This window comes from Chelon labrosus, assembly GCF_963514085.1.
Source record: "Chelon labrosus genome assembly, chromosome: 4".
In the NCBI taxonomy this organism is placed as follows: Eukaryota; Metazoa; Chordata; class Actinopteri; order Mugiliformes; family Mugilidae; genus Chelon; species Chelon labrosus.
The window spans coordinates 4,273,426-4,417,604 of record NC_140340.1 but is presented as its reverse complement, the minus strand read 5'-3'; the positions used below and the strand labels follow the sequence as shown (position 1 = coordinate 4,417,604).

General features: G+C 43.0%; 1 protein-coding gene across 1 annotated transcript; it reads left to right on the top strand.

The window, feature by feature from the left end:
- Positions 1–59,768: 59,768 nt before the first annotated feature.
- On the top strand, positions 59,769–120,141 carry cntn3b (contactin 3b). The gene is made up of 23 exons (XM_084542796.1): positions 59,769–59,788; positions 75,350–75,485; positions 77,652–77,787; positions 89,882–90,057; positions 93,415–93,513; positions 96,519–96,722; positions 98,656–98,758; positions 99,114–99,298; positions 100,122–100,258; positions 101,970–102,099; positions 102,683–102,833; positions 105,922–106,049; positions 108,967–109,142; positions 111,956–112,073; positions 112,928–113,086; positions 113,203–113,352; positions 114,715–114,785; positions 115,171–115,405; positions 115,834–115,943; positions 117,191–117,377; positions 119,066–119,178; positions 119,283–119,448; positions 119,990–120,141. The coding sequence occupies exons 2-23, from the start codon at positions 75,431–75,433 to the stop codon at positions 120,079–120,081; spliced, it is 3,081 nt and encodes a 1,026-aa protein (XP_084398922.1). The 5' UTR covers positions 59,769–59,788; positions 75,350–75,430; the 3' UTR covers positions 120,082–120,141.
- The last annotated feature ends 24,038 nt before the right edge of the window (positions 120,142–144,179 follow it).

Sequence of the window (144,179 nt, the reverse complement as noted above, 5' to 3'; positions counted from 1 at the left end):
CGTCAGATAAAACTGACAGAGCACTAACATTTCCGCCCTCCCCAAACAGCAGCGATGGGAGCGGGGTGCATCCAGGAGAGCAGACGGGGCGGTGAGAGCGGCACCTGGGTACTTATTTATTGCAGCCTTCAATAAAACGCCTTGGAATCAGCCACGCTTACCCGATATCCTCAGCGTAACTGCGGCAAAACAAATGAATGCAGCTTTACCAGGGAGAAGACGCATCGCCGGAGAGTAGCCCGTTGCAAGATAAAAGTAGTGTAAAGCGACAAGAGCCAGGTATACGTTTTTCTATTTTTTTTTCCAAGTGAAAAATAGTGTTGTGATGCTCCCAGATTGCAGGAGTGAATACAGCAATGCTTCAGCACTCCCTGGAGAGAGAGACATTACACTATTTACAGCTCTGCTCTGTCCCAAGAAGCAGCCTGAAAAACAACCTGTGTCACTCGCCGATGGGATCCGGGCTCCGAAGCGATTGCAATGCGAGGCGCAATTATCAGAGCAGGGCTGCATGCAGAGGCAGCCAGGCAGCTACTGTGCTTTACAGCCTCCTCACCAATGCATGAACACAGGAAAAAATAATCCAGATGCCGTCGTAACATGAAGTATGTTATATCATAACCGTAGCTATGGACCTTGTGGATACGCTGCACCTTGCCTAATGAGAGATTTCATTGTTGCATGTAAACTAGGCTAATATAACAAACAAGATATTAAACTAACAGTGAAAAGAGAACTGTTTGCATATATATATATCTATATATATAGATATAGATATAGATATATAGATATATCTATATATATCAGGTTCCACATGCATGCAGACATTAATATGAGACTGTAATATAGTACGGTAGTTTCCTGCTAAATGGTTCATGCATTGAACTTTGAGTTATGCGTGTTTGTGTTCCTCTATTAAAACCGCGGACAGGTCAATACCAATATACAGATGTCTTTAGAGCTGCACGAATCAATATTTATTTTAAATAAACAATGGATTATATGACTGCGCCCTGCAAAGGAAGTTGCACACAGTAAGTTAGAAAGAGAGTTATTATCCGAATTTGCATCCCTCCTCATCTCCAAGGCTTCCGTCTTTTTTAATTGGTTCCATTCCCGTCCACACGCTCCGTTCTCATATCCTTTATGTAACTGACGCTCAATAGTTTACTCTACAGCGAGCAATAAATTGACATTTTGAGCGTGCGTCGTAATTCTCTTCTGTCATCACTGTCAGGCGCGGTTTTGCATGAGCACAATTTTGGCACTTAAATAAAAAGAATGTGATGCATTCTGGGATTGTTAGCGGAGGCTACCTCATCCCTTTATGACTTTTGATGGCTATGGAGAAATCGTGCGTCTTGGCCTGAACATTCGGAACGATTGGCTCACAGAAAACGTATTGAACGCAGGGATGCTTAGCGTTCACAGAGACAGGTATTCTCCCCTGGGAGCTGGGAGCAATCAAAACAAAACTAATCAAAAATCTAGCGTGTTTCATCTTAGCTAGGTAGATGATAGATGCATACTCCATTCATCCCAAACTGGGAAATTTCAATGTTGCAGCAGCAATGTGCAGGCACTGAGCATATACCAGACAGAATGTACAGGTACTGATATATTTAAACATGTAAAAATATTTACAAACGGCTAAGACTTTGGCCTGGTCTTATCCTCATGTGACCTCATCCTGAATACCACCAAGACGAAGGAGATCGTCTTCGACTTCAGGAGGAGGAAAGCAGCCATTCAGCCACTGTTCATCGGAGGGGATTGTGTAGAGAGGGTCTCCAACTTCCGGTTCCTGGGTGTGGACCTCAAGGATGACCTGGCCTGGGGCACCAACACCAGAGTCATCGTGAAAAAGGCACAGCAGAGACTCTATTTCCTGAGGACGCTAAGGAACAACCACCTCTCCCAGAGACTGCACCTTAATGTCATTGAGGAAAGATGACCTTCATCCTCCCAGAGCGGTCCAGCTGTTAAATGCACAATGAACACCGACCCGCCTGTAGGCACGGATGCAGCTATACAAACATGAACATTTAAAAAATAAAAGTAAAGAACTTTAAAAGGGTTTTTTGAAATGTTTTTATCTCAAAAAATGCACAAATGCACACTACACTGAAGCACTTTATAAATGATGTGGGATTCTTGTATGCCTTTGTGTGTTCATTTACTGTGATTGCCTGTTTTCAGCTACTTATGCCCTTTTAAATTGCCCTTCAGGGACAAATAAAGTGATTTGAATTGAATACTGCCACTGTATAGCAGAGTGGCCAGCTACATTGTGCTCGAGTCGACGTAAATGTCTGTGTAAAGATGAACTAATACGATCCCCTACAATGGAGTTTGATAGAAAGTTTAAACAACATCTGACATGAGAAGGGTACTGAGACGATTCTTATCAGAGTCTGGTAACACTCCCTTTGGATTTCGTTATGGGTTTCAACCGATACAGAGGAAACCTCCCCATGCAACTGGACATCCCTACAACCAATCAGAGACATTTCCTTATAAACACAGCCCGGGGGAAATGAATTGGCACACGGGACACAATTACTGGGGTTTCTTGCAGAGTTTATTATAATTAAAAAATAAATAAATAAAAATGTCAACAGGAAGCTAACTGTGTCCTTCTATACCGTAATCTGTGTTCCATGGCAAAGTATGGCTCCGGCTATACACAGAAACAAGATATGAAGACACAGAGAAATATCTAACCAACAAACTCAATTACAGTGAAACGGTAAATGTACAGTTTTTTGTATTGATTTCATTTCACAGCAGCTTGACCACCATGCACCTCGAGTTCACTCAAAAATCCAAGGAGACCAGTGCTATAGTATTTTTCAAACTATGCTGCAGAAATCTTTCTATCCTAAAATACACAATTTAGTCCTTAATCACTAATGTAACACAAAAACATTGTATTTTAATCCAAACTCAAAGCTGGAACATAGTGTTTATAGTTTTAACAACATTAAAAACGTGTGATTGATCAAAAACAGTCATACATCTCTTTGCATTTCCACCATCAATGACTTCATGGCCAAGAAATCAGGCCAACTTAAACAATCTATCGTCCAATGGCACCACAAAACTGAACAACAGGACCCATTAGTAATGTAAATGTGGTTTTAGGTATATTTTTGTAGGACTAAATGTGATGTTTTAATATTACAACAGTGGGCCTCTAGGGGGTTAAGACCATAGACCGTATATAAATATGGACAACGCGTCCCCACTTCCTTGCATTGGCCAAACTGACGCTATTTTCCCGGGGATACGGGCGACGCCATCTTGCGAGTTTGGAGCCAGAGTCTGTGCAGTACAGTCCGAGAGTGGAGCCATGCAGAGCTGCGATATCGATGACCCGCCCACACTTCCTCCAGACTTGCTCACATTGTCGTTTGATTAATGCTACACTCTGCTCTACCTCCACCAGTTACAAGGAAATGCTGGATTATACAATGTATGTATTTATTAATTTTTTACTACTATCACGGTCCTACAGGACCAACGTTGGCATGGCACCTGATAGTCATCATGATGTTTCTATAGCATTAAATACTAACTACCTAAAATTAAATCAGAAAAACTGACACTTGAACATGCAGCAACATTATATAAACTACATGAAAATTGAAGAAAATTATTTGGCGTGTATTTTAGTGTTTTAATTCAACCTAAGTCCCATCCACTAACATGGAGGGGGTGGAGCTTATGACCTATTCTGCAGCCAGACACCAGGGGGAGCTCTATTTGCTTTGGCTTCACGTTTGAGGAGCTGTTCCTCAATGTCGTCTGTCTTTATACAGTCTAGGGTTGAGACCACTTGGTGAAATCTGCATGGTGTAACCATTATAATACATACCACCTTCTGACCACATTTAGCGACATCGGGTACAACATTGGAAATGCGAAATTATTTTCCAAGTTTGTTACAAACTTACCACCCAGCTACATAAACAAATAAAACTCACAGAGGTCAGATGATGTATGACTGTTACTCTGCTGTCCATCACCCCATAAAGCCCGCCTCAAACGATCTCACTGGCACGGCAGATCTTCGCTGGAGCATGATCAGTTCCCAACGGAGAGACCAAATTTTCAGCTTCAAACTCGGGGGCTGGCTAATCTAGTTTTAGAACGTTATTAGTTATTTTTGGTGCTTACAGTTCAGCGATGTTGTGTAAAACCACACACGCTGCCAATGAGTCTGAGAAAATGAGGGTCTCAGCGGCATATCGCAGAAGTGATATCCATTCCAGCGTTTAATAAAGTCTAATACTGGCCCGTTGTATTGGCAGACTGACCCGTCTTTGATGATCATGTAGGAGCTGCAGCCATCGCCAGCAGCATTTGATATTCTCTCTGTTCTCACACACATCACCTCACATCTCCTTGAAACTCATCAACACTTGCACTCGCACTGTGCTCCCTTTTCATGCTGACAGTGAAAGGACATGTTATGTAGCTTGCGATCACACATTAGTGTATTTGGAAATTCACAGTGGCTCCTATCACCTTCAGTGGAGCGTGATTTCTCTAAGTGCATGTGCGCCCTGGGTCTCACACCTCACAGCCCGTCTCTGTCCGGCAGCTCCTTTCCACCTTTCCTGTGTTTCGCTGGTCCGGGAAACACAAAGAGAATAGACAACGATGGGGGTCTCCTGGAGACTTCATGCTGCAGATTGTTTGAACCTGGATTTCCAGCAATGCCTATCGAAGGCAGGAGCGTGAAAGCACACCTACAGTACACCGTCCTGCACTGCTGTGAACAAAGAGACTAAGCTATGAGGCTTCCAGCTCATGCTACCCTGAAGCAGGGATACTACTCTGGAGCAGTATCAGTACTCATGCTGCCCTCGGTGTGGGTTTTATGATTTCATTTTGATGCAAAGAGAATTATTTGCATTATTATTTTCTATTATTACTAAACCACAGGCAAAAAAAAAAGAAAGCACCGTACTGAACATAAATGTACACACTGTACTGTATAGCAGAGTTACATCGAAACACAAAACCACACACCTCATTAAAAGTGTATTATTCTAACAGAGCATCATCAGCCACCCGTACTCTTTCACGGCAGCGCTCATCGCTCTTCAGACGCTGCGTGCACGCTCACCGATCATGGCTGCGTGCACATATCAATGTGTCAAGCCCTTTGTCCTTGACTTGCACCGTGGAACTAATTTGCAGCCGCGAGGAGCGTGCTGCAGGAGCCGCAAATACACCAATTAAACTGACATTCAGCTTTCTGCTCGCTTGTCTTTCAAAACACACAAGGGCCAGCGCTCCATAACCCGGAGAGAGAAAGTTCACAGGCGAAATCCCTTCGGTTCCTGGGAGAGAGCAGAGGCAATAATTACTGGCCAACGCATTTGATTTATTGTACAGCTGCATTCCCCTGGCACGTTTGTAAAAATACTCCTGCAAGACGCAGAGTGATGCAAAGACACATCAACAATTTACAAGCGGTTCTCATTGTCTCTGGCTTGATACTACGCCATCTTTTTTCCCCCTCTTATTATTATTTTTGATACACCGATCAGCCAAATATTAAAACCACCGTCAGGAGAAGAAAATAACATTGACCATCTGGAAACAATTCAGTGTTCTGCTGGGAAACATTTGGACCTGACATTCATTCATTGATGTGGACAAACAAACATGAAGAACAGCACAAGGTGTTGACCTGGGCTCTAAATTCACTAGATCCCAAACTGATCAAGTATCTGTGGGATGATCCACAGAGGCCCCTCTAACAACATTCTGATGCCAGACACGGCAAGCCACCCTCAGAAGGCAGCTGCTTTGGAGGCACAAGGGAGACCTACACAATATTAGGAGGTGGTCATAATGTTGTGCCTGATTGGTGTATATGCGAAGCCTTAGCTGAACCTCTGTGCACGCTTTGCAACCTGAGTACCAAACTGAAACCAAGTGAGGGGGACAACTCGAGACAGACAGCTTGACGACATTATCGGTGCATAGAGGGGGAAAAAGATTGAAGACAAACTTGATATCCCTTTGAAACCTGTGATTGAGTCCTCTCCGTGCCGACAGCCGAGCCTTAAATACCAGCCAGTCGATGCGGCGTCGAAATAATGAAATAAAACAGCAGCAGAGTACGTATTAACGTGTAGCACAGCAATGTCATTTTGAAAATATGATACTGACAGCGGCGAGGCCTGACTCAGTCAAATTTGAGATCACTATAAAAAATCCTTTTACCACAGATCAATCCCAGGCCATAAGGTCAGATCGCATCTCTTCAAGAGCTCATGGTGGCTGAGCTTGAATACGTCCAGTAACTCCTACTGCACTGCTTAGACAGCATCGGTAAGTGGCATTTATAAAAAAGGACATTTACAGAAACATGTGGTTTAAGAGGGTTAACGGCCTCTAATGGATAATGCACACTGTAATCATGTAAAGGTTACAAAAGATATTATCTATTGTACGTGCTCGCTGTTCCAGTGCTGCAGCAGCCACAGCTGATTCATGATCTAGGGTAAGAGCTTACATATTTAATGTAAATTACTCAATAAATTACAAGTTTAACACAAATAATATAAGCTCAGGCCTCCGTGTCTGAAACTGGATTATAGATAAGAAGTGTGCTTTTGAAAAAGAAATGTAATGTCTCCGCTTGATGTATCTTTACCGGTGCGAGTACTAACCTGCATATTTAAACCGTGGAAGCTCTTTCAGTGTCGCGTGTCACATGAAGTAATAAAGATGTTTAACAAAAGGAGGCGAGCTCCCCGCCAAGTTGTGTTGCGGTTAATACGAGTTAATTTTAGACCCTGATCATCCTGTAAACCGCCGCGGCTCCTCCGCTCTCATGTTTTATTGCGCTGAAACATCTCGGTGTCACTACAAGAAGAAAATGTTTTTCAAGTAACAGATGAAAACGGATTTTAAAAAAAAAAAGTTAAACAGAATTCTTCCTTTTTGGTGCAGTGACAACACAGCGATGTGAAACATGAAAGTAAATTCAATTCAATTCAATTTTATTTATATAGCGTCAATAACAATACAAATCGTCTCAAGACGCTTTACAAAAACCCGGCCTGAAACCCCCAGAGCAAGCCTGAAGGCGACGGTGGCAAGGAAAAACTCCCTTTTAACAGGAAGAAACCTCGAGCAGAACCCAGCTCATATGGAGGGACCCATCTGCCTAAGGCCAGCCGGGTACAGACAGAAGAAAGAGAGAAGAGAACAGCAAAGAGAGAAGAGAAGAGAACAGCAAGATAAACATACATCTGTCATAGATACACATATCTGACTAAAGTGTACATGTGGAATCTTATGATACAAACTGATGATGTTACATGACAGTTTGAAAATGTAAGAGGAATCACAGGCATGTTGGAGAACTGTTCATTCAGGTAGGAGTGGATAACTGCAGGATTCCATGAAGACTGGGCAGGCTGATGAGACCACGACAACAGATGTAGTATGGAGCTCCACAGGAAACGCACAACTCCAGGCCAGAGATACTCACAAGAAGAGGGAGGGGGGGAGGGACACACAGCAGTAAACATTCTACATAGTAATAGCACAGAATAGCATGACTAGTAGTAGATAGGAAATTAGAGGGCAAGAGCTCTGTGCCAGAGAAAAGAAAATGGAGGATGCGAGAAAGGAGAGAGAAGAAAGAAGGAGGACATGTGTTTGGTGCATCGTCCGCCAGCAGCCTAGGCCTATAGCAGCATAACTAAGGGATGGTTTAGTCCAGCCCTAACTATAAGCTTGATCAAAAAGGAAAGTCTTAAGCCTGACCTTAAAAATAGAGAGTGTCTGCCTCCCGAACCCAAACTGGGAGCTGGTTCCACAGGAGAGGAGCCTGATAGCTGAAAGCTCTACCTCCCATTCTACTTTTTGAAATTATAGGAACCACAAGTAGGCCTGCACTTTCAGACCGAAGTGATCTGTTGGGATGATATGGTATAATGAGGTCTTTGAGATACAATGGAGCTAGGCCTTTAAGGGCCTTGTATGTAAGGAGGAGGATTTTAAATTCTATTCTAGACTTTAAATGGAGCCAGTGAAGAGAAGCTAAAATGTGATTTAAAATTTGAATTTTTAAGCCAAGCACAATAAAAACAGCTCCAAATGTTGTCCCATTTTCTGGTTCATGACAAAATTTGAAATTTTCCATTCTTATTTTAATATAGACTGATCCGGCATAACAATAGGACCACCTTCCTAAATCCTTCCTTGGTGTTTCTTGTTTCTTGTGTTCTTGCTCTACATCCTGTCCTTTCCCTACGTTGAAGAAGAAGTGGGTTGGGGGGGGGGGGGGGGGGCTGCAGCCTATCCCGGCTGTCATCGGGCGAGAGGCGGGGTACACCCTGGACAGGTCTCCAGTCTATCACAGGGCCTTTTTCATTTCCTGTTTCTGTTTTGAAAGTTTCTTCCTTGGTGTTTCTTGCTTTACTTTCTGTGTTTTCCCGAAAATGATTATTGGATTGGTTTCTCCTTTCTCCTCAGTCTCACCTGTGCCTCATTAGTGTCAGTGTGTATATACACCAATCAGGCATAACATTACGACTGTTTTTGCGTAGGTCTCCCTTCCAAAACAGTGGTGACTTGTCCTTCTGAGGGTGTCCTGTGGTGTCTACCAACAGAATGTTGTTCATGGCGAGCCTTTGAGGGGAGGGGCCTCTGTGGATCATCCCACAGATACTTGATCAGTTTGGGATCTAGTGAATTTGGAGGCCAGGTCAACACCTTGTGCTGTTCTTCATGTTTTTTTTGTTTTTTTGTTGTTCCTAAAGTGTTTTTGTGTGTGTGTCTGTGTCAGGCTGCATCTTGCTGGGGATGGCTGCTGCCATCAAGGAGTGTCATTGCTATGGGGTGGGGGTGCCTGGTCTGGTCTAGGTGGGTGCTACATGTCTAAGTAACATCCACACCAATGAATACCAGGTCCAAAAGTTTCCCAGCAGAACATTGAATTGTCACAAGATGCTCAATGTTATTTACTTCTCGTCAGTGGTCATAAAGTTGTGGCTGATTGGTGTATCAAGTAAGCATTACATAGCTGTACTTTTCCAATGGCTTATACTGTGTATTTAATATACTGCAGTATGTCAAACATTTGCCTCCACGAGGCTGTAATTAAATGTGACTCATCAACATTTGACTCATGTACAAAACCTCATTGTCACTTCGTGTCAAACAGTTTTTTAGGGTTAAAATCACACACATAATAAAACTTTCTTTCCAAGACAACAACTAACTCAAAAAGAAAGAAAGAAGAAAAAAAGAAACGTTCTGAAGGTTTGTCATTTTAACAAGAAGTGCTTCTTTTATGATGCAATACTTCTGTGTCGATAATGAGAAAAAAAACATGTCATTATAACATGAAAGTGCTCGTATCCTGCTGTGACAGAGAAAAAGATCTTCATATAACAAGATATGTTCTGTTTTTCTGAAGTTTGTGACAGTACTTTCTTGAAGGGATATCATGGATTAAAATGAAACATGAACACTGTGTGTTGTCCTTATCCTAAGCTCAAGAACAAACATTACAACCAGGCAATAGCCGCTGATTTGGATTCATTCAGGTCGATGATAAGGTTCAGCCTCCACTGGTATTACGTGGCACTGATGCCTCACAACAAAAAGGTTCTAGGTCCTAATCCGCGGTCCGACTGGTTCCTGGTGTAGAGTTTGCATGTTCTCCCTGTGTCTGCGTGGGTTCTCTCCAGGTACTCCAGCTTCCTCCCACTGTCATTGGTGATTCTAAATTGGCCGTAGGGTGTGAGTGTGAATGGCTGTTTGTCTCTCTGTGTTAGCCCTGTGATAGACTGGAGACCTGTCTAGGGAAGGGCATACCCCGCCTCTTGCCCGATGACAGCTGGGATAGGCTCTAGCAGACCCCGCGACCCTTAACAGGAACAAGCTGTTACAGAAGATGAATGAATGAAAAGATTAATTAACTTAAAGGTGCCGTGTGGAACATCTGTCTCCCCCAACTGGCAGGGAAAGTAATTACACCAACACAGTCAGTGTCTACATATGACATATTGCTGCTAGCTCTACAACGCTCTAAATTAAGGAAGTGTAAATGTAAAAGCTAAATATCATACTCCAAACCATAATAGTTATAATAGTCAAAGCTCAGGGGAGGTTATTATAACTGTGTTGATTTCTTTCCTCTCTCTATTAGATTGTGGCCTCACATTGTAGATAAAAATTCCCTTGAACCTGTTTCCTTTTGTGCCGTCTCAGGTTTACAGAGAAGAATAACGGCCGCCATCCTTCACAAGCACAGCTCTTTCAGCAGAGCAGCTGCACGCCTTGAGACCCGGGGCCCGTCCTTGATCAAGTGAGACGAGAAGGATACGGTGGTGACGCATCAGAGGGCGACGTAAAGTTTTGTGCAACTAGCGTGCAGGCCGCCAGCCAGAGCGAAAGGTCCCGCTAATGAGTGAGTGTTATGTTATTATTAGGGCGTTAACGAGGATTAATCCATCATCATGATTGATCTGATTAAAAATTTTAACGCGATTAACCCATCTGCAGCGCAGAATGACTCTGAACGTCTCTGGCAACGCATTTCGGGCAGTTTGTCCAAATAGAGTTACCGTCGTGCATGCACAAATGGGAAGTTGATCTGGTAGTGACAGGGAGCAGACTTTACTTTACCAACCGATAAAGATAACATGCTCTTTAGCGTCTTCCATCTGCTGCAGATGGTTTAATTGTTAAAATTTTTAATCAGATTAATCATGATGATGGATTAATCTGTGTTAACGCGTTAATTTTGACAGCCCTAGATATTATCAAGCCTTAATTAATGTATTATTTTATCACCAGCATCAACGGGAAGGCGTCCTTACTTCAACCTTGACCACCGCCGCCGCCGCAGCTTTTCACAGGATTCGGCTATTGTGCGATTTTTCACTCAGCTCACTTACTGATGGGCTCCCCGCCACCCGACTCCATCTTCTCTGTGTGTCTGCCTTCAGTGCTCTCCATCCTGATAAAGTCTAGATGACATCTTAATAAAGGCTGGGTGACCTTTCTCTCGTAGTGGAATGACTCCTCTGGGCGACACGCACCTGACCACACAGTCCTCCGGTCCGCTGTCTGTATTATGTGTGCTTTACTTGTCGCTGATGAGGTAGGAAAACAAGGGGATGAATGCAAATGTCCTGGTCTATTTCAAGCAATGCTGGAGGCGTGCTGTCCGTCCGCCGTCCATTGTACAGTCAATCTGAATTTAGAATAATTACAACTCTTTGAGGCTACGACTGCACCTGAGCAGGAAATAGTATGTGCATGTGAGCTTTTTTTTTTAGTTAAATCTATGCATATTACGGCAACAATACACTGTACACAGCATCCACTGAGTCACATGATCCTTCATTACAATGAGCACAGGCACTGCAGGTTGTGTTGACTCAATTCCACACACGCCTATCCCGCTACAAGTGCGACGTAATGGAGTCAGTGCTGCCATATGTCACAGTTTGCCACCCAATAAATCCGCTTAGAATTCATAGAGAAATGTTGCGAATTCAGACCGGAACGAGTCTGAATTTATCTTTCATCCTGTATTCAGTATCAAAGAAATTCACTTCTAGTCAGTAAAATCCACTGGTTTAGAAACAGGGTCCGTGATGTGAAGAATTAACAGCCGCCTCCTCCTCAACAGAAATGTGAAAGAGTGCTACATTTACGATCTGTTTTACTTTCGGGAGGGAAAGCCTTGCAATGATGACTGAGTGATATTTGTTTGGAGGGAACTGTGGATATATTTCTGGTTAGCTCAACTTGAAATGTCTTCATCTTAATTTGTACTTGAAACTGTCCTAAATGGCATCAACAGAGCGGCGGATGCAACACATAAGGTTTTCAATAGAGGTGTTAAATCTTTGCTAAAAGACAAACGACACTGTTCTCACACAGGGAGTAAAACCCCTGCACAGACACACCTGTAAATCTACTGCATTGTATTTTTATCCCTGCATTCAGTTTTGTGTCTGTACTGCATTTTACTTTCCCTCCTTTGTTCTTACTTTTTTCTCTCTCTATTTATTTATTTTTTTTTTCTATTCTGCGTGGACGGGGGTTGTAAATGAGCGTTTCACTGCAACTCTAAACACATCGCATCTGGTACTCGTGCATAATTGCACGGCGCACTTTCATTGTGTTCACGTCAAATTAATACAGTTAAACAGCTGCAGCTCTGAGTTCGATATATTAATTAAAGAGTCAACTCTTTACATTGAGAAAATGAAAAAAAAAAACATATCCATGTGACTCAACAGTTCTTACATTTCTCAAATTTATTTAATTAGCTTTCTCAAGATGCAGAAAAAGGGCCACCTGCATCAGGAAAGACCCCACCCACCCCGCACACGTACTGTTCGTCCCTCTCCCCTCAGGCAGGAGGCTACGGAGCATTAAGAGCAGGACCACCAGATTGAGGAACAGCTTCTTCCCGGAGGCTGTGAGACTGTTGAACGCTGGAGGACCTCTGTAGCCCCCCCCCAACAGCCACCCATAGACACATCTGCACAGATTGCAGTTGTTTTTGCACAACGTCACTTTAACTCCACTTGCACACTACCTCAATGGTACAGGACTGGATATTACTGTGTTATTCATTGCAATTAATCTCCAATTATTACAGCGATGACACTTTTTTTAGTGGGCCTATATTTATACACTTCTTGCTACTTTTGTACAATACTTAGTTAGCTAATTTTATTATATATTTATACTTTTCTATTTCTGCTATGGCTTGAATCGGGACCAGAGAAACTAATTTCGTTCCATCCCATGTACCAACATGTGTTGAAATGACAATAAAGAATCCTTGAATCCTTGAAACCTTGAATTCATTAACTTAAAGGTGCGGTGTAGAACATTTGTCTCCCCCTTCTGGCAGGGACAGTAATTACACCAACACAGTCAATGTGTACATAGTGCGTGACATTCACTAGTCAACGGCAGTATGCAGCATGTCATTGGGGTTTTCAAGTGGGCACTTCCCTTCACTGATGTTTAGGCCCATGACACCTCAAGAACAGTGAATTCCAGCGTCCTGGAGTCACCCCCCTCCACGCTGCCACTGCACAACCCCGCTTTTCTCACCATTAGGTGACTATCAACAATTACTCTATCAATAAATTAGCCTAGCCCTTTTATGTAGCTATCAAACGTACCTAATACGTTGATGCGGACTGAACCATGACCCAAACAAACAAAACTACCCCGTTGGTAGTAGGTACATCGTCCACGTCTACTGTCGGTCTGTGCTCTTCTTTCAAGCTATCCGGAAAGGAGGAAAGGCCACACAGTGGTTCTTTCTTTGACCATAATCCTTCCTCAGAACACTGAGTTAATTATTTATCTACAGAGCATCAGAAGCTTCTGTCCACATAGCCTACTCCATCTCCGTCGCAAAGGGCACACCCCTTACTGGTTGACGTAAAACACAACTTAGTTACTGATATGTTAAATTAACTTAAAAATGATTTTCTGCATCCTTGATTGCACACTTCGATCATTGGCAAGACAAATACAGAGAAAGATAAGTTTACAGAACCAGATTAGGTGGCTGTTGGACTATCCGATTGCATGCAGTGATAATTATTCCTCTGTGTCGGCTGAAACATCCAGCCCCAAAGCGTTTTGAGTCTGGCTACACTAGGGTATAAAGTAGTACTGTATATTTTATTGTTTAGTATTTTGCTGTAGTGAGGCGTTTTTTGGGGGGGTGGGGGTAGGGGTGGGGGTATTGATTTTACAACCTGGCCAAATGACAACGCAATCACCCTTCACAGTCCTGCTGCGAGCGGTTTTGCAGCTATTTGAGACGTTACTGAACCGTAGCTGCTCAGATTTCTCGTTTCAGTGTTGAGCCTTAATTTCAAACTTTATTTTTTATAGCTAAGCTCAACCATTAAGCATTATCTATTAAATGAACCGCAGAGTTTCTACATTTAGCTGAGCTGATGTTTTACACTCCTCCTGCTGCCGACTGTCAAACAAAAGCAACAACAAGGTCTTTAGCATTGACCTGCAGCTGTAGCCTTTACCGTAGTGAGTATAAATGGGCTGATAAAACCTCCAGGGTAATTTGTGCTGCTGATATAGAACAGCACTTTGTCTAATACGACATTCAGTTAGTCAGTGTGATACACAGTGTCTTTGCGTTAAGAATGCAAATCATTAAGGTTAATACTGGGGCTGTATTCCTCTCTGTGCACAATAAACATTTGTTTTGGACATTAAGTATTAATACAGTTCGTACATAAACAGCATCACAAGAACAGAGCGACGTGATAACGTTTCATCTTCTGATGCATGATTTGGATGTTGAACAAAAATATGCAATATGCAGGAAATTAAAGTTTTAATGTCCCAGTCACAACATGGGACTAAGCGTGATGGCTGCAAAATAATTGGGCGCAGAATCAGCTCAGCGCAAAGTGAATGCCTCTGATGAGGTCTCCATTTGTGGAGTTTAGAATGATGTCTGAATCGCTGTTTACCAGCCACCGCAATTAATGGGACAAAATTCATTCTTGTTGCCGTTATATTAGTAATTGTTCCTTCATTGTTCTTCTCATGAAAAGTGTCAGCACTCGAAATCATGTCGAAAGCCCCAGAGCAATCAAGCCACATGCAGCACTGCACAGTATTGAAGTAGGCCTTCCAGGCTGCAATCAGGGTGTTTCATAGTGTCTGTCAAAGGCTGGTAGTAACAACAAGCCTGTTCATGTTTGTTCTTCAGATTGATCTAAATCATTAGCTGTGTGGCTGAATGAAGCGTCTGTGGATTCAGCCTAAAGTTACCGGAAAACTTTTTAAATCATGCATACAAGTGGTTAATGTTGCAGGACATAACCACAACCCAACGTCTGCGATCTAATTTTAAACTACAGAAACTAGGCCACAACACATGTCTCAACTATACTAGTCTCAGTGTATGCATACACCAATCAGCCACAACATTATGACCTAATATTGTCTAGGACTCCCTTGTGCCTCCAAAACAGTTCATCAGAGAATGGACATGGGCCTTCTGAGGGTGTCCTGTGGTGTCTGATCAACAGAATGTTGTTAGTGGGGGGGCTTTGAGGGAAGGGGCCTCTGTGGATCATCCCACACATTCTTGATCAGTTTGGGATCTAGTGAATTTGGAGGCCAGGTCAACACCTTGTGCTGTTCTTCATGTTTTTTTTTGAGATGTACACCACCACTGCTGCCACCCTATCTCGGATCGCACAACTCTCCAAACCCACTATCGGCATGGCAAATGTGGTGGCAGCAATGCCATGGACAGTGTTTTCTCGGGGTAAACATTTGGAGAACTGATATTATTTGAATTTTGTCCACTTCAAGTGGGCAAAGATCTTTCATTTGGTTGCCACGATGCTACTAGTCACTTCCTGTCTGTACGGCCCTTTGGACATACTGTACTGTATATCGTTTCACTACCAGTGAGTTTATTTTGACCAGGTTAGAGGGAGGGAAAGGTTGGGGATGCAATGAGAGGGGTCAAGGAGATGGGATGAAGGAAGATGTAGAGAGCGATGGTGGACCTCTGATGTTCGGATGGCGTGAGATTCAGGGTGGGGGCGTATCTCCGGAAGTTACGTCTCTGTGTTACCCACAGTCCCTACAATGAGATTGAATGTTTGAGGCGTGGACTTGTTCCTGAACCTAAGTTATATAACTTAATTTCCTTCCGTCCATTTGTTTAATATGAAGGTACTTTCTGAAGACACCAGGCACCAGAAGCTTCTGCATTACGACCGACTCCTTTGTTTTAACTTCCATCTTTAAAGTTTCCACATTATTGTTTTCTCTTGGGATTACTCTGTTTTCACCACTGCATTATAACAGTACTTCTCCATTATAGGACTGCTGTTTTTCCTTGACGGATAGCTAACTTACAGCTGCTTGAAATGCATATCGTTGGTGTTGAATTGGAAATGCAGCCAAAGCATGGATTAATTTAATTCCCAAGCTTTTGGTTGAGTTGCTAGTTAAGTAACAGACATAGAAGTGAATTTCTAAATAGGCCTAATTTAGATAAAAAGATTCCTTGGACTAAACTGGAAAAACTAAAAAATTACCCAAGTTGAGAAAATGATCCGTTTAGCTCAAAGCTACAACAGTTCACTTGAGTATTCTTATTTTTTCGTATGTACGGTTCATGTGCAGGGGATGTGTGTAAGATGGTTCCCATTTTCTTTTCCTTTTGATTGCATGACATCCAAAGGCGAGCAGTTAACACTCGCTGTGGTCTGTGGTCTGTGATGTGGTTTCATTTGTCAACTGTCCCCATGAACTGAGACCTGGTCCAAGCTTTCTGTAAATAACTGCATGGGCTCTGGGGGTCAGGTGTCTCGCACTGTGAGCAATCCCACAATCTCCCTCATGGCTGCTGTCTGAGGATTTGTTATGAACTCTGGTGAGTTTGTTTTAACGCTACCTGAATGGCCAGCTGTGGCCAAAGCCAGAGAATATAGAACTTGAAATAAACGACGCACAGCAGGCTGATCATGATAAGTGTATCTTGCAAATAACGTCACCTTTGCAGCAGCCTTGTTTGTTTTCAGCGCAAGGACCAACGCTGTGGCCGCTGAACTGATCTGCTGCAGGTTCTGGCAGCGTGTTGACAGGCAGATTAACACGTATAGTCTGAGTTAACACAACATGCAACATTAATGGGGAAAAAAAATGAAAAAAGGCACAGCTCCAGGCCCAACCATGCATCATTAATACACTCAGGACCAGATTTACTTAGCCGCGTGCCCCTCAGCTGCAGATCTGACGCCTTCTCTCCAGACATACAATATGCATGTGTATTTACCCAACAGGAACACGCGTGCCGTTGCCGCCGAGGTTTTGCACACTGTAGCTATTCTCCTCATTCCGCGTGCATTTAAGGGGGAATTGCACGTATAATAGGATGCAGCATGACAATTTGTTTATGTATTTCCCTGCGTTTGCAAATGTCAGGCAATTTGCAGCAGCCGAGTTTTGCAGGGAAAACAGGTGGAGACAAGGTGCAAATGGGATTCATGAGACCTACCAGGAAGACTGTTGCAGGCACCGAAAAGAGACTTTATATTTATTTCACAGATGTAACATTGCACGTTGCGTAACTTAAAGCAAATTATTAATGTATCTCTGTGATGATTCATTCTGCAAATATAATTATTCTTGTTAATAATTATTCGGCTTGCATGTACAGGTTAAGATTAAATCAGTGTGTACAAACTGGATCTTTATCCTACTTGATTAATCTGATGCGGGAGCGGTGCTGTCTCCCACACCATCATTTTCATCCTGTTAATTTTAAGCTATGAAGGACATTTTGTCTTTAATCACAATCTAATTTGATTTAATCTAATACGAGAGGCTAATTTAAAACTGAAGACCCTAAAGCTCAGGTTCTGCAACATCAAAGTGCAGTGCATGTAATGAGGACACTCTGCACATCAGTCTCGTGCTTTTCACTGATGCCGGGAACGTTTTTCTGTGCATCGTCTGCTGCGGGTGTATCCAAACAGCGATGGTGCCGGGGCTTTCAAGGCAGCCTCAACACAAGGACATGAACACAGCACCAGCCTGGGCGAGCGAGGAGCTGTTCTCTGTCTGCTACCCCCTTTTCGTCTTCTTTTTGAAACGCAGGTTACCTCAGTGGGCAAGGCAGACAGCCCTTCAAGATGAGTGAAGCGTTGAGGCAGGAACCTGTCTGCTCGCAGGTTGGAGGGGGATAACGGCACACTTCCTGTCTCAAATAGAAGGCTCTAACAGCCAAAGTATCAGACAATGTGATGCACACATGACATGTATAAATTTAGATGTGTGTAGATTTCGTCTAGGAAGAACACATCACACTCCCAGTGTTGAAATAAAAAGATGAAATCAAAGCTATGAAATGTAAAAATGTCACAAAGACAGTTTACAGCGCTGTAATCAGCTACACCATGAGTAAAAACTTTTTTATGTTTGCTATCTGCCTCCTTCCATGTGAGCTGCTTGATTACCTTCAGTGCTCTGGAGCCGGGGCTATGTGGGGTGCAGTCTGGGCAGGGCTCTAATCAGGGTATCGAAAACCCTGATGAGCTACTGATGATGCTGGCTGCCAGTCGGCAGGCTGGCTAAGTGAAGCAGGAGGAGCAACAGCTGCAGGCTGCAGACCGGGGTCAAGCTGATGGCGTCTGAGAGGACAGGAAAGTCGCCTCTGGCAGCGCAGCCCTAAAGGTCCTGTCCTTGAGCTGAAGATTTGACTTTGCTGAGGAGTAGCCCATCGGCCAGGCTTAATGCTAATGGCTCTATCGCGATATATCTGTTAATTAAGACCTCTAGTATCCACTGATGATGTGGCTTTTAAGAGTCCTAATGGCGGGCTGCAGCTATGATATGGAATAATGGTATTACTGAAGTTGTCAGTGGTCTCTCTGGGTCACTCTGAAACACATCCCAAAATTACGAGAAGTGCCTATGCAGCACAAACGCTGCTGGCAAGCTACCATGATGAATTGGTGGGCTATTTTCAGCTGTGATCCCAGCAGTGCGGCTGGCGCCGTGCCACAGAGGGGTCGGCCTGACAACTTCAGATGAGGCCCCGGGGCGGGAGGGACTGGCCAGGCCAGGCTCTGGGCTTGCACTGGGCCTCGGCCAGCTCTCTGAAGTGGTCCCTCCAGGACGCCAGATGGAGGACTATGTGAGCTGTAGCCATATTCCCACGGCTCAGTCAGCAGCGTCAGAGGAATCAACCAGCTGGGCTTTGAATCATCCCGAATCATCTGGCTTCTGTCGCTGCCGGTCCCACCAGTGAAATCAAAACTTGGTCTTCCAGATGGAAAGACAGACAATGCACAATATGTCCCACTGCATTCCATGTGACAGGCTCATGCCTACCATAAAAATGAAGCAGCAGGAGTGCGCTGCTAATACGGAACAGCGTCGAGCGCGGTAGTCCTTTCTTGGCATCTAGTGCACTGTAATTACTTTACTGTAAGGTGTCAGCGTGAATGACATTATTTATTTGACAGCGTTTCCTCTGATACCTTCCTGCAGTCAGAGCAGGCCTAAACTGGCCTCTTAAATTGTGCTGTTAGAGATCAGAAATAATTAATGTCCATAAAATGAATCCTGTGCTTCACATTTTAATAGCGAGAGTGCAACGGCAGTCCTGATGTCCTGAATTCCGTCGAGTCCTCTCCTTGGCTCGCTCCGTTACTGTCACCTGCTAGTCAAGGGCAGCGCACAATTCACTTCGTGCCCAACACGCTGCGTATCTGTGACTGTGTTATGGCGATAGAGGCCACAGATTTAATGAGGCACACCTGGCCCTCATTCATAATGGAAGGAAGATTTCATATTAATTTGGTGGCGGTCTCTGTGTCCAGGGTGATGTCGAACATCTGCAGGGATCCGGTTACGTCTGCATAATGTATGACATCTCACATTTATTTAAAACCCAAAGAGGTGAAGTCTTCATTGTTCGCGCAGTAAACAGCACGGGGGGCAAAGTGTTTCACTAATGCAGACTTAATGAAACAAAAAGGAGCCTGAAAGGAAGTGTCTTTGCGAGCCGTCAAGATCTTACAAATTATTTCTCACAGCGAGGCATCTGCTGGGTGGCTGTGTGACTGTGTGCAGGGATGCAGACTGCAGGACGGCACTGTTGCATGTCCTCTGTGTGAGCACGGATCAGGTTTGTTACTGCTCCCTCGGCGATATGAAGTAAAAACCGCAACATTTGTGCAGATTAAAGATTAAAGCATGACATAGCATGTTCATTGAAGTTTTGTGGGCCGAGCCAGGCGGCTTGTTTACCACGTTTCCACTCTTAATGTTAATATAAGCCATAGCTGCTTATTTAAAATGCAGATAAGAGGAGCTGAACGAGACCCGCGTTTGATCAGAAAAACGTTTAAAACGCCACTTTGCGTGATGATTTAGCTACGCCCACTGTCATGTCCTGGCTGATGAGATAAAGAAGAGTTACACAGAATTAGGGTGTTTCATGAATGAACAATTTTTCTGTCTCATCGTCAACAAATCTCATGAAAAGGCCCAAATCAACAACTGATCCATCTACTATGTGTGTTTGTTTCTAAGACTTACAAAGAACAAAGTTCACATTTACGATGCAAAAAAGCGTCCAAATCTTAGCGTCATTCACTGTGGCTTGATGCAGATCTGTTTCAGGAAGTTACTGAGCCGTCAGTCTTAAGCACGGTTTATACCTCTGCGGGACACAGACGACGTAACCTACGTACGTAGCCTACGGCAGTGCGAGCCATTTATACTTGTGCTCTCGTCAGTCTGGCTCGCTCTGTAAAAACGCCACCCAAACACTAGTCGGCGCTGTGTCATTTTTGCCAGCTGGGTTAATTTTTGTTTCTAGTTTCTGCTTCACTTTCAACAATGGCGAGTGAGACTTTTGCCAAAACTTCGCCGAAGACAAGTCATACAAATGTTTGTATCTCCGAACATCCTCAGTTATCCTTTCCTCGATGTATTTCCATCTTTATCGACCTAAAACAGTCACTTTGAAAACTGCATAGATGGAGAAACAGCCGGAAATACTAAAGCGGAAACATGCTACTACCAAGCGGACCAATCACAGCTCTCGTGTCGCCGCAACGCGTAGTTACATCTCCGGGGAGGTGCACGTCAGGCTACGGCGTCAAACTGACGCAGAGGTATAAACCGCGCACTATCCTTTAATATCATTACTTAAAGCTGCATTTGTCTAGAAATTCAGTTGCAAAAATATTAACTATAGAATTCATCATGAGCTGTTGCAGGACTGCAGTGTACTGCCATTCAAGCGTTTTACATGCAGACCCCATGCTCTCGTATCCATCTTTGTGAACTTGTCTAAAAATCCTATTGATCTGTTACAGTAAGAACAAAAATTTCTGGAACAAAACAATCTGTTTTTTTTTTTTTGTTTTTTTTTGTTTTATCTTTCCTGCATGTTGCTTGAAGGGTGAATAAATGAGATTACTTAAGCTGTGTCTGTACATACAGAAAATGTTGCACCCTAGAAGACGTTTAACAGAAGTCGAGGTGTCATTTTCTCAAGGTGCCACATTCCGTCGCTTATTCATCTGATATCACCATTAAGCAATGATTAAAGGTGTTTTTTGTAACAATCCATCCAGAACCACAGTGGAATTGGACTATGCAGCAAACCATCTGGGCATATGGGTGTGAATATGTTTTCTGCCACAATCGCTGCAAAGACAAAAAAAAAGAAAAAAAGAAGATCTTCACAACTTTTATAAGGTGAGAAGGTGTTGTGAGTGAAAATCTGCACGCTTACAGCTCCTGCAGCAACGTGTCTTGTGCTGCTTTGTGGAGCTGCACCCGTGTTCACGGGCTAAATCAACAGCTTGAGTCAGGATATGATGTGAAACCGAGCGGCAGGTCATCGCGACACACAGGTTTTCGGCTCAATTAAAGACCACACGCGACACCGCATGGTGAAAGGTGAGGCCGTTTATACACTTGAAACTGACACAACCTTTGAACACTGACAGATAAAACCTGAGTATATTTAAACTTTAAAGAAGGATTCTGTAAGAGTTGCAGCTTGATATTAAGGCTAACATCAGCTCGAGTTCCACATCAGACTGATTAAGAAAGATTTGACAACATGTACTATTAATTAACTGAAGGCCTTGAACTCGCTCACAAGTGTATTTTTTAGTTATTCTGACTAGAATTGTGCCCACGTCTGTTGGGTAAAAGAGGTCTGTAAATCCTTAATAATATCCTTATAAGGATATGTATTATACTAAGATGTATTTAAGGTGTTTTTATTTCCAAAAACCAAAAATACAAGAAAAAGAGAGAGAAACATGGAGCTGCCATTAGCTTAAATGCTATAAAATAACCTCCTTTTACTACTGACAGTAGTCACAGGGAGTGTTAGCTCCGAAGCTAAACAGCACATCACTATTAACTACCTACATTCACTTATCGCTCACCTCATTCACTGCGTAGTAACCCTCCACCGTCTGGAAGCTTTTCCAGGATTCTGTTTTCAACCTCATCACCATTGAACCCTAAACTCTGGTCCTTTAAGACCCTTTTACAATATCTGTACTTTAGCTTGAAAGTCAGAAACCGTATTTTCAGTGAACTTATGAACCTCGTTAGTTACAGCCGGACTTTGCCGCTGGTTGTTATTTCAGACGGTTTAAAATCCATCGTGGAAAGACTTTAGATGAGAAGACATCCGGCAACACAAGCTAACTTTACTTCGTGGATGAATAAATAAAGCAGCGCTTTGGGCACGTTGTTAGTGTCACTGCAACACGTTTTAAGCTTTGGAACTTGGTTAAGGTCAAAGCTAAGGACAAGTGGTGGGCAGACCTTCATCGAAATGACGTGAAATTGTTTAAGGTTTTTTAAAAAATCTTTTATTTTAAAAAATGCATGCCATTTGGTATTGTTTTAGGCTGAACTGTGTGTGCTACTTTTATGTCTTTGTGTGTCTATTGATTGTGATTGTGTCTAATTTTAGCCACTTATGACCTTTTAAATGGACCCTTGGGGACAAATATAGTAATCTGAGTTGAATTTAATTGATAAATACATAATGCCTGGAGACATTGTTCATGGTTTGCCACGGTCTTGAATCTTTTCTGTAACCTTATTTGGTTTTTCTTGTGTTTCCTGATTTTTATTTTAAGTTTTACTTCCTGTCTGTCTGTTCCCACCTCTGTGATTCCACTCACCTGTCTTACCTTGTGTCTTTTGTCTGTGTGCTCCTCCCCTCATTGGTCTCACCTGTTTCTCGTTATTCCATCAGCCAGTGTCTATATATATAATTACTCTGCCTTTGCCAGGCTGTCTGTGATGTTACTCCTGTTTATCTTACCTTTCAGTTTCTCGTATTCCTGAGTTCTTGCCTTGGTTTTGGATGTGTGTTTTTGGGGGATTTTACCTGCATAACTGCACCCTTTGTTATGGATTTCGTAAGTTATTAAAGTCACTTTGCTTCCTAGTTCTGCCTCACTCTGTGTCTTGTGATTGGGTCCAACCTCAAAACGCACCTTGTAACGTACTACAAAGCTGTTAGACAGCTGCCATAACAAATCAGAAAAAGAAAGAGCAATGACCTAGATTAAAGCATCTAATCTAATGTCGACATCAAGCATTATGGTATTTTTGGCTTCACTGATTTATACTACAAGAGCAAAATGATTGTGCAAAGTTCAAGAGTATTGTATGTCTGGAAGTGCTGGTCCCAAATTGTGTCGCCACAATCGCCAATCGCTGACATTTTATCAGACAAAAATATTGTGCAGCCCTAACCCCTGGTCACTTCTAGTGTCCTGAGCTGTGTCCGAAAATCACTTCACATTTACTCTGCTGTGCTCTAAATCATTTACCATCCACCACTCATGGAAAAAAATGTCACAATGGAACTACAAAAGCAGCATCAATGGCCATGTGCACTATCTTCTGCTAATAAACCCCCAACACAATGACCCGGTGAAATAACCTGTCTGAATTTGCGGGTTTGCTAATAAGTGCGCCATTCGGCGTCCGTCAGCTGTGGAATGAGCGAACGAGGGCGATTTCAGAAACGGCGCTGGCTCACGACGGCTTTCTGGGACACCTGACGGAACTGGGCAATCTTTTACATTATTAGCTGCACCTGTGCTTCTCCTTTGAAAAGTCAAAATGTCTGCTGTGAGAAAAGCCTATTATACTCATCAATTAGGTTAGCGCACGCAGGGAGTTTAATGTTCCGTCAAGACCAAGTTGGCGCTTGGAGGTCTGGCTAGTGCCCCAGCTCATATGGCCACTGACTGTGATGCCAGATGATCATTAGACCCGGCAGTCCTTAGACGACCGGTCGCTAATAATTCCCTCCTGACTTGTTGTCCTCTGGGCACATAGGAGAATTTGATGCATTGCATACTGTCATATAACGGGTAAAGTAGTTATATTGCTGTTTTTTTGCTCTCGGTTTCCGCTGTCAGTGAAGGCTGATGTATTATACAAAAGGGCTGCACAGACGCAATGCGTGGCAGTGTACAACAAAACACTTTATGTCTCAAAGTGAAATATGATATTGATTGATACTGTGGTTGTGTTTACCTGACTGTGAGCCATAGGGCCAAGTAGTAGAGGGCTCCCTCTGCCAAAAGAATAGTAACTATACGTGACAAACACATTCAAATCACACAGTCGACTTAAGTTTACAAAGCAAAACCCCTGTTTGCTTTACAATCTCTGACATAGGAGGGTATCTGGCTGCTTATATACACCGACAGCCACAACATTATGACCGCTGACAGGAGAAGTGAATAACATTGACCATCTTGTGACAATTCTATGTTCTGCTGGGAAACTTTTGGACCTGGAATTCATTGGTGTGGATGTTACTTAGACATGTAGCACCCACCTAGACCACACCAGGCACCCCCACCCCATAGCAAGTCAATCAGATCAAATCAAATCACTACCGCACTTCACAATCTATGACTGACATTTCCATTGTCACAGAATCTCTTTACTCTCTCTAATTACCTCAAGTAGTCTTCATTGTTGTTGGTGGAGTTGGAGTGGAGTTCAGCGCTCTTTGGATTCAAATAGCTGCCAGCGCTAAAAATGAGCAGGAAGTGAAGCTCGCAGGCAATCCACTGTTTCACTTTAAAACCAGTCAATGTGTGAACTAATCAGTGGCTTTTGTTCTGAAGTAGTCGCAGGAAATACATATTCTTCAGAGAAGAATTATCACATTAACTGTGGCTGTTTAAAAAGGGCAGTATGTTCGCAAGGTTTCAAGGGAGTAATAGGACCAAGAACAACAGGTTTTGAGGGGGTCTCAGGCAAAGACGATCAGCCACAACTTTATGACCACTGACAGGAGAAGTAAACATCGACCATCTTGTGACAATTCAGTGTTCTGCAGGCTAACGTTGGGACCTGGCATTCATTGGTGTGGATGTTACTTAGACATGTAGCACCCACCTAGACCAGACCAGGCACCCCCACCCCATAGCAATGACACTCCTTGATGGCAGCAGGATGCAGCCTGACACAGACACACACACAAAAACATTTCAGGAACAACTTAAAAAAAAAAAAAAAACATGAACAGCACAAGGTGATCCACAGAGGCCCCTCCCCTCAAAGTTCCCACTAACAACATTGTGTTGCCAGACACCACAGGACACCCTCAGAAGGCCCATGTCCATTCTCTGATGCCCCGCACAATATTAGGAAGGTGGTCATGTTATGCCTGATCAGTGTAGAAATTACTTCCTCAACAGGTCGATTCCCATTTTTGAAGACAAGCCAGTAAAGAAGTTTGACTCTTTAAATTCCTGTGTTGTGTCGTTACTGTTTATCCATTAATCAGGTTTGCCATTAGCTTCAGTAGTACCCATGTGCACTATGATACAGACAGATATGACTGTCATTTCTCCAGGGTTATGAGAGACTAGGGTCTCTTCCAGTCCAGAGTTGAGCCCGGGCCCTTCATGCTACAAGGCGATTTTGTTCAAACCACTGAGCCACACTGTGGCACCTCTGGCCATTTTTTGATTTTGTTAATTAGCTTTTCTTCATCCATGTCTTGGCAAACTGTGCCCTACTTACCATAATTAAAAAGATGTGTTTTAAAAAAAAACAGTAGTACAAAAAAAGCAGCTGTTCGGTGTTTTGCTCCAAATTCAAATTAAATTCATATTGGTGGGCAGCAGTCGAAGCGTTTATTTAATACGGCATGATGTTTTTGCCTTGAAGCTTCAATATTACAATTCTGCTGCTCGACCGCGCAAACTGACCAGTGTTTGTTTCAGTGTCGGCTCGGTGGGACGTCGCCTCCACCGACTACATGGCTAATTTGTCAGGTGCGGAGAGGTCGGCGTTTGAAAATGCAAATGCTGCTCTGCAACAAAAACTTTTCTCCCTGTGGAGTTTCAAAACCCAGTCAATGCGGTCACCCTAATGTTTGCACCGTGATTGTGGCACTGCAGGCGAACACCTTGGTCCCGAGCCAGCAGAGCACATCACAAGCGATGTTATGATTAGATTAGTTAACATTATAACATATGTTCAACAGTGCATTGTAACCAGTGCCAGGCTTCTAGTTGAAAGGATGTTTGCATCCTGTTGCAAACTAGAAACATGATCTTTGAAGCTTGTTGAGTATTTTAACTGCCTTACATTAACCAGACTGGAACCATAGTTGGTTTTGCATAACTGCAGTCTTTCCTTAATCTCAAATCTGCATTACCTGTTTTCAAGGCATCAGTGGAGCAGCATAATTCTGCAATGCCACATTTAGGTGAATGTACCTAGAGATGATAAAAGCTAAACTTAGCATCTATTGGAGTTGTGCATGTTACAGTCAACATTAAATCTGTGGGTCATGAAACTAGAACAACTGCTTCAAAAATGCTGAAATGCTAGGGTTAACTGCAGTCACTTGATCATTTTCAAACAACCAGGTTTGATAGATTGTTGATGTACAACAAATGATTGTGTCAGTTTTAATCATCCCCTAGTTGCCATGCACTTGCTCGCTGTCCTGACATCTTGTCAGAAATTGAATCCTACCGTTTTACCTTGTGTCTTCTGAAAAAGAAAAAAATGCTTTACAAGCATTTGGTAAAATAATATCACTCAGTAGCCTAAAATAACCAGCCGCCACGATAAAGAGGTACCACAGACCAATAAGGTGTCATTCAAATCTGTTTGTGATAGTACGTCTGTAGTTGCAAAATGTGAAAAACAACCAGAATTCAGCTTTAATTTGCAGTTTTAGTTCTAAAAAGTGTCTGTAACCAATATTTTTGGACTAAAAAGGTTTTAAATGGTTGGCTCAATCTGGCCTCTGCTCAGCTTCACATGCCTTTGTCGTTTAAGCTCATAGTTTAACTGGTTTGATATGTAAATCTACTGTTTTGGTTCACTCTAGTCATGTCTTTCATTGCCACACACAGGTGCTCTAAAATCTCATCAACTTGTTTCCGTCTTGCAGAGAGGAAGAAAGCTCAACTGAATCAAAATTCATGATTGAAATGTTCCATGTAATTTTAATAATACTAAATAAATATACTAAAACAGTCAGAGAGGAAGTGGAATGATCACAGTGTCTACAGTTTGTCTGCCCGTAAAGCTAGTGCCTCACTAAACTAAAACGATCATACAAGTGTAATAAATATTTTGAAATGAATGGTCCATTCATCCACTAAACGAAACTGATCCGAAAGGCCGGACACGTAATTGGCAGCGAGTTGGAGACATTTGTGTCAGTGAGGGAGGACACTGGACACACAACTCACCTTTCTGTAACAGATAACTCCATGTTATTCATGTCAATGCTCCTCCATCCGTATTTCTACGCCTTGTCATTTATCCTCCTTGTCTAAAAGTCATCTACGTGGAAGTATCTCGTCCAGGATTTACAAGGAAATCGTAGCCATGGTCCTTTGACGTCGACATGAGAAGTAACCAAAAGCTAAACAGTTGCATGGCAGCAGAAAGGGGCTAACAGGACAATGTCCATGAAGATAAAGTTGGACATGAACCTCAGGTGATATCATAGAGGTCTACTGGACACTCTACGGTTTGATCCTTGGTGTGTTTTACTACTGCTGTCACTGTTGTAGATGTTCGAACTCAGGCAAGTCCACTCAGTTCACGGAGAGGAACCTAAAGAGGAACTTGCCTGATTTCAATGAGAGGGAAATCCTGCTGCGTCCTGCTGCTTTTGAAAGCGAGACGTTCAACATTTCAAAATAAGTGAGTAATGAAATTTAAATAGGGAGTTTTGTGATTGCACTCACGGTATAATAAGTGCAATGGTTGAATTGTAAATGCATTATTATTATTATTACTACTATCAGCGCCTGTGGCACTGCTCTTTATTCTGGATTGCATCTAAAATTAAACGTACGTGATCATCCGAATCAGCATGAGGTGAGGAATCTGATTATTATTATTTTTTTTATTAGTACTGAAGTAGTTGTTGTCTTTACATCTAAAGATGCTGAACTAACGAATCTGATCTGAGGAAGATCACCGTCTCTATTCATCATAGAGCCAAACTCATTGGAAGTGTCAGGTTGTAGCCGTTCACAATTATGGTATGGTTTGTAGCACGGGCAAAAAGAAAAGTTCTATCCTGTTGTTCTTTTATCATTTGAACGAGTCACCTTAGCTGTAAACGCAATAACTGTCCTCCCTCGGAGATTTGGAGCCGCCGCCGAGTGCAGCTGAGAGAAAAGATGTTTTATTTCTGCCTCTTTTCGTCGTGGTCTTAGCTTGATTTGTTTCCAGCATTTAACAGCACACATTTCAAAAAGTTTTTTTTCTTTTTTCTTTTACAAGATACCTTTCTAAATGAACACATTTACAGTAGGACACTAGCCGCTTTCAGAGACGACATTTTGTCACAGTGGGGAGAAGCACAGGTGTATTAATGATGGCTCAGTTCCATTAAGAGTCCCAGTAAACAATGACAGGGAACCAGCATGCACGGAAGCAGGAGCTCCCCAGTGTGGCATTCAGTCATAATGAAGACACCTGTGCCTTCCCTGCAGAGACGAGTCAAAACGTCTGCCGTGAAAAAGCTCCACTGTGGCAGATTAGACGCCAATAAAACGCGGCTTTAAATTCTAGGAGGCGTCTACAGTTCCTCCGCGCCGGGGGGCTCGGGGGCCGGAGTCGGGATATCTTGGTGCTGTCTAACAGCGCTTATCGATGGTGCTTATTCAGCACCCGGAGACCAGCAAATCAATGGCCCTTTAACTGCTAATCAATCACACCTCACTGTTATTCTCACAAGACCACTGTAGCTTCATTACTGTTCAACAATTAACAGCGCCAGCACGGTGATTGGTACGCCGGCCGCCGTGATTAATGCGGCCATAAAATGGGACGGGGTCCAATGAATTCAAATTTAGATGTTCATTAATTACAGGGTAGTAATTAATTAATTATAGGATGGGGTTATAGCGGTTTAAAGGATAAGGTTTGGTTGGTTCCCTGTAACACATCTCATCATGACAGCGACAGGATTAAATAAAGACGTTGAGTCAGGGTTTGTTTGACTTTTTTTTCGATGTTGCTCGGCCTCTGCAAGGAATCAAAAATCCCAGTGTCGCCTGATCCGTGCTTTTCGTCTGTAGGTCCTGTTAAAGTCTTGCCACGTGTGCTCTGTCGTGCCTGCTATCAAACTGTCCTCAGGCTGCACACTTTCGGCGTGCCTGCATTGTCACCTTTGATTATTTTCTTTATTCCCACATGAATGTACGACTGAAAGTCGTTATTATTATTGAAAAGACTGAGGAGTGTTGCAGGTAGCAGGCGGACGGAGGATTGTGTCCAACGATGAGATGACTCAAGACAAGATGACAGCACCTCCTACACACACTTGTCCTGGATGGTAAACAGACAATAGGCCATTGCAAATACAACGGAGAGCCTCATATAACCCCTGCCTGCCTCACTGGGGCTGGGTATTAACATTCTGCCTTGTATGTTTCCCCCCGGTTATTTATTTAGGTATTTATTTGGAGCATGTTTTTTGTCGGTGACTGAGATTAGCATTGCATCGCCTCGAGACTTGAGAGTGATCTGATAACAAACCCGCCAATAAATTATCTTATTATCTTAAGTATCTTATCAGCTGTCATGTCTCAGCGTAATGACTGAGACTTTATCTGCTTTCTTGGACAGGAGGCTGCGGAGGACAACAGTGTGAAGTCAATAAGTCTGGCTCTGTGTTCATATCCTTTTCCTATCCAGCATCAGTTCATTGGCACACTGAAAACTCAATTCTGCACATTTGCATGGAGCCTCTGCCAAAGTGCCTCTCCCGGGGGAACCTGTGGCCACGCAGCACAGAATGAAAAGCTGAATGTTGATTAAATTTTAATACTACAAACCTGCAACAGCACTGAAAATCCATGTAACGGCCAGTGCCAAAATGAAACAATAACCACAGCGAACCAGTTCTGCCTTTTAAATACGAGCCCAAGCCGGTTAGATTTGTAGTTTTCACCGTACTGCAACATACACTGAAAACTTTAGCGCTAGTTTGGGGTTATGATAAACCTTCACAACATCGAAATATTATTGCAAAAATAAGAAAAAAAAGTGCAATGGGCAGCAGGGACAGTTTGTCTGGAGTTGGGGTTAAAGTTGCAGCTCTCTTGTCAGTTGCTGAAACCATCCAAACCAAATATGTGCACTGGCAAGAGCTCTGGCTAAAGCCGAGGCAGGGAGCAAGAGCGCCAAATAAATATGATATCTCTGGGACTTTAGTCAGAGAAAGCTCCAAATAAACTCTACCTCTCTTTAAACCTTCAAAGCCTCTGCAAACTTGGTTTGTAAACTTTTCCCGGCATTAAATATTAAAGACTAAATAAGTTGAATCGGTTAAAGTTAGAGGGGGAAAAAAACACATCCAATATATTATTTATTAAGAGTTTAAGACTTCAAAAACTCTTCATTGGGACTCGGTTTGATGGATATAATTGACAGCAGCTGCCGAGATGAGCATCCCCCGACACTGGAGATGCGCAGGTCGATGTGAATGATCGGGAGTTGAGCATCTGTCGAATAAAAGAATCGATAACTAAAGGTGATTTTGTGGCCGCCACTGGATTACCCAGCAGAGTCTGGATTATATGTGGGAGTACGGCATGTAAGATCAGTGTGATCTGATGAAATGTAATGCCACAGCCAAAATATGACGATATCATTCAAACAGCGTAGGATGCAAGACGAATGTGAACCCCTAATCGGGATAATGACCTGATTAAAAGCTAACTGGAGCCAGTTAGCTAGCTAGCAGGAAGTCCAATAAAAAATTGATTGGCAGTTTGGAGTGAATTACAAAAACATCTCATAAGAATTTCCTGCTGATTTGACCCAGTAAATATCAATTTGCATATCAGTGTTAATTTTGACAGCCATGTTTGATTTAGACTTTAGACTTAGTCTTTCGACGAAAATGCTTTATTGTCTTTCATAGTTTTAGTTGACGGAAAGTCATTGCATTTTTCATTCATTCAGGATCATTGGGTGAGAGAGGCGGGGTACACCTTGGACAGGTCTCCAGTCTATCACAGGAAACCTACGGCCAATTTAGAATCACCAATGAACCTAACCAGCATGTCTTTGGATGGTGGGAGGAAGCTGGAGAACCTGGAGAGAACCCACACAGACACAGGGAGAACATGCAAACTCCACACAGAAAGGGCCGAGTCGGCCATGGATTAGAACCCAGAACCTTCTTGCATCCATCCCATTGCATTTTTGTCAACTTTTAATTATTACATTGAGTCAAACTGTAGCTACGACATAAATACTTGTGGGAGCTATTTTATACGTCGTCCTCAGACAAGATTTTATGAAGCTTCAGTTTAAAGTGCAATAAACACAGATGTCTCGATTGCACTTGAGACAGTACTCTAATTCAAGGAACGCTTGGCTCCGTCAATGGCTGCAGTCAGGAGACTTTTGAAGCGGTGGTGGAGAGAAGGACACTGAGCAAACTGTTATCAATCATGGATGACCGTGACCACCCTCTCCACCACACAATAGACAGACAACGACGGAGCAGCTTCTCCAAAAGTCTCAGACATCTTCTGAGACTTTTGAAATTTAGAGTTAGCTTACCGACCGTGATGGAGGCTGCATAAATAGCAAGGTGACGCACCTTCAAATGAAGTATTCTTCCCACCTTTTATACAGGCTATAGTAGCCACAGGGCTTGTGGCTGCAGTGTTGACAGATAATGCGATACTTATCGGATTTATACGATAGTGTCAGGGCTCATTCGATATACTATAGTTTGCCATTTGACTGACAATGAATAAAGCAGTGGTTTCATTCACAGGGCCAAGCCCCAGTGTTTATTCCTTAGGTTATTGCAATTACATGCACGCAGAATAATTTTAAATGCACTGTCCTAGTGTGATATTTTTTCAAGTTGTACATGCGATAGATTGGATCAAAATAAATAATTTTAAAGTGACAGTACGATATTTGTTCATTTGGTACAGTCTATATAGTAGGCTACCGGCAACAGGTGGAGATAATCAGAATCTGCAGAGGGCAGTAATACGCCCAGTAGCGCCAAAACATAGAAGAAGAAGAAGAACCACCTGCGATCAAATGGGAAAACACTTCTTATCCAATCTAATGACACACTTTTTGAAAAAACAGTCAGCCCGTACGAAGAGATATCATCTATTTTGAATGTCTGACATTCAAATAACACACTTCGTTAAGAAGGTTTCACCGTTGCTGTCTGTTAATGGAAATGTGCCAGTACACTGGTTATGATTCCAAAGACATGCTGCTATACAAGCACGATGACCATGGCACAACATCACAAAGGAAGTGGGTCATCCAACACAAAAAAACAAACAATAAAAGCCGGCCAGCGTGTTGAAACACACAACGTTCTTGCTGTGAGAGTCTGCACTGTTTCTCATTGTCCTATTAGAATGATTAGCCAATAAAACACATGGTGGGTGTGTTTAACTGGCCGCGAAAGGACCTGAACAGCACGGGCGGCGTTTGGTTTCTTTTTGTCGGCCTACAGCCACCAGATAGGTGGAGTTTATTTTAGTGGGGGTTTATAGATTAAATTAAGGCCTGTGTCGTTTCAAGGATAATATTAAATGTGTGTTATCTGAAACACAGCAAAACCTGAGTGATTCTGCAGAACAATGACCCTGAACGTGGAAGTGAGTCTACCACAAATTAACTTCAAACAAAGAAAATCCCCCTCATGGAGTGTCCCAGCCAGAGCCTTGACCCAACAGAGAGGAATTTATTCTACGAGGAAGAACGGTCCAACATTATTCAGTCTCGTCTTTTTTCAGCCTGTCCTGCAGATGTTTAATGTGTGAGTTCAATAAAGACACAGACACTTATTAGATTTTATTAGCACCATACACCGATCAGCCACAACATTAAAACCACTGACAGGAGAAGTGAATAACATCGACCATCTTGTGACAATTCAGCGTTCTGCTGGGAAACTTCTGGACCTGGCATTCATTGGTTTGGATGTTACTTAGACATGTAGCACCCACCTAGACCAGACCAGGCACCCCCACCCCATAGCAATGACACTCCTTGATGGCAGCAGCCATCCCCAGCAGGATGCAGCCACAAAAACAACATCTAAAAAAACATGAAGAACAGCACAAGGTGTTGACCTGGCCTCCAAATTCACTAGATCCCAAATTGATGAAGTATCTGTGGGATGATCCACAGAGGCCCCTCCTCTCAAAGCCATGTCCATTCTCTGACCTACATAATATCAGGAAGGAGGTCATAATGTTATGCCTGATCGGTGTATGCTCACCTGGTGCTATTGATTTGTCATTTGATCTTTCGATATGATGGACAGCAATTATCCCCTCAGCAGGTCGATTCTCATATTTGAAGACAAGCCAGTAAAGCAGCTTGACTCTTTGAACTCCTGTGTTGTTTCCTGTTACTGTTTGTCCATTAATCAGACTTGCCATTAGCTACAGCAGTACCCATGTGCACTATGATACAGACAGATATACTATTATTTCTCCAGGGTTATGTGAGCCTGAGTCTCTCCCAGTGCAGAGCTGAGCCCAGGCCCTTGAGTCACAACAGTTTCGGAGGCACAAGGGAGACCTGCACGATATTAGGAAGGTGGTCATAATGTTATGCGTGATTATCTAAAGCACAGTGGGTTCATCTGTACTTGTGACTTGCGCTGTCAAGTCAAAATTCTTGACTAATCGATGCAGAAACGTCGGAGTCTGGCTGTATGAAATATTTCTATCCTCGTTTTTTTTTTTTCTACCTGCCAACCCAACCACCCTCACATCCCTCCATCCATCCCTCCATCCATCCCTCCATCCATCAAGAGCGGTCACCTGTCAGACGAAAAAAATTAGCGCTGACTCAACAGTAGCTGGGAACTTTTCTCCGTGCAAGAGACTTTCAGAGTTCAGTGCTATGATAAAGTTATTTGGGACTGTGTTCAATATGTGTACAATCAGTGTCGTGCCACTTACTGGCACTTGACAGCACAACAATTTATAAATAACCAACAACAGGAATGCTAAAGACATTCATTTATTTGCCTTTACAATCGAGATCCCGAAAAGCCAAACAATTGTTTACATCAAATTGCTGGTCATCCTCACAGTGTTTATCTGTTATATTCCACGACAGTACGACTCTTTTCCTCTTGCTCGTTGGCCCTGTATTTCTTCTCAACAGGCCCCTGCGGAGGCTGAACGCCCTTTTATCCCTTAGCCTCAAGTCGCAATCAGATAATTGTTTCTCAGAGCAACCATTTGAGACCGCAAAACCATGTAATCCCCCGGTGTTGCGCTGATGCTGTGACAATAACAGGAGACTGCTAGAAACTCTGAGGGCCTCATTGTGCGCTGGCGTCTGAAAAGAAGCGCTTTTTCAGAATTGTTTAGATGAGGACGGGAACCACAGACGCTTAAGTCGCGGCGAACTTTCACAAAGGCGGGATGCGCCTTTCAGAAGTTGCACTTTCATTCGGTCCCGAAGGACGTTTCAGTCGAAGGAAGGAATTTCATCCGTCAGCATTTGTTGTTGCCGCAGCGGCTTGAAACAGATGAAAAGCAGGACTAAACATTTACTCTCGCTGGTACGTGAAATCCAGTTTTTGCATCGTGCACACGAGACTCCTCTGGTATTTCTCATCATTGCTCTATTACCTGTCAGCACCCCCTCACTTTGTCATGTCCCACGCTGCCGTGTGGGATAGCGCTGTTGGTGTGTGGGCTGCTTTAAAGATGCAACAGTAACGCTGCTGCAGATAGAGCGCCACAATCCCCCAGCAATATGGTGGCATTTCTCAGAGAGAGGATTGTGTTACTTGAAATTGTGAAAATCTGTGAAAAAAAAAAAAGAAAGAAAGAAAGAAAGAAATGGGCGAGAAGAGAAGAAGAGAAGAGGAGAACCTTTAGATTGACCTTTGGAGACAGACGCTGTGAAATCCCACCCATGGCATTTCAACTAAGCCAAATTATATTTAGAAATGCAATGACTAATTGCAAAAGAGAGCTCCAATTCCCAGCTCTCATTATTTATTACAGGTAAATCAGTATTCAGACTAAAGAACTGATTGAAATGTATCAAGGATCTTATTTTTTTTTTTTCCATCTCTAAGAAACAACCTCCTCGGCATATTCTCAGTAGCGTCACATTATCGCTCCCTGAATGGCACTATTGTGAGCGTTTGCATTCAGGTGTAATTCCATCTGTTCTTTTGGTTTGGTGACTAGTCTATTTAAAAACCAAGTGAGCATACTGGCTATTTCTTTTAGGTTTTTTTTTGCAGTTTAAAGTGTTGTTATTCCCCTTGGATTATGCATTTTTCATGAGAGCTTTTGGTTGCAGGCCGTAATGCTTTTAAAAGCCAAGATGGACAAAAATCTTTCCTGCAGATTGGTTTTGTTTTTCTAATTTAAAAGGGGAAAATTTGCTGACTAGTCGCAGGACAAATATTTAAGATGACGAGAAGTGTTTGCAGTGATATAATCTCCACACTTCCCAAATCAGTCTCTGTTTGCTTTGAAATTTCAAAGCTGAGGCTCTATGTTCTTCTCAGCGTGAGGATCTCTTGTATATTTTGATGCCAGTTAGTCATTTTATTTTTATTTTTTTTTGTCCTGGTGCAGACAAAACAAAGCCTTCATGTCAAGCTGAAACGGAACGATCTAAAAGTCGACACTGTCTGTAGGAATCAGCCAAGGCTGCAGCCTGCAGGTGTTGGTCTGTCTAACGGCGATGATGAGACGAGCAGTGCTGTGTGCCGGTCTCCAAGGTGTCAGTCATGTTAGCAAAGAACCACTGTCTGGTTGAGTCCCATTCCCAGCCCTGAAAGCCTTGGGCCCTTTGCCTGCATGCTTGAGAGACAGGTGCTGTGCACATGGAGCCAGCTTTGGAAGAATGCCACTGATGAAAGCTGGTCATTTCACCGAGGCAGGTAAAATGACATCTCTCCTCCCAAGACACTTAAATTCCACTGGATCAGTCAGAGCTGCACAAAAATAATGAGCACATTCAGGACCATGCTTCAAAATCAGATGCAGGATTTAATACTCTGACATCAGAGCATAGACTGTATATAAATATGGACAACACATCGCCACTTCCTTGCATTGGCCAACCTGACTCTAGTTTCCCAGGGATACGGGCGCCGCCAGAGTCTGAGCAGTATGGTCCGAGAGTGGAGCCACGATATCGATGCCCACACCCACATTTCGTTTAATTAATACTACGCTGTGCTCTACCTCCACCAGCTACAAGGAAATGTTGGATTATACACTGTATCTGTTCTTAAATTTTTTTTTTTACAACTCTCACGGCCCCATGGGACCGCTTTATGGAGCGGTTGGCATGGCAACTGGTAGTCGTCTGTTTCTATAGCGTAAAATAACTAAACTAAAATGAAACTCATACAAAAAATTGACGCTTGGACATGCATCGGTATTATATTAACTACCTAAAACAACAGAAACCATCCTTGAAAAAAACATTATTTGATGTGTATTTTAGTGTTTTAGTTGGACGCAAGTCCCGCCCACTATCATGGAGGAGGTGGAGCTTATGACCTATACTTCAGCCAGTCACCAGGGGGAGCTCTACTTGCTTTGGCTTCACTTTAGAGGAGCTGTTCTGTCGTCCATCTTTATACATCTATGCATCAGAAGCATATATTTCCCCTTTTTAATGAAAAATACACGGCAGCTTTTTGCTTAATGGGCTTTTAGGTTGGTGTCCCTGGTTAATTGCTTGGTGCGGACCACCTTCAGGAAATTTTGAAATGATGCAACAGAGCTCTCTGTGTCATCAGGCAGCATAAGGGCTTCGGCCGTGATTGTCTGCTCATGAGCGTCCCCCTCCACTTAAACTTATTAGCTTAATGCACTCACAGATCAATAGAGCATGCGAGAGGTCAAACGGAAGGCTCGCTGTCAGTTTACGCCCACCGCTTTTACACAACGCAACTTTCAAATTTGATCTAGTTGTCAACACATTTCCGTCTCCATCGCAGTGAGAATGCGATCGCCGCCCGAGGTGTGTTCCCAGGCAGTCATTTCTCAGACGACTGAAGCGCAGAGTTTATGTACTGCACGGGAAACACAAGGCGCCGATGGAGGCGCATGATGAAAGCCTGGTACTGACAAGGGCAAGGTTTGCTTCCGGAGTGCAATATTCTTTTGACACAGCACTCTTTTAGACTTTTGTCTAAAGTTGCTGCTGACTTTTTTTCTTTTTTTTTTCCCACATTGCATAACTGTTGGAACAAATTCCGAAGCATAACCGCTAAAAAGTTTAACCACGGGAAACGAATGACGGAGTCAGTGATCATTTTACAGAGACATCTCAAACAGAGACAGGTTTTCCAAGCTGTCGAATTTTGTTAGAAAAGCCACTCAGAACTTCGAGATGATGATGCTGCTTTTTATATAAGGCACAATGCCACACCTTGATTGGGTGTACTGAAGGGGGAACTCGGTGGTGCAGGGGTGAAGTCCCATATCTTCACATAATGCATGTTTATCTTAGTGGAAACAGAAGACTGTGACTGCAGCCCAGACTCTCAGCAGCCTCCTACTGATAAGAAGTAAACCAACAGATATTCAAAACACACGTCAAATGTATAAAATCAGTAAGAAATTCAACTTTAAATTGCTCTTTAACCACATGTTTCAGTGACTTGGTGTTCAGTGCCAGGATTACTGTTCCCTGATCTATACGTCTGTCTGTGTGTGGGCTATGATTTGTATCACTTAAAAAAAAAAATGACAGAAACATCTCGGGATAAAAAGCGGCGGCAAGCACCGACAGCACCGCGTTGCGAGGTACCGTGCGTGTGATCACAAGTGTGGAGGATCTGAAAACGTTTATTTGGAGTTTCGTGTGGGTGCGTGCAAGGTTTTTTTTTTTTTTTTTCGAATCCCACTGCAAGAATGAGTTTGTGTCGTGCCCGTGGATCGTTCCAGGCGGGCCATTTTTATTTAAATAACGCCTTTTTCTTTGAGGTCGTATTCAGATGCTAAAATAAATCTTCCCTGATAACATAATGCGGCTTGTAACCGTCACGAACATGTCGGTGGGAGAGATTCACAGATAGTGTCGATGTATTTCACGGACTGCGTTCAATACTAAACCTCCAGTCTTGAATGAACGCTGCTTCGTGATTAATGCGGCACGGTCTATTGTGAGCTGAGATAAAAAAGAAATTCTTGCACAGTAATCTTTCAAAAAAAAAAAGAAAAAAGACACGAATGATGACAAAGAAATTAGGTGTTAAGATGGTATGGTATGTGGTTTCATTTAAAAGTGATTATATACCAGATCTATAATTCTACCCTCTCTGCTGTCTGTTTCACATCTCTCATTTGTCTGTGAAAAGGAAGACGGCTCTGCAACAAATGGAAAAAAAACAAAACAAACAATAAAGATGCTACTGTCGCTGCAATTGCAGGGCTGCTTCTTTGTTTCGGCTTTCCCCTGTATATTCATGTGAAGAGATCAGAAGGGCTTTCTGGCCCCGCATCTGTGGGTTAAGGTTGTTGTCCAGGTCTGCCGATCTCATTTGAGGCGCACCACTTGTTGTACGGGAAGAATAATGAGCAGAGTCTTGGCCGACGCTGCGAGCGCGCCAGAGGCAAATCTGTCCTCCACGTGTCTCTCCGAGCATGAACACTGTGAACAGGGGACTCCAGGAGTTTACCGAGTGCACCAAGGGATTGTGGACACGGGGGGAAGGTGACTAAATGCAGCTTGAGACATGATTAAATGCAGTGGGAGGAGATAACGTGCATACTTCTACGCTATCATTCTCCAGTGTTGGGTTAAATATTCTATTGTGCTGTAACTGAGGAGCAACTGACACCATAAGGGCAAGAAAATACCACTATATATTTCTATTTAGTTTAAAATGTCATTATTAAAATATGAATATTGCCAAATATTATACATAATAGAATATGATAGAATAAAAACAGAAATTACATAGAATAACAGTATTTTTTATGTAGACCAACATATGACACTGGAAAGCTTTGTTTACTGGTGACCAAGGTTTGGGAGATGGAGCCCTGTTCTTGTTTTTTTTTAAGCGGCACACGAGTATGAAGTTATACCAGTACGGGAGCAGTGTTCTAGCAGAAGCCAGAGGCTTAGCAAACATAACTGCAGGTGTCAACTGATGAGGATGAAACAATGACAATGATTTCTAAAGGAAGCGACTGACAAAATAGGTTCTTTAAGTATTTTAACACTTCATGCCGCATAGACTGTATAAAACATGGCCGACGCTGCCCCACTTCCTTCAGTGACATTAGAATTTCCATTTTGCCAGTTTGGAGCCAGAATATGCACAGTATGGTCTGTACTTATTAAGTCATGATTTGTTTTTCCTACTCTCACGATCTTACGGCACCGTTTCAGTTGGCGTAGCAACTGGTAGTCATTGTGATGTCACATCCTGTTTCTATAGCGTCAAATAACTGACTTAAACGAAACCAGAAAACACTTGAACATGCATCAGCATTATATTAACTACCCCCCAAAAAATATTTGATGTGTATTTTAGTGTTTTAGTTTGGCCCAAGTCCCATCCACTAACATGAAGGGGGTGAAGCCTATGACATATACTGCAGCCAGCCACCTGCAGGGGGAGCTCTACTTGCTTTGGCTTCACTTTTGAGGAGCTGTTCCGTCGTACATACAAACATAACGCAAAGAGTATAACTCCTGACTGCAAAATAATACGCCTGGGTAGTCTAGGGACGAGTGAAGAGGGTTTTCTGGGAGCAGTTTACATCAGTGTTCTTATTTTATTTAGCTAGATAATGATCTGCTTTATTGGTCAACAGATATTTGATATAGTTTCCAGTCTCCAGCTTTACACAGCTATTCCAGTCAGTAACCACATATGGAATAATCTCACCACTCATCCAAGTAGCTTCTTCAGTTCTAAAAGACTGGTGGGGAGTTGGGAACATTTATAGGTATTGCCCATCTGAAACTCACATGACTAGAGCCTGGTGATAGTCAGCTACTTACATCATCCCTTCTGCTCCTGTCCACATTCTCTTTGTACCCTTTCGAAGCCAGGCCAACATTTCTGACGTGTTCTTATTCTTAAGAGATATAAATATATATATTTTTTTATCCAGAATGGTCAATAGTTAGCACATGACATCAGATTTTCTTAAGAATGGGAGCGACACTTCCTGCCTCCTGGGTAATTTAAGCGCCATTATGAATCTACAGGAGAGAGTGTGGACTCTGGTGCAACCAGGTAAAATGGAAAAACTCCCCAGTACGTCAGAGGGTGGCTGTACTGTGTACCAGATAGTACTGGCCAAATTAAAGAATTGCATCCTTGCCAGTCCCACAATAGCTGCCACCCTCTGCCAAGCTGCCTTTTTTTTTGGTTACTGATCGATACCATTCTAGAGCTGGAGAACATTGGGAACTAATGAAAAATAAGCTTTTCTTCTGTTTTACAGACAGAATGGAAGGTTTGCAGTGCTGAAAAAAGTTGAGTCCTTGCCCTTGCAGCAACAAGGGTCGGACAACAGTCTACAGATGTTATCATCTGTAACATCTGCAGATTGACCTACTAACCTCTGACCTGGACGAACCGCTGCATGTCCGCAAATAGGTAACAGGTAACTGGACTCAACAGGGAATAGCACTCGCGTATCATAACAAAATATTGGTGAAATGAACGAGTTTTGCGGCAGATAATGTGTTATTTAGAGGCTGCGTTTTGGTGCCCCCATCACTCCCACTGTATGGATATACGCGGTGCTCCACTGGATCTAAATATCGTCCAAACAACTCCAAATGACACCAAAGTTACATGGGTGAGTAAACGATCATATTTTATGCCAGAAATAAGGTCCAGGTTGTTAAAAATGGTAGTTCCCCATAAAGCATATGCACACTGGGGGTTACAGTGCCTCAAACACCAATTCCCTAAGTGCACTTACAGATTAGTTACAAGTCATCTCTAGCTCCCCTACCAACCATCTACTAACATCTACTAGTTTTCTCATCACCTCCTCATTAAAATACGCTGCCGTCAAAAAGCACACAAGACACAGCATACACTGTAAAGATATGTACCAAATCCAACTGATTAATTTCCTACAGCTAACTTTACAATAGGGCGGCACTGCGTGGGTTCTCTCCAGGTACTCCAGCTTCCTTCCACCGTCCAAAGACATGCTGGTCAGGTTGATTGGTGATTCTAAACTGGCCGTAGGTGTGAATGGTTGTCTGTCTCTCTGGTTATGAATGAAATGAATGAATGAATAAATGAATAACTTTACATATTTCCAGTTAAGGCTGTTATTGTTAGACCAGGAAGAGGACACACGTCTAACACGTGTCCAAACACAAATGCAAGTGGTAAGCATTCCAGTATTACCTGTACGTTCCGACACATGTGCAATAATGTCTACTCTATTCTGTCTATTTCTCCGAGGAAACAGAGAACCACAGGAAAAGTGACAGTTGAGGTACATTCATGAACAGTATGTCCTCAACAATGGTATGCAACATAAAAGCATACTGGGCTCGAGCATACTTGAATACAGTATAAAGTAGAAAGCCCTTTAAATGCCAAGGGAAAGGATTATTATTAAAGGTTGAGTGATGTGGTTATAAACTTCCGTCAACTCAGTAGACAAATCCAGTCAAACAACACCTACAAAATGCTGATTAAGCAGAATATCTTTGTTTACACCATTTATAAATGATGCCTGGAGATCTCCAATTCCTTAACGTCGACCACTGCTGATGTGGCGTTAAGGAGAAACACAATACGGTACAGTAAAAACGACCCAACGCATAGAATAAATCAATGAATTAAAGTAAAATATACAGCTGTCACGCAGTAAGGTGTAATTACACAACAGCCCTTGTTACTGAATAACCCTCACACAGATAGTCTAGACGCCACCAACAGAGAGACATTAGCATATGAAGATTGCAGGGCCGCGCGCCCCGGCACATATAAAACCAGCCTCTCCCACAGTAAGACGTGATGACAGAACTGCAATCATGTGAATGTGGGAATACGTTTTGAACGCGCTGCCGGGGAGCGAGGGGTTGGATGTGACGTGTGCTAGATGTGATTGATTGTGTTGTTATTGCTAAGGACTCTCTTCCGGCTGCCTTCGGGACCCTTTTCGATCCATCCACTGTCTGTTTGTACTCCTGCTCATAAATTTTACAGCCCGCGCTGGAACCCACTGGGAGCTTAAACAATTGCTTTATTGATGAATTTGTCTCATACAAGGAAGAGCTCCACAACCGGGCTACCATGAGACTTTTCAACACACCAAAATGAATATTGCTGGTCCTGCTTCTTTTCTTATATATATTTAAATGTTATTTTCAAGGGCAATCCTTTCCTACACAACCGCCCTGTACTTATGTTTTATTGGTGTTATTTACTTGCCTTTTTCCTGGTCTTTGAAAATGAAATGCATCTTTAGATGGAGGGGTGAAATCGTGCCTTATGTTGTTTGCAAGCTCTAAGTTGTTTCATTACCTTCCCCGTGGAGAAATAAATGTGAAACTGCGGCATTAAACAAAGACGGCCCTTGAAATTAGCATTAGAGGCTTGTTTGTTATAAAACTAACCTCAGACGTGGCTCTGCAGAAAAAAGTAAATTAATTACAGTACACAGTGCCAGTGTGATGTAGATGTTGTTAGCGTATGTGAATAAAAAAGGGAGAAGCACAGTTTATAGTGCGAGTGAATCTATTTATAGGAGCAAAATGGCAGTGGGGGACATTATATTAGCGGGAGGATTATTGGTGTTATTAGCCTTGTGCTACTAACCTACATGAGTGAGAGAGGAAGAGAGGGATGGGGAGATGAATTATGTCATTAAAGTCAGCATCTTTAAACGGACAAAAGATCAAGCGCAGCCGCAGTAACCTCTTCAAATCTGCAAATCAGCAAGGCACCGACTGTTTTTACTGAATAAATATTGCAAGGAAAACATGTTTAATTCCCGCCAGGATCAGCTCCAGGTTCCTGGTGAGTCAACCGGGGGTTGGGGAAATGGAGTACTGAAATATTTATCAGAGCGTTGCATATTCAGCTGAGGGTCCTTTGTGCGTGCCCGTGTGATCTTTCACAACATGTTCACAAATTAAATATTTATCGCATTTAAATAAAAAGGCGAGTGCCGGGTCTTGCCGAGTGGTAGTATATGTTTATGTGCGTGTGTGTGTCTGAGTGCACGAGGGGAGATGTGAGTCGCGTGCTATTGGGGATGATTGGTGTGGAGTCCCGGGCGGCGGGGGTGTGTTGAGCCTGTCAGGATGGAGATATGAGACTCACCTCCCTATCTACTCATTCACAGAGACTGGAATCAGCCTCAGCTTATCCACTGTGCTGCGGCTACTGAGGGGGCTGAACCAGACAAAGAGAAACACTGTGCCTGACCTGATGCTGCAGTATGCCTCTACTTAGACTGGAAATATATGGAAACAAATGCCTCCCCCATGTCAGAATACACGCTCAGTTCACATTGTTGTTGACAGGTAATTTCTGACTCTTGGACCTTTAAATAATCTCATTATTTAATTAGCTCATTCTAGCTGAGAATTACTTTAACAGAATCTGTGTATTAATGATTCACTCCCAACCGTTTTGATCAGTAGAAGCAGCTGATCACTGTTACTGCAATCTCTAAATCTACATTTGAACATGGAGTCAGTATCAGCAGGAAACGGACAGGATTGTAGAACCAAAAGCTTTTCTGGACAGCCTATATCAAACAGTCACGTTTGAGTGGGCTTTGGTTGCATGTACTGTAGGTAAACAGTAACAACGAGAGGTGGAATGGGCCTGTCTGCATGCTCTCACATCTACACCAATCAGCCACAACATTAAAAAACAGGAGAAGTAAATAACATTGACCATCTTGTGACAATTCAGTGTCTTCTTCTGGGAAACTTCTGGACCTGGCATTCATTCATGTGGATGTTACTTAGACATATAGCACCCACCTAGACCAGACCAGGCACCCCCACCCCATAGCAATGACACTCCTTGATGTCAGCAGCCATCCCCAGCAGGATGCAGCCTGACACAGACACACACACAAAAACACTTTAGGAACAACTAAAAAAACATCTATTGAACAGCACAAGGTGTTGACCTGGCCTCCAAATTCACTAGATCCCAAACTGATCAAGTATCTGTGGGATGATCCACAGAGGCCCCTCCCCTCAAAGACCCCCCCACTAACAACATTGTGTGTCCAGGCACCACAGGACACCCTCAGAAGGCCCATGTCCATTCTCTGATGAGTCACCACAAGGGAGACCTGCACAACATTAGGAAGGTGGTCATAATGTTATGCCTGATCAGTGTATATTTCCTTCTGATTCAGGAAGTAATTGATGCTGCATTAAACCTCGGTTTGTGTTTGTGTATGGTCACTGGCATTTCTTGCTGTTCCGTGTTTCATGCACCAGTTTTCTGCTTTGATGAAACATCTAGGCTAATTGTAGAGAACAATGTTAATGTATATTTGTTGAGAAGACGCCCAGCCGCTGCTGCCACACACACCTTCCAATGGAGCAGCAGTGTGTGCCCAGACACCTCTGTCGGGTGTGAAAACTGTCAAAGACGCATCAGGTAAACTGCTGCTGGTTATATAAATACAAAACACCTCCGTGGATAACGTGTAGTTCAAATGAACGGCTCCGGGGAGCGATTGCGATCGGGCTGAGACTACCTTCTCTAACCGGGCTGAGCTCCATTCATTTGTTCCAGAATGGTGTGCAGCACATCGCCATTGTCAAGCAAAAACCTTAAACAAAGGTCTTGAGGCGATTTTAAACCATATGTTAACTGTTGTAGACATTGTCTCTAAACTCCAACAACAGCCCCCAGACGCACCAAACTGACATCAAAAAAACTAGTGGCATCGAAAGCCTGTGTATCACATCGCCTGTTGACAAGAGCTACACAAGACTACAACCAGTGGGTACCAGCAGGTGGCAGTAGTCTGTATCCGTCATTCAAACGTAGAAAGGAAGAGCTAGCGGGAGCAGGAGTCACAAACCATTCTCCACATGTTTGCAGTCATTCTGATGTGTGTTTTTAAATGTCCAGATTAGATAGTGAAGTTAAACCATCTTTCCGACGGGAACTTGTTACGACTTTTCTTCCTCTAGATAGTCAAGTTTGATCGTCTTCTCGGCGCTCCGCCAGGGTCGTGACCAACTCCGGCGGGGCCGATCCGAGGACCTCACTAAACCATCCAGTCGGTAGTAGCGATGGGCAGCGTGTACAAAGGGCAGGGACTTAATCAATCATCAGTCCCTGTCATGAGTGGGGTTCAGCAGGTTATCTACGCCTTGACTTTGTTGTTTTGTTCACTTCCGTTTTTCTTCTTGCGCACTGGTGCACAAAGCTGAACAGCCAATCAGAGAAATCACTCAGACAATCGTCTGAAGAGGGTCCAACTCGTGCCAACGGTGCGGGACACACCAAATCTAGGGCAACAGACGCTCACCGATGGCTCGAACATCTGAAAATGGCTGATCGTTGCGGTGGTGTGCCACGGCCCTAGGGTTGGACTGGCAACAGGAAGTACTGGCTCAGACATCGATTATCTTTTGTTCGGTATTCTGCTGGCTACACTTGAAGCACTAAAATTTTGTCTGTTGCCTTCAGAATGTTAGACATAAGGCCAACAAGCTTCAATAACCACAATTTGTGTTGTGATCCTCATCCATAGTAGAGATGAGTTTTTATTTCCAACCTTTCAGAACCCTATTTCCGCTACAGGTAGGGTCACACAACATGTCCTGTATTTAATTTAATCTCATGTTAGCATATGTAATACAAATAATGCTATACTGAGTCAGTTCCAGGCATTTATGATGTTTCATCTTCTTGTCAAGAGTCACTTGGACCATGCTAGAGCATAGATGGTGAGCTTCTCCTGCTGGTTCTCATTAGCAGGACTTCCAGAAATTACCAACATTGGACATGATGAGTCCATCTACCACTGAGTGAAAAGCAGCAACTTCAGTATGTAAAGTGCCATATAATAATGATGTGCGAAACAAATAATAGATCACTAAATCCTGTTTACTAGCGCAAGAGAGAATTCATAAATTAGGTTAGTGCATGCTGTTTCTTTTTTTCACAGCTTGGTGCTAATTTCAAACAGCCAAATGTCAGCGTACTACCTCCTGGCTAATGGCTAATGGCGAATGCGGACACGTTCATAAAAGTCCGTTTTGATCCCAGCATGCCCGCACTCTTTTGCGTCAGATTTTTTTATTTAGTGATCAAACAAGTCGGGTTCTAACGCTAAATTGACAAACCATATAGTGCTGGCATAACACATAGCGGCTCTTCATTGTTCCCCATGAACTTGAAGTATGGGTCAGCACGCGCTGTGAGGAGATGAGCTGTGTTAAAAAAGGCCCAGGTTCTGCTTTAGCGCCGGGACTGCGAGCGAGGGCCGACCCACTGTGACAGAGACATCAAAATATAAGCCAAACATAATTAGCATTGAAACAGTCAGCATGTGGGGGAGTTTTATGTGCAGAATAATACCTCATCAACATCAACAACAGCTATTACAAGATGACAGAATACCTCTATTGATGAGCGGAGCCCAGCACGAAGCACACAGTAAATCACTATAAGACGATGTTGTATCTTCACTTCTCTGTGTGGCTGGAAATACAGCTCAGCAAACAGTGTAAGCTCAGGTTGATTTTCTTTCCATATCCAAAACAACTCTGCTGCTGATGCACTGTTGGGTTAAATCCGTGTTGACAAGAACATCCTGGCGAGAGGAAACTGACCTCCAGGGAAGGGGAGTATCCGAAGAGCTTTGTCTCGGAAATGTAGCACCAGTTCATTAAAGGTTAATGGTGCATTGATGATAAGTTTTATCCACCCCTCTCTCCAGGACTAATGGTGCACTGCTCCCATGTTGACATCTTTCGGATAGGATGGATGTTTGAACCTGAGGATAAGGTGGGGAAGCGTTCCTAGTGGCCAGGGTAAGCGATACAGCTCTGTGCAAGGCGAGAAGTTTTCAGAGACAAGATTTACAACCAAAGGCACCTGTATCTCGCCTCACCAGACGTGTCAGTAAATCTTCTTGAATTGAACGGATAAATCTAAGACTCTTATGATATGTTTATAGCCCCCGGATCAGCGCTGCCCTAGGCACTGACACGGGGTGTCATATAATGTTGCAACATTTGGACTCACACATTCTGCAAAAGGGAGACATGTGTCAAAAAATAAAAATGAAGATTATAAACTCAAAAGCTAGACATCCTGGGACGATCGAAATAACATATTTTACCAACTGCAATGAGAATAATTAAAAATAAAACTTGTACGAGGCTGGATGTAACATGTAAATCATGGACTTGTGTTATCTGATCTTTTTCTTTCTTTTAGCTCTGGAGGCAAGTGACCTTGTGGGATCAATGTTCAATTACAAATGTAAAGATTTTATTTACATATAGACCTTTATATCTGCGTTTCATGGTGATGGTCGCCACCCCAAGCTTTTCCTTGTTGACCGTGTCTGCGTCATCGTGGATCCCAGTTGTTCAGGATTCAAAAGATGCCCGATGCCTTTGTACCGATGTGTCCTATTTGCAAACGCTCGTGCGGCGATTCTTGTCATTATCCCATTTATGCAAACATTTTCATTGTTTTTGCACATTATTAAGTTTCCTCAGTGTGTCTAGGGGCCGGCAAAAATATGGAAAAAATTACTATCCCTTTTCTTTTCCCTTTTCCCACCCATAATATTGTGTCTGAAAGGAAGCCATAAGGGGATAAGCTCTGCCTGCCACTTGTTTACATGTATATTAAAAAATACTGTGTTTTCGCTTTCTGCTTTGTTTTTGCCAGTGTTTCCACAGAAAGCCACAGCCATCCGGAAGATGAAATGAAATCAGGGATACAGGAGTAGGAGGACACTTGTTAAAGCCATCAACATGTTAAAAAGGAGATATAATAGGGGGCCTTAAAGAGAAGAATGATGCTTTTATTAGTTAGGGTGATAAGAAACAAAGAAAACTCAATGCCATTTGACACGTTACATGGTAAACAATGTTGAATATACGTACAATGCAATACAAATGATAGCAGGTTTAAAAGTATGTGGAAATTCGGTAGGAAAGCACGTTAATTAGATATTTAATGTGCCAAAACATCCAAACAACACAATGCTTGTCACCACATCGGTGACGATGTCAGATAGTGATGTTAATTTAAATACGTCTTTAAAGTCTTTATTTAGTTACTAATGAAGAAAATACATACTACAGGCCTTGCACTTACCAGTAGGTAACGTTATTTTGGATTTCAGTTGTGCAGTCTGCCCTTTATCTATACCACCAGTGAGCCTCCACATTTTAGAATCCCGTTAGTCACGTGGTTTAAAAGGAGGCGTCTCTTGTATTCGATGAAATTCAACCTGTGGCTCCCTGCGGCGGTGGCGGTGGTGGTCCCGTTGATGGCCTGTATTCTGGCCTTTCTGATTCAGCCACACATAAACCTGTCAGGCTAAAACTATTAGACTCTGTGACCGCGGAGCAACATAATCTCCGACTCCTCAAGTCCTGGTCATGAACCCTCTCAGGTGCTCCAACAGCACCGCAACATGTCGACACAATAAATACCTCCTGCTTGCATCTGGATTCTGGGCAAAAAAAGTGGACCAGTGGGAGGAAACGCATGAAGAAAAGACTTAATAAAGGAGTAACTGTAGGAGTAATTAGTTAAAACTAATGTTAGTGAAAGAAAGAAGATGTAGGCCCCTGTAGTCCAGAGTTGGAACGTTATTCAGTTTTGTAGTTTCTGCTTAGTGAGAAACTACCTGTCTATGTCCTCTAGTTTAACTCACCCAACAACAAAGTGCAATATCACATGTGCAACAACTTCTCTGCGTCCTTTATGCTGGCATCTATCAGGCTGTCATACTTGCTCACACTTTAATTTATTTCACGCGTGTTTTATGGCAAGCTAACGCACTTTGCCAAATGTTCTGAACTTTAAATCCACCACTGCCTACTATTTGCACGATCCGCTGACTAAAGGCTGTTGTTGCAATCAATACTAATCAGCGGAACTCTTAATAACTCATGTGCACTGTAAGTTGTCTCCCTTATAAGCAGATGCCTAATTTGCTGCACAAATGTAACGATAAACTGTTGTAGCATCTGTCTAACAAGGAATGGATTCGTGTATGTGTACAACCATTTGATCTACTTCACGCTTTGCAGGTATATTGATGAGGACCCAAGTAAGCGCAGTGATGAGTTTAAGTTTTTTGGATTAGCGGTTCACTAAAGCAACAATATGACTTTTTTTTTTTTTTTTTTAGCAGCCCTTCATCCTTTGCTGGTAGCTTGAATGTTGATTGTTCTCAAGAAGATGCCACCCGGGTGCAGTGCAGTGCCATGCAGACGCTACGAATGCTGTGGCTGCAAAATATGCAACACGAGCCTTCATACACAATATGATTGTTAACCCATTCAGGCTTTCCCATACAGTGTAAATACTATGGCGGCCCATCAGGGTCAGTTATTTAAAGACAGTTGATCAAAACCCGGAGGAAACGACTCCAGACGCAACCACGTGAGCTAGCTTAACTTTATAAGCGCTAGCTAGCAAAATTAGATGAAAGTAAACTGTTTACTCTAAACTGAATTTATTCGCTGATGCTTTATTTAATCTTACATACATTTGTCCATAGAATGACTCAACAGTATTATGTTTAGTTTCCCTGTAGATGAACTGATGAACTGCACAGGCTGCAGCTGTTTGTCACTAAATCCAATTTAAGGACGGACTGATTCAAAACACATGATCTTATTTTATGTGCCATATACTGTATTTTGTGGGAAACGCTGCTCACTACAAACTGACTGACATGCTAGCTCTGTGTTAATGCGCTCAACAACCCCAGGTTTATCATTCACTCAAGAGCCATAGAGAACTTAACAGGTCTCATTGCTTCTCATTCATTCACATAAAAAAAAGCTCAGTCTTTCAGTGGTGTGGAAAACCACTCAGGGGCCAAGTAGTTAGGTGCTTCAGGCAGGCAGTCTTTAGTGCAGCGTCTTATTTCCTTCATCTAGACAGATGTTGGATACAAAAGATGCAATGTGTGGTTGTGGAGGGTTTGAAGTAGTTTCAAGGTTCCACAGACGGAGGCAGGGTGAGTCAGAAAGGGAAGGCATTTAAAGAAACGGAATTTGGTTGATGAGTCCAAATACCAAATCTAAAATTCTAAAACATAACTGTAATATTTTCAGAACTCTGTTTTGTCTCAAAAAGAAGCAGCAGCGACTACAAGGAGTGAAAATGGCTTCCTGTCAGAGCTCAGTAACAGAGTCTTCAGAGGCTACCAAGAAACTACCAAGAAGCAAAGCTAAGTGAGGAGCTGAGAGGTTGTGCCAGAGCCGTGTACCGAGAAGCTCGTCCCGGATTTAAGGTTTTAATTAATGCCCACAGACCTCTGAAGGTAGTGATACAAAACTCCTGCTCATTGAACCGCACCGTTCCAGAAGTCTGCACACATCCACCGAGTGTATTTGTTGTAAATATTGAAGATGTTTGTGTGTGAATGTGCCCGTGTTGCCGTGTGGACGAGATTTTTGTCATCCCTTGTTTTTCAGCTCTGTTACACCATCAAACACTCTCAGTGTATATTTTTCTAAAAGAACGCCTTAATTGAACGTTGTTACTTCAGTAATTTCTGATGAGCCTGAACCATTTAGCAGCGTTGGAGCGCTCTCCTTTGGTCCTCGCGTGGTTCCATGTTGTTTCCCTTAACTGACAAATGTGCTGTTTCCTGCATGGTCAGCTGTTCCATTAGCCTACTGTTATTGAGATTAATGTTGTTGTGGCTGGTATTACCTGGGCTGAGAGTGGAGGAGATGTTGCGAGGACCGCTTCGGCAAAATATCAACCGAAAGGACTGACACCCAACCGAGAGTCCTCCAGCGTGGTTTCTGCGTATTTACAACACTTACAAACCCAGTGGCGCATGGCATAATTAGTTAGATTTGTCTTTTTTGTCCCGCTGTGCTGTGTTGTCTTGGCAGACTTTGTCCCAGATCAGTCAGGTTTGCCACGGGAAAATGTTGCAATGACAGTTTGATCACTTTTAATTGCTTTCTATTTCTACGACTGGACGACAAAATCTTTCCCCTTCTTTTTTTTTTTTTTTTTTTTTTTTTTACTGATGACTGATTAGAAACAAGGTCATTTAATTGCCGCTGTGCTACAAGGCTGCCTTCTCCGTTGCAGAAACTTGATGCTTTGGATTGAAAGATCTTAAAAGTTGCTCTTTGAATTCTTGTTTTTTAAAAAACTTTCTTGCTGAAGCTACACATGCCGAGCCCGGCACAGATCCTGGATAAATAGCTATTCTCAGCTTACAGGGAGCAGTGAGGCCCCGGGGGTGAGAATGTGCCTTAATAGATGGGTGGTGATATACATAATATTTCAGTTTTGACAGCAAATCTGTTCTTAAGTTGCCGTGACAGCCACTCAAATTCATGCCAGAAAGCTATCAAATGGAATGGATTATTCCCTGTGTTCCCTGTCTACAAACCAAACTGAACGGGTGCGTGACACAGTTCCTCTGGCAGTGGTTTGTGGGGTGGCACGCTGCCAAGGAACAAAGGCCCCGGCTTGGCAGGGGCACATGTGACGGAACAATGGGAACATCTTCATAGCTGCGGCTCCACCTTCAAACTTTTGCAGGTGAAGAAAAAACAGCTGCAGACGGCTGCAGTCTCGCTCCGACGTGGAAACACAGCTGCTTGCTTGCCGCGCTGCTTGCCGCGGTGGAGTGAATCATACCAATTAATGTCCTCATGATCCTTCCTTCCTGGCGAATTCAGATGAATGCCTCCATTGGTTCACCATCGGAATCACTTACGCTGCATCTCTGAATGTCAGTGTATCAACATCTGCAGAAGAGGCCATGTGTGATCACTAAGAGCCGAGCAGCTAATCATTTTTCTGCCTCTGCTTTTCTTCACCATTCGTGGCTATAAACATGCAATTCATTTGACACGTTCTATCTATTAGCATCTCCCCAAGACAGTTTTCTTTAGTCTGTGTCAATTCATTCGTAAGCACACATGAGCAGAAAAGTCAGCCCTAAACAAGAAGAGCAAATAAACTAGTGCATTGCTCATTAACGTTAAACGCCGCGTACTTCAAAGAAGGCAGCCAAATACCTGCATGTTAAAGGGAAGCTGTCGGCAAGGTAATTTCACTCCCGTGTTAACACCTAAATTGGCACCCAGAGGCTGTCAGCGCGGGAGAAAATAGCATTAGCTTTCCTCACCACCATCATGCAAGTCTTACTTAGTCAGTAAACATATGGTGCCGTGTATTTTCGCCCGGGTTTCTCAATCTGTTCATTAACTGCCTCTAACAGCCAAAATAAAAGCTAGTATCACATTCAGGTGAAATTAATTTATCAACGTGAGTTTGTGCAGGAGAGGAGGGGAAACGTTATCCACAAACAGGATTAAAACGCCTATCTAAATATTAAATTATGCAAGCATGCGGAGGGAGCAGTGCCCAGGGGAGAGGCAGCAGATGAAAGGCTCCGAGAGGACACCACTGACCCAGATATCCCGAAATCTGTCTGCAAAGCAGACCTAACATGCGCCCCAATATTGGCCACATTCAGTTTGACATGTTTCCGATTTGTTGTTTGATGCAACACATGGCAGGCATCTCATTTCTCTAACTTTTATTAATTTTATTTATATTTTTTGAATTTCCACGGCCTTGCATGGTGCATGCCCGCTTGTTGTGTGTTTTCTGCGTTCCACCTCTACAATCTCCGTCTTCTGATTCCACCATATGCACGTCAGCGGTGAATCTGTTTGTCAAAGGCTGTGTGAAGGTGTGTAATAGCTAATGTTTTGCAGCCCATCTAATTTGTTCACATTTTATCTCCATCTTTACGCCTCTCTAACCTCCAACAGGCCCCTCTTCTTTCTACTCTTTGCCCTTGATGGGGGGGATGCTGCGTTTGATCGACATTACTCTTGGCACTTTGTCAGCTCATAAAATGTTCATCGACAGGTCGGTGAATGCTGCAGCATCACCGGAGCAGAACGTGGTTGTAGAGGTTGAGATTAACTGAGAGTGAGAATGAAATTACTGCGAAATATCTCAATTAAATGACAATAAGGATTTCCGGCAAAGGACATTCAGTCAACTCCAGACTGGAATGGGACTTTTTGATTTGCAATCAAAAAAAAAGAAAAATACAGAAGTGTAAAATAAAAACAGAGCTATAAACCAAGCCCATGCACAGTGAGACGCTCTGGCTAGGAAAACTACGGCCCACCATCACTCTCCCTCTAGATAGCAATGCCAAATGTAAGCTAGGTGTTCACCAAGTTAGCATACAAGTTAGCAACTATAGATACAGTATGTTGACGCCTATAAAAACAAAGGTAGTCAACATTTAATTCCTCAGATAATCCAGTTAAATGGGGCGAAAAATAATGCTTTTTCTTTGCTTTGTTTATGCATTTCAAAATAAAAAAGCTAATTCTAGGTTAGATTGTAGGCAAATAACCCCTTAGAAAGATTGCAACATTCACCGGCTCTGTATTTATTGGGGCATTTTGAATGCAGCATAAAACATGACTGATTGCGATTGTGTCTATTTTTAGCGACTTGTGCCCTCGGAGACAAATAAAGTGATTTGAATTGAAATGAATTGAACTGATAAAACCACTGGTTAAGGTGTGGAATCATTTCCAGACAAATTCTTAATGTTATTTCTATTCATACAAATCACATTGTCACAATCCTTTCATGAGAAGAGAAAAAGAAAATATTCTTTTCCAACTTTATGGGCAACAGTGTATTCATTAACACATATTAACAAATATTTCTCATAATTAGCAAGTGGCTTTTTGCAGCATCGTCAATACCGTGTAATAGAAATAAGTCAATTTAATGCATAATTAAAATTGTTACGATATTATGTGCTTGGGGGCGCAAGCTAGTCTGTCAGAGCAGCCCGTCAGATAGTCTAGCTGCACAGCTTTTCATTACTTTTTTTTCCAGTCAGAATTTACAAAGTTAACTTTAGGAATCACTAACAAAGATACGGCATTGTACACATGTCATTATATTAAATTTGCATGACTGGAACATGTTCCAGCATTGTTGGCAACTGTTGGCTTAGTAGTGATGAATTATTAATGATAATTAAGCTGTTTGTGTAATGTTCGGGTAATTTTCCCCCCTTACTGTTTGGCATAGTCTTTATTTTTAATGATAAGGTTGCTAGTCAGACTATTTCTTATGATGTTCTGACTTTTTTTTTTTTTTTTCATTTTTAACGTGGTCATAAAAATAGATAATAAAAAAAAATACTGTTAGTAGTCACAGGATTAGCTCTGGGGACCGCATTGTGGCTTCAGTTTTAAAGGCTTGTGAGGTCGTTTGCCTCGATCAAGGCACTTTTAAGGGAAAGTTGGAACTTTATGACACAGTGTGGATTTATGACACAAAGAAAATCAATGTTGGGTTTTACAGAGTTTATATAAGGTATTTGGGAGACTGTTTATTGCCGGGGAGCAATAAGTTTCTGAAGTTGATGCCGGTTGACGGGCAACTGCAGTACACGGTCCAAAATCCCATTTCACTCTTTCACCACTTAATAACAGACACTAAATCGTTTACGGAGTAGTGGCCGGTGACCAATCTCTGGGCAGGTCATGTAATTGTAATTATTTTAGGGTTTTCTTTTGAAGCTTTAGAAATATTCCTGCTTCCTTTCAAAATAAGAACCCTCTTGTCTAACATGACAGCTTATTTCTATCCCCAACGAATTTTCCTAACCAGTCACTAGGGACCAAAATCTCTGCATGATAACAGCTTGACAGCGCTGGCTTTTCCCACTGAGAAGCTGCTGCTTCGTGTCATGATGCCAGATGAATCCGTCAGCTGGGTAGAGGCCATGGATTCAAAGGTCCCAGACCCAGACAATTAACTTTCACCCAGTCCTCTATCAGAACAGGTCACTGGCACGTCAGTAGACCAAAATAAAGCTTTCCATTAATGAAAAAAGAGTAACGGTTTAGGGAAAGACAGAGGTGAGTCAGCCGCACTAAAACAACAGATGCATATGCTCCAGCTAAGTGAGAGCTTACTAACGTTCAACAAGGTTAAACAGATAGCTATGTAATACCTCAAGCACCGAAAGCTACCGTTTATGCACTCAGAAATAATGCAACACAAATATTCACACATTCTCCACATATTCACCGTCGGAGCTAGCAGCTGAATGCAGGATATGGAAACACTGTGTGAGCTATCGGGCTGTTTCAACAGCAAACTGGATCTTCTGCAGACACGTCCCGATGAGAGGCATCGCGGAATTTGATGAAACAGCTGTCAGACCGTTGTCTTTGACTCAAACTGGCGATTCTACATCAATCACAGCAGCTACTTCAGTGTTTTAGTTACACACCCTGGCAAATTTTGACAGCTTTTTCTATATATTTCAGATGAAGAGAGTACTTGTTGAGCCAACATGTGACAGTTCAGCTCAGTCATAAAACATCAAATGAACTGTAGTGCATTGCAAACTGACACCACAGGCAGTGATAATACGATATTACTTGCTTGGATGGCGTTGCTAAGCGTAACCAGGGTTTTTAAGCGTCTAAGTTTTCATTATCATCTCAATTCAGCCTGTACGACCCCAGTTTTCTGTCAACTACTTGATTAGTTGACTAATTGTTAGCTGGTTCCAATTGCAGTCATGTGCCAGCTGTATTGTGTTGCAGCCTCAGGGTCGTGTGCCGCTTTCGTGTTGCAATCCATCCCTTCTGCCAGCAACGGAATGTAAATGATGGCGACTGGGAGAAACCTCGGTGGGATTCAGGCTAACTCTGTGTTAATTATATTATGTCTTGCTGTAGCCTGGGTGGATATTTCTGAACTTGTAATCTCACAAAAAGAGAAAAGAAAAGAAATATTTAAACTAGGCTATAAGGGAGTGGACCCTCAACCCTGAACTGCTTTTTTTTTTTCAAATGTTGGTATTTAATCAGGTTTGATGATACTCTACAAGATGGTGGAGTATGAAACAACTGAAAGGGATTTAATTAAGTGTAATTAAATTGAATTTTTAGTTAATTCATGTCAAATAAACGCGCTACGGCTACGGTGGGATGGAAAAACATTTGGTTTGAAGTTTCATTCATACCCGTCTCGTAGTATAGCTGTACAACAACAACTGGCCTTTCTGTAACAGATAACTCCATCTTATCATTTATCTTCTATGTATATAGTGTGTAGTACAATTTAATTTAATTTAATATCTTACACCTATTTTTCTTTTACTGGTGGTTTTCACCTATTTTTTTTTATGTGCAACTGAGCTACTGTGACCAATCAGTTTCCCCTGTGGATCCATAAAGTCTATCTAAGTCTAAGTCTAAGAATAACCAAGCTCTAACCCATCTGCTCGAGGCCGGCCCGGTAGACAGAAACAAAAGAGGGAGATGGGGCAGAAAAGAAGAGACGGGAGGAACAGAGCGGCAGAAACAAGCAGCATACATCAGCAGCATACAAACATAATGCAAACAAGAGCGCACGGCGGTGGGTGACGCATGACACATGGGAGACGGGTAGCAGATAAAATGAATGGATGAGCCATTATGCAAAGTGGCCATTGAAGAAAAGCTTAGTGTACGCAGAGTTTATTCATGAAAAGCACATATGGACTCAAGAAGAACAATACAGAAGCAACACGAGTGCTCTGTAGTAACACAGAGACTTCATGCAGGTGGGCGGCACGTTTCCAAATGTGATGCCAAAAATACTGACTGCACTTTCATGAATGCGAAGGTTTGAACGGTACCAGCAGAATCACTGAGCAAAACAAATGAATTTATGCTCGCATTGTGTTTGAAATCCTTTGTACGACACAGTGAATGAAAAACTAATTAAAAAGCATGTTCTAATAGGCGAAGAAATTAATTCAGAAAAACAGTAAAAGCAGAAATGTTTTGGACCATGTTCAAACGTGCTCTTACCTGCACGGTGGCCATGTGAGGAAATTCATCTCAGCTTGTCACGATTATCATCGGTGCACATGGAGAGGGGAGAGTATCACTCAGAACATGCATAGGTGCACATTTTCGTTCATTGATGCACATGCACATTTATATTGTGCACATTTGTGAACCTAACTAGCATGTCTTTGGGCAGTGGGAGGAAGCTGGAGTACCTTGAGAGAACCCACGCAGACACAGGGAGAACATGCAAACTACACACAGAAAGGAACCAGTTGGCCCATGGATTAGAACCCAGAACATTCTTGCTGTGAGGCATCAGTGCTAACCACCATGTCACTGTGCTGCCTGTTATGTGCCTTCGTTTTTTTAAATCTATTCACTTCTTTGTTTTATCCCAGATATTTATACTTCTAGTGTTTAACTTGTTGCACCGTGGGTCTTTGAGTAACGCAATTTCAATCCTCTGTACGTGCTGCGCATGTGGCAGAATTGACAATAAAGCAGACTTTGATTAATCGCACACAAGAACTTGACGTGAGCTTCTTAAAAGCAGAAGAAGAGCTGCTTTTCCATTTTGTTCTGGCTGTGGAACAGTGGGGGAAAAAAACAGACAGACAGAAACAGAGCGTGTACAATACTCTTTGAACAAAAATGAGATACGTGAAGTACAGCTGCTGTGAAGACTGTCCAAAGAGTTTCAAATTCTGGTTCCAGACATCCTTGGGCCATGGTGGGCTTGGCTGCGTCCTGAAATTACACATCATCGAGACACTCGTGGATTCGCACATACCAGGCATCAGCTTTCACAGATAAAACGAGCTGAACATTCAGCCGAGGTGTGTATGTACACATATGAAGAGGAAAGCACACTAACAGATGGTATAACATCTTTTTTTTTGTTTTTTATTGAGAGTAAACGGACTTCACGCTTTTCATTCTTCCCATAAACTGCCCTTGCTTGCTTTTTGCCCGATGAGTGGCACCTGTTAATGGGGAGGTGAACGTTTCTGTGACCAGGGAGTATTAATAGAGCTGTCAGCGGTGTGTCGCCAGAGCAAAGCTGACCTGTGGCAAAATAAAGAGGTGAGGGGTTGACACAAAGGAAGAAGCCAAAACTGTCGCCGCTAAGACATTTTAAAGAATTCATATTTCATTTCCAGTTTCCTTAAGACATAATTATTGTAATTCTGTTTGTTTTTTTCATTTAGCTGTGGAGAAAAGAGATAAATGCGTGCATGGTATAACTGAACAGGTCTGTGATAAAAAGAAAAGAAAACTATTTTAAATTTGAGAAAATTCATAAATGCCACATATTCTCTCATAGATCATGGATAATGAAACAAATAAAGCAGCCTGACAGAACACCTTGACGATGATCTCGACTTTGTGGATGACATTGCACTGCTCTCACGGATGCAGGACAAGACAACACGGCTGGAAACAACCACAGCTGAGCTTGGACTCAAAATGAAATGGGCCAAAAACCAAAATCTTGCGGATTAACGACAAAAAGCATGAATTCCATAACACTCGAGGGCCACTCTCCCGAAGAGGTCAACAAATTTACCTACGTGGGAAGTGTGATAGCCGTGGACGGAGGGCCAGGGAAAGACGTAAAGGCAAGAATTGGAAGAGCAGCATTCAACATCCTAACCAAGATCTGGAAAACAAAAAAACATCTCCCTCAAGACCAAGCTCAAAATCTTCAACTCCAACGTCAAATCCGTACTGCTGCATGGATCCGAAACATGGAAGAACACCACTACCATTGTGAGCAAGCTGCAGATATTCATGCACCCTCGGGATCTTCAGGCCAAACACAATCAACAACGTCACTCTGGGGGAACGCACCAACCAGGAACCAATAGAATAGTACAGATGAAAAGGAGAAGGTGGTTCTGGATTGGTCACGCACTGAGAAGAAACAACACAGCAATGACCAAACAGGCACTGACATGGAACCCACGGGGCAAACGGGGGGGGGGGTGTCATCCCAAGAACACCTGGAGAAGAAGCACAGAGCTCAAGAGTTCAAGAAGGAGGGGCTGATGTGACCCAAGACAGGCATGGGTGGAGGTGATTCATCAATGGCCCATGTTCTGAAAGGAATTGAAAGGCCTAAGAAGACGAAGAAGACATATTCTCTCAGATAACTAATCTATGGTCCACATACCTGACCCTCATCCATAATGTCCATGGATGAGTCTTAATGTCTTTAGTCACTGCTGTAGCAGAGACGCAGGACTACAGACCAACCAGTCCTTTTCCACCTAGACAGGAGAGGAGGAGGAGGGGGAGGGAGGAGATAAATTGGACACACCTGAGGTGGACAACTAACAGAAGCAGCATGGAGGAGAACAGACTGAGGAGTGAGAGGAACAAAAAGAGATAACTAAGAGGAAGTCTAGTTTTTGGAGGCAATAAAGGAAATCAATTAATAACTTATTTTAAAGTAAACAAAGAAGAACTGTAACCAAAACCAGCTGGATATATCTAACTGTACTGGGAGAAAGCGACTGGTGGAAGAAATCCCTGGAGTTGTTCATATGGCGCCGGATGGAAGAGCTCAAGGACTGTGACTGTGGATCCCGCGGAGGACTTTACCGTCCCTTCTTGCAAAGCTAAGGTTAAACTTCTCACACTCCTGCCTCCTTGAACAGCCACAGACACTCTGAACTGAACTCAAACTGAAAAGGACACTCAAATATCTCCAATACGCACATTCACATTGTAATGACAATAAAGTTGAATCTAATCTAATCACACAGCATTTATTTTGTTGAAAAGTTGAAAAGTTTTCTTTTTATTGCAGCTGGTTAAATGTAGAGCTTGTTATTTTCTCATTATAGTGCTGAACTGACAATGTTTCTTTGGATCTAATGACATTAACATATTAATTTTATCTTTATGTACAGTAAGCTGAATTATAATGGGGTTTAAGCACAACTAATTTAATTTGTAGAACTTGATTATAACTGCCGGTGTTTCCTTTTTATTTATACCTTTTGCAGCAAAGGCACCGAACCAGCGAACCGGGCTGACTTTAGTAATTATTAATCCTTTAATTTTTAAAAGTGACAGGCTGACAATATAATTTACTCCTACGCTACAACCTGGTGGCAAATAACAGCAACACCAACTCACAGTCTCACTCTGTTTAAGACAGTTATTTTTATTAAATAATATAAAGTCTAATCTAATATTTATACCCATCTGATAGATGTAAAATACTGGAAATATTTAAGTCAGTTTCAACAAAATTTATGACGGTTAGAAAACAAACAGCTGAGATTTTTGCTGCTAGGGTTTGTGCTAAAGTTTGAGTTACTTTCTACCTCATTAACTTATTTTGGATTTAACTGGATGTAAGGTTGGTAAAATGTCTCACTAGCGTTGGAACCTGATAAGAATTCAAGAGCTGATAAATGCTCTTCAAAGCTCATGATGACACTCAACAGTCAATTCAGTATTCCTGATGGGTAATTAAAAGGCACAGAAAGCAACAACATGGACAAACAACACACACAGGATATAAAAAAACGTGCAAATTGCAAACGGCGCGGGAGCTGTTGTGAGCTATTGTCCTCCGCGACCGTCACTGACAAAGCACTCTGCGCCAAAATGCAGTCAAGTTGCTGGGAGGAAACCTGTCTATTAAGGGACAGAGCGTCAATATGATGAATCAAGGGGTCATCAGCTGACTGACAAATCTGAAACGAACCTAACTGATGCCTATAAAGTAGAGGAAGTCTATAAAAAGAGTATCAAAACCCGCCCAGCTTGCACTTTCCTCTGGGTGAACTGTCATCGAGAAATAGCTGTTAATGGGTTCCCGGAAGAAAACCTTCAGATGCAGCCGCGCATCTGCTGGGTAGAAAAGTAAAGTAAAACGGTGTGGCAGCAAAAGCAACAACAGAAAGGTTCAGCTGATGAAGAGTGGTGGCACAGTGTTGGACTGTGCAGTCGTTGGAAAGAAACCTAACCTGCACCCTCAACGTCAAAGCAACGCCCGGTTAAGGACGAGTTGTCGCAGAAGTTCAAATCAAGCCCTTTGGATACGACTAAATATAAATCAATTCCACATGCAAATGTTTTACTCTCTGAATCCACTGTGGAGTTCTTCACGGGGAGATTTCTTTCTGAGGAACCTAGACTTGAACCTCTGACCCAGATCCAGGCCGGGTCCAGGATGGGTGAGATCCTGCTTTAAAGTCTCGGGGGTAGAGTGGATCTGGACAATCCTTTCTTACTTTGGAATTAGAGCTAATTTCGTATATTTCTGTTTCTCCTCTACACCTGGAGAAGAAGCACAGAGCAAGAGTTCAAGAAGGAGGGGCTGACGTGGCAACAGCTGGAGAAGATGGCCCAAGACAGACATGGGTGGAGGCGATTCGTCAGTGTTCCCAAAGGAATTCAAAGGCCTCAGAAGAAGACATATTCTCTCAAAATGCCTATGGATGAGTCTTAATGTCTTTAGCCACGGCTGTAGCAGAGACGTAGGACTACAGCCCAACCAGTCCTTTTCCACCTCCACACTTGAGATGGACAAAAAAAATCACTCAACTAACAAAATCAACGCCTGGATAAGGACGAGTTGTTGCAGAAGTTCAAATCAAGCTCTTTGGATTTGACTAATTATAAATCAATTCTACATGCAAATGTTTTACTATCCTTTCTTACTTTGGAATTAGAGTTAATTTTCTGTTTCTCCTCCCGCTTATATTAATGCTAATATTCCCCTCCATCCTTGTTAATTGATCAAATCTTTGCTTCCAGCACTTGTACTCATTTTGGGTCAGGTCTGTTGGGGCTGGGCCTTTTCATATCCGTCCTGCTGTATTTCATTCATGGATGTCACCTTTGGATAGATTGCTGCAAACATTTCGGACCTGTCAAGACCTTACCGTCCCCTGACAAATTTGTCGGTAGATCAGTAAACTGGTTGCGTGCGCAAGACTACTTAAAATATCTCGGAGCTCGAGGTGTGTAGGGGCTGGAAATTTTAACAAGTGCGTCCAAGCTGAGAGAGAGCTACTTAGTTCCGTGTCCGCATGCAGGAGAAACTTCAGAAATAAACATTTGCACCCAGCTCTGGGCGTATTTGTGCTGTACCTTTCTAATTCGATAAAAATATTTTTAGAATTTACCTCCTCAGCCTCTATCGCATTGAATGGGTGATATTATACAGGCCAGACATCTGAGACATGGACAGTTAAAGTAATGCTTTATTAATAAAATAAAATAAAATAAAATAAATCCCTGATCCTAGATTAAAGTCCCCAGGCTCTGCTCACTATATATGCATGGGAAATAGAGACCTTTTAACACAGAGTGCCCAATTTAAATGGTTCACAAGTCATTGGACTCTTGCCTACTAAATGTTTCGTAGATTTTATTTCAGATACGCCGTAGCACAGAGCCGGGAGAACAAAAAAAATGTCCAAATACATACACTCTGGACCGTACACGATGAAACGATGTTTCTTTTTCTTTTTCTTATCCCTTTCTCTATTTTTTTTTATTTTTTCCCATTTGTTGCACTTGTTCCACCTTTGACACGTTCACACTGAGGTGATGCGAAACATCTCTCGGTTTTGTCTTCACAGCACAGACCCGAAGTCCACCAATAAAAGATAAAGTGTTATTCTCGCCGGTGGATGTTGTTACACCTCTAACTTTAGAGAACTGGCAGTAAGAACAATCAGAGCCGTATACTGTATGCTGCCAAGCCTGGAGCTTAAAAAAACAGCAGCTCACGAGTCCCCCGGTCGAAGCTGTAAATCTCACTGGGATGCTCTGGACACCTTCAGGTGAAATTCTTCTTTCTCATCACTTTTCACTTGTTTTTCTTTTTCTCTAACTTCTCTTCTGTCGGAAGTTCAGTGTTAGGTCTGAAAAGACTGAAGGAAGAAATCAGCGTGAGCCATTCATAACAAGACATTTATTTTCTTTGTGAAATCCCTGCTCTCCACTGTAGTCTGTGTTGTGTTTAAAAAAAAAAAAAAAATAAAAAATTCTATTTGATCCTTTCCAGCCTCACGACCTGTTTTTATGAACCGTAATACAAATTTGCATGTGTTTATTCCAACATATGGCTTCTTGGAGAATGCCTTCCCCCAAAATTTGGTGCAGCAACCACTATTGAGCCAACACTCATATCGACTTTCAGAAACACAGACCATCTTGGTAAACATGTAGCAGAAGTCACTTTGATTTTTGCCAGGTATTGCCTACAGTATCCGTGCCGACAGCAGTGTGTGCGTTTCTGTTTCTTGCCAGTGATGCTTAAAAGATTTATCGCAGCACACAGCAACGCCTTGGGTTAATCTCGTCACTCACTCAAGTACAAATACATGGATGACTGTACTCCAGAATCTATGTTGATTTTGTGTAGTTTGACACTAACATGCATGTTAATGAACGCTGATGTAAGTAATAGTTCCTACATCTTGTTGTTCCAAAGTCATCATAGGATTCGTCCTCAGCAGCAGTGGTGACTCATCAGAGAATGGACATGGGCCTTCTGAGGGTGTCCTTTGGTGGGTGGGCTTTGAGGGGAGGGGCCTCTGTGGATCATCCCACAGATACTTGATCAGTTTGGGATCTAGTGAATTTGGAGGCCAGGTCAACACCTTGTGCTGTTCTTCATGTTTTTTTTTTTAGTTGTTCCTAAAGTGTTTTTGTGTGTGTGTCTGTGTCAGGCTGCATCCTGCTGGGGATGGCTGCTGCCATCAAGGAGTGTCATTGCTATGGGGTGGGGGTGCCTGGTCTGGTCTAGGTGGGTGCTACATGTCTAAGTAACATCCACACCAATGAATGCCAGGTCCAAAAGTTTCCCAGCAGAACATTGAATTGTCACAAGATGGTTTAAATGTTATTCACTTCTCCTGTCAGTGGTCATAAAGTTGTGGCTGATCGGTGCACGCGAAAGGTTTTACGACACCGTCTTCAGCTTTTACAGCTCCGGAGCACTCATCCAGCTGAGCACATGAACAAAACTGCCGTATCAGTTCAAATTATGGACGCTACTGTTGAAAGGTCCGTCTGCACCTGCTCCTGCCACCACACAGTTGAAACCGTCACTGCAGCAGCAGCAGTGTTGCCTCAATGTGTTTTTCCCAGTCCAACTGTTATATGACAGGAGACTGGCTTTTGAGGGAGGACCAGGATATGTGTCACACAGTCGACCATCTGGAGCATTTCTTATTGACTTATAGCCATGACATTTTTGTTTTGTGTTTCCGATTGGTGGAAATATATCACATTTTGAATGGTTTCTGTCAAAATATTTTAAAATATAAATTTTTACCACTCCAGATTGTTGGACACATTCAGCTATAAATACGGCTCTGAAGCAGTACTGTTTTCGGGTGTGACCCTACTACCTGGGCTCTGTGAGCAGGGAGTTGGCGTTATAATAGCATTGCAGGGGACAAAATTGCACAAGGGTGTCAGAAGGTCTTGTAACGTCTTCAAAAGCATTATAACTACAGGTGACACAGCGCTGGAAAAGTAAACGTAATGATAAATGATCGTCATTCATACTTTAAACATTATGAATGTGTAAAAGGTGCTGTTTTGAACTAAAACGCCATTATTGGATAGATACTATATGTACATAATGGATATTCATATACTTCTGGTAATACTGCATTCATTGGTGTGGATGTTACTTAGACATGTAGCACCCACCTAGACCAGACCAGGTCCATTCTCTCATGAGTCACCACAAGGGAGACCTACACAATATTAGGAAGGTGGTCATAATGTTATGACTGATCGGTGTAGCTCCTGAAACATTTTTCATCCCAAATGTAAATTTACAGAACAGGAATGACATTATTTATGGCACGTCAGCTTTATTGAGCAACACATTTACTCCACCATTACCTAGTCATGTGATATCCTGTCAACACTGAATGTTCTTCTCCTTTCCTTTACAACTAACCAAAAAAATAAATGAATATATGCACAATGTCACCTCAAGATTATGCATTCATTTTCTTTTGACTTCTTCCGAGAGGAGGTCATCACGGACTCAGATGCGGGGAGGGGATCTCTAGACCTGGTTTATCTGCAGACACCCCAGCAGGACTTGCTCTCTTAAACTGCTGCTTGTGCATGCAAAATGTTCCCATCACTCATTTCACCAGGCCGGCTTCGCCCTGCAGATGACGGCGGATTATGTGCGGCGTCGGTGTGTGTGATAGCCTCGTATCTCTGCTGACCTTGAGCTGTCATTTTCTCCCAAACACAAACTCCTGCTCCTCCACACCCCTTCTCCTCCTCCTCAGCCAATAAGACACCAGATGACCTTAATTAATGGAGTTTCACCTCCTCTGCATTTTCCCATCAGTCTCCCTGGAACCCCCAGGACTTATTCTGTGCCCAGAAACATTAAATATTCATATCTCCATCATTTTAATATTTAAGTCAATCAAATGGATTGCACCGGATAAAACTAACAGCAATTATCTATGTGGCAATGGGGAGATTTATTTAGTGTGATGAGTGACAGCTTTGGAAACATGAGGCTGAATGTCAGCTGCTCTCCCTCTTCTTTGTCTATTTTTATGTCTTAGTTTTCTTTCTTGCTTGCTATTTATTTATTTTTTTTGACCACAGAGCATCTTTGAAGGCTTCTCTTTACTTGAAAGAGAATCGCTGGCACAGCTTATGAAGAGTTTTGAAAAAGAGATATCCAAGCACGTAACCGAAAGTGACGGGGACGCTTTCACAGAGTCTGACAACATAAGAATTACAAACGGCTGTGCCATCCAGTAGATTGTTGTGGATAAAGTGCGGATAAAAGAGCTGAAGTGGCAGCTCCATTTTTATTTTTACTGCCATTTAATGACGACAAGCCCGAGTGGGTCTGCGCTTGGGCTGCGCTCGCAGCCTGAATCGGGACTGTAATGTCGCGTTAACGCTGAAGTTTTTCACTTATCAGAAATCAATGCTGTTTACTGTTATTGATTGGCACTTCTTGTCCTCTCCTAGAGGAGGTTAAACTGGGGGTGAAACCTGCTCAATTTTGTCAACTGAGCCCAAAATTATGAGCTTAAGCTGGTTAATACAGTAGTAAAGTACTTTGATTTATCATAGTATTAAGGATGCAAGGCAAGGAAAGCTAAACATTAAATGAATACAGAAAACTGTCTCACAGCAAGAAGGTCCCGGGTTTGAATCCATGGGCCAACCAGGCCTTTCTGTGTGGAGTTTGCATGTTCTTCCTGTGTCTGTGTGGGTTCTCTCCAGGTACTCCAGCTTCCTCCCACCGTCCAAAGACATGCTGGTTAGGTTCATTGGTGACTCTAAATTGGCCGTAGGTGTGAGTGTGAATGGTTGTCTGTTTCTCTGTGTTAGCCCTGAGATAGACTGGAGACCTGTCCAGGGTGGACCCCGCCTCTCGCCCCAATGACAGCTGGGATAGGCTCCATCAATTTGGGGATTGGGTGCTTGCTCAAGGCACCTCAGCCATGGACACGGCGACCTCTGGTCCCAAGCTGCATCTCTAACCACTACTCCACAGCTCCCCCAAGATTCATTTGGAGTCATGTATGCCACATCAAAGTGCAATATCCATTCACACTTTCATCTCTGTTGTGGTCTCAGGCAAACGTCCCAAACTGCAAACTCTTGGTCCGCGAAACCAAAACAACGAGCTGAAAGATGTTGAAATGTCCCAAAAAGCTGGGGGGGGGGGGGGGGGGGGTTGTAATAGTCTGTGGGTTACATTATATTTGATGCCTTTCACATCAGGCATGCTTATTTGATCCAGTTTTGCCTTCGGAAATAACGATTAGTGCAGCTTTAAGCGAAGAGGACCTAAGAGTGGCGTCCATGTGGCCTGGGGCCATATTCCTAAAGATTCAAAGAGTTGCTCCTAGTGGCCAAATTTTAAGAAAACTCTTAAAATCATGATGTTTTCTAATAATTGCCCCTCAAAGTTCAGAGTAGATCCTGGTAAAGATAAAAGGTATTCCTAAAGAGCTCCTAAGGTTAGATGTGTTCAGAGCAGGGAGGAGGACTTTTAAGAGGCTTAGGAGTTTCTTAAGCAGAAAGGAGGCATTTATCTGTTGTGCTCTAGTTTCCCATGCCTGCTTCTTGGCTTGTAGTGATGACATTGGGGCCAAATCTACCAAATCTCAAAACGCTTTTATTCTCATTGACCAGTTGAGCCAGAAGCAAACACTGTTCCTCTGTCCAGTTGGGTTTCCTAATTCTTTTCTTCTCCATCGCTGTTTGGGTTTGTGGAAGATTTGAACGCCAACCAACACTGCTTCTTATCGGCCGGTTGGCAATCACAGAAACGAATGAAAGCTTAGCCATTTTACCCTTGTTAATATCAAATGGATGGAAAATGACCAGCATGGTAAATGAATGGAAGCAAATAAATAGAACTATCAGCATGTGAATACTGTGCAGGTGGGCCTGGATCATTTTTGTAGGCTCATTTTAAAGTATAGACAATACTATAGTATTTCTTTTTATGTAAAATATTATTTATAATTTCACAGAGATCCATTCTCGGCCCATTATTACCAAAAGTGTATTTTTATCTAGCTTTTAGCATCAACCAGTCACACCTCCTCACTAAGATCAGAGTGTCTGTCCATTCCTTGCTCAGAGTTCTCTGAGAATGTTTTGCAATTACTCCTGAGCTCTTTGCTGGGAATTCTTAGGCTTTAAGTTAGGAGCTCTCTGAGAGGATTCTTTAGGAATAGGGGCCCAGATATGTAGGAGATATAGGTCACATTAACAGCCCCAGGCATCTGATTGAATCCCCCTGCAAAGAGTTTTTTTTAAAGAAAAATAAAAGAGCTGTAAGAGGGGGAGAAAAAAAAAAACCTGCACACCATGTGATTTCGATTGGTTGCATCATGAAAACAATGAAATTGAAATTAGGTGACATCATATTCATAAACCAAAAGGCTCTGGAGCACCTGCCCGTGTGGTCCTCCACTGCAGAGTTTGGAGCTGCTGTACTTTTTGAGCGCAGTGCTTCAAGATGAAATCCTCCTCCTCCTCCTCCACAGCTAATAAATATTATTTTAGATTTATTTATTGTTTAAATTGGGTGCATGTGCCTTAATATATGAAGCTCTGCTGAGCGAGATTCACCTACGCACATCACTTCCATACCCAGCTGCTTGTATTGATCACCGGATGGTGGTCCGCAAAATCCGCAATACACCACATTTACTGCAAAGTCCCTGCGCGGATTTAACGCAAAAAATACAATATTTACTGACTGTCCGTCACAGATGAGCCAGTTTATTATTTCGATAAGTTATTTTTTCAGATTTTCGCATGTTCTCCTGAGCATTTGTCTTTGGAACACCGAGGAACCCTTCATTTCCAGATTTATTTTTTATTTTTTTATTTTTTTCCATTTGATCCCTGCTAATAACAGCGTTAAATACCTCGAGATCAAATGTTCACTCACTTAAGCAGAGGAATGGCAGGTGCCCATAGGCTGGTGGCGCATTACTCTGCTGCGATGGGTGTTTTCACGCGTCACCAGTGGGCGCTTCTTCCTGCGCACAAAGAGAGCAGAGCCCGGGGATGCGCACAACGCGAGTCTCCGCTCAGAGGCACCACTGTCCTCTCTAGCTCTTCTTGGCGGCGTCTTGCGGAGGAGTGTAAGTAATACGAGGAGGTCGGCGGCGGAGCACCCCGCCGTAGGTCGCGTCCCACCCAGCCAGCCAGCCAGCCAGCAAATTCGTTTGCGATCTTGGAATTTACCGAGGCAGCAGAGAGTTCACCGTCGGTCCCGTCCTCAAAACGCAGAAGTGCAGAAGAGCGCAAACACTGCCGGAGCGCAGAGGACGCTCTTCTTTGGCTTCTGAAGAAATGCGCGTCAAGCCACACATCTAACGGATACTGGAATTACAATCAAAGCAGTTTAATGAAGAGGAAAAAACCTGCGTCTTCCAGGACAAGTAAGTGTTCAGCTAGAAGCCGCAGCATGCTTGCATGTTCCTTCCTCTCCTAATTTGAATGCGTTTAAGTTTCTTTTGCTTTGCACGGAAAACAAAACAATTGCTAACTCAACTTGATTCGACACAGAACAAAGTAACGCAGCCCTATAAACCTTATTCCTGTGGCGAGATGATGATCTAAATCTGCGAGAGGGGCACCGAGACAGAGTGTGCATGCTGATAGTGGTCACACATGCATGCTGCTGCTGATTGCACTGCTAGATGGACCTCAAATGGTCTGAATGGTCCTACTGGGATTTCTACTGCTGGGGCTCATTTCCCTCATCTAGGATAAAGTCCATATGGTGCTGCTCTGCTCGGTCACACAGAGAAACGGCATCAGGGCTGCCTGCCTGCCTGCCTGGAGAAAAGCTCTCACTTGAACTTGTTTAAGGCAATTATTTAATCCTCTCTGAGCCTGAGCTCATGTGGATTATTTAAAATAGTAATGCAGAATAGGAAGTGTCCTTTAACATCATCATAATAATAATAGTATTCGGATGTTGTGATGTGCTTTTTCCTCTCAAATCCCTCTGGATTATTGTCGTTGAAGTCCACAGGGGATATAGTTAGTAAAGAAATTATCAGCTCAGCTCCAGCCTCTTTTTTTTTTTTTTTTTTTTTTGTCTGGAAACCAAATATTTGCCCACCAGTGGTCTGCACACAAGCCTTCCCTTTCCCCCTTCCTCCCACCCCTTCTCTCAGACTGCAAACGGACAGAAAGAAAAAAAAAAATGAAGCCGGCTGCATCTTCAAAGTATCCTACAATTCAGCGGGGATTGTAACCGTTCTCCCCTCCTATTCATGTTTATTCATAGATCCTTTGCAGAATAACAAGCAGTAGCCAAATGAGAGGTGAAACATGTCTTTGAAGCCGTGCGGTGAATTATTCTATAACATAGCAATATCCAGCGAGGCAGTGCAGGGATGAGTTTGTACTCCGGCACCGTTCGCTTTCAAAAGCCCTTTTGATTGAACCAGAGTGGAAATTACGTTCCATGGCCAGTTTGTTCTTTCCAGAAAGGCTGCGGAATGAATTGGACAGCACAGGACACGAAAAAAAAAAAAAAATGCAAAGAGCCCGTCTGAGTGTCTTCAGCTCCTCATCCTTGACCTGGAGTCATGTGTTTTCGCGGCTGTATCTAGGATGAGGGTCTGGGGATGTGCCTGGCTGATGATGGGGTTGAGAAATGGATCGCTGCTCCCCTCTCTTTTAAGTGCACTTACTCTCCTGCCCCCCCCACCCCACCCCCCCATGCGCCAGGCAAGGCAGCAGCTGAGGGTTGCAGCCGTGTTTAACATTGGAGGAGTCACTGGGGGCGTCCTGCTGTCTTCCAGGGATTCAGTGATTTTTCGCATGGAGATACACAGCTGGATAACGTCTGCGGAGCGTACTGCCCAGATGTTTAATTCTGCCGCGGTGAACAGATATGTAACAGAATCTGTCAGAGGAGGGCCCCCGAAGTAAAAGTGAAATTGCAGTCTACCTGTATCCGCGCGTGAAGAAGTCTATTGTGAGTGTGAAGGGCTTTTTCTGCATCTCTCCTGCTCATGGTTATTTCTATAAGTTGTATATTTAGACTCTAGCTGAGCCACAGTTCTTGCCTTATTCATGCACACAGCAGTGTGACATGTCAATCACACGTGAGAAGCGGCTACTTCTTCTTTTTCTCTTTCCTTTTTTGGCTCCAAGGCAGCGTTTGAAATGAGATGGAAGAAACATCTAAGGAGAGAGAGAGAGAGAGAATATGGATGCAACCAGTTGTTTCATGAATGTTAATGTAACAGCTGTTGAGAGTGGGTTGGAGCTGGGGCAATTACATGAAATGCCTTTTTATTTGAAACCTTAATGCATAATTTGACATGGAAAGCATTGCTCAGTCACCTAAGAGCCTAGTGCAAAGCGATGCCGCAATCAATACCAAACAATTACTCCTTCTTTTTCCCGTCACCTCGGGTGTTTTGCTGCACGCTAAGCTGTGAAATGCAGGCATTAAGGTTTGCCCTTATTTGTTAATTACTTAGATCATTTATTTATTTGTTTATTTATTTATTTATTTATTTGCTGCTTAATCTGTGGAGCCGCGTGCGAAGCAGATTTTGTGGGGGTCCTCATCCAGTCGGAGTAAATTAGGAGGCGTCGGTGCACGGTTGATTGTGAATCCTTCATTCACTGGCAACGGCACGGAGCAGCTGTGTATTCAGATTGAGTCCGCCTCCGGTGGCAGATCCGTGTCTCCCAGGTTCTCCTGCTGAGTGATTTAATAGAGATGGCAGCACATAGCCATAAAGACAATAACTACACGAGAATGGATTCATCATACGCCGCGGTGAAGTCGTGCCCTTTTTTTTTTTTTTTTGACATTTTTGCTTTCGCACACTCCGATACGTCGGGCCCCCGTGTTGCTTGGGTATACAGCATGTGATCTGCATGCAGACCTTGAGTGCACCCACCTCCATGATAGAAACTCTCCTTCCCTCCCTCCCTCCCTTCCTCCCTCTCTTATTAGATTCTTTTGCAATTATGCTGCCCTCGGGGAGGGGGGGAATGGATGCCTTTAACCACCTCTCCTATCAATTATGCACCAAACAACAGCCCCACTAACCAAGAAGTCATCTCATTTACTCTGGAATGCGTTTAGCCAATGACTTCCATTAGGTTTAGCTTCTGTGGAGGTGAAAGTGCGATGCCTCATTACATTCGGCAGTGCAATTTTTTCTTTCCTTTTGCTCATCATTTCAGCTGCGAAAATCTGAAGGAAGAAAATTCCGCCTCAACCTTCTTCTTCATCATCACCACAAACGCCAGAAGGAGTAGTTTTCCAGTGTGCCCTGCGTCCAAAGTATTGCTTTTGTTCTTTTTCTCCGCGATTTTGCTAAATCTTCAGGTGGTACGCCGTGCGCGGTTTGCCACTGGTGCAGGTCAAAAGGTCAAAGGTTAAGCTATGCATCGAGAGACACAGAAAAGCTGTCCGTTCTTACAGATAAAGCTGGACGAAGGACGTAAACTGGATGTTTTTAATACACTTCTTTGATAAGAACCAAATGCAGAAAATATTTAAAAAAACTGAAAACATCACTGCGACTGTTACAAGCTGCAGAATGAAGCTGTGCTCGGGGATAAGCATCCATTATGTCAGCAGAGACACTGCGCCGTGCACCGGGTAGCACAAAAACTTGCAGAGAAAGTCTTTTCGAGGAGATTTTCCTCTCACAAGTCCTCGAAGCTCGTTGGACTGACGGGGTTCGGCTGACGAGGTTGGATCCCGGTGAAAGTGCATCACAGTAATACTGCACTTAAACTGAAAAATGCAGCACACATTCTTTTTTTCCAGCAGAATCTCGAACCGTGTAATCCAATGTGATGGGTTTTTAGAGTGGCAAAACGCCCCCTAAATTTTGAAAGACACCAGGAAATCCACTCTGAATCTGGCTGCGGCCGCAATTACGCTAGACGAGGAACAATTACTGGCACCGGGACAGCTGAGCTAAGCCAACACTGGCCATTAAGTTCTGATCAAGCAAATGTCATTATTTCCCCCTTCTCTGTAGATTCGGCGCGTCACACTCCTCGCGCTCAATAAGATTATGTAGTCATGCCTTTCACGTCAGGCCGCAGCCACAATCCTATAGTTACAAGTTGATGAAACAAGTGAGTGGTTAGTATTTAGGTCTGTTTCAAGAAATCCAAAGATAGCCCTGGGTTAATCCACACAACGGGGTTGTGTTGTAAGGATGAGGGGCTGGGATGAATTCTTAATCCTGAGAGGCGTATCCGTTTCCACTCGCTGTGATGTAGGTCAGAGCTCGAGCAAAGCCCCTCCTGTGCCACCGATGATACAATTACAGTGCCAGAGCCCTCGCTTCCGCCTCCACATTAAGAAAAGTTTTAATGGCCATTTGTGTCATTGATCTCTGGTTAGAGCAGCAAGTCACTGCAGCTCCTTGTGGGAGGGTGGATGATATTGATGAAGTCTTCTTTCACGGTGTAATTTTTTTATCATATTGATATTGTGATATAAAGACTCGGGACATCTGCTTCTGGCTAATACGGCCAGCTGAGTATAGATCGGATGACTGGTCCACCATTAGGCAGTCCTACGCGGTGTGTTACCAACAATGACCTAATGCAACCAGAGATATTAAACGGCCACTTGAGCACTTGAGCAATATAAAGCATCCACTAAGTCTGAATATTAAATAGCATGTTCAGATTTGGTGCACCGCACGCTGGGATATTGTGGCTTTTAGTCCCTTGTATGTGTCACCTATAGACTGTACATAAATATGGACAATGCGTCCCCACTTCCTTGCATTGGCGTTATCGGTGCCCCGCCCGCACTTCCTCCAGACTCACTCGCGTTTTTGTTTAATTAATACCACGCTCTGCTCTAACTTCACCAGTTACAAGGACATGTTGGATTACACACTGTACTTGTTTTTTAAAAACGTTTTACAACCCTCACGGTCCCACGGGATCGCTTTACGGAGCGGTTGGCATGGCAACTGGCAGTCGCCATCCTGTTTGTATAGCGTCAAATAACTACCTAAAATGAAACTCATCCAAAAGACCGACACTTGAACATACATCTACATTATATTAACTCCCTCTGTTTTAGTTCGGCCCAACTCCCATCCACTAACATGGAGGAGGCGGAGCTTATGACCTATACTGCAGCCAGTCACCAGGGGGAGCTCTGCTTGCTTTGTTCAGGTGTCCATCCTTATGCTGTCTATGGTGTCACACTCCAGATCCACTGGATCCTCCTACATTGCCCATAATGCATCAAAAAGCAGCATGTTTGCACAAGCTGTTTGTTTTACCCAGCGCTGGCAATAAACTGCTTTTTACGTTCTACCGTTTTAAGTAATCACACCATTTGTGAAAATTATACAATTTCATCACTAATTAAAAGAAAATCAGAAAATGTTCCTTTACTTTTGTTATCGCTGCGTTCAGCTACTTTGACATCTAAGGGCAACCAGAGCAACATAAAGCTCCACGTATTTGCGGCGCTTCGGCTGCTTCACTTGGACAAACTTGCCATGCAGCCTTCTTTAGCCATACTTAGCCACCCTCAGCAAACAATATGCTAATTTTCAGCTGTACAATCACTCCGACCTAATGCTGCACGTCGTGAATTTTTGAGTTTGTTTTCGTGTTAAACGTTAGAAGTCTGACCCACAGTCCCGTCCCGACGGTGAAACTCTCAAAAAGCCCGGCTAAATTAGCCGGCTAAGACTCTTCTCTAAATGTAAATTGCAGAACTTCTGAGTCATGTATTTTATTTCTCCTCTCAGTGCTCGGGCTGGGCACTAAGCTCATATATCCCAGCTAAATAGTGGAGTTATTAAGGTTATTAATGTAATCACTGGATTTTAATACGAAGCCCCTGCGATGATTGTTATAGACAGAGGTCATCGCGGTGTTTCAGGGCATTAATTTGAATTCACCACTTCAACGCTAAAGCTAATGGCACAGAATGAGTCACCGTCTCATACCTGACAACTGTTATCATGGGCTACATAATTCCTCTGACTTGTAAACCGAGCTTGAGGTGTAAAATAGTTGGATTTAACATGATAGAAACCTCGTTAGCGACGGTAAAGGATGCCAAAATTCTGTCTTTCATTTTCACCGCTTTAGTTTGTATCCCTCTTGTGTTTTTCCGTTGATCCAAAGTAAGGGAATATGATCTATGTATACACAAATGAAAACAGTCAGTTAGCGTACATTCAGTTAGCCGGCAAAACCCCTTTGTTAAAGTACGAAGTGGCATTTTGTGCGGTGCTGGTACACAGTCTGCCAGCTCCTATTAATAGTCAAATTGGGCGAGAGAAGTATCTTTTGAGGTCAATCATTCCCTTCCTCGCTTCCCTTTTAAAGCTGCAGAATTGAGCTTGTTAGGAGGGGATGAGAAACATGCACAGAAAGAGAAAACATACCCATTTAGCAGCTGCATCTTCTTCTCCTCCTGCGGCACCTTCAGAATCGCACCGCCGGCTTGTATCCTCGCTTCCTCAAGATTCACTTTTTCCTCACTTACAGTAACTCAGAAATAATAAGAACCAATTATGTAACTTAGCAGCGCCGTAATCATGTTTTTTTTTTTTTTTTTTTTTCTTTGCTGCTGTTGAATGCTTGTCGTATTTGGATCAAAATGTCATATTTTAATCACATCCCATAATTACTTTCCCTCCAGATTAAAATTCTTGTATTCAAGGGAGAGCATTCCATTCACAAGCAATTGGATGAGAGTCTTATTAGCCCCCGGCAACTAAAGATGATGTTACCATGGAAACAAATTGTTCTGCTATCAATCACCGGATGCCTTGCAGGTAAGATATTTTAACACGTATTACATTTGAGTCCCGCTGCACTTGTTATTGCGGCTTATGTCATGACAACACATTAATGTACTGCGCAGTGTTACCTTTGTGTTTTTTTTTTTTTTTGTTCTGCACAAAATAAATATGTGTGTGTCATTCTTTGCAGCTGTAAAAGGTGTAGACTTTCATCCATTAGTGAGGAAGTGACAGAATCAGAACAGTTGTAAATAACCTCGGAAAATCTTCCCGACCAAGAAGGTTACGCTGATTAAGTTGCAGTCATTACATGTACAGCGCTCCAGCGTCATGTCCTTCACCGCTCCCTGGAGTGGTGTCCTGCTGCACGCTTACAGTACACCGTCAGGGACGACCAGGAGCCCAATCCCATTTCTGTTTATGGTCTGTCCAGATCATTATCGGGATCCATGCAATGAATCCAGCCTTCGCGTTTTAGCACAATCTACTTGCCGCTGCGCATCAGTCTGCCCTTGTGCAGCCACCTGGGGATTCGAGCAGGAGAAGCACAGACGCTCGAGCCGGAATGTCAGCCCTTGTTCAAATGACATTGTAAATCCCAATGAATGTTATTCAAATTGCCTCATGGGTAATTCACGCCCTGCGCCCCGAGGGAGCGAGATCCGAGGAGTCTCACCTTCCTAACGGACGTGTGTTTTTTAACAGGGCCTGTAGGTGCTAGCGCTCATTCAGCGTCGTGATCGTACACCGGAAATCACCGCAACATTCATTATCAACATCCGACGCGGCATGCCTTCTGGCTCTATGTTCTGGGACGGAGCAGCAGCTTCACAAAATAATCAGAGGCCTGCGCCGTTAGCCCGCACGGCGTTTTATTCAAATTCCCATCAGGGAGAGGCTGTAAACCAAACCACGGGGTAAATGAATTGGCTCGGGAACGCTTATTAACAGATCATTTGACAGCAAGGTTTCAGATTTCCTCCCAAATTTCACATCTTTACGACCATTTGCTTGATTGGCTTGGAGCTAACTCTCCATATCCCAAATCAAGCACCAACACTCTCTCAACCTGTTCTGACATCTTGACACACTAAAACCGGATCAAACCACGCGTCGATGTGCTAGCCGCATGCCGCAATCTGTTAGCAGTAGGACATTAATTAGGCCTACTCTGGCCGGCTGTTAACTCAGCCTTCATTTGGTACCAGATTGTGTCGTATGCCCTTTCCTTTTAGGCGGCTGGCAGATGAGTGCAGCCTTATGGCCTCAATTAACACGCACGTGTAGTATGACATCAATACTCTGAAAATAGATCACTCCGCTTTAATTTATTAACCCTTTCGCTGGCACGATGTCTTTTAATTATGCGCGAGAACGTGCTTTCTACATTAGCAGTCAGCTGTTGTTGACTTAAGCGCTCAACTCCAAGTCCTCAGCCGTTAATATTATGATGTTATCTGTCATTGTTCCCAGCAAGTCATTAAGGCTGAACACCTTCGCTTTAGCTGTACCAGTCGGTGTGATTCCATTATAAACTCTAAAACATCCGAGCCAGCGATTTATTTATTTTATTTATTTATTTTATTTTTTTTTACAAAGTAATCAAAGCGGTGACAGTTTTTTGCAATTTTTATTTACTTGCATTTTTACAAGGGAGTCGTGGAGAAGGGGGGGAGATTAATATCCCGGACACTAGCAATAACATAATGATTTATCGTGACGATAAAGTGACAGAGTGTGACCTGGCCCTGGGAGGAACGGGCGCAGTGTGCAAAATTAGAGTAAATACACGCGCGAGTGCTGCGGTCAGTGCTTTTTTTCCTCCACCATTCGAAGTGTCAGATACCAAATATGTCAGCATTAGCCGGTAATGCCTAACAAGGGTAAGTGGGATTTACTTTCCCCCTCAGCAAGATAAGCAAATAATGAACATCATGAGGGTAGTCCTAATGTATTCCTTGTGCTTCTCTGTGAAGCGCAGCTGGGAGAATGCTCAGAGAATAGGAAGCAATATTCTGCTTATAGGATATTGAAAAAGTAATATACGCCGAGTGTCAGACAGTTTCTGTACTGTATTTGTGCTAAATTAACTATTTGCCCTGGCAGAGCTTTCAGTGTATCCTCCTAGTATTTTCTCTTAAGGTCAAAGAGACAAATTTTCTCGCTTGTACGACTATAGACTTTCTCCCCTTTCTCCAGCCTGTACAGAGGATGTCATATTTCAAGGGCCAACGTGGAGGACGGAGCCGAGTGACCTCATTTTACCGATCAACTCCCCAGACCACCAGGCTGCCATCACATGCGGGGCAGAGGGGAGCCCTCCGCCGCAGTACAGGTAACGTTTCCACACGTCCGTTGCACTCCCTCGCACGAGCCTCGGCCTCGGCCTCTGCCTCAGCCGCCTCCCCGCTCGGTGCTCTACATTCCCATCACATGGGGGAAAATCCAATGCTGCTTAATTGCTTGTGAATCTTCATTGCCTCTTCCACGGAAATCAAAGAGGGTACAGATAGCGCTGATTGCTATTGATTTGTTAAAAAACAGCGCTTTCTGGACATAAATGCCCGAGAGAGATTACGCAGCATCCGACGAAAAGACGGGCTTCAAAGAGCTACTGCTTAATTGAGCATCCATTTCTAATTGAAAAAAAAAAAAAAAAAGCTTATCTATCTGCTTTCAGCCCGAGCTATGATGTCGAGTTAGAGAGAGGCGCCCGCTGTCGTTGATGAATACGCCAACACCTAGGATATGAGTGAGGTTAACTTTATTAATGATAAGAGCTTTAAGCCTCTGTGTGAGCCGGAGCTGATGATTTATAATATGGTGCACGGCTTAAGAAATCATTAGGAGAGAGAGGAGAGATTGCTGCGACTCATTTGCGCCACAGATCCTTTGATATCTCTCTGGCTATTCCCAGGCGGTGCAGGGAGCCCGCCTGAAAATGGCAGCTGGCAGTGTTTTTTTTTTTGTGGTAGATTGTGTTTCGGAGCTTGGTCAGCACCATGTAGATGCACAGCAAGCAGAGGAGAGAGGCAATAACCTTGTGAGTGACATTCTGTTAAATGCTTACATTTCCTATAATGCGTCTGCACTGAAAACACGGTCCGGGCCCAGCAGCGGGGGGTATCATTATAGTTGTTGTGCAACCTGAGCTCTTCCAGGGACGAAGGCGAAACCATCGCCTGCATTATTTCACCCACAAATTAAAGCCGCCCGACGCTCGCTTGCGGTGTTTGAGAGGTTTTCTCTTTCGGGGCTCTTTGGTGCGAAATGTTGTTGTCAGGATGACCTGCATCGTTTTTTTTCTTTTTTCTCCAGCTGAGCGGGCAGAGATTATTACTATTAGCGTGCGTCCCCCATTTTAATCGATATTTGAAAAGTGAATCAAATGACAACGTTCAGTAGGAAAAGGGCCCACTTCTAGTGACAAACCCAAACAGATGGAAACCGAATCTTTAATTTCCATAGAGTGTTACAGACTGCATTGATGTCCTCCAGCTCACTGTTTTGGTGGTTTTATGTCCTGCAACTACACTGACTTCATCTGCCATGTGTCGAGCAGCAGATTGCAGCAACAAAAAAAAACAAAACAACAACTCTCATAAATTAAATTTACACTACTTACAAAGCACCAAACACTGATAAACCAAGACAGCAACTAGCTAATGAACACAGAGTAGTATTTAGCAGTTAATGTGCCAAGTGCACGTGTCAGGATAGCTGAGGAACAAAACAAAGAAGGCTTAAAGGGGAATTATTTCTGGCATAAAATACGATCGTTTACTAACCCATATAACTTTGGTGTCATTTGGAGTCGTTCGGACGATATTTAGATCCGCGTATATCTATATAATGGGAGTGACTGGGGCACCGAAATCCAGCCTCTAAATAACGCATTATCTGCCTCGTTCATTTCACCAATATTTTGTTATGATATGCTATTGCTTTGTTTATGATGGACGTCCTTACCGTTTTGAGCCAGAGCATACGGATGAGGAGCTCGCTGAAAGGAGGATGTGGAGGCAGAGAGAGGAACAGCTGGCCAAAGAACAACAAACCGCTGCACGTCCACAAATAGATAACAGGTAACTCCGGACTCGACGGGGAACAGCACTAGCGTATCATAACAAAATATTGGTGAAATGAGCGAGTTTCGCGGCAGATAATGCGTTATTTAGAGGCTGCGTTTCGGTGCCCCAATCACTCCCACTATATGGATATACGCAGATCTACAAATGACACCAAAGTTATATGGGTGAGTAAACGATCGTATTTTATGCCAGAAATAAGGTCCAGGTTGTAAAAAACAGTAATTCCCCTTTAATATGGCATTTAAATTTGTTAGGTCACGGGAACACAACTGTATTATTTTAACAGTAAAATATTAATGATTGGTTGTTGCAGAGTTTGCAGAGGTGGACCTTGCAGACCACGTTTGACCTGATTGACCTTTTGCCTTGACCTCTGCTGATTGGCCGGCGTGGAAGTTGCAAAATGATGGTTCCTCGCCACCATAAATGGTTATTTACCAACTTAATACATATCAAATATTTATATGAATTCAATTCAAGACACATTCCACATCTTTGGTTGTTCTGCTGTTAAAATTCATTTTTAATGTCGTGCCATCGATCTGATTTCACACGCCTCTCATTTTATTTTCTGATGTTGGCTAACTTCCCACCGTTTCAGACTAATACTCTGCTCCGGTTTGTTTGCAGTTCAGAAAGAACACCCATATCTTACACAAGCGGAATTCATCTAGGTCAGTAGCTCTAGCACTCAGAGTCTAGTGCCCTCAGTTATGAATAAAGAATGTGAAACCAGGTTTAAAAGGAACAACTGATGTTTGAGTAAGCAAACTCTCACCGCTGAGGATTGACATTTCTAGTAATGCTTTTAAAGACACTAGATGTTTTTGTCCTTAATTTTACTTTGAGGAAGGAGTCTTTTTTTTTTAAGCTTTATTTGGGTTGCATCACTTTTTCTGACACTGATTGTCCTTGACTTGTTTCCCTTCAGGCAAGGGGAGGCCTTTTTTATTTATTTTTTTATTATTATTATTTTGTTGTCATGCTGATAAAATAGAAAGCAGAAATTCTTTGCAATTTATTTCACTAACGCTGAAATTAGAACCTCAAAATGTCCTGAGCGGGCTGAAAGAAATGCCTTTAGGAAGTGGTCATGCTGTGACTTTCACCAGACTCTGCAAACCACGCACAGGCCGGCGCCCGGCAAATGAACAGTATTTGTATAATTAGATATGCCAAGTGAGAGGGTATTACATTCAGAGCTGCGCACTTAATTTCCTCAGTTACTCCAGCTATTAAGAAAAATTCATCCATTTGGCTTAATATCCATACTCAAAAGTGGGCCACACAGTATTGAATTTGTCAAAAGCGATGATGGTAACCCTTGTCAGGGAGGCAAAAAATGGGCTTGTAGCGGCGAGTGTGTCACTTCAGAACGAAGGGGGGAGGGGGGCAGCTTTCCGTCCCATCAAATGGTGTCAGATATTACCGGGATCAGTTTTATTTCTGGAGGTGAATTCTGATTCAAGTTGAAAAGGGTCAAAATGTGTTATGTAATGTAATTTAGGCCGTGTATAATAGTAGTAGGACATTTGTTTCATAAACCGGGACTAAGATTGTCCAGCTTGGTAGTGTAGATAGATGCTATATATATGCTTCTTTCTATATGGAGAAGTATTGGCAGCACCTGCAAAGCTTTGTAGTAGTGCCCTGCAAAGAAAGAAAAGAATTCAAAGCAAAGCAGAAGGCCATATTTTTCTCGCTGTCTGCACAGTCTGTGAAAAGACCAACATCTCTGAATACTATCTGATTTCCCTTTCTTGTGGGGCTCTCTGTCAAAGCCCAGGGGTTCCTGCTGAGGGTATGAATGTAAAAAAAAAGAAAGAAAGAAAAAAGTCTCCTATATTTAAAGTTTCATTTAAAAACCAGAAAACACAAACAAGAACAGAAACACACACAAACACACGTTGGTTGGGAACTATTTTCAGCTGCAAATGAGTACAGATTTGGTGAGCTGGTGGGCAGCAGGATGGTGGGTGTGGGACCGATTCAGAGAAAACGGCAACGAGAACCCATGTTCATAGTGATAGATGTGGCCCAGTGCTTCTGTGTGGCTTTTTTAATAGTTGCTGGATAACACTGGAGCACAGATTGCACATATGACACAAGGAGCAGATTGACATTAAGTCTTGTACTTTTAATTGGGGCTGAAATCATTAGCAGGGAAAGCACTTTAGATACGTGTGGAAAAATCCCAAAAATCTATTCTGCTCTCACTAGCGATGCAATTAAGTTTACGAGCTCGGCAGATACGGGTGGTTTAGGCTTCTGCGTCAATTTGACGGCATAGCTGTGCCGACAGCCCAGATCATACGCAGACCCTAACGCCGTAGCCTGACGTGCACCTCCCCAGAAACTTAACTACGCGTTGCGGCGATGCAGACCGCAAGAGCTGTGATTGGTCCGCTTGGTAGTGGCGTGTTACTGCTTTAGTATTTCCAGCTGCTCCTCCATCTCCGCAATTTTCAAATTGATTGTTTTTGATCAATAAAGATGGAACACATCCAGGAAAGGTTAACTGAGGAGGTTCGGGGATACAAACACTTGTATGACTCATTTTTGGCGTAATTTCAGTGATAGTTTCCGTCGCCATTGTTGATGGTGAAGCAGGAAGTAGAAACAGCGCCGACTAGCATTTGGGTGGCGTTGTTACAGAGCGAGCCAGGCTGACGAGTGCACAAGTAGAAATGGTACGTAGGTTACGGCATCTATGTCCCGCTGTACCTTAAATTAGCCTATAGCTAAACAGGTTCTTCAATCCAGGAGAGGTCTTGTCAGTTAAGATGATTTACTGACAGGAGCACTGTGAAATTATATTACAAATTTCTTATACACAGATACTGAGATATTAAAGTTAAAAGCACGACATAAAAACACATCAGCACGTGCTGGACACTCACTAGCTAGTTTTCTATTTCTTTAACAAACTAAAATCCTAATGTGCCTTTTATAGTTGAGCTGAAGAAAAATGGAAACACGTGAACAAACGGCAGCGTACACCTGGCTTCCTGTCTGTGGTCTAACCTGTACGGCAACCCACATAGACAAACATGCAACCATCTTAAAGGTGCAGTACACCACCTCAGAGAAAAATGCACATGGTGAAGATGGCAAGACTGATTGAAAGTAAAAATAAAAGTTCCTGTCATATACTGACCGATACGTACCAGTATCATAGAGCTGCATTAGTCCTTTAACGGGCTGTTTAACTAGATGATTCTTGTCAATTTAGATGTCACAGTACAGATGTGATAAAAATGAGAATGCCAGGTTGTCATGTGGGCTTAAACTCGCGATTCTCTCAGTCGCCTAGCCGACTTCATACCGCCTGATTTTGTTTCCAGCGCTGCGCTCCACCTTCACCTCGCCCACTCTGTGACACGGCGAATATATACGAACAGGGGAGCCTGACAGTTGCTCGGTTGACAAATAGTCCGGTGTAGCGCCGGAGCACACTCCAGGGCTCCGAGCTCTGCTTTATGAATACACCTGTCACTGTGTTTACTATGAATCTGCTGTAACACAGGATCAAGGGCACAGTAGTGATTGGAAAAAAAGGGGGGGAGAGAGGGGGGAGGGGTGTCTGCTATCATGTAATGTGGCTCCAGGCGGATGTATGACTCTACCTTTTTGTTTACGGGTTGGCACCGGGACATAAATAGAACTGGGGGGGAGGCAGGGGGGTGCGATTAGGGGACGTTCTTTATTTTGTTATGAATTCAGTTGCAGCGTCGGGGCCAGTGAACAGCGCAGAATGTAAAAAACGGTTTTAAACGGGATCGATTTTTCTCCGTCAGACAGTTACTTGTGCTTTTACAGGGTGAGAAAATTCTGACCCTCAGCCTTGTGAGATCGTTTTAAAAGCAATAGACCAGACAAACGAAACAACGAGGTGGAAGAATTAGGGCTATGGTTTCTAATATAGTTTCTGGGAAGCAGATAGGTGGATTTATTTATTTTTTGGTGCATGAATATGGATTTATTTTCTTACTTTACATTTAATTTGAGTAAAAGCATCATGTCTGGACCGTCAGGTGTAATTGTGAAATGGTCTTAAGTCTGCTGTTAAACGTCTGCCCATGTCTGTTAACGCTGCACTAATTCCATAGGACTTTACAGGCTGCCGCACGCACAGTCACAGCAGACCCACGCAAAAGCACTCACACTGATACGGGATGGCTTTAGGAATATTTATCGTGTTAGGTTTGGCTGGGAAGCCGAATGAACATCAATTTCTTAAAGAGCAGCGGCAATAACCTGCTAAACATAATTGTAGAGAGTACCGTGGTCAGCAGTTGAATTTCCATTATCAGCTCTAAAGCTTGTGTGTGTGTGCGTCTGTGTGTGTGTGTGTGCGTCCGTGTGTGTGTGCGTGAACGGCATGTGGTCTGTGCGGTCGCCGCCGCCGTCTCTGCGGACGCCCAGCCTCAAGCAAAGCCAGGTGAGCCAGTGCTGCAGTACAATCCCCCCGGTCTATTTGATGAGGAGACCTCATGCAAAATTGATGTGAACGTCAAGGTCAAGAGGAGTTCACTCGGAGCATGCTCAGATCGTCCCGCGCCTGCAGCAACACCGCGGCAAATAGGACTGTTCTCCTGGACGCTGTCCGACTTTACTCTAAGCCTCTGCCGCGGAGTTAGGCTCGGTGTCTTTCACTTTGTGCTGCGGTGCCGTTAAGCCCTCTACCTCACCTTCCTGCTTCACTACTGCAGTTTGCGGGGGTTATTTATAATGGATGTAATGGTAAAACAAGTGTTTGGGGGAAAAAAATAAAAAAACGTGGACAAATATTGCTATTCAATGGCTTCAACTCGTATAATTTGCTGACCACATGCTGCAGAAAATTGTTTATTGATTGTTGTCATACTTTGCTGAATTTTCTTTATCCACATAAATCAGCTTTCACAGAGAATGGAGTGGCTTCTTGTAACCCCGATGGTCCGTGTGAGCGGTTCAGATAAAGAATGATGTTTATAGACCTGGAGGAGTCTAACGTTCAGACAAAATACAAGACAAAAGGCAAAGAAACCCAACGATGAAGTGTCACTAAGAGTTTATAGTGCGTGACTCATTTTGGAGCCACTGAGGATGTCGTTGGTGGTCGGCCAAACTCTTTCAGGGTCTTTAGGCGAGAAGAACTCTTAGCTAATCTCCAGAATCATTAACTTTCTCCTCCCCAATAGTTTTTGTAGTTTTAGTAGCAAAGTTGTCCCGTTTAAAAAAAAAAAAAAAGTGGCAATCAATACCCATTAAGATTCAGATTAGTAGGTAGCACCTTCTAATAAGGTTCCTCCACTGAACTGTTGGTGCATCGTAACTAATGGCTTTATTAGTGGCAATAAATTATTTGATCAGTGTCCTCTAGGTCAGTTGTAGGCCGTTAAATGGCGCAAAATCCTCCTTCAGCATGAAAGATATTCTAATTTACTCGAACAACTTATTGGCATTAAGGAATTAACAGGAACCTCAGACTTGGAGAGGCTGTTCCTTCGTTACTGGGGTACACGATGGACAGGTCGCCACATAAGTGCTTACACACAAAGACAGATGAGCTTTCACGCTCACATGCAGGTCTACGGCCAATTTAGAATCACCAGCGAACCTAACGAGCATGTCTTTTAAATGTGGGAGGAAACCCACGCAGACCCATCTGCAAAAAAAAAAAAAAAACGCATGCTCAGGACCTCGTTGCTGTGAGGCATCAGTGCTATCCACTACACCACTGTGTGTGGAGATCATTCATTCATCTTCTGTAACCGCTTGTCCTGTGAAGGGTCGCGGGGCAACCAACGTACACCCTTGGACACCCTGGTAACCCTAACCCTAACACAGAGAGACACTCACACCTACGGCCAATTTAGAATCACCAGTGAACCTAACCAGCATGTCTTTGGACGGTGGGAGGAAGCTGGAGAACCTGGAGAGAACCCACGCAGACACAGGGAGAACATGCAAACTACACACAGAAAGGAACCAGTCGGCCCCTGGATTAGAACCCAGAACCTTCTTGCTGTGGAGTAATTTATTTATTTATTTTTTATATAGACTTGGACTTTACTCATCCACAGTGGAATCTGCTTTGTCACAGTCACTCAGTTGCACATAAAAAAAAAAAAAAAAAAAAAAAACACTCTTGAAAATCACAATAAAGAAAAATAGGTGTAGATGGTTTAAAAAGTTGATAAATGAATTAAAAAATGTAATAAAATATAAGCAAAAATCTAGTAAAATAAAATGGCATCAGCAAAGATGTACAAAATTTGCATATGAACAAATGTACAAGAAATAGAGACAGAAATAAATATGTATTATATACATAGGAAGGATTAATAAGGTGGAATAATGTGCATTAACACTAATAAGATATTATTATCTGTTACAATAAATATAAATGGCTAATTAACAAGTAATTACAGGTTGCAATATTTGCCCTTTACTTACTGACTTATTTGGCTTATTAACTTTTTTTAATATCGTTAATAACAGTGATTATGTTGATAAGTCAAAGTATTATATTCTTTTTAATTTAAAAGTGTATGTTTTTAATAATTTATAATTGATCTACAAAGCAGTGATTTATTATGTATTCATCATTTATGAATCCTATATTGTGCAGACACAGGAAAAAAATCCTAGTTTTCATGTGCGTCCTGTATCCCATGCTTTTATTTGGCCGCCTCACGCTCAGTATGGTCGGCGCAGCTAGTTAGGTGAAGAGTGAATGAAGGCATGATTTTGCCCACGGCTGTAAGCGATGACTGAATTTTGCAGCTACGTCTATTTTCATGTGATGCAGAAAGCTGTAGCTGGAGAAATCAAGGTTGGGAAACCATTCCACCCGGTGGAAAAGAAAGCAGCAAATGGCAAATCTGATATCAAACACCTGTGAGCGCTCCGTTAAGGCAGAGTTGCATCACTCCTTTCTTGTCCCATTGGTAGATGGTGAGAAGCTTGTTAGCTTGACTGTAATCACTAAGGGAGAAGTTTCCAGGCTTATTATTTTGTCCACAACTTGTCAAAGCAATGGCGAAGACTGATATTGCTGTCTCTCTAAACAAAAAAAAAAAACGACAAATTGCCTTTTAAATCCAGATTTGCTCTAATGTTGAGCGTGAAGCTATGCGCTCTACCTAAAAAAAAATACAGCGGCCCGTTTTCTCTTGTTGATCTTTCCTCGTCTTTTTAAATCGCATTAAAAAAGGCAAACAGCATCGCGTCGATCAGAGCGGAGCCGTCTGTCTGCTAATGTCAGAGCGCGTCTCGGGCGTTTCTGCTGCAAGAGTGGGTGGGCGGCTTACTGTTTGGAGCGGAGACATGGCTGCACCCAATCGCCCGTCTGCTCCGGGGATGTGTGATCTGTCCAGGCTGCCCACCTTCCCCTCCCATTAAGATCCATCATGCTGGGTTGCTGCAAGTCTAACTAGCTTCCCGTTCTTTTCCATTTAACCTCCTCCCCTTCTTGCACATACAATAATCCTCCATTTGGCACAAACAAAGGAGGAGGCAGAGGGAGATGGAATTCAAATGGATAAATACAGTGACAAAATCCCTGATAATCAGTAAACTCTAACAGCTGATATTATATGTTTTGTGTTTTCAGAGATATTCTTGGGAACCTAATCTTTTCCGTGACATGTATGGGGCGTTTAAAAGCAATATTGTTGGAACGGTGACAAAATCAGTCAGATTAAGTGACTGGCACACACTGTTAGATGAATAATGCAAGCGACAAGATGAAAGACGGCTTGGTCTTTTGTAGACTGTCAGGGAGGAAACGGGGGAGAGCCATGGCCGGCTTTAAGACTGCACGAAGCATCATTCTGCCTGTTAGTTTGCCTGGAAGGGAAAACAATGATATTGATTTTTTTTTTTCCCCTCCTTATCACTGGAATTGTCATTTCACAGCCCTGTCACCGAGGCGCGTTTACACATGGCGCTCCAATAAAGCTTTATTTCTCAAATGCTACAAGACACACAAAATGGACCAAGTGCAGTTTTCCATCTGCGTTAATTTTCTGCCTTAAAGTCCTGTTGGAATATCGAAGACTTTACGTCTTCCTCCTGATACGTTGCCGGCAGACTGACAGACGGCAGATTTCGGGGCATTACAGATTAAATGTTTTTATTGCTCAGCACGGACATTATTCATTGTTTCGTCTCTGACGCTGGCTTACGATTAATAGCTGTCGCTTCCAGAATTCGGTTTACGTGACGGAGTGTCTCATGACCTTTTCCTGAAGGAAATGGTCTGTAGACAGTGCCGTATGAAGGTGTCAGAAAACAATAAGCACAAACACAAAACTAATTAGAAATCACTCAGAGAGCACATAAATCTGCCATGGTCGCGCAATCCTTTAGATTTGTTTTTCAAATTTACATTTGAATTTCAATCTAGATTTGAATCTGACTGCATCAGACTGCAGACACAGTGGGGATACAGTGGTGGTATTTTATAAGTATAGCAAATTAGAAACGAGACAAGTCAGATTCAGTTCTTATCTGAATTTCATTATTTATTTCAACTGATGCAGAGGAAAATATAACACCTCCCCACGCAGTTAAATAAATAAATTGCTCAGATGACGACCCTCTGCACCTCCACTGCCAGGCCAGTGGAGGTGCTTGTGCTTAATCACCTTAACCAGCCACACATGAGAAGAGGTGAATAAAGAGCCTTGTTGAAGAGGACTAAAGGCTGTTACATGCTCCATGAGAAATTTGTTCTCGCAGCTTGTTCTGGAAACATGTAACCAGGCAGAACGTTTTTCTCGTGTGGTTTCCGGCAACTATTCTGTGATTGGTCAGAAATTGGAAGTGGGCGTGGTTAATGCGGAGAAGCGGAGATGCTAGCGGCCACTCTGTAATAAGAAATCTTGAGTTTCTGGTGAAGCATGAATGACCTGGCCAGTATAAATTTTGTTCTTGTTCTTTCTCACCTCGAGAGCAAGAACAAATTTCTCGCTTCTCAGCTGCTGAAGCACACCACGTGTCGCCTGTTTGTTTTCTTTTTAATGAAATAAACTCTTATTTTTGGAACTCCGTCACGTGGCTCCACTTCATGTTGAGCCCCTCGAGCCGGGTCGTAACAGTCCGGCAGATCTTTGCCAGAGCATGATCAGTTCCCAGCGGAGTCGACCCAGACCAATGTTGCTTTGTGGGCAAATTCTTCAGGGAGACCTGCGATAGACTGGAGACCAGTCCAGGCTGTACCCCACCTCTCATGTGATGACAGCTGGGATAGGCTCCAGCCCTGACGTGACCCTTCACAGGACAAGCAGTTACAGAAGATGAATGATTGAATGCATGAATGAATGACTGAATGAATTCTTCTGGGTTCCAGACTAGGTCACTCTGGGAGGTTGCTTAAATGCAATATTGCTTCGAGCTAAACACATCAACCAATTCTAAAAGGCTAATATTTAGCATAGACATTGATATTAGGATATTCAGCAACGATAATCTCAGTGCTAAACACATGGCCCGCCATACTGTAGGTATTTCATTAAGAAACATTCTGAACAAAGAGGAAAATTGACTTGACACCACACAGAGGACGACCAGATTTTATATTACAGTTCTACCTCAGGGGCATAGGTTCAGTAAACGTACCAGATTTAATGGCTATAATGGCAAAACTACAAAGACAAAGTGAACCTAGTGGTGGCACTTGAGTGAAAAGGCATAGCACCGTGAATGTCTGCACCTCATCTCGTGGCAATATTCGAAAAGTACATTTAAAATCTCGGCCTTGCTGATGCTTTGAAAAAATAATTTGACATGTTTTTAACCACAGCTGATGCTTGGCCCTATCTTTCCACAAAGTTTCGCTGAAATCTGTCAATACATTATTCACATGTCCGGTTCACATTTCCAACAGACACCAGTGAAATCTGTTTTTCAGACATCCTGCCAGAAGCCTTAACTGGACCAGGCCCTCTTAGAGGAGGTAATTAAAACCGAGATGAAATAAATTCCACTTCGCCGCAGAAGTAGGAGAAAGTCAATACTCACCACAGCAGATATGCTCGTTTTTTGTTTTTTTTTAATTTTGCCTGAATTAACAGAAAAACAAACTACTTTAAGGAAATCAAACTGATGCAAGCTGGGATCCTGTTCATCCGTCTACAGCGACAAAAACATGAATGTTTTCTTTCTTGCTTTCTTGCCGCAAAGAGCGTTCACTTTCCCCGTTAATAATACAGAGCCCCTTCTCTTATTACTCACCTTTTATCGTCTCAGCATGATGTGGGCGGACCGATCGCATCGATTCCTGTGATAAACGCTGCAAGTGTTCCTCTCCAGGGGGCTCAGCTACTGATTGTGTTTGCGTTTTTCCAGATGGTCACTAAACGGAACAATCATTGATCTGGGGAATGACTACCGGCGTCACATGTCTGGGGGCAGCCTGATCATTAGCAACCTGGACAAGGCCCAAGACAGTGGGGTGTACCAGTGCACGGCTTTCAACACGTGGGGGTCCATCCTCAGCCGCAGAGCCAGCATCCAATTTGCATGTAAGTGATCCTGGAATTGCTAACACCTTTTTTTTGTTGTTGTTGTTTTCACGACACCGTTCTGACATTCTGCCATCTCTTTGTAATAATTTGCTGTATGTTAGCCGCACATGTGTAACATGCTTGTATTCCAGGCCTTTCTTTCTTTATTTCTTTATTTCTTCTATTCTGATTTCTCATTTAGATTGCCTGGGAATAGATTTTCAAGAGGGGGGGTGGTAATCAAATAAAATGTCAGATGCAACAAACACAGTGGGCGAGGTAGCTTCTGACTGCCTCTGAACTCCATTGATTCTCGTTAGCGGCTCCAGTTCTGACAGCATCTCTCCTCCATCCGAACTGACTCATAGTTTGCCAAGTGATACGCCAGTCCCTGTGATCCAGACTTTAAAGCGGACAAATAATGCTCAAGTAGTGTTTAGATCTTTGTTATCACCAGTTACTTCGCTTAGTTTATTATGTAAGGCATTGTATACGGCAGCCTGCTGCTTGAAAGCCAAAAGGCAGGCTGGAGAGTGATGCTGTAGAGTGGGGTCCTACCTTGCAGAGGAGCACCGTAGAGGCACCTCTCCTCTCTTGATCGAGCCTGCTGACTATTGATCATGCCCCAAGGATAGAGAGCATTTCACTTCCTCTCAGGAGATGGACTGCCATTATCCCTATAGCTCAGTAATGAATCTCACTTGTGGGGACCGGGTGAAGAACGGAGCTGCTTGACATTTATTGTCTTGCCTAATGCACAGCAAGGAGGGGGTATAGGAGATCAGCAGGGCTGATACTGTGTTTCCCCCTGTAATGAGGCCACTGCCCTGAGATAGAAATATCATGCCTTCTGCATGCGGCTTGGCTCAGCCTTCAAAATTCAGCCTTCCTCCTTCGACAAATCATTTTTACAACAAAAACAGCCGAAATAATATTCAAAAGGATTTACAAAGCGGTGATTGAAACACCTTGCTTTCCTGCGATCCGGGGCGGCAAACTGCAGAAATGTGGGAATGCAGAAAAGAGTCAAATCGACACGAACATGTTGATGATCAGGCGGGCCACGGACCTACTGGTTTGCCGCCGCTTGTGTATTTTATTTTTTTTATCTGTAATTCCTGAAATGCATTTTTGCAGCTTTCCTTTTCTTTTCGCACTCTTTGGAGGAACAGCCAGTTCTTCTGTATGCATTGCAAAGACACAGTCAGTAATAAATAAATTGCAAGGTTTATGCATTTTAGACATAGGCTTAGATAAATTGCTTGGTCACAGTAGCTCAGTTGCACATAAAAAAACACTCTTGGAAACCGCTAGAAAACAGAATAATCTGTAAAATTAAATAAATAATAATAACAGAAAATCTAAAAAAATAATAAAAGTGATGAATTAAATAAAATACAACAGTGTAAGCAAATATATATATATATATATATATATATATATATATATATATATATATATATATGTATGTAGAAATCTGCAAAAAATATTTATCCATCCTATACATAGGATGGATAAATGATGAAGTGCACTAATATGCAATAATTATGTAAAGTTCAGGAAACTCAATAAATGAATAAATAAATAAAAGGAAGACAGCAAATGCAGTTGACTGCACATTTCTAAATACTCTAGTTGGAATATGATGCAGGTGTTCTCATAATTTAAGTAAACTGTTTGCCGTCTTTACGACCTGTCTGAATCTCATGGTCCCAGCACTGACAGACATGGCTGTAACACATTTCCTGAGAAAAGAGATGCCAGAAACGATGCAACGTTTACCACAACCGATGGCAACGATGGACACAACTACAGCAACATTATCTGTGTTGTAATTTGTCCGTTAAATAGCGCCCACACTCTGAGGGAGCTGTGCGGTGGTGCATTTAGAGCAGGAAAAAAAAAAAAGGAGCTTTGCTCAATAACTCTGTTGGATGCAATATATAACAGGGATTGCCTCTACAGTGGCGCCGTTGCCCGGACCAATCATCTCCGAGCTGCTGTCGCTCTTTGTAATCTCTAGGCCAGGCCATTCTTGTATGGCAGAGACCGATTCTGCTTACAAAGGAATCACTGCAGCAACAGTGAGTTTGGCCTCCAGCTTTCTGAGTTACAGTGTGTGGTCAGTTCAGTCCAGTGAAGCCCATTATTCTTCTGCTCAGAGGCCCAGGAAGAGAGAAGTGCATCCCCTCCAGCTGAGTCCAGCTACCTCTTAACCCTCGTTGCACAACTTTGCACGATGTGGGTGAAGGAGGCCTTCTTTCCTCATCCACTAAGTAATTATTAGTAGCTCTCGGATTCACCGCCCACTGTTTCTAAAGTCGTTGCTGTTATAATTACCAGATGCAGAGGTTTGTATATGACTCTCGCTCCAGCAGTGCTCCTCGGAATCATAAATGTCATTAGGAGGTGGACTGTGTATTTACTAAGACAGCCTGGTGAGATCAGAGGGACCTTGCCCCTGTCTGTATTTCAAGTCAGCCATCTCCTCCTGCGGCCTCCTTGGTGTCCTGCCGTGACTTGGCTCTGTTTGATTCCGCTGCGGTCATCAGAGAGCTGCTCATTAATCTTACCAACACTCTGTCCCACTTCTCTCCATAATCTTCCTTCTCCTAATTTCCCTTATCGGTCACACTGACTTTCTTTTGTTTGTGTTTGGAAGGCTTACTCCAGGCGGTTAGCCAGAGGGTGCAGACAGAGTACAGAGCGGACTGCGGCAGCCTACCTCCATCAGTCATAAAGCCAGGGGTGGTTTATCATCCCCAGGTTTAGGTTTTGTCTGCCAGCGACTGCTCATTCATTTGCAGCGGGATAGATTGTGCTGAGAGTATTGATGTGGAAGCTAATGCTTTTAAGTGCAAGATTACACCACATTTAATAATGATGTTACTTATTGCTGCTGGCGCTGCAAACTGTCATTTGTCATGCACGCTCCCCCGTGTTTGTTCAGTCCACGGACGGCGTTTCCTCCCCTCCTCTCGCTCATTTTATCCTGTTTTAGCCTAACCTCTTCCTTGTGCTAAAGTGTAGTGTTTCAGGGTGAACGTCACCGAGTCAGGTCCATCTATTTCATCAGCGCCCCAGATGCCTTTGAAAGAGTCTGGGGCTGTCGGGAGGTGTCCCAGGGCAATCAGTGATGCCTTATTAAAGTCCCAGGGCTCAAAATCTCACATCAGATATATGCCTCGCCGAATCAGCGAGCGAGTTTGTGAAAACCTATTTTCAGAACGATCCTTTTCAAAGAAACCCGTGCGATATGTAGACTACATTAAAACCCACTTTTTGGCTGCCTGACACTCGGTTTCTGTGCTGTTAACGCTTCGCTTCACTGAGCTGCAGTCTAACTTTGTTTTTCGATCTTATTCGACTCATTAGATCTTGATAACTTCAAAAGTCAAGCGGTGAGGAGTGCTGTCAACGTGCGGGAGGGCCAAGGAGTGGTTCTGTTATGTGGACCGCCCCCGCATTCCGGAGGTAAGTTTGCCGTATGAGGCTTTCGTGCCTGTTGTTTCTTCTTCAAACATGACTCAAAGGATTTACCTTCACTCAAAAGGATTACCCCCCCTTACCCCAAACCTAATCTGTGTTTACGCCCGTTTATGTGTGCACATGCTCTTTAATCGTCCTCCTCCTCTAATGTTGTTTATACAGAATATTACTAATTAAAGCAGCGTGTTTCTCATATTAGGCTTAAAGAAATATGCTCATTTACTTTCTGCCAGAGTTAGATCTTCTCAGCTGTGCAAGCAGATGCTTAGCCTAGCTTAACTTAGTTTAGCACAAAGTCTGAAAACAGGGTGCTGTCAAAAGAGCACAATTTTAACAAAACAGTACCTCTGAAGCTCGTTAACAGTCTAGTTATTCTGTAGAAGAAAGCTGTGGTTGTAAAAGGGGGTTATGTGCTGGAATCATAAGCACCACAATGTTATTAGCTTCACACAGGGCTATGCTAGCTGTTTCCACTCCAGTTTCATTCCAAATGCTAGCTGTAGGTTTAAAGGGGAACTGCTGTTTTTTTACAACCTGGACCTTATTTCTAGCATAAAATACAATCGTTTACTCACCCATATAACTTTGGTGTCATTTGGAGTCGTTCAGAAGATATTTAGATCAGTGTATATCCATATAGTGGGAGTGACTGTGGCACCGAGACGCAGCCTCTAAATAACGCATTATCTGCCGCAAAACTTGTTTATTTCACCAATATTTTGTTATCATACACTAGTGCTATTCCCCGTTGAGTCCGGAGTTACCTGTTATCATCACCCGGGGTCTGTAGGTCAATCTACAGACCTCAGGTGATGTCTTCTGACCTGGATGATGTCCTCTCCGAGCGCCACGTGCACCCGCGCAGTCGGCTTGTTTACCTGTAATTTGCTAGTGCTAGTTTTTTTCAACATGACTGAATATTTTTCAGATTTTGAGGTTGCGGACGAACCATAGCAGTAGCAAATTACATGTAAACAAGCCGACTGTCGCAGGTGCGCGAGAAATAAGATCCAGGTTGTAAAAAAACAGTAGTTCCCCTTTAAGGCTGATTTATGGTTGCGTGTTACATGTGCGCCTAGTAGGGGTTGAACGGCTTTTTTAAAGTCGACTAATATGTGTTGAAAGTCGAGTCGATGTCGACTACTTGATGACATCACACATAAAAACCTGAGTACATATTATAGCGTCTCACACAAAAGAAGCTACGGAGGTTTTTCTGCAAGTTTATTGAAGCTTGAACACAAATTACTGTCGGCTGTAGACCACGTCAACAACACAAACACCGTCAGTCTGACACTTCTAATGTGCCGCTGCTAGTTGGCTCTCCTTACATTCAACCAACATACTTTAGTCGTTCAAGTAAATGGTCTTGAACTCAAAACGCTTCATAATCACAATGACACATCTACACATTTGTTCAGCGTCTTGCTCGAAGATGATTTGGTATGTGCCAGGGATTGAACCGCTAACCCTGTTGTTACTGGACTGCCTAGTAAAGGCTAAAACTCTAATCTGTAACTAAGAGGTTATACATAGAAGATAAAGATGCTTTCTGATCAGCTCTGCCACTCTGTGCGTGTCTTTAGGAAAACTGAGAACACGCACAATGGCTGCTGCCTAGCTTGTCACTGTCTTTATACAATAGCTTGCACATTTGAACAACCAACTTCCCTCACAAGCGAACTGTTTGTAGCGCGGCGCATTGTGCAGCTGGTCTTTGGGATAATGGGCCGGAGTTCTCTGTGTGAAATACAGTTTGACAGCTTTCCTCCCTGACATAGGCCTATACGCCGTCGGCTGCTGGAACGGTAGCGCTGTTGTCTGTTCCAACATTTTCAGAAGCGAATGAAAGTCCAGCAGTGCGAGGGTAGCGTCCCTTTTCTTCCCCCCCTTTCCCTGTTGCTCGCCCACCCCCAACCCCCCCACTGTTTGTTTTCTCTCTCTTGAATTTTAAAAGCCACCTAACTTCTCAGCGAATTTCTTTTGGTTTACATTACGTTTGAATTCCTCCAAAGGCTTTCTGCTTTATCACCCACGTATGACAAATTAAATACTAGATACTGTCACAAGCAATTGTTATAGTCTGAATTACTGTATGTGCTACTTTTGAGATTTGCCTACTCAAAGGGCTTTTTTGGCACTTTTCTCTGTTGCATAATAGTCCTTTTGTTCAGTCTTCACTGCTCACTTGACAAAATATTGCATGGCAAAAATTCTATCACTGCTCATTACGGCCACATAGTTCAGATGGAGGTTATGCTGACTCTGAACTAAGTGGCTCCTGCTTGCCTAATCAGATGGAGCTTTGTATCTGCATCGCTGCACCCAGCTCGGACGCTCGATCCCATCCAAAGCCGAGTGGCTTGCTCCCTCGGGGGACATAGGATATGATTGACAGTCATTGCACACACCTTTGGACTCTGAGCCCCTCACCTCCGAAGTGGTAGATTACACAGAGCATCTCCTCTCTCTTGGAAATCTGTGCAGTGTGCGCTTCTTGGAGATGACACAGTAATTCATCATGGCAGCTCCTTCCTTTCTTATGGTAGACTTGCCGCTCGTGAATGGGCATGACAACAGATTCTTACTTCCGTATGTCAAACCACCTATCCCTCAGTCCATCCTTTGATTCGTTGGTGCCACCCAGGAACTGAGTCGCTCAGGGACCCAGGGAATGGAGGGCATGTGTCAGGGGAGGGCCACTGACGCGCTGTAATCCATTTTGTTGCGCTCCCTTTCCTTAGGTCTGCCAATTTTTCTGCACTGATAGCTATTACATCCACCATGTCTTGGTATCTCCTTCCAAGGAAACCGAGATAAGGGGAGGAAAATGACTTGATATGCGAACATTTTAAGGCCACAGCAGACGTCTTTTGATTGAGCTGCCCCGGCTGTAGAGGGCCAGTGGATGTAATATGTGTGGAATCGTATGAGGTGTGACGGTGGACCACCGCTGCACTGGAGTTTAATTGTTTTTATGTCCGTTCCAGAGCTGACATTTGCCTGGATCTTCAATGAATACCCGCACTTTGTACAACAAGACAGTCGCAGATTCATCTCTCAAGAGACGGGCAGCCTGTACATCGCCAAAGTCGAGCCTTCAGATGTCGGCAACTACACGTGCGAGGTCAACAACACGGTTACAAAGGAGCGGGTTCTCAGCTCTCCAACACCGCTGGTCCTTAGGAGTGATGGTAACTGCTTTAAATTACTTTATTACTCTTGTGTGGTATCGTTGGCTTTACTCTGTCCTTTTCAAATATGGTTATGCATCTTAAACGTACCATTGCATTTCACGGATAAAATCTGGTTGCACCTAAAGCATCTGTTGACAGCACTTGACAACATCCTTTCTTTACTTTCTGATCAACTCAAACAGCTCATTTCACTTATTTAAACCTCAAATATTTCAGTTTTGGTTTGTTAGGGAGACACCTGTAGTTACTGATGCTACAGGTTCTAGAAATCCAAGGGCAGAAAAACAAGCTGTTGTATTTTTAATGAAGACGTCAGGCATCATTCTGAGAGTAGCTGTGATCAGATTTTCATGCTGGACACGGCATGAGTCTGTGAACAGCAGGTCACGGTGAAAGGAGTTGGTTACCTCACTGAAAATGTTCAAAGCGTGGAGCCTGTTGCTTGCAGCTCTTCATCTAACAGCTCGCTGTGGCTGCTCCTCGTCTTTATTCACTTCAAACGCACCAAGGCACATTTTTAATAATCAATCATTGACAAAACACACTGCAATTTTTGTGACCACTTTATGGTAAAAGTCAACTAAATGCTTTTAATGTGAAGCCGCATCGGTAGGACACATCCAGTTTTCATTAGCAGCCATCATCACCACAGATGCTTAGTTTATAATAATATCCCAACATCAGTGTGCCCAGTCACCATTGTGTTACTTGATTTTGAAAGACAGTGACTCACCAAATTTTAATTTATTTGAATGAAGATTTGTGAAATCGCCACTTTAAATTAAATCGCAGCTCTCGTGAGTTAAAGCGTTTCTCTTTCAGTTTAACAGCAATTCAGCGAGTAGGATCTGGATCTTAAGATAAACCTGGGCGTTATCAGATCGTGAGGAAATCTCTTGGGTTGGTGTTTATACTCCTACTCCAGCTGGAGCAAAGTTGTAAAGTGATTTATTATAATTTCTAGACTTTGCAAGCCGTGACTATTAATAGATGGATCGCCCACGAAACCGACCAAAATGTTGTTTGGTGTTCCAGGTGTCACACAAAAAGCTTTCGTGAGCCGATTCTGGGCAGCGTTACTGTCAAAATGTCACAGATTCATTCTAACAGACCTGCACTTAGCTTCATGAAGTATTACTGTATTCAGCATTTGGTTAAAATAACTGAGAGGAGTGTTGATTCAATGCTGTTGAAGATGCTGATTTTCGTTTGTAGTACTAGAATTGTATTGGTCTCTACCAACATATATTTGTATTATTCTGACAGCCCCCATTTTAATAAATGGATTAGGATTAATACTAGAAACACAAGACTACATTTTCCAAAATGATCATCACTTGAATCACCACCTTTCAGCATAAACTGCACATAAGACCAGCCACGTATAACGATTTAGTGCAAGACTGTTATATTAGAATGCATTTGGTTTTGCTAGTGTACCTAATGAACTGGCAGGTGAGCGTTGATACATATCTAAATATATTTTTTGTCTACATTCTGCATGTTTTCCACACCCTTATCCCTGCACCGCTACTGCATCCAGACTGTGGGGGTTGTAATTGGTCATAGTAAATAGGCCCACTGCTATCTCTGCAAAGGAGTCTGTGACCCGTCCCAGTGATGTGAATATAAATGAAGTCATAAATGAAGTCACATTGCCAAATGTGATAAATCTCTGCCAAGCAAGTCCTTTCCCCTGATGTGTTCTCTGAATCTTTTATAACCAACCTCTGATTTCTTTTTCCTCTTTACAAGCCCTTCAGTGGTCACTTTTGCTCCGTACGCGTAAAGACTTTTTTTTTTTTTTTTTGGCGTTAGCAGTCCCCCTGTGTTGCTGCTCTCTCTCTGATCCATCGTGAGTGTAATGTTGGCTTTTAATCATTGATCTAAAACACTCGTTCTCTATTGTATCTCCTTTTTTTTTTTACAGGAGTAATGGGTGAATATGAACCCAAAATAGAAGTTCATTTTCCTGATTCCGTTCCAGCTGCAAAAGAATCCGTGGTGAAACTGGAATGCTTTGCTCTGGGAAAGTAAGTCAGCCTCGTTGTGTGTGTGTGTGTGTGTGTGTGTGAGACATAAGCTATAGGCTCATTCATGCATGTATCAGTGCTACTCAAGATGATTTAACAATGAGCAAGCGCAACATTACTCATTCTCAGATTCATCAATCCATATGGGAGCAAGGACCTCAGTGTGACAAGACAAGGGAGCAGGAATCAAAGTTCTTTGAAGAGCATCTGAAATCTGAGCAATCACAGCTTGATTTGTAGGGAACAATAACTCACAAGGCTTTTGCTTCAGCTGCTTTCCTTCCGTGCTTAGTCGCACTTTGATCACAGCGACTGACAGCAGAAATCCTGGGAACTTTTTGTTCCTCTCTTGCAGCCCCGTCCCGGAGATAAGCTGGAGGAGAACCAGCGGTGTCCCATTCCCCAGCAAAGTCAAAATGAAGAATTCGAACGCCGTCCTTGAAATCCCCAATTTCCAGCAGGAAGACGCCGGGACGTACGAGTGCATGGCGGAGAATCGGCGAGGCAAAAACGCTGCGCGGGGTCGCATTTCATTCCACGGTAAGTGATCCATTTCAAATTGAGTGACGGCGAAGGCAAGGAGACGCAGGGATGGATGAAACAGATATCCACAGTTGTACAGGAAACATGCAGGTGACCAGCAGCTAGAATCCCATTTCTTTGACAGAAAATCTCTTTGTCTACAACGTATGGGGCATAATGTCGCCATCAGATTTCAGAATAAGCTATGCATCCTGGGGGAAGGGGTAGAAGAAAAATGAATATCGTTTTAGAGGCTTCAGATCAATTTCCAGTCAAATCTGTTTACCAGCCTGTATCTATCACCTTGCCGACAATCCACTTGTTGAGTTTAAAGGCTCATTTAATGTACTGCGGGACGCTGTAACCTACGTACATAGCTTACGGCAGTGCGCTTGTCAGTCTGACTTGCTTTATAACAATGCCACCCGTATGTATGCGCTAAGACCGAAACTTTCGCCGAAATTTCGCCAAAGACGAGTCATACAAATGTTTGTATCGCTGAACCTCCTCAGTTAACCTTTCCTCGATGTGTTTCATCTTTATTGATCCAAAACAATCAATTTGGAGATGGAGAAGCAGCCAGAAATACGAAAGCAGAAACACGCCACTACCAAGCGGACCAATCACAGCTCTGGTGGTCTGCGTCGCCGTGACGCGTAGTTACATTTCTGGGAAGGTGCACGTCAGGCTACGGCGTTAGGGTCTAGTCTAAACCGCCTATAAGCTTTGACGCTGCTTTTATGGCCTTTTGAAATCTGATGGACGCCACTCTCCTACTAATCCAGTGCTCAGTGTAATTAAAAGACATGTTTGAATAGGTAATCCTTTCATTTATTCCAAGCTAAACCTCAGTGGCTGCAGACGATGTCGGACACCGCTCTGTCCATAGAGGAGAACCTCTTCTGGGAGTGTAAGGCCAACGGAAAGCCTAAACCATCCTACAGCTGGCTGAAGAATGGGGAGCAAGTGATTGCCGAGGTATGAAACTCTGTTAGACGTTCTTAAGATAATGCGAGCCGAGCTGAGAGGAAAAACAGTGCCGTCTGCCTTCATCAAAAGGCGGGATAGAGGAAAATGTGAGAAAAATAGTCACACTGAGGTTGCCAGGCTACAAGTGGGGACCCCAGGCAGTTGTGTCCAGACGAGACATCGTTATTTTTTAGATTTTGGGTTTTGTGGTTTAAACGAATGCAGTGTTTACTAGTTTTTTTATTTTTGTTTTTCCCCCTCATTTATTTTTTAGTCTGTAAGACAATCTAATCTAACTACCGTCAGACCTTCCTCCATAGGTCGCGCACAGACGTGACGGTTGTAGCAGTCACAGCTCTCACAGCTTGAATATCATCCGTTTTTCTGTTTGTGAAATTATTGGGGTAGTCCAGAGATTTCTTAAAGATTTTTGGCATGACGGTAACCACATGCAACGAGTAACCGGAGCCGTTATCTGGACAGCGGCTGATCCACGGGCCTTCGTATTTACATCTGCTGTTCATAAATATTCACAGTATACGAACATGCATTCATTTGTTTGCATGGCGTCGCTTTGAGCGCCGGCAGAAAGCTAGCGTGGAATGGAAACGGGTGACCTTCAGCTCTGAGGATGATTTTTTTTTTTTTTCGTGAAAATGCTGTTGTTCTGCACGGGTGTGGTCTGGTTGATTAGAACACGTTCTTAATGTGTGTTCTACCTGTGTACTGTACACTCCCTTCACACCTGCTATTAACGGGCAGTTGTATATGTTATCCTTTACCTTTGGACCGTAACCGTGATAACTCAGCCAGATGTAAATGAAAACTATACCGTGTCGACATACTGTTCACCATGACTCTGTGTTTCCACCTAGCTTACAGCTAAAATATCGTTTGACTGCCCTATAGCTAGGGTATAGTCACTAATACATTGTTCCCCTTGTAGCACTCTGGATCTCTTTTCTTTGCCGTGAGTGAAAGAAAGTAAGCAAAAGGGAGAAAAAGCCCAGTTCTTGCCAAAGGGCCTATTTGGGCATCAACTTTCTTCTACTCTGTGCTTTTATTTTTGACTGTTACGTTCCCGGAAAGGAGACAGGAATAAAAACAGGAATAAAAAGCTAGAGAAATGTTTATTTACGAAGTGAAACGAGGGAAATTTTGCACGAACGCTGCCCATGTGGTCCCTTTGGCACAGACTCTACCAGCATATGTGCTACCACGCTGGACCTACAGCTGGGAACAGCTGCACGCAACCTCCCGCTCCAGGAAGAGGAAGTGCACCAGCAGTAGGGAAGCACAAGGGAGACAGAAAACCGAAGCTCACGCACAGGATGCATGGAGAGCACTCGCAGCGTGCCACAATCCCCGACTTGTTTATTGAGTTCAAACTCAAAAGTCATCATCTGAGCTGTCATGACAGTTTTTCCAACTGAACAACCACAGAAAATAAATGACATTTTAAATGTACTGGCGGTGCATTGCTTCTTCTGCGTAACCAAGATGCAAGTTAGCCGTTTTCACCGCTGCCTCCTCATCTATTCCGAGCTGAACATACGTGGAGTGACACGAGGCTGGAGGCTTTTTTATTTTATTTTTTTCTCTGTCTACTCTCCTGCTGTCCTCCTCCCTTCCTGGTGCACCAGTAATTGCTACTGTGCCTTTGGACATAATCGGCTAGTCTTGCAATGGATATGCACAACTGTTTCTCTTTCCTTCGCAGGGCCGGGTACAAATTGAAAACGGAGCCCTTTCTATAGCTGTGTTGAACCTGTCAGATGCTGGGATGTATCAGTGTGTGGCTGAAAACAAACATGGCAGCATTTATTCCAGTGCCCAACTAATGGTGCTAGGTAAGATTCTCTCCCTCCTTTTCCTTTTATCCTGCTTATCTGTCTGTGCGTTTGATCATCTCCTAAGATAAAAACCAGCAGCCAGCTATAATGTTCCTCAGCAATCAGTCTACACACGCATTTGATGTCAGTGCGGGCTCTGCCAGCCAAAATATGAATCTGATAGAGTGTCTCATTTTACTTTCTGTCGTTTCATCTATTGATTTGGACACAAACACATTGCTTTGTGACATTGTGCATGCTTTCTCATGCAGACAGGATATTGATTTATTTGCAAAGCTTTGATGACTTCCAACTGACTGGCTCGATGAGAAATTCAATTCTCTCTTGATGCATGTGACACACACTGTGTGACACTTTAAGGTCCTAATGATGGCTAACAAAATGTGATGAGGGGTTTAGACAGTGGCTGCTGGGTGGAGACGTGATGAGGGTGGTGGAAGGGTGGAACCGAGGTTTGTTCTGAGATTTCATGCGGCTTTCTCCAAAAGCTGAAGCGGAACCGGGTTTCAAGAGGGCACAAGTGAACTGCAAAGCTTTGCGTCTGATTTTGTATCTATTTTCTCTACTTTCCTTCACACAGCATCTCCTCCTAGTTTCTCCAAAAGTCCGTTAAGGGCTTTGCTAAAAGCTCGCTCAGGCAGCGAAGTCACTCTTGAATGCAAGCCCCAGGCCTCGCCCCCAGCAATTAGCCTGTGGAAGAAAGGGAATGAGATCCTGCAGAGAACTGAAAGGTAAGATAAAAGTCCAAGTTCATATTCTTAGCGGCTTTCATTCACATTCACTGCATTCAGCGCCGACTTGTTTGAATAGTGCATTTGGCATTTGTGAAGATGCATAGAAGGAAAGGCTAATGAGGAGAATGAGAGCAGGGCACCCACTGGGAAAATTGGACGCAGCTAAAATATTGCGCACACCCTCGTGAGCAAATAGCTTGGTGCGAGGGAGAAAGATGAAGGTGGCCGTATCTATGCTGCGTGCATGAAATATTTAAGCAGATGAGAGATTAGCAAATTGAATTGCAGATGAAGATAAAGTATGTCTGAGTTTAGACACTGGTACTGACCCTCCCTCCATCAAGGGCCTGTACCGGTCCAGGTTTCAGGAAGCGGGCTGTGTCACACCCCGGACACAATCTGTTTAGAAAACCAGCCCGCCACAAAGACAGTTTCTTCCCCCCCGGCTGTCGCTCTGGCGAACTCTGAGCAGTCACAGAGTGTGAGACCATTCGCATGAACAACAACAATCCATCTGTACAACATGAAATAATAACTTTATTTTATGTCGTACAGATGGATCAAGATATATGTTTTTTACGCTTATTTGAGTTCTGTGCTTTTGTACAAGAGAGCAAAAGTTACCGGAGTCTAATTCCTAGTATGTGCACACGTCCTTGGCCAATATAGCTGATTCTGATTTTGAGACAGAGGAAGGAATTCGAATTAGCTGCTGTGCCTCCAATTATCTACTCGATCATGGCATACAAAGGGACGCGAGAGTTTCATGCAATCGCCAAACGCTGCACAGTCGAAAAACTGCTTGCTGCCGGCTGGAGAGCAAAGAAATCTCGCCACTAGACTAGAAACTCTGCGCACTGACACGATGAAGACAATGAGCAAACATCAAGCACCACTTCCAGCAGCATGAAGTGATGCTTAATTTAGTGTGTTGTCCTTCTGTCTGATTTCGTGTTGAACACACCCGGGAAAAAAAAATTTCACACAAAACTAAGGAACCAATTAAAGGTGGATGATTCTAAAAGCAAATCAGAAGGCACGAAATGGCACATGAGAGAAATCCATCTGCAGACTTTTCATCAGCCCAATTGGCGGGAGAAGAAAAGCTTTGACAGTTACAAAACCGTGCTGCGCGCACACACACACACTCACACACACAAAAAGGCAGGACTGACTGAATAAGAACAAGTCAAACACAGGCATCCCAGCGCACTGAAGAAATGCTGTTTGAATCGCTACCATGCTGCTCATTGAATCGAGGGCCCGGGAAAGAACAATGGGAGCAAAGCGTCTTGTCAAAACAGCGCTGAGGCTGTTTAGTTGGCGCCAGATGGGGAGATGCATGTTTAGCTGCATAAAAAATTGGTACAACTCCCAAGCCGACTGACATTCAGCACACTATACGTGCATCCCATATATGTTTTCAAGGTGCGCAAGACTATATAGGGACACGGGAGGAGAACGACATGCAGCCATGCCGTAAATTGGAGTTGAAGTCTCAACCTCAGTGGTCTACCTTCACCACAGGGTCCTTCCTACTTTGCATAACCTACAGAAAACACAACAATTTGATTATATTGTAGTTCATGAGTTACTTGAGCAAGGCAACCTCAATTCTGTTGAACTTCTTCACGTTTGGGACGGAGGCGGAACTCATTGGCTCGTTGTTTCTGTTGCATTTTCTTGGTGGGACGCTAACGAAACCAAACTGGTTGAGGGAGTCATACTAGAAGGACAAAATAAATTTAAAGCCTCCACAAAAGACATAGTTGACCAAGATGGGGCAATATATACCGATCAGGTATAACATTATGACCTAATGCTGTCTAGGTCTCCCTTGTGGTGACTCATCAGAGAATGGACATGGGCCTTCTGAGGGTTTTTTTTTATTTAGTTGTTCCTAAAGTGTTTTTGTGTGTGTGTCTGTGTCACATCCACACCAATGCATGCCAGGTCCAAAAGTTTCCCAGCAGAACACTGAATTACCACATGATGGTCAATGTTATTATTCACTTCTCCTGTCAGTGGTTTTAATGTTGTGGCTGATCGTGTAGGTGGGTTAAGTAAACGGAAACAATAAAAACAAAACGAGGCCTGGCCAATGAATGTCTCTACATTAAAAAGAACAAACAAAAGACTTAACTGTCTAAGGATCAAACATCAGAACTCAACGAGTGAGTGCGTCACGACGACGACTGGTTTGCTGCAGTTTGAAAGAAACGAATGAATCCAGTTTGGCTTTTAGCTCCTAGAAAACAAACGGGGAAGGTGGAGAGAAAAAGAGAGATGAGAAACAGATCTGCATACATCATGGCTGCCTAGCACTTAACATTTCTATGTAGCCAAGGTTATGCACTGTACCCAGAGATGCTCACAATACAGCAAACTGTGATTATATTTTTCAGTTTAACTTCATTTAACTTTGGAACGGAACATGTTTTAACCTTTAATATTTTCTTTTTCTGTGCTTGCTTTTTAAATTTTGTGCTGAATTGCCTTGAACACTTTCTTTTGTGCAGCAGTGTGTTGCACAATGTTAGACCATGTATTATCTGACTTGCAGCGCTTCTGAATATTTGGCTTTTATTGAATATCTAACCAGTCAGTGACCTCCCAGCAAGATCAAGGTTCCTAACCGACCTTAGCAACATAAAGCTTTTACAGCACATTTATTCATCGCCAAGGTATTCACTAAGGCTCTTTGTGATTGTGTTTTTTTCTTCCATTTAGTATTGTGTACCAGACTTTAGCCCACTGCTGAGTCAGGGTGATGGGTCACCCTGCCTGCTGCTAACCCACCTTTAAGAATTTCATTTTTCTGGGATTTGGTGGAAAGCTTCAAAGTATCTTCAGGTTCAAAGTGCCTATTCAGCGGATTTTCTCTTTTGAAAAGAATACAATTCAGATAGAAAGAGTAAACTTACTAAACGGATACTGATAACAAAAAAAAAGGAAGGTCACGGGTGAATATGTTGAATATCAGCACGGAATAATGACTACAAACGGATGCAATACAAGCCAAGCACTTCAACTGAACACTCTCCACTCGGGTCAATACGGTAAAAAGCTGTTCTCCTTCACCCAGGATTACTTTGCTTTCAAATGGAACATTACGGATCGCCAACGTAACCAAACGGGACGCGGCTGTCTACACGTGCATCGCTAAGAATCAGTTTGGGACGGCAAGCACGACCGGGAGGCTGCTCGTCACCGGTGAGTCTCCTCCGTCCATCCTGAAACACAAATCGCCCTCACTTAATTTACTTCCCACCGTGCCCTGGCTCCTCTGCTTTGTTGATGAATATGAAATGCTTGACAACCTTTTCCATTTAGGTCCTGCTTTGCGCGCAGCCTTCACCGATAAAAGATAAAAGATAAAAGATAAAAGATTCGCTTTCAAATAGTTGCAATCATTCAACAGAAGAAGACAAAAGCAGCTTCTCATTTCTACCTGTTTGATTTTGACAGCTGTTGTTTGGACTATTATCTACTATGAGGTCAAAAAGGAAAAAACAAAAAAAGAAATTTGAACATTTTGGGAAATAAATCTCTTGGTTTCTTTCCATGAAACTAATGCTGGTCCAGAAAATGGATGTATTAGCTATAAGCTGTGTGCAACGGCCAGATGTATCTACTGTATTCTAAATTAGCGTAACTTAGGCAAACTCATTCATCCAAGTCTGGCATTTCCTTAAAATCTTCTTTATTTTCAGTGTGTGTAATTTCTACACACAGCTAGAGAAAGTTACTTCTATTTATTTTAAACCACAGCTGATGTTTTGTCTTTTGTGTCTTTGCGTTTAGAGCGTTTCAATGAAAGCTTTATGCTTATTGATTGCTTTCTGTTGGATATCAATATAGCATTCAATATAAATTCTCTTCTTTTTTTCATTGGACAGCTTTTACTTGTGTTAACACTGGCAGAGTTGGCCCCCTGACTCTCCTCTTTCCTTTATTCTGCATCTCATGGATATATTTAGAAAGTTGGCAGTGACGTTTGGGAAATGCTCACGTATCGTACGCCATCGCTGCAACTATTAAATGTCCCAAAACGATTACATAATCGTACATTATTGGACTTCTTGCGTGAGTGACTGTACATTGTACGTGCATTAATTAGAGTACATCTGGCAACCCAGTTTAAAGTCATCAGCTGTGATGCACTTTGACAACCAGAGCTCTAGGAACTTAAATCCTGCCCTTGTAGGTTTATTTTCTGCTCCATTTGGCCAGGCAACATTTTCAGTCGAGACAAAACGACCGTTTCAGCGAATTGTTCCATCAGTAAAAAAAGATACACGATAAGGTGTAACTTAATCTGACATGTCCTGGTTGGTCACCAAAAGCCTCGCCAGCGCATGCCAGCAAGTATGCCAGTTAATCTGATTTTAATCCTGTTAATCTGAAACAATGCCAGGTCTGCAGGTTGCAGCTTCGGATTTTGATTAGAAAAATCAAAGCGAGGGGGTATCTGTCTTTTAACTCTTGGAAAGGAAAGATGTAAATGTCCTTTAAATTTGGATCTGGTGGCTACATACACATTATACCGTGCTAATTTTATTCTCTCGACAATGCACAGAAAGAGGCTTAGCGCTAACAGGCAAGGGTAAACGTCTGCATTGTAGACTGTATATAAATATGGACAATGCATCCCCACTTCTTTGCATTGGCCAAACTGATGCTATTTTCCCGGGGATATGGGCGGGAATTTGCAATTTTGGAGCCAGAGTCCGTGCAGTACGGTCCGAGAGTGCAGCCACAACTTCGATAGCCCCGCCGGCACGTCCTCCGGACCCACTCACATTTTCGTTTAATTAACACTGCGCTCTGCTCTACGCTTCACGTAGCGGTCGGCATGGCAACTTGTAGTCATCATGATGTCACATCCTGTTTCTATAGCGTCAAATAAACTAAAACAAAACTTATCCAAAAAATTGACACTTGAGTATGCATCAGCATTATATTAACTACCTAAAATGACAGAAACCATAGTTGAAAAACATTATTTGACGTGCATTTTAGTGTTTTAGTTTGGCGCAAGTCCCACCCACTAACATGGTGGGGGTGGAGCTTATGACCTATACTGCAGCCAGCCACCAGGGGGAGCTCTACTTGCTTTGGCTTCACTTCAGAGGAGCTGTTCCACCGTCAGTCTTTATACTCTCTATGGTCTGCATCCTCAGTGGTTTATATTTGATGATGTGTTGCAGCATTGTATCCTCAGGATTATTTAATATATGACGTGCATAACACTGTGTGATTAGATGTTTACTTCTTACATCCTCCAAACTATAAATGTCAGGTATTGCTCTATGTTAAGGTAGTAAAACTATGATCACATGATTGCTTATTGGCACACGGTCAGTTTTCTTGTTGTTCTTCAATAAAAAAAAAAAAAAAGGTCAACCGTTTTCCAGCAATCTAAGGCGTGAAAGCACCTTCATTTGGATCCTTTTACATTTAACTCATATTTCTGTCCTGTGTGACCGCGACAAACACGGTTATTGTCACAATTAATTTTGCTGGTATACATTATGCACAATGGCAGTAAAGCAGGCAACAAACATTGTCTTTGATTTAGTTAAAGGTCATTATTTATGAGCGCAGTGACATAACACGTTCACATGGTCCCTGATTTTTACACTTTTGTGTGTGCGCGCGTGTGGGTGTGTGTGTAGCCACCTAACTTATTTTTCTCATTAACTTCTATTCTTCTCATACACTGACAGCTGAACCATTTAATGTCACAGAATTTAATTACTGTGACCTTTCCTCGCCGTACTCCAAGGCCTCCAATCCACCGTCACCAGTGGGAATGCGCTCCCACCATCTCCTGTGATCCTGTTTTTCGAACATCTTCTTCCAAATTGATCCCGGGAACATGAAGTCCGAACCGGAGATGTCATTAAAATGTTACATATAGACGGGCTTGGAAATCCGGTGGTTATTAAAATCATTAAAAAAAAAAAAAAAGAAGAAGAAGCACACATCCGTGGGTAATTTAATGACGGTGACTCGATTTAGCTGTGAATTGGAGCGAGACGGCCGTTGCAAGGGTCACGGTTGGTGTTAAGAGGTTCTGGTGGCAGGGATATTAACATGCGTGTGCTGTCATCTGTTGTCTGGCCAGAGCCAACCAGAATCACCATGAGGCCTACTAACATGGAGATTATTGTTGGCGAGAGCATCGTGCTACCCTGCCAGATTGCCTGCGATCCAGCTCTGGATGTCTCCTTCTCGTGGGCATTCAACGGCCAGCTCATCAACTTCCAGCAGGACAGCGATCATTTCGAAAGAGTGGGCGGGGTAAGTCATCTTGAGGCATTACTACGTCGGGATGCTTTTCTCGCTATTCCGGGATTAAGTGGGACATACTGCGTGATGTGGAAGGGCATGCTCCACTGACCGCCGCAGGGCTTCTTGGACTCTAATAATACACAAGCAGAGACTTATGCCAAACCTTGTCCATTTGAGTCTTTCACTGTGGTCGCTGGCGAGCAGCACCTCAAAAAGGAAAGAGGGATCTATTAGAAATCAATTACATCATTGCCGTCATTCATACGCCGTAAAAAGCCTCGCTGAACGGTACTACTGGGTCGACAATGGAGACCCTTACCTTTTGAATTGGCCGCCCCGTGTTACACCTCAAAAAATATATTGTTGAAATGCCATTTCAGTCGCACAGAGGGGTTCTCATTAATAAAGTCTTTATACTTTTCATCCTTTCAACTTCTAATTCCCGCACCTCAAGGGAGAACATTTCCTTATCATCTCCCTCTCTCTCTGCCATAATTGAATTTGCATACCTATTTATGAATCTTGAGCCCCGAAATAATTAAGTAATGAGCTGGCTGGCTGGCTGGCATTCACCAAGGGCAGGGCTGGCACCAGTGAATGTTCATTTGAAATCCACGTGCCTTGAAATAACGATAAGTGACGACGTTCCGTTGAATATTAGTTCCTTTTGATGAAGGGCAAAGTTAATTGTTCAGAGCTTGTCAGTTTAAAATGACTACGCACACTCGTTTGGTTTTACAGAGCGCCATTTATCAGCCAGAGTTAGAAGTCTGATCAGGGTTATTTATGTGTTTAAAGGTTGACATCATGTCTTAAAACCCTCACAGTGCTGCGGACACGCCAAACTCATATCTTCATGAATGTAAACGGCAGTTACTAATGACATTGAACTGCGCGTAGGCATTTAATGAGATAGAGTTCTCAGAGAATCTGTTTCCCCCTGTCCAGAGAGATTACCAGCCCCCCCCCCTGCTCAACAGCTTCTGATGAATTAATTAACATAATTAAAGCAAATCTGCCTCATCACTTCCTTCCTGCCGTGGCAGGAGGCCCGCACGACGCATCCCAAGCTCTCAGGTCGGCCAGGTGGCGGCTGACATCGACGAGAGAATCAGACACGGCGCTTTAAAACTGTCGGGGCGAAAGGAGGGGAGATGAAAGGGAGGGGGAAAGGAGGCGAAAAGAACGGGAGGGGGAGCCTTTTTATCCCGTGGCTGCATAGAAGTGTCATTCGGCTCTGCCTTGTCAGGTACCCTAGAGAGGGGGGGAGGGGGGGGTCCATGGGCGTTCATGCCCAGTTGCGGCGGTGGAGCTATGATCACTAGCCGCTGGGGGTGATGAAATCTACTATGACTGCAGCGAGTCTTAACCGGCTCGCCCCCAGGTGACTAGTTTCTAAAGCAGCGCACTCCTTTTCGGCGCCGGCTGACACGCTTTGTGACAGGCCACTTCAAGGGGTGACTTTCAGAGGGTGAACTCCCATCATCAGTCAAATAAGAACAGAATAATGCAGCGTGGATAGAACTGTTAATACGTAACGATTTAAATTACATTTTATCCTCGGCGTACGCGGGGTCACAACGGACAAGGCCGGGGATGTTCTATACTTTTTCTCATTGTCGGCGAATCTCGCCAAAAGGCCAGAGCCATCAGTGAACCGCTTCTGGTGCGATAACAGCGATCTCACGGGTTCAGAGCATGTCACGCCGTGCGAGAAGGGCGTGATAATATCTCTCGCAATCTGTGTCGGATTAACAACTAGGGTGTGGCGCCAGGTTTTTGGCATGTGATTAATGCTTAGATGATCGTAATGCGCTGTGAGAATTTTAATTTTTTTACGCAAGCTATCGTTCGTTACCCAGAAAATTTAAATTAGCTTCGCAGGTTAGTGCCACCATTTTGGATTGACAACCAAAGATTTACAACCAGAGCGTTTATTTGACGCAGGGCTGTGGGACTATTAGAAATAGCACAATAGAATAAGTCCACATGTACTGTCCTGCTAATACAACAAACGCAAATCAGGCCACGAACAAATATGGCCCCTAACAAATGAACTACTAAATCCAAACTGAAAAGTACATTTGTTTTCTCTCGTCTGCAGTGCCCAGCTATGCCAGGAAATGGCGTGGCCTTTTTAAAAAATGGAATTATGTGCTGTTTTTGTTATTTACTTTTAAAAATCTTGGAGCCAGTGCGGTAGAGTGCAACAGGGAAAGTGAAATGTTGGTTGGATGGCATTGGATGGTGTTTTTTTTTTTTTGTCTCTTTGTGGTTTTTAATGATAAAAAAAATATATATATTCATGGGAAATAACTTTTTTTTTTCGTGTGCAGCCAAAATAATATCTGGCCTCATTCAGATAGAGAAGTAAACAATATTTGCTGTGATGTTTTTGCTGTTTTTTTCCTCATGCATGGCGCTCGTGTAAACTGATATTTGCTCTTTACACTGGGAGGGTACACCCATATCTTGCTTGAGCCTGTGTAATTAGAGAATAATTAGGAATGCCTTTCCGATTAGCAGGACTGTGTTTATTTTGTGTGTCCTGTGTGTGGCTGGTGTCTGTTTGCAGGGGGGTTGGGAGGCTGGCTGGTCGGGCAGCGCCTGAAGGACAGCCAAAAGCGTTATTTGTGCAGAGTACATCTGCCATGTCGGTTGTTGGTGTTTGAAGAGATGCGAAAAATCCGTGGCCCGGAGACACTGTGATTGTGGAAAGCATTATAAATGTTAACAAATCCTTGCGCCAAAAGCTGAGTGATGAAATAACACTGCATCGCTTGCTGAGCCTGTTTTTTTTTTTTTTTAACCATGTCTTATAGAGTATATCAGGGGATCTGATGATTCGTAACATCCAGCTGAACCATGGTGGGAAGTATGTCTGCGTTATTGACACTGATGTGGAGAGCCTGTCCACCTCTGCCATTTTAGTTGTCAAAGGTAAGAGAACCACTTTATTTCAACAGCTCGGAAAACTCTTGTATATTCACTGTAAAATAATGTGGCGTTGAAGCATCGGTTGACGCATTCAAAGTGACAGAAGTTTGACAGAAAGGTGTGAAAAGTCCCCGAGGCCCTCCTGTAAAGATGCAGTGCAGGAAAGCAAAAGCGGAGGCTGCCTCGGTCACAGCGGTGTCGGCTTCTGTTTATGTTACATACGTGCTGCTCAAATGTTAAAATGGTATCTAACTGCACTAGGACGGGCGTGCACGACTTTGGGCACCGCTGCGTGCATCTGGCTCGGTGTTCTGGCTTATCTCCGGTGATTTGCATTGGTATTCATGGCCTTACCAAATTGTAATGGCTGTCCCAGGTGCTTTGAGAAGGCAATGTTTATCACAGAAAATGACTGTAATTGGCTCATTTACACATCGGCAAAATATCATAAAAGGCATTTGAATAATAGAGCTGCAGAACAAACAACGGCAACATGATTAAGCCAGACCATGTAAAAGTCACAAACACCCACTCCCCCATTTTTCTATTCTTTTTTATTTTTTTACCGATGTCTCCTTCACATGGAGCCTCTATTTCCTTTTTTTTTTTTTTTTTAATAAATGATCCCATCAAGTTTATCTTTCCGCTGCCAGTGAACCCATGGCCAGCCATCACTTAGTGGGCCCTGCACATCACACGGTGCATGCACAAACCAAGAACACGGCCTTTAATTAAAGCTAGTGTGATGGCCTTGATAAGTAACACGGGGTAGAAGTCTTTATGAGTTTGATGAGGGGAGGCTTCTTGGAATGAGCGATCACCTTGGGCTCACCCTCCTCGTTGTCTGTTTGATGTAGGTCCTCCAGGTCCTCCAGACAAGGTGGCAGTGGAGGAAATCACAGACAGCACAGCCCAGCTGTCCTGGACTCCGGGAAGGGACAACGGCAGCCCCATTACTGGCTACATCATCCAGGCTCGAACGCCTTTCACAGTGGGATGGCAGGCCGTAGACACGGGTATCCTCCCCGTGTTTGCCCTATTTTTCCATGAACTTGTGTAGCCGTTTATTTATTCATCATTCAATTTGAGCCCAGTTGTGCGGCATCGTGAATTTCTCCTTCCCGCTTCGCAGTGCCAGAGGTGGTCAACGGCAACATGCTGACAGCCACGGTGGTGGGTCTGAACGCCTGGGTGGAGTACGAGTTCAGGGTGGTCGCCCGCAATGCCGTGGGCCTCGGAGAGCCTAGCCCGGCTTCGGCTAAAACCAGGACGGAGGATGCAAGTATGTACACAATAAACACTAACCTGCACGCGTAGGTGCTTACACGTGAAAAATAATTTGCTGTAGTTTTAAAATGGTGACTTACTATGTCTTCCTGGGTTTTAAAATTAGGTTTATTTGTGTTATTTGGTCATAATTTTCAAATCTTGTTCATGTAAAAAGTGCAACAATTCCACAAAAATTAGAGAAAGCTAGAGAACTGGATTTGTTTCTTGAAGACATCCGAGCAGCTTCTTGAGTTCTAAAGGACTGGTGGACAGTTGAGGTTTGCTTGACTAGTGTCCATTAACGACCAGATACTTGCCTGTCGTTAAAGGGGGGGACTGTTTGTCCCTGTCCTTTTTCTCTAAAGAATGTTGTTCTAACCACCTATTATCAGTCAGAGGCTCCAGCTTTAAGGTGTTAATGGGGGGTGACACATGGGGGTACACCTAGTTTCTACACCTGAAGGACAAAGGACACTTCTTTGAGGACAATAATGTCCAAATTTTAGCCAGAGAGGATTTTCTTTAGAGAAAGAGGACAGGACAGTTCCCCCTTACCGACAGGTAAGTGTTTAGTCGTTAACAGAAACAAGTCAAGCAACTTCTCACCAGTCCCTTAGACCTGAAGAAGCTACTCGGATGAAACGTCTTCAAGAAAGTCCAGGTGCATTTCTTTGACGTTTTTGGATATACCATGACCTGGACTACTGAGAACATTCAAAGACAGTGCCTTTATACTGGCCTGGAGTTGGACAAATGCATATTCACAACTGCTAAAACAAATGCCCCAACGCTCAGATGAAGCTCCTTCTCAAGACATCTGCTGTGTTACAGATGATTTCACTGTATCACTAGGACTCTTTGTGTAATGGCTGGAGTCTAGAAAAACAATGAATATAAATGAATCTGAGACACCGATGTAGGATTAAAACTGGAATCTCAATTCCAGCATTCAACCGTGCTAAGACAAATCACTCATGGGCATCGGGCATAAATGCTGCTTACTAAAGCATGGCTCCACTTACTAAAGGATACTACGAGGACGTGCTTGAGTGCTCCTCCACCTACACTTTTTTGCCAACACGCCACGGTGCACAAACAGAGTGGGAATAGCAACGGAGTGGGTTGAGTCAAATGTCGTTTGCGAAATATTACAAATCTGGGCTTGTGGTGTATGCACGATGACATTTTGGCAATGGCGGTAATTCACTATTCTTTGAAATGTTGTTTGCACGGAGTGAGGGATTTGTGGGGTGCAAAATAGAAGACAGTATCTGCAGCAGGCAGCCTTGTCATAAGGCTCCAAGTACAGTTGAGGCTTGTCGTTGAGCTTTGTAAACTGTGTTCTAATTGCTCCCCTCTGGGCTTTACCTCTCAGTTCCTGATACAGCTCCCACTGATGTTGGAGGTGGAGGCGGCACAAAGTCTGAATTAGTGATAACATGGGAGGTAAGTCATCTGTCACATTTTAGTGTTCTTTCCATTGCAGAGTAATGGTTTTGCTTAATTGTGCAGAATTGAATGGAGCAATTTTATGGCCCATATTAGAGGGAGACACCTCTCATCTAGCTCAGGCTCCAAGTACCATTCCTCCTTCCAAAAGCAGGGACAGAGCGTACTTCCTCTGAAGAGTTTTGCACTTTATCCACGATTATATATCAATGCAAGAGGGAAAGATGAGGTAAAAGGTGATTGTGGAGAGTTTCTGGCACAGAGAGAAGAGTCTGCGTCTATTCACAGAGACCTTTGTCAAGGTGCGGCGCAGAGACGGGCCTGTCTGTTTCTTTGTCTGTATGCATTTTAATATCACTATAGTTTTGTGTTTTGCTCCCAGCCTGTGCCCGAGGAACTGCAGAATGGAGAGGGCTTCGGCTACATCATCGCCTTCCGGCCCGTTGGCACGGTCACGTGGACCCGAGCGGTTATCTCCACCCCCGGCGTGGCACGCTACGTCTTCCACAACGACACCATCCCGCCCTTCTCGCCATTTGACGTCAAAGTGGGAGCCTACAACAACCGAGGGGAGGGTCCCTTCAGCTCTATCGCCGTCGTGTACTCTGCAGAGGAAGGTACGGTATAAATTTCACAGCCCGGCAGCAGAAAGCGATGCTTAAATAAGCTATAATCTCTCTCCTTACAACCATGACCTTGAATAGTAATGATGAAAAGATTTTTTTTGGTCAGTGCTGTTATTTTCCTCCGCTCTCGAGCTGGGAACGTCAACTTGATATTAGTTATCGTGCTGGTAGATTACAGGAAATCCTAGCAGACACTTACCACACCATGCTGTCAGGGAGGTATCCTGTTAATTGAATTTGCTGGGCAGATAGTCTTCCCTTATGTCAGTCACAGATCCCATTAAAACAGAGCGGGGGAAATAGCTTTTCAGTGAAACTACAGGTCTATTCGGTGCCTTACCGCTTATTGCTATTAGTGTGTGTGTTAGTGCTGGATGAGTCTGTGGGATTCTCACTACATTCCTGCTCTATTTCTACAGTCCCCAGTGTGGCTCCTAAGAGGGTTAGGGCTAGAAGTGTGTCTGCAGCACAAATTGAAGTGATCTGGGAAGCTCTCCCTGCCATCCCTGAAAGAGTGCTTGGATATGAGGTATGACTAAATGCAAAATCAGTCTCTCTCTCTCTTTTTTTTATTTTTACAAACATTTTCATAATTGGGCTGTTCCCTTCAGTTTTTAATCTAATAGTATTGCTTCTGTTTCTTTAATATATAACATTATACTATATGTTTTCATGCATCTCTGCAGGGATTTTGTTATTAATTTCACATAATGACCCCAATACTTTGTACTACCCAAAAGGAATAGGAAACATGCAAGAGTAGAATAAAAATCCCCTTTCTTTTCAAGAATGCAAACAGAGCTTTGCTGTTTTTAGTTCCCCTTCCCACCACCACCACCACCACCACCGCCCCTCGGTGCTCTTTCAATATCTGTCACCTCTGGCCCCCGGCACAAAGCACTCCAGTTGCCATAGTGCTGGCCACATTGTCCTTTCAGAATGGAGCTCATTTCTCCAAACGCGGTCCTGAAGTGGATTTAGCGGCTGCTGCATCTCAATAGGCCACCAACCCGAAAGAAAGCAGAGCCGTGGACTGCACCTGTGTGGCACTCGACCTTTAATTAGACATTGTTAGGACTGCAAAGTGCAGCCCAGTTTCAGATTAAGGTAACACCGCTCAAGAGATTATATTAGCGTAAACAGAAATCTGGTGATTATCGTGTGACGCTTTAATTGATAACAAATGGGGAATACAACCATTTCTGAGCCATGGAAAAAGTCGGAGTACCCCCGAGGGCGGACTTCACATTTCATTTAAGTTAATTATTGCTTTAACTCTTATGTCACTTAATACCAGACACATGAATATTGAAGATGACCCAAAGCAAGCGGCAAATTATTCAGTTTGCTTTATCACCTGCGCCCATAATTGTCAGCTGATAGCCTGAGGAAATTCGGCATCATGTTGTACAAAGCAGAGTCCTGAACTGTCAGTACAAATAAAATATTCCGAAGTTATATTGCTACCATTTTAATTTTTAATATTCAGTTTCCTTAGATAAAAGAGCCAGAGAGAAGTATGAAGATGAGTTTTCCTTCCTGGGTCAGTTGTCACATGACCCACTAATCCCCTTTACATGAACAGGGGTGGCTGAGAACATGTGCATCAGTAATCGAGACTCCATTAGTTAAAAATGTATTATTCACAATCTCTCCCTCCCTCCCTTTTTGTAATACAAACAGCATTTCAGATTTGATGATGGAAAATGAATATCAATAAAGCAATGAAATGCACCGCTAGAATCAAGCCTTGTTAATGCCCCTCTCTTCCACCAGGTCGTATACTGGGAAGACGACACCAAGCCTGACACCGTTGGCAAAGTGCGCATATCTGGAAACTACACGCTGGTTAATATCACCGGGCTGAAAGCAAACACGGCGTACTACCTTTCCGTGGCCGCCTTCAATACGGCTGGCCCCGGGCCGCAGTCGGTGCCCATCAACAACACCACAAAGAAACCACGTGAGTCCGCTTCATGTGAACACTCTGGGACGAAGTCGTCCCGAACACAATAAGGTTTGTTGGTTATGACTGAAGCAGGAGGTGATCTTCTGCTCGCAGTGTTACACCATGGAGGCCTTAGGGTGTCCTCGGATGATGAAACGGAGTACCCTGCTGGCCTTACACTGGGAACAGTAATATGTTAGGAAAAAGATAAGATAGTGTTCTTCTGTAAAACAGGTTCCCATTTTAAGAAGCATTTTAAGCGGCCTGCTCATCATTCCTTTGAGGATCTCTAGAGGATTTTTAGTCACTAGCATAGGGGTACATGGTGCTAGCCAAGGGATGGTCATCGCTAGATCCACATGTTAGCTGCTAGTCTAGAAATGCTTGTGTCTAGGTTAGTCACTAGCTTAGGGATGCTCATCACTGGCATGGAAAAGTTAACTGCTAGCCCAGGGATGCTAGTTTTTAGGATAGGAAGAATAGTTGCTAGCCCAGGAATGCCAATTGCTAGCCTAGAAAAGCAATGTGACCTGTGAAGTCAGTTGAATATCCAATAAACTGTTGAGGCAGGCTCTCTAAGGTCGTACTGACTCCATGGCTGAGTTAGCTTGTGGTGTCTGCCTTCAGCTTTTTGTGTTGAAGCATTAGCAGAGCACATTGAAAATTGTGGCTCTGACATAAACAAACTAGGCTCCTCCAGCCTCTCAGTGCTCTTACTTTTGTGCAGCCCTACAATTAAATTCAAGCTAGTTCACACACATCTGTTTTTCAAAAGTGCTTACACTCCTGCGTCATTTCGTCTGTCTGAATTACACCGTAGTGTGTTTTTCCCCCATGGTTTGGTTCATGCAGGCAGGTGTGAACAATCGCACTCAGTTGCGAACCAAAACAACCACACCAGGACCCCTGAGGTGGGGTGGTCTTGGTCCAGTGCCAATTGATTTGTCAGGTTGCATTTGTTTAATCAGATAAGAACAAGTTTGATCCAAACGGTTGCTGGATACATTAGCTCCCAATTCTGCTCAGTCATCTCAGTCAAGGGCGTCGTTTTTGCAAAGTGAGAAGCCGTAAAGACGTTTCCTTGTAATGCAATCTTCTGACATACAGTCTGTTTTCCTGCTAAGCATCAGACTGTCATTACCACATTCAACACGAAGAAAAAAAAGACCCGTGCGGAGGTATGATTAAGCGTTACACCTGTTACATTACCCAGATACATACCTCAGTTGTGAGCAAATGCCAGCTCTGCTGTAGTTCCTTATTAAATCGCATTTCCCTCACAGATATAGAGTTATGCACTAAGCTATACACACAGCCGTCTCCCTGTATTTACTTTGTTGCTCCTACCCTAGACACATCTTACCCTTAAGCAGAGTAAATTTCCACATGGTTTGTAGTGATGCAATTTGGTTCTCTTGAAAATGCTCCCAGTCTGCAAAGTTATCAACTCAATCAGACCGGAGCAAGCAAACTCTAGGTGTGAAAATGCCCTGCGTGGGAGTGTGTTGTGCCTTAGTTCCATAGAATTCACCACATCTTAATTAGTGAGGGAGTTCTCCTGACGCCTTAGTTTAATAGTTTTCCAAGTGGAGCCGCTCAACAAGCCAGAAATTTGTCGCCTGCTCCACAATCCAAGCAATCTTTTAGGTTAAATTGTTAACAGCATCTCCTGTATATATTTACCTCTCATTTTCCTTTGCTAGCTCCAGATCGGGCTCCCCTCAACATACAGTGGACGATGATTGGCTCCACGCTCACGCTGCACTGGGACCCGGTAGTAGCCATGGAGACGGAGTCAAAGGTCACCGGGTATTTGGTGGGTCCCAGTTCTTTTGCAGAGCTCTGATTTATCTTCCCAAATAAGAATGGTGGTCCTTCTCGCTTTAGCTCATTTGTCTGCATCACCCTCTCCTGCGTCAGGTGCTGCTGAAGAGACATCGCCACAATGACATCACCACTATCTTGACCAACAAAACCACCGCTGAGCTCAGCCTCTCAGCCAGCGACAACTATCTCATCCAGATCAAGGCTGTGAGTGAGGGCGGTGAAGGTGTGGGCAGTGAACCCATTCACATCCACAAATTAAGTGAGTGTTGCCGATCTCGCTCCCCGTTCGTATTAGTTTATTTTCCGACCACCGATTGTGGTAAAGCAAGGATTTGATAATTTAGGAAGAACATTTAATTTTGCTTCATTGCATCCCTTTCCAGCCATGTGTAATAGACTTATTTCGAGTGCGATAAAAGCGACCTTTTTAGAAATGCGTGCGCGGTGTCATCCATCTCTGCCATTGGGTTATTATTCCTTGTTGACTGGCTGCACAGTGCTGCAGCATATAAAGCAGTTCTGTGCTCCCATCTCGCTGCTGTGCAAAATTGTGGGGCTGCTCAGTTTGCCATTTTCCTCTTTGATGTGATACCAACTTTATCTTCTCGATATAATTAAATAGCCTCTCCTGTTGAAAGCCAGTAATAATGTAGATATGGAAAGAATTCACACTAGGCTTTTGATTTATGATGACTGGTGGGATATTTAGAGGGTAGCACGGCGTTCTGCAGGTTTTCCTTTGCTTGATTGGAGGGGTATTTCTGGTTCTTCACAAGCTGCTCTGCTGGTTTTGATTGCAGGCATGGGAGCGCGGGGCTCCGGAGCAGGACGTCTCAACCCGTTGTGCCACTCTGCAGTCCTCGTCGGTGCACTGCTCCGCTGCATCTGGTGATGTCTAATCACAGCCTCTGGAGTATCCTCCCTACCCTTCCGTTGCTTCAGTCAGCCTGTTCTATGTTAACCCTCCACTGGACTGGCGCAAGTCCTGGGCTTCAGTGGCAGGACTGGGGCAGCCTGGAAAGCGCTGGACTGCGCCGGACTTTCAAAGGGACCATGCCACTTCTTTCAAAGGACCGCCAGACGGAGACGTGATTATCTGCGTGCATGATATCTTTCGGTATTTCTTCCAGCATCATAAGTGCCGCCATGCTTTAGGTTTCATTTTAGGAGTTGTGATGTCTACATGACATCTTCTTGGTATCTTTGGAGATACTTATGCCTTAAAACCCACTTTAGAGTCCATACCAAAGGAGGTGAGGCTACTTGCTTTACAGTTTCTTTAACACTGGATAAAACGCGTTTATCTTCTCACACACTCTGCAGAATTAGCCAACAATCGTCTCAAAAAAAATTGCAATTGTTAATTGCCATTAACCTATAAGCGCACTTATCCTGTTTTTTGGCCAAAATGAACATCCATTGCAGGCTTAAAATGTTTTACCAGGCTTTCTTAAATGTATGAAAGATGCATTGATAATTGATCAGCTGTGCCTGAAATTCACTTTTCTCGGAGTGCTGAAATAATATTAATTCTGCCCGAGATCCAGGGGCTCCTGAGCTTTATGCTCCCTCCACAATGCTCTGACAGAGCTTGGCATTTTGCTGCCCATCTCATGCTACTCTATATAATAAATGCCTATAACAGTCAGTGTTCTCAGTTTAGCGAAAAAGGTCTAAATTGCATAGAATAGAGACGTGTGGTGTTATGTCAAACTGATCCCATGTGTACTGTTCCTCCTCTACATTTAGACGACCTGTGTTCTAGATACGTTCATCATATCACCGAACGTGCGCCATCTACAGAGCAGGTGACCAGCAGGCGCAGTGCACAATGGACTATGGGATAACAGTGCCTTCACTAGCACTCACTCCAACATTTTTCTATTTCTTTTCCTCTCCGATAGCTTAGGAGAAAGATTCATGTTCAGCAGAGGCGTTGTTTGCTTTTCTGAAGAAAGAAATTAGGAAGGACGGGAAGCTCAGAATGGAGAGGGAACCCGTTATTGGAAATGTTGATTAAATTTTCATTGAGACACGAAAGCACCTACGACGGGGTTTGAAGCTTTAGGAAACCTGCAATGGATTGAGATATATGGCGGAAATCCTGGTCTCAGTATTTGTGCTGTGTGATATAATAAATGTATGACTCCATCCGTGACATAATTTATGGACTATTAAGGCTTCAGAATAATTGATAGGAACACTGTGGTGGAAAAAGCCCCGACTGGAAATGGAGTAAACGGCATGGCTGTCATTTAACCCACCTCATCGCCGTCTGTTGGACACACACCAGACTGAACAGTCACAAAAGAACATTGCTCCTCTGCTGAGAGAGCTACTCTTCACACCCTTTTATCATGCGGATGAGTCTGTCAGAAGCCGCCCAAGTAAGAGCCGAGCTGTGATCGCTGGGGTCCTGGAAATGTTCACGTGGAAGGATGCAGTCGACTGAACTGCTACGCATACTGTGCCTTTGCCGAACATGGGGCTGTGTACGGTCATTAGCCCGAGACTGTCATCGTCTGCATTTTGCACTCTTTAAACCCTCCCACCCCAAAGTCGAATGAAAGCACAAGGAACTGATGCAAGGTGACTGGATGTCCTCACTTAACCGTCTGAACAGGTGTGCTGACTCCAGAGGCCTCGTAAAAAAAAAATAAAATAAAAAAAAAGTCCAAATGGCTGACATAATCAGGCTGTCCTATCTGGTCCTTGACTAGTTTCATAAAGCTTCTGTGCCCGTTGATTAGACTGCTGCAGGCCGGTCAATGGGATATTGATTTTCCTGCCCCATTATTACAGCTGTCACAATTCAGCTGTTTGATTGACTGATGGTCGAGTTCTTATTGCACTTGTTCTGTTGTGTTGCAGTCAGTGATGTTTCAGATGTCCTCCACTACTTTATTCCCCATCGGACGACTTCAAAGACATCCTTTTTTCTTCATTGTGCTTTGGTTTGACCACAAATCTCACTGTATTTGCTGAGGTTTTTCTTTTTTTTTTGTAAACAGATTGAAGTGTTTTGTAATGTAGTGGTAGATTGTGACTTTAAATTGAAGCAGTGACCTGAAATTGATTAGCTGCTTGGTTTTTTGAGTTACACATAAAAATAAACCAACTGCTGGGCTTTTTTTATTATTATTATTTATTTTTCTCCCTACGGCACAAAAGCCCAGTCACACCAGCACTTATAACAGTGAAATTTCGCATCAAAAACAGTTCAGACTCACTTGGATCAGTTGAACTTTTATTGCTTGGTGATGTTCCAAAGTCATACCTGCCAACTTACTTGCCAAAAGGTGTTTTCTTTGGAAGGGGATTGGGGTGGTTGAAGTGGCTTGTGCTTGTACCCTAAGTTAAAATCAACCCTACGGGATTAACAAAAGACACGGACACCCTTTACCCTGGTGATTATCAGATATAAGTTCATTCACATTTACAGGCGTATTGGAGTTTTACAGATAGAACGACATTACTGCCCTGACGTCTTTCTAATAACTAAGTTAGCTAGCTAATTCATTCAACATTCAGCTGGCCTGCCAAGCTGCCCAGAGTGCTGCTGCTTCTCACGCGGCAGCCCTTTAATTAGGTTGTGGATTGCCAGTTTGCAGTGGAAAAAACTGGCACCGCACACTGGCAACATGGCCATGTTAGCCTGACTTTGGTAATGTCAGACAAACATACAAAGAACATAGATCTGTGACGTGAAGTTAGAGGTTCCATTCATATTGCTGGGGTTTCATAGGAGAGAAATGTGAGAGCGCTGGGAGATGACCGGAAAGGAGGGAGTTTACATGCTGTGGCTGATTTGCTGTGTTGTGTGTGAAGTTTTTTTTCCATATACGTTGCTACACAAAAGAGTCAAGTTATGAGTTTCAGTGGTGCGGATAAATATCTTGAATAAAATGTGGACTTGTGTTCAATGTCCTGTGATTGATAAGGCTTTTAACTGGCAGATTGCAAGCTAGCTATAGCTAGTTTTTTCTTTATCTTTTTGTTTTAGTAACTCTTTTATTGAATTAATTCTGAAAAACAGATTACCGGGGAAGGGGAGTAACCGACCTGGATCAGGGTAAATAGAAAGAAGTTCAGCCAGCTAGCGCTTAAGTGCGGTTTATGCCTCTGTGGGACTAGATGCCGTAACCTACGTACGTAGCCTACGGCGGTGCGAGCCATTTATACTTGTGTGCTCGTCAGCCTGGCACCACCCAACGCTAGTCGGTGCTGTGTCTTTTTGGTCGGTGCGGTTAATCTTTGTTTCTACTTCCTGCTTCATTTCCCACTTCCTGCTTCACTTTCAAGTTTGGTGAATGAAACTTTCTCCAAAATTTCGCCGAAGACGAGTCATACAAATGTTCATATCTCCGAACCTCCTCAGTTAACCTTTTCTCGATGTGTTCCATCTTTATTGATCCAAAATAATCGATTGGAAAATTGTTGAGATGGAGAAGCAGCTGGAAATACTAAAGCAGGAATACGCTACTACCAAGTGGACCAATCGCAGCTCTTGCCGTCTGCGTTGCCGCGGCACATAGTTACATTTGTGGGGAGGTGCACGTCAGCTACGACGCTCGGGTCTGCGTAGGGCTCAATTTGTCGCTGTAGCTACGGCGCCAAATTTACGCAGAAGCATAAACCGCCTATTACTGTTAGCTCAACAGCCAAAAATCGCCCACCCAGCTTCTACCAACACCTACTTCACAAATACGTGTAGATGGATGTTGCCGTACAGTTTTCTGGTGTGACAGGGCTTCAGAACGGCTCGCGTGTTGATCCAAGTGACATTTATATTTGAATTAATATCCAAACAAGGTAACCTGATTGCCAGATTGCACTCTAATAAGTTATTAATTCATAGTATATTAATGTGTGGCAGTTTCTCTGAGCTTTCTTATCATTTACAGTTGAGCCTAATGTTTCTAACCTCTGCTCACATAAAAAAACTGAAGTATTTTTTTCAGGGCTTCTGTTTTAGTGTATGCTACGAAGTAAATACTAAAGAAAGTGAAGGATGTGAGTGGCATCAGCTGGAGTGGTTGAAATGTATTGATCGCAGAGCAACTACATATCTATTTATATCCATAAGGTCAGTTCATTTAGATTTGTTTCTGTGGTTGTCGTTGCTAGAAGGGAGTGCACTCTGTGCGATGTAAATAACTTGCATATATTTTTTAAAACATGGCCATCGAAGACAACCTTACTGCTTTTCTATAGTGTGTCCTCTGACCTTAATACTGGTGTATTAATCAATGATCTCTGTGAGATACTGACGTGTAGGATGGCATTTTCATATTGAAAAGTAACTGTATTGTCTTGTATACTAAAATTGTGCATGTTCATCATTGTTTGTGAATTTGTGTTGGATTTTTTTTTCTAAAACTATAACTTAATAAAAATGTTTATTCCATCCGCTGGCGTCTTCTCCCGTGTCTGGCACATATTGACACCGACACGGCATTCTGTCATTTAGGAATCCACACCTCGGACCACAGGCGTCCCCGAAGGCTTAAAGCTGATCATTTGATTCTTTGCATCATCCATTTCAATCTAGTTTTAATTAAATTGCGTTTAGTTTTCCACCAACTCGATAAAGTGCAGAAAATCTGGAGCCAGGTTGTCGAGTGAATACAATCTAAAGAGGAGCAAAAGCTAAAAGCGTCCTAAATTGAATAAATCTGTCTATGCTGAATGATACGCTTCACATAAGTATCACAATATTAAGGATGCTGTCCCGTATACATAGTGTAAGATGAAAATGTCAGATATAAATCCATTATTTTTTATTTTTTATTTTATGATATCAGAAAAGCTGATTTTTTAGAAAAAAGCAGCAACTTCTTGACTTAAAAGTATGAAGTAAACACAAATGTGCCAAAAACTGCAGTTCCTCAAATGACCACTTGAGCCCGACAAAACAGGGGTGGTGGCTGCTTTAACCCTGAGGCATCGGTTTAATTTACTACACTCTTGAGTCATTAAGGACAAAAATGTACACAAAAAAAAAAAAAATGCTATAGAACGTAACTGATTAATATAAAAATTCAATCACTTTGAGCATTTTAACCCTTAAAATGCCAGTTTGATTACTATATGTCACTGTTGTTTTGACTTTGGTGCGACTTTACATAATCAAACTGGCATTTAAATGGTTAAAATCCTCAAAATAATTGAATTTATTTTTTGGAAGTGGACATTTTTTTGTGTGACTCAAGAGAGTAGTAAATTGTTTTCAGTTTTCTGTTGACCTATTTTTTATTTTATTTTTTTTTATTTCAAACTTTATTTCAAAAATGTCAGTTTTTTTATTTACAGAGAGACTTTGTGACAAAAAATTGTGCCATATGCACAAACACAAGATGATGGCCAGATGAAGAGGACAATTTTGCCCAAATTGACAAAAATGTCCCTAATGATGCATGAGGGTAGGTTGCAGTCCCAGGTTGCTGTCTGCCTGGGCGTCACTTGCCTGGCCTTTTTGAATTAGCCGGGAGTCTGTGAAGGTTCTCAGTCATCCAGGTCATGGTATATCCAAAAAAATTTCAAAAAAGCAACTGTTCAGAACTGAAGACGCTACTGGGAAGACATAAGACATAAGACATGTTTATTAATCCCACGTATGGGAAATTTCCTTGTGAGTAGTGAAAGGTCTTCTCAAAATAACTCTACAAGTCCAGTTCCTTTTTTGAACCTTTTTTGGAAATTAGCCAGGAGTTAGATGAAGTCAAGTAAGGTTAAGATAAGAGCTGGTCCAAGAAGCATCGATAGAGAGACCATTTGAAGACAGAATTTCCTCTGTACATATCAAATTCTACACTCAAGAAAGAAGAGTTTTGGATCAATCTGCAGGTAGCCTAAGACATCTCATTAAGCACAGGAAATGATCAGTTAAAATTTAAGCCTCTGTTTTTCTATTGTCCAATTCCTGATAGCATTTGTGGTTCCAGAAAGACAGCACCGAACAGCAATATAATGAGCCATTTCAGTCCCTGTGTACTTCTTTCTAAGTACAAAAAGACCAATGAATCTATAGCTGCTGCTGTTGAATAATTCATAGCTGTTCACAGACAGGACTTTACAGATGTCAAGTGAAATCTGATGTGCAAATGAGATGTATAAACTTTAACATGGATCACAACATCAAAGCAGAACTTGATTAGACTAAAAGCACCTCCTTTCCATGAGTCAAAGCAAGAACAGCAGAGAGCTTGTGGGATTCACACGTTGCTTGCAAGCAGGCCTTTATAGCCGGTGAGATCTAAACAGGATTACTTTATGCCACAGCAGTTTGTCGAGCAAAGGAGTGTTTCAGAATATAATCACCCGATTCATCAAAGCACAGCTCTGCACTGCCTTCTCCGCTGTGCATTTTACCCGTCATTAGCCAGGCACAGACGCAGTATCTATGAAGAATAGACGCTCCTTTCATTCTGACCAGAGGTCGTCTCCAAGTAATACACGAGCCGGGGGATTTGAACCCGTACTTTTATGTTGGAAAAGGCTGCTCGGTTGCTTTCACCCCTTGTTGACCTCCATGTTTGGGTTTTACAGTATTTATGGAGATATGTAATCTATTATGCATGTAAATGATCACCACTGCATGTCCTCTTGTAATGAGCCATAATGATCTAAAAAGGAGCAGCCCCGTTCACACGCTTGTGGTCAACTCGAGTTTTTAAAAGCGATACGTCCTTCAGTTTGGGGAAATATTTTTTAAAATATGGTGACAAGCACGGCTGGAGGCCTCACAAAGCGTTCATGTAAAAGGATTTCACAACGGAGAAGCAGCGGTTGCCTAGCAGTAGTGCACAGTTTACATGCAGCAAGGTGTTTGTATTCAGGTTGAGATGTCCCCAGTTGTGAATAACGTAAGGTCGTCACACTCTTTCTAAAGCAGTCCTAATACAGGACGTCTTTCAGGATTTTATACACCAAAACACTCAGGCATCATTCATTCACATAATTGCAAAATTTCTCAAAACATGCTTGTAATAGAATTGTTTTATATTTCTAAAAATCAAAAGAGTCCGACCTTCCTAACACAAAACCTCGGCTTTATTTGAAATTACTGATTGGTGAAAGGGACAAAAAAGCAACCCGGCCTCGGCACAAGCCACCACTTGTTTGCAGAGATGCATTTATATCAAGGTTAAAGTGCAATATTACAAGGTAGTGCAACTGTTTGGTTAGTATGCTGGATGAGAAGATTGATGCAACTTTCATATCTTAGTGAGTCATAGGGATTTCAGTCAGGATCTGGTTAACTTAGCCTCCTTTTACACCTGGTATAAGCACCTGGATAGTGGGTGATGATGAAATCTAATCCATGTGCCTACTGAATAATTGAAATAACACATCTCAGGAAGTCTAGGAAAAATTTGGTACGTGACTTGACGAGCCGTTGACGTGTGCATAAAAATGGTCGGAGGTAATGAACCCTAACCCAAATTTTACAATTTTGTCATATGCAAGCAGTTCGTTGTTCTCCTGTGAGCCTTTATATGTATGACCTGCATATATTTGAAATTATTGGAGCAAAAAAATCACCACACATTATGTTTGTAGTGTCCACATTGTTTAAGGAAATAAGGCTGAGGAGCATGTGAACGCTCTACTGATCGAGGTCAAGGGAAACAATGCCACGTGGACTGCTTTTCATTTCCTGAGCTAATGCTAATGCTGCTATTCGTAGCTTTTGTCAAAACCTCACGGACTTAGCAAAGAGGCAACGTTATCTGGACACAGATTGCATGTTAAAGTGGGTTTAAATCTAGTCAAAGACTGGAAGCAGTAAAACATTTCTTTTATTTTTTTTGTACTTTAACAAGATTCATGTACTAATGCTCACAAGCTTCAGAGCGGCTATAAAGTCAGTCTTACTACATTTGTAGACTGATGGGCTAGCTGTTTCTCCAGTGTAAGCTGCCCAGCTACCGGCTGTAAATTCAAATTCAGTGGACATGACAGTGGGTCGTCATCTCATTTAAGATAGCAAATGAGTGCATTGATCTCCAGCCTTTTAGTTCAAGTGAACTGCATAGCAGGGTGGCCTATAAGGTGAGCTTGGTATGTAATGGAGAGACGTTCACGACTCATTATGTTCCTAATTCTAATTATACAAGCCAAAAGAAAATATAGATTCAAATAGCTCGCTACAAGGAGAATAATGATCATTGTACTGTTTGTAAGCCTGATTTCTTGGCGTGGCGTTCTCCAGACTCTCTGGGCTGTGGGTGTTATTTGCGTTACAGTTTTGAATCTTCAGGACAGCAAACGCACAAGTTTATTCCTCCATGACGTGCTCACAGGGAGAGTGTCACGCCCCCAACTGTCCCATCGTATACAAAGACAGTGAGGAACTTAAAGGGGAATTACCGTTTTTTATAGCCTGGACCTTATTTCTGGCATAAAATACGATCGTTTACTCACCCATATAACTTTGGGGTCATTTGGAGTCGTTCAGAAGATATTTAGCTACAGTGGAGCGCCGCGAATATCCATATAGTGGGAGTGACTGGGGCACCGAAACGCAGCCTCTAAATAACGCATTATCTGCCACGAAACTCGTTAATTTCACTGATATTTTTGTTTTGATGCGCTAGTGCTATTAGCAGTTGAGTCTGGAGTTACCTGTTATCATCATCCTGGGTCTGTAGATTGACCTACTAACCTCTGACCTGGATGATGTCATCTCTGAGCGCTGCACGTACCCGCGACGGTCGCCTTACCTGTAATTTGCAACTGCTAGTTTTTTGCAAATTCTGAGGTTGTGGACGACAACTTTGTTTATAATGGACGGCCTTACCGTTTTGAGCCAGAGTATACGGATGAGGAGCTCGTTGAAAGGAGGATGCAGAGGCAGAGAGAGGAACAGCTGGCCAAAGAACAACAAACCGCTGCACGCGAATAGATAACAGGTAACTCCGGACTCAACGGGGAATAGCACTAGCGTATCATAAAAAAAATATTGGTGAAATGAACGAGTTTCGCGGCAGATAATGCGTTATTTAGAGGCTGCGTTTCGGTGCCCCAGTCACTCCCACTATATGGATATACGCGGCGCTCCACTGGATCTAAATATCTTCCGGACGACTCCAAATGACACCAAAGTTATATGGGTGAGTAAACTATCGTATTTTATGCCAGAAATAAGGTCCAGGTTGTAAAAAACAGTAGTTCCCCTTTAAGTGGCTCTCTCTGAATAAGGGGGTCATAGATAAATAGTGAAATGATGAAATGATGAAGTAAATAAAGTGATAAAGAAATAATTCTACAATAAACTTAATCCTGCAAAGTCCTAAAATAATATTGCACAACATAGATAGATAGATGAAACTGCAATGAAATTAAATGAATTCACAACCATGTGCACAATACACAACAGTTTATTACAATACAACTATATGTGGAGTGCACTAACTAAGGTTACATATTTATTAAAGCTTTAAAAGCTATTTATTAGAAGCCAATTTCCAAAACTCGCCCAAAACAAGAAGGACGACACAGGCAGCAACAATGCTACTCCAAGGGAACTGCTTTTATATTCAACAGTTGTGTTCTACTAGAACGAGGACGCCATCAACTGTGAACAATGCCTATTGTATTAGTATATATTTCATACACAGGCTAACCTTGTCTCTCAGACATTGCATACAGTGGTACTAAATTGCAGGATACATGGCGACATTGTCTACAAATGTCTGCACAAGATGTCAGTGATACAAATGTTGGTCAGAAAACAAATGTAATTTCCAGAGGACAGCATTGCACAGGGAAATCCTGCCTTTTATTTTTCACCCCGTCCATCTCGGGATCAGGTTGTTGTCATCGGAAGGCTACCGTCGCTGCAAATGTCACATAATCAGGGATGTGAGTGACACTGAGCATTTCGCTAATTAACAAGGAAATGTCAACTTCACCCCGCATTTATCACACAGATTTCCAGAGGGAAGCACTAATTTTATATACATCTCTCTTAATATAGATAGGATTCATTGAGCACAGTCGTGATAATTAACGACGCCACGGACGCATTTGATTCTCGGGCTGAATGGCCATTAAAATTCCAAAAATGAGCCACTAGACTCACAGATGAAGACTTCGGCCCCGGCGAGCATTCATGGATTTCTTTTCAGCAGTGGCACCGCTTTGTCCCTGGTCATTATAGATGCTCCATCAGTGTTCGCTAATTAGGAGGGCGCCTTTCTTTACAGGCGACAGGGGAAGCGACACGGGAGGGAGGTTTGGAAATTAATCAGTGAAGTTTATTAATGAGGGGGTATCGGCCCTGTGTGGCCGGAGAACAATATGAAAAAGGAGCGATCAGAGGCGAGCTCCATCCATCACTCTGGAAACTGCATGGAGCCACCAGCGGAGTAAAGCTTTTAGAGGCAATCTTTAATGTGGGCACAAGTGAAGAAAGGAAAAAATGATTTTTTCAAACAGCATATAATTATCTTGACCTGATTTAAACCTCTGATGTAATGTTTGCTCGTTTTCAACAGGCAGACCACTGTATATATTGTATTTCAGGAGACTTCAGGAGACATCGCAGCTCCATGGTTTGCATGCAGTGGACATGCAATGAATTTTTTAAAATTTGGGCACCTGCTTTTTAATTTCATGGAAGGTGCACGTCTCTCCAAAGATTACACTTAAAACCTAATTTTAACTGGCTATATTTTTTACTGTTATTACCTGTGCTGGTGACTTAAATCCTATCTGCATTTCATATGTGGGTCAGTTTTAATCCCCACCCCAAATTTAATTAGCCGCAATTACTGGTTTCTCTGGCAAATGTGTAGATCCCCGAGCGATTTGATTCCTGTGCAATCAGCTCGGTGAAAACTCAGAAGTAAGTTTGACCAGTGCCAAATTAAAGCCACCACTAGAGCCAAATCCCATATATGTGCAAATTTTAAATCTTGGGTTGCATATTTAGTTGAGAAGTGGCTTATGCTGTATCTCAGATGACCACCAGGAATGGAAAAGTCTTTAATGGAAAAATCTAATGGTCACATTAGAAGGACAAACTAGGACAAGGTTCTTCGTTTGGCTCCAGTTAGGTCAGCCAGGGGAACCCACGCATGGGAGCTTTGACTCATACGGGGCTCCAGCCAAACCACATCATCCTAGTTTCAAGACCTCGCTGAGCTTTAGGGGATCAGGTTTAGGCAGCTGGTCAGGCGTGGAGGGCCAAGAGACGGTGCCTGTGAGCTGGAGGTTTACTATGGGTGACTTCATAACCACTGGCAAGTCTCGCTTGAGGCACAAAGGACCGACTGAAAGGAGAATGTTGGATATTGTCTCATCAAGGGAGGCTTTGTGGTGCCCGCTCAACCAGGTGATCTTTAGTAGGCGCTGCAAAACTTTGTTTATTTGTTCTTTCCATGCAGCACTCTGGGAATGCACAGATATATTTTACCAACTTTTACACTCGACACGTGTTTAGCCTATATGGTGAAGCCCACTTTAAACTAATCTGGTAGAGGAGCACGATTATAAAAGAGATGAATTTGCAAAATAATTTAAAACTATAATAAATTAACAAATAACTGGATAGTGACCAGATATCCCACCATATTTTATTTTTCTCCATTGTGTAACCATTTTTTTATTCTCTCTCTTACTCTCTCTATTCATTGCACTAAGGTGGGGGCATGCGGTTTAAGGCAGAAGACCGTGATCATTTTCCTATTAAAAGCAGGACTTACAGCAAATACCTTAAATCCCTATCTATCTGCATTTCAGGCAGTATGCCCAGTACACAGAGCTTGGGATCTAACTTAAAATCAAACTCAGTAATCCTTTTAATTTCCCATTTCACACCTTTCCAATAATGCACCATATTACGGCAGTTCCGTAATATATGGGTGAAGTCTCCCACCATCACGTAGTCCCTGCAGCACAACCTAACACATGTGTTATATACTATAAACTGATCTGGCATAACATTATGACCACCTTACTAATATTGTCCAGGTCTCCCTTGTGCCTCCAAACAGTTGTGACTCATCAGAGAATGGACATGGGTCTTCTGAGGGTATCCTGTGGTGTCTAGGCAACAGGATGTTATAAGTGTGGAGACCTTTGAGGGGAGGGACCTCTGTGGATCATCCCACAGATACTTGATCAGTTTGGGATCTAGTGAATTTGGAGGCCAGATCAACACCTTGTGCTGTTCTTCATGTTTTTTTTTAGTTGTTCCTAAAGTGTTTTTGTGGCTGCATCCTGCTGGGGATGCCTGCTGCCATCAAGGAGTGTCATTGCTATGGGGTGGGGGTGCCTGGTCTGGTCTAGGTTGGTTCTACATGTCTAAGTAACATCCACACCAATGAATGCCAGGTCCAGCGGTTTCCCGGTCATAATGTTGTGGCTGATCTGTGTATTTTGAGGTAGCAAGAGGAGTGTACCTTCTTGAGGTCCTGCGTGGAACAACTGAGGCTGCAGCCCTCCCTCACTGCAGAGGTTTCGGTTCCAGCCGGCGCCCGTTGCTGCATTGCGCCCCCTTTCCCTCGCCCCATTGCTTCCTGTCTCTCTGCACTACTATAACTATCAAACAAAGGCACCACAAGTGATTATTTAAGCTGACAGGAGGTTGTACAAGATGGACGCAGGACAGAACTGTTTAACAATTCTTCGAATCCGTTCTGCAGTACGTCAAGAGGTCAAGATCGATTAAAATTCACTAAAAGGATGCCTCTCTGTACTGGTATTGGGGTTTTGGAGCAGTGAAGGTCAGGTTGGGTGAGCAGGTTTCTTATTAAAGTGTTTTACATTTAAATCCCAGCCCAGCAGGAAAAATGTGAGCAAGTGAATGTGGAATGTTTTTTTTTCCCCTCCCCCCCAGTGACTACTATTAAACTGCCCCGATATAGGGACTTAACCCCAATTTGCCCTTGTGGTGCTGCTCCGTAGCCAACAGTAGAGCACTGTGACTGAGCTGGGCAGCTCCCAGCTGTGAACGTAACCGAGTGAATGTAGCATCTCCACAAAGATAAGGGCTGACAAATTAGAATAACAAGGTTAATGCCTCTGAATGCCAACAAGCTTTTTATTCTCAAAAGGTGACCTAGATCAGATAAACTGCCTTGTTCAAACTCAGTGTCCAAAAAAGGGGCTTGAATGTTAAACAGATTAAAATGCACTCTTTCTAACCTTCCACTGGAATTTTTTTACGGCGACATCAATGTCAAGAATACTCAAAATCAGAGGCAGGGCCGAGCGTTTGACCTCAGCTTTAACTTTGAATAACTCGAAGTCAGATCTTTTGAGTGAAAATTTTGTTCTTGACCTGGAAACAGCAGTCAACAAAAGCTAATGTCACCCCATGATTCAGTAACCGGCTGCACCGGAAGCCTTTGATTGTATCACACATTAATAACATCCAACAGTCTGTCCGAAACGCTCCATTAAATGGGAGCTGTGGCATTTCTACACATCAAAGTCCGTTCCTCTGTCTCTTGGGAAGTGCCGCTGTCGTATCGAGCCACGATCTGATAGTTAGAAAAGATATTGCATCAAGTGGCATTACTTCAGGCAACATCAATTACGGCTGTGGACATAAGTTTTGACATAAGACAAAAGTTTGTTATAGGAATTACAAAGAAGTGATCTAGCCCACTCCTCATCTCTGTTGGAGGCGTAAGGATCCAGGCTGCATTAATCTCTACTAGCACAGCAGCTGAATCTCAAGAGTCAGCAGAATATGTGAAGTAAAAATCAAATAATATTGTTTGTTCTCATTGGTCATTGTTCTGCATGTCACCTACAGACTGTCTAAAGATGGACAAAGGAACTGCTCCTTGAAAGTGAAGCCAGAGCAAGCAGAGCTCCCCCTGGTGGCTGGATGCAGTATAGATCATATAAGCTCCACCCCTCCTCCATGTTAGTGGATGGGACTTGGGCCGGACTAAAACACTAAAATACACATCAAATATATTATTTTTTTCAAGGATGGTTTCTGTCATTTTAGGTAGTTAATATAATACTGGAGCATTTTCACGTGTCCATTTTTCTGAGAAGTTTTGTTTTAGTTAGTTATTTGACACTATAGAAACAGGATGTGACATCACAATCACTACAAGTTGCCATGCCAACTGCTCTATGAAGCGAACCTGTAGGAACGTGAGAGTTGGAAAAGATAATTAAATCAATAAGTACAGTGTGTAATCCAACATTTCCTTGTAACTGGTGGAGGTAGAGCAGAGAGTAGCATTAATTAGACGAAAACACGAGTGAGTCTGGAGGAAGTGTGGGCGGGGCATCGATATCGTCGCCCGTATCCCTGGGAAACTAGCGTCAGTTTGACCAATGCATGGAAGTGGGGGCGCATTGTCCATATTTATATACAGTCTGTGATGTCACCTGTGATAGAACTACTGCTGTGACAAACATCATCAGCTATACGTTGTATTTGTATCATGATCAGATTCTACATGTACGCTTTAGTCACATGTATGTTTCTATGAGACTTTTTTTTTTTTTTAATTATTATTATTTTATCTCGTTTTCCTCCTGTTCTCTTCTCTCTCTTTTTCTGTCTCGGCCGGCCTTAGGCAGATGGCGTCCCTCCATATGAGCTTATGGTTCTGCTCAAGGTTTCTTCCTGTTTTAAAAGGAGTTTTTCCTTGCCACTGTCGCTCTGGTGCTTGCTCTGGGGGTTTCACACCGTGTTTTATAAAGTGTCTTGAGATAATTTGTATTGTTGCTGACGCTATGTAAATAAAATTGAATTGAATCACATCAATTTTGTTCATTTTTGAAAATTCTTTTTAAAGTTGCTATGCACGGCGTAAAAACACCCAAAATGATTGCCAATAACCTCCTGGTGAACAGAATATGTGTACAGTTAGAACGAGTACTGGTTCGTAGAGTAGCACGTCATCTGTAAACTGATGAACGTTTACATTGGACAGGTGTGGGTAACATGTTAGAGATCCTCTTATGCCTTATGTGACTGATTGGTAGATAACTCAAGCTTCTTTACTTAGTGATGGTGTCACATTACTGAGTTTTAGTTTGGACATTTATTCAGCCAGGGTTTTGGCATATATATTTAGATTTAGCTTTTGTTTTACTTTGATGGGTTTTGTGTTTTGCTTACTTCCTGTGTTAATTTAAAAGATCCCCTGTACCCGTGTCTTTCTGTTCAGTTTTAGCTTTCCTTGTGTTTTTGCCTCCTCTGATTGTTTGCTCCGCCCACATTGGTTTCACCTGTGTCTCGTTTCCCAATTACTCCTTTGCACAGTTCTGCTCCTCCATTCTTGCTTTGTGAGTTTGTCTGTGTTCTTCCCCTGGATGCTTTGCCTGTGTTTGTTTTTTTTTATTATTCCTTGCCCTTTCCCTTGCATTTTCTGGTTATTTCCTTGGGTTTTGGATGTCTGGATTACTTCTTATGTTGGATTACCTCTTGTTGAACTCCGTTTGGATTACCTGCCTTGACTGCAGCGCTTCTAGTTTGTCACGGTAAGTCACGTTAAAGGCACGTTAAAGGCACCTTTTTTATTGTTTCATCCTGCCTTGCATCCTTGTGCATGCCGTGCAATTGGGCCTCGCCTTTCTCCATGCTACATGTTGTTGCGTGTGCTCAGGTAGCCCCACAGTTGCAACTTCTCTTTTTCAGTACCTTCTACTTTCTGTTATTTCAGTGTTCTCCCACCAGCAGTAATCCCTGTTTGTCCTTGTAGGCTATAGCTATCAGAAACCTTTCTTGGATGCTCTCTAGGCGTCCCGTCACAGGCTTCCCCCAAACTCCTGTAATGCTGTAAACGACTGTCTCCATTGTTATGGTAACTCCCCTCTTTTACTCTCATTGCTGGTTGAAGTGAAGTACATAACGACCAGAGCCTCAGTGCAGGAATGGCACCACAAACATCAGACTGAAAAATATTGAGTGAAATACACAGAGACTTGCCTGGCATTGACAGGCTTAACCATCATTGTGTGAAGTCCTTTGGCAAGGGCTTGAATCCTGTAGCTTCTACTAAAACTACACTCACTACTTAGCTCAAATAGAATAAAACTACGTTCATGAGTCTGTAAATGTAAAAAGCATTTCAGATTAAACAAACCAAAGCCATTGAATTTAGAACTTTCCACATTCAAGTCACACACTACCCGGCCACTAAGCCGTGCCTAACGTAGATGATTATCCCTCACAGCTCTAGTTGGATTCTTAAATTCACTGGCAGAGCGGGTCCCAGCACATTTTGGGGATTAACTTAGTCTTAAATGCGACAGGATGCAAAAGTTGCTCCCTAAATGTCAAGATGTTCACCCCCAGTCACCCCCCAACCTCCTCACCTGCAGGTTTTGCCGCAGTATAAACACTTTGCGCTATAAAAACAAGAGATCCTTATCAGGAGAATGTAAACAGACCGTGTTCTGTCTTCTGTTCAAAACCGCTCTTACATCGTGTCGTCTGCAATCTCTCGTCTCTTCCACATCTGTTTGAGTGGTGCCCTTGTCTTTTTCTCCATTTTGAGTGACTGAAGTCAAGTCTTTTTCTCTTCATCTTTCAACGGAGGAGGAAGTTGCAATCAAGGTTATGTTGCCACATCGACAACACAACCCTTATTTGTTCAGTGCTGATTATTTGGTCCTTGCTGTTATGTTAGTACAGGCCCCCTTTTTCATTGTTCTCGCTTTGAAGATCTAAGAATAGATTTGGTCCAGTCCATTTCTATAGGTCGTTCTTGAAATTAACTACAAAAATTATTAATATTATAAACTGGCTTTTTAATATTACTATAGTTACAGTATGCCTTGTTGTGTTTGATCAGCCTAGGAGTGTATTTTTGATCAGAATCTGCTGAAACTTGAGAAATTTGAGAACAACATCATTCTGTTTTCTATCATGTGGTGTCCGACATCTATTCTGTGACTGGTCAGAAATTGGAAGCGGGCGTGGTCTATTCCCGCCCTTTTTCCGGGTTGTGTAATGGATTGTTTTGAGTATTGGCTGGCCAATGGTTAGAAAATCTGAGAACCCGTATGATGCATCTTGTAAGGAATACATAGGCACACAAATGGCTAATAATTTGCGAAAATAAGTAGCCAGAGCGTTGTGCACAGAGGAGCGCTTGAGTTTCTTGTTAAATATAAGTGACGTGGCCAAAAACAAAACAAATTTCTTGCGGAGTGTATAACAACCTTTAATCTCCCGAGTCTGGATTCATTGTCACTCTACAGTGGATGAGCAGAGGCAGCTGTCATTTATGATCAGTTTAAATCATCACAACGTCTAATATGGAACCATCAACTGTATGCATGAACACACTTAAAGTCAAGGCTCGATGTGCAGTACTAAATTTGTGTATGTGTGTATATACCTGTGCTCCAGCTTCTGGAGTTCTCTTAATGACATTTCGGTGAATCTTTTCCTTCCCCTTGCTCTCACTTTTATTGCAGAATGTTGCACGGCAGCAAATTATACCGGTGCAAGCACCTTGGTGATCAAGACAGTGATAGATGATTATTTTCATGCTTTACAGTGTTTCCTTTACCTTGAAAAATATTCTGCTCAAGCAGCTTTAAAATGATTAGTTCAAATAATGAACCTTAATGACAAACCTTCCCCTAGATCCAAGCAATAAGCGGCTGAAACCAAATTACAGATAAACCTGATACACATAAGACACTTTAAGCTGTTTTTTTATTTTTTATTTTAGTATACTTAGTGATATGAGTTGAATTTTAAGTTTGCAGCCAGCATGCCTTGAAGCTATGAGCCATGTCTGCTTTAGTTCATTAGTTCAGAAGCAGGGGGAAAAAAAAAATGTTTAATGCAGAAAATGTTTCTCTTTGCCACTTTCATTTAATGCAGCGTTCATATATTCTTAGTCCAATGACATTGTTTGACTCTAGAAAATCCCCCTTTTAGCTTCATTTTATATTGGAATATATATCAGAAGTTAAGTTGTTTCACGTGCAAATTTGTCTGCACAAATGCGAGCTCGAGTTAGTGCGTGCAATTACAGCCGTAACCGATCACACGTGTACTCTAATGGGACTGCTGGTGTTTCATTCGAAAAAGAATTTGCAGAACGCCTTCGTTCTGGTAGAGCTGCACTTTTCTGCGCAAGTGATAATGACAGTAACACCTACAGAGGAATTAAACATTCCAGGCATGGCGTGCAGCAGTCCCTCCATAGGCACATCTCTAAGCACTGGAATTGATCTGTTGTTCAAAGTTGGGAAAGCTATTCTCTAACTTGCACTGCTCTTTGGTGCTGTACAGGTATTGTATAATGGATTTATCAGAGCTTTTTTTTTTTTTTGTACCTGCAAACTGTCTGAACACCGTGGCCAAGTGCTGCTCAAGTGGGAATTGTTGGGTTTTTCTCGATAATATTGCAGGACCTTGGCATTACTATTTAGAGTGCACTCAAATAGCCTTTTCTCTTTTGAAATTTTTATATTTCGTGAGATGTTTCTTTACAATTTGGCTCTTGGTAAACTGAATTCGAGTCAATCGTATTCAACTGAACTGAAATGAAAACGGCTATTGCAGGAAATGGAGAGCTTTCATAGTGAACAAAACGCAACAATAAACAATACATTTGGAGCTGTACAAAGCAATGACCGGAGAAGTGAATAACACTGACCATCTTGTGACAATTCAGTGTTCTGCTGGGAAACTCCTGGACCTGGCATTCATTGGTGTGGATGTTACTTAGACATGTAGCACCCACCTAGACCAGACCAGGCACCCCCACCCCATAGCAATGACACTCCTTGATGGCAGCAGGAACAACTAAAAAAAACATGAAGAACAGCACAAGGTGTTGACCTGGCCTCCAAATTCTCTAGATCCCAAACTGATCAAGTATCTGTGGGATGATCCACAGAGGCCCCTCCCCTCAAAGCCCCCCCCCTCGCCATTCTCTCATGAGTCACCACAAGGGAGACCTACACAATATTAGGAAGGTGGTCATAATGTTATACCTGATTGGTGTACACTAATACGTTCAAAAACAACACCTAAATAAATCTCTTTCCAGATGAGCACTAAAGTAATATCGCTAACTTGCTTACAGTAGCTTCACCTGGAGACAACAGTCAAATGGTTTAATTTAACTCCAGCTGCTGTCATGGACTCCCTGAAAAGGGTCACGTGCCAGGTGTATGACAAATCCAGACAGGACACGTCTCTTATCCATTACATTTACTTTCTTGAAGGTCTCAGTTTTAGGGCTCCATATGTGTCGGGATACTGTTGATGCTATACATAAATGTAAAAGATGCATGTTTTAAAACAAAAACACATCCGCGTGCATACAACCTTTACTTGGGAGGATTTTCAGGTTCACAATGAACAGAGTCATTAAAAACTGAAATGTTCATTAGCACAGCTTTAATAATCATCTATGTAGTGTGGAAGAGAAAGAGAGGCAATAACTGATAACGGAAGTAATCACGTGTACAAGAAGTCATTAACGGCGCCTTTCTTCAGTTTTAATCACCACTAATGCTGGAAAGCAGCCTTCGCTCGGCGCTACAGTCTGCATGAGGAGATGCAGCTAAACGGCAGATTAGAGTAGCTCCATGCTACGCTGTAGCTCCTTAATCCTTAAATGCATGGGTTGTTTTACTTATGTTAGCACTCTTATAAGGCAGAAGATGCCATAATCTGAAATATATATGAAGCTGAGGTGACCGTATTAAATTCCTGTATGCTGATTGTTGCGCCGCTCAAAGCACATATAGCTTGATAAATGCTGAGATGCCATGTCGTCTTCAAGGCTCCAGGTTTGCCTTTTTAGCCTCGAGTACATCTTCATTTGCAGAGCTGTCATCATCAAAACTGGCCATAATTTAAGATTTTGTTCTGAAATAAACTGGTCATGCAGTTGCAGCACAAGCGGCAACATCTGGAACTGAAGAATTAAGCGAACAATGAAGCGCACAAAACTGCAGTTCCCTCAAATGACCAAAATCTCCATGAGTGTTAAAATGTGCAATTTTCCAGCCGATATAAAAATGTGTGCAGCCTGGTACAGGCTACATGACGGCAGCTTGTTTTGGTGACTTATTTAATCTCTCCATGCATGACACAGTAAACCCTTAAATTACACCAAGGCTTAAAATTATCCATAATTTAGGGCGTGGCTTGAGTGACGGGGTGGGCGCCATATCAGGTGGCTTGCTGTCTGCCTGGGCATCACCTGTCAGAAATGATGTTATTTAGCCCGTTCTCATGAAACCACCCCAAGAATGCATCGAACAGAGTGTGCAAAAATAGCGTATGGTTCACAGTACACAGCACAGTTTCCAAAAATATTAATCGTTAGTCAACACAATGCATGGGTTCCTGTTTGCTGCAAACAGCTGTGAGCATCCCAGGAAGCCATTACACAGTCTGGTACTATATGACTTGTCTGAATGACAGCGTTTGGAAACATGCATGGAGAATCTGAATAGGCATTTAATTGAGCAGCAAGCATAAAACCAAAGCCTGGCAGAAGACGTATGTTAATATGTCGGTTCTCTTTTTGTGCCCGGTAATTTGTTCTCCTGCGCACGAGCCTGGAGAAAATTTAATATGCATCTGAATTATACATTTGTATCAGCAGCACGCTAAAGCAATGGATGGTGTGGTATTTAACATTCCTAAGCCGATGTTATGTTAAATCAACCTGCGTCCGCGATAGTGCAGTTTCGTAATATTTTCTTGACTGATCATGTGTCCAATGATAAATATCTTCCAGGGAGATTACCGTGTCTTCATTTTTAGCTGCTGGATCTCTTTTTATAATCTCTCACGGTTTGTGCAGTTGGTCTTCCTCCTTCCTTCCGTCTTCATTTTTTTTCCCCTTGTAGTTCTGTGGAGCATAATTTCTTCAGTCTGTTTCTGGCGTTCATATTGCCCTGAGATTTCCTGAAGACCGAGGTGCCAATCATGCAGCGTAGTGGCATAAATGAGGTCTGACACCGGGCACCAGAAATCCCTGAGATGAATGTAGCATCCCCACTTCTTCATCACGGCTTAATTAAGACACTCGAAACGCAGATGTGGATTCTGTACGCCGATGCTGTCGGAAGCCTCAGTTAAATATGCTCGCAGGAGTTCTTTCGCTGCGTGAGGGGCGTGGGTCATTTTCCGCCTTTGAATGCATCTGCCAGGATGTGTATATCAGCGCAAATATCAGGCGGCTGCCGCTGATAATTGTTGTGGGATCGTGTTACGCCGGGTCGGGTCAACTCGGCCGCCTCTTCCAGGTTGTGGCAAAAAGGACATTGCTGCGTGATGTTGCGTATCATTACATTTAATTTAATCCCCAACAACCCTTAATCACTAAAATATAATTTGCACAAAAAGTTCTTATATGCGTTACACACATCTGATGCATTCTAAACAAGCCATGAACTTCAAAGCCGCGTCTTCATTTTCCTTTTTTACAGTGTTAGAATTCATGCACAGGCACATACTGAGCCACTGTGGAAAGCAACATGGCAATTATTGGTGTCAATATCGCGTTAAGGGAGGGTTAGGGTGAGTCGATCATTGCTAATCTAGTTCATAGCGCAGTGGCTCTCCCGTGGTTTCGACACGGGGCCCTCCTTGATCAGACGCTAGCATTTCATGGCAGGACCTGGATTTAGCGAGGCCTGTCGGGGCAGGAGAATGTGAATTACGGCTCAATGTTCCTCGACAGTGCTGAGCCGGTGGCTTCATCCGTTCTGACAGGCTCTTGACTGTGTGTGATGATGAGAGACAGCTCCGGGTTGGTGCCCGGCGCTGGCTCTTCAGCTGACAATGTGAATTATGGAGACCCAAAGGAGCAAGGAGCATGCATCAGCAGACCCCCCACTCCTATTAATCCTTCCCTCAAAGGTTCCACTGCAGAGACCCCAAGAGCACCTTGTTGTTGCTCCCACACACTTCAAACACAAGCAGGATGGAGGTAATAAGTCCAAGTGCTCCACTGACTTCTCTTTCCGCACCTTCAATTTCTCTCCCACCTATACATAACTTTTTAGTGGGTTCACTTTTCTTTATGCTCGATATATTTATGCTTAATAGGTTCCATAATTCTATCTGACGTTTTATATGCATATAAGGAATTTTAAAGTAATTTTTTACAGAAAAGCTCTTATTGAGCCCCAGTATTCTGTACCGATCAAATAAAGTATAAATGAATGCATAAATGAACCAATAACCGTGTCAGAAATCATAAAAACCTATCTCAGTTGTGTTGGCTATCATTTGATTTCGTGTCTCACCCACTAACAGTTTCATTTCCCATCTTCTCTTAATGTCTCTCTTTATGACTGTGTTGTCACAAGTGACTGTGCTCCAGCATTTCATACAAGCGAACTCAACGACCGCCGCCAGATTCAAGCTAACATCAGAAATCAATCGATGCTATCTGTGGCTTACACTTATCCAATAATATACGTAATGAATTTCCCGTTTATGGCAGAATCCGCTGAAATGATCCACAATCTCTGCGACTCCGACCATTCATTCAACCCTAACTTGAGCCTTTACTGAGGCAGATACGAAAATTGAGCCATTTCAGAAGAGCAGAGAAAAAATAAAAAAAGCCCAAATCCTGTTGCGTGTTCTTCGCTAATCCTCCCTTTGGACGCCAAATGCATCGCAGAGCTTAGAAACACACCACCCAGGCTGAACCGTGATGTACAATCTCCGTGAGACAATGGAATTGCTGAGTGTGTTTTCTCATCTCGTGTGTTTGCCAAGTTCGCATGCCCACACGCACACACACACACACACACACCAATACATGAACACACTCTAGTGCCAAATGCATCCCTTTCCTTTCCCCACCCCCGGCCCTCACAACCCACCACCCACCACCACAAACCACCGTATAAATGATAGATTTAGACGCCGGAAGGTATTTGTAAGTATACATATATAGAAAAACAAACCGAGCATCTTGGACTTACAGTAGGGACGTCTGAATGCGGTGGTAAGTAGTGGTGCCGGAGAAGGTGTCTGCTCTTGTCTCTTGTCAAACTGATCCTGTGTACAAAATGAAACGGCTAATTCAAAAATAATATGAAAGTTAATGGATCCCGAATGACAATACTGGGAAGCCTCGTAGCATTTTGCGACAGTAAATCTGACCATCATTGCAGCTGAGAGGATCCTGTTGCACATATTCTGTCAGCTAATCTTATTACTTAAAAAGAACAGTCTCCACTGTTGGCATGTTGTCTAAGATTACACCCCCCCTACCTCCCCCCATTCCTTCTCAGCCAGCACACACAGAATGTGTTGCTGCTGAAATATATCCATTTCACTTTCAGTACATTTGAACGTGTCGATGGAGATCTTCGCTCGACTCTAATGAAGGTTGTGATTGATTTTGGATTCCTGGCACGCTGTGGTTTCCCAGATCAGGATGTTCCGGCATTAAAATGTATAATGTTGCACTAATCGGAGCGTTTGTGTGAACAAGTCCTTACTGACTGGAATTTGTATGAAGTGCATTACGTCACTGAATGTAGCTTGTTAATATGTTTTCCATTGTTGAGGCTGCAAATGAGTTTTCACGTTTGGAATTTAAGTTCGGGCAAAGCTTCTCTTTTTTTTTTCTTTTTTTTTTTCTTTCCTTGTTTAAATTGGCTATGCACACATTATGAATGTAGGTTTACTGTATCTACTCGGGCAACAAAGCAGCAGGCACTTATTTCTCTCATTGTTTTGCTGCATGTCATTCAGCGTCCGTCTTTCCTTACTGTCAGGAACAATAAGATTTCTGCAGCCGAATTGCCTTGTCATATCACTGGGTTTTAACCTCTGCTCAATTCAATAAGATTCTGCACCAGGCAGGACGCATTATTGAAATGACAGCTCTGTGCTACTTTGAGCCAAACCTCCTCCTGTTTATACACCGCCATGCATTTGATTCCGCGGGATTCGATTACTTTACCATCGGTCGCATTTCCTTCATAACACCACACAACATCATGTTTCATTATCCACCGCTGCTTTGGAGGTGCTCCACTGCACTCATAAAT

What these genes read in the sequence shown, in the direction of transcription:
- cntn3b (XM_084542796.1), top strand. Translation starts at nt 75,431, where the DNA reads ATGATGTTACCATGGAAACAAATTGTTCTGCTATCAATCACCGGATGC. An exon ending in CGGGAGGCTGCTCGTCACCG is followed by an intron (nt 106,050 to 108,966) that starts GTGAGTCTCCTC and finishes TTGTCTGGCCAG; the next exon opens with AGCCAACCAGAATCACCATG. An exon ending in AATTAGTGATAACATGGGAG is followed by an intron (nt 114,786 to 115,170) that starts GTAAGTCATCTG and finishes TTTTGCTCCCAG; the next exon opens with CCTGTGCCCGAGGAACTGCA.